At 45.7% G+C, this 125,397-nt stretch overlaps 7 protein-coding genes and 1 long non-coding RNA gene across 10 annotated transcripts in view; 3 read left to right on the forward strand and 5 right to left on the reverse strand.

Annotated features, from left to right (window-relative positions):
• The first annotated feature begins 985 nt into the window (after window positions 1-985).
• LOC131720916 (rap guanine nucleotide exchange factor 3-like) lies at window positions 986-22,876 on the forward strand. Of its 2 annotated transcripts, XM_059013385.1 has the most exons (28): window positions 986-1,205; window positions 1,548-1,632; window positions 6,834-6,878; window positions 9,725-9,831; window positions 9,924-10,045; window positions 10,543-10,720; window positions 11,153-11,237; window positions 11,545-11,605; window positions 11,695-11,771; window positions 12,408-12,554; window positions 12,953-13,065; window positions 13,284-13,372; window positions 13,812-13,890; window positions 14,820-14,970; window positions 15,207-15,289; window positions 15,530-15,566; window positions 15,701-15,779; window positions 15,896-16,033; window positions 16,579-16,676; window positions 18,178-18,303; window positions 18,446-18,627; window positions 18,934-19,024; window positions 19,688-19,738; window positions 20,081-20,168; window positions 20,611-20,675; window positions 20,776-20,830; window positions 21,319-21,390; window positions 21,744-22,876. In XM_059013385.1, exons 2-28 carry the CDS (start codon window positions 1,609-1,611, stop codon window positions 21,860-21,862), a joined length of 2,562 nt encoding a protein of 853 aa, XP_058869368.1. In that variant the 5' UTR covers window positions 986-1,205; window positions 1,548-1,608; the 3' UTR covers window positions 21,863-22,876. The 2 variants fall into 2 exon arrangements, with proteins under 2 accessions (XP_058869368.1, XP_058869367.1); XM_059013384.1 differs by lacking the exons at window positions 986-1,205; window positions 1,548-1,632 and adding an exon at window positions 3,642-4,832.
• A 221-nt stretch (window positions 22,877-23,097) lies between these two features.
• Window positions 23,098-27,743, reverse strand: LOC131720917 (uncharacterized). Its single transcript, XM_059013399.1, has 3 exons — window positions 27,401-27,743; window positions 24,916-25,027; window positions 23,098-24,668 (listed from the first exon to the last, which is right to left on the reverse strand). The coding sequence occupies exons 2-3, from the start codon at window positions 25,011-25,013 to the stop codon at window positions 23,585-23,587; spliced, it is 1,182 nt and encodes a 393-aa protein (XP_058869382.1). The 5' UTR covers window positions 25,014-25,027; window positions 27,401-27,743; the 3' UTR covers window positions 23,098-23,584.
• Window positions 27,744-29,478: 1,735 nt separating this feature from the next.
• Window positions 29,479-75,792, reverse strand: LOC117966984 (integrin alpha-5-like). The gene is made up of 30 exons (XM_059013371.1): window positions 75,388-75,792; window positions 60,947-61,077; window positions 57,443-57,543; window positions 57,101-57,224; window positions 56,764-56,825; window positions 56,234-56,279; window positions 55,508-55,633; window positions 55,214-55,258; window positions 54,840-54,883; window positions 54,319-54,375; window positions 54,018-54,070; window positions 53,236-53,444; window positions 52,898-53,089; window positions 52,504-52,549; window positions 52,243-52,368; window positions 51,223-51,278; window positions 49,968-50,122; window positions 49,292-49,429; window positions 43,032-43,099; window positions 41,433-41,583; window positions 40,887-40,979; window positions 39,497-39,576; window positions 38,833-38,913; window positions 37,989-38,094; window positions 37,675-37,833; window positions 35,896-36,003; window positions 33,224-33,337; window positions 32,681-32,782; window positions 32,203-32,325; window positions 29,479-31,821 (listed from the first exon to the last, which is right to left on the reverse strand). Exons 1-30 carry the CDS (start codon window positions 75,663-75,665, stop codon window positions 31,738-31,740), a joined length of 3,258 nt encoding a protein of 1,085 aa, XP_058869354.1. The 5' UTR covers window positions 75,666-75,792; the 3' UTR covers window positions 29,479-31,737.
• Window positions 75,793-100,506: 24,714 nt separating this feature from the next.
• Window positions 100,507-107,326, reverse strand: LOC117967000 (uncharacterized). Of its 2 annotated transcripts, XM_059013435.1 has the most exons (8): window positions 106,673-107,326; window positions 105,448-106,555; window positions 104,329-104,655; window positions 103,745-104,017; window positions 103,027-103,395; window positions 102,317-102,565; window positions 101,599-101,769; window positions 100,507-100,680 (listed from the first exon to the last, which is right to left on the reverse strand). In XM_059013435.1, exons 2-8 carry the CDS (start codon window positions 105,512-105,514, stop codon window positions 100,637-100,639), a joined length of 1,500 nt encoding a protein of 499 aa, XP_058869418.1. In that variant the 5' UTR covers window positions 105,515-106,555; window positions 106,673-107,326; the 3' UTR covers window positions 100,507-100,636. The 2 variants fall into 2 exon arrangements, with proteins under 2 accessions (XP_058869418.1, XP_058869417.1); XM_059013434.1 differs by having other exon boundaries at window positions 105,448-107,326.
• Window positions 107,327-107,632: 306 nt separating this feature from the next.
• On the forward strand, window positions 107,633-107,882 carry LOC131720930 (uncharacterized). The gene is made up of 2 exons (XR_009319771.1): window positions 107,633-107,714; window positions 107,829-107,882. It is a non-coding gene; the product is annotated as an uncharacterized LOC131720930 (long non-coding RNA).
• On the reverse strand, window positions 107,828-111,017 carry LOC131720929 (N6-adenosine-methyltransferase TMT1A-like). The gene is made up of 2 exons (XM_059013436.1): window positions 110,381-111,017; window positions 107,828-108,387 (listed from the first exon to the last, which is right to left on the reverse strand). The coding sequence occupies exons 1-2, from the start codon at window positions 110,873-110,875 to the stop codon at window positions 108,154-108,156; spliced, it is 729 nt and encodes a 242-aa protein (XP_058869419.1). The 5' UTR covers window positions 110,876-111,017; the 3' UTR covers window positions 107,828-108,153.
• Window positions 111,018-112,526: 1,509 nt separating this feature from the next.
• On the reverse strand, window positions 112,527-116,474 carry LOC117400941 (acrosin-like). Its single transcript, XM_034001302.3, has 5 exons — window positions 116,363-116,474; window positions 114,356-114,563; window positions 113,286-113,551; window positions 113,038-113,180; window positions 112,527-112,834 (listed from the first exon to the last, which is right to left on the reverse strand). Exons 1-5 carry the CDS (start codon window positions 116,472-116,474, stop codon window positions 112,577-112,579), a joined length of 987 nt encoding a protein of 328 aa, XP_033857193.3. The 3' UTR covers window positions 112,527-112,576.
• A 2,765-nt stretch (window positions 116,475-119,239) lies between these two features.
• LOC117401048 (sodium channel protein type 8 subunit alpha) overlaps window positions 119,240-125,397 on the forward strand; it is a gene marked incomplete in the record, with an annotated part of 60,279 nt that continues 54,121 nt past the window's right edge. The window contains 1 exon segment of the mRNA XM_059013437.1: window positions 119,240-119,338.

A 125,397-nucleotide genomic window follows, 5' to 3' on the forward strand; every position in this document is an offset into this window, starting at 1 on the left:
TTTTAAATTTAAAGCGTTTTCATTTCAGCTTTACTGTTAAAGTTTTCACTCGTGTCAGTACTGTCCTGCAATTACTTCATGATACTGTGATCACTCCCCTGTGTTATGTCAGTGAACCATAGCTAAGTTTTTAAAACTGAGAGTTAGCAAATGCCTGTCCTTAAAGTGTACTGCAGTTAGTAATCCTTTCCAAGTGCTGATGTCTTCAAATTGAAGGGCCATGTAAGAACGAGAAATACAGCAAATCATTTCTAGAAGGACTGTGTTGCTCTCCGAGTTGCTGCAGTTACATTGTAGATGGTATAACAAGTTACTGTAAATGAGATACAGTAAAAAATAAATAAATACAGAAATAAATAAATAAATAAAATATCTAAATTGTGTTCATATAGTTTTTTTAAAAAAAAGTAAATTCTAGGTGATGCAAGACCTTGTGATGCATCGCTGTAAAGCAGGGCTGGCCAGAGCTCTCTTTTCCACACCTGGTCTTTGTTCCAACACTAAATCAGCACCACGGAGCCTGAAGTCTTTCATGATCTCATTTACCCGCTAAACCCAGAGTGGAATAAATGGCCCCCCAGGACTGTGATTGATCGGACCCCCCCTGATCTAAAGGGCCCATGGCAATCTGACCCAGGTTCACCTTGCCTGAGACAGGCCTATTGAAATAAGAAGCAATCAGTCAGACAGCCAGGGCTACCACAGTGCTCTTCCCTTCAGTTTGTGGTCTCAGTATAGTGTTTGCATGCAGCTGCAGGAGGTGGTTTTGAGCTCAGCCTTGCAGCTAATCAGATTCTGAAGATGCGGTTTTCTAACTCAAGACAGTGAGGCGTGGGAGTGAATTGCACGCTAGCTTCTACAGCCTCGGGCCGTGTCCCTTAAGCTTAAACAACATTACAGTCACATTTTACACCCCCCTCCCCCCCCCCTCCCTTTTCCAGATGTCCCATTCAGATACTGCCTGTGCCATGACTGTTCGACTGCAGTGCCAGGACCCTGCCCATCCAGCCAGCCTCCAATCACAGAGAAAACAGGAAGCTGCTGCTTGGGGCTCGTGACAGAGGGGGCTGTGCTCCGTTTCCAGGACGATGCACCGCATCAGAGCAGGAGGCAGGCAGGCTGATCGCAGGACTTGCCAGGTGTGCATCAGAAGAGCGCTGGATTGCGCGAGGCAGGCGATCAAACCAGAACAGAGACAAGGAGAGGTGAGTCCACACAGCGCCTCTGTGTTTCCAGGCTGAATTAGAGTATTCTTCCAAGCTGGGTAGCACCAGAGATTCTGAAGCCAGTGATTTCTGAACTCTCTATATATCTCTGTAAGATTTTCTCATGTAAACACCAGCATGGTAATTCTATCATGCCTGGATCACATTTGACCCTTAGCAGACTTTCACATACTTTCTGCACACTTTCCTTTTCCATGCATCACCACACTTTGCCATGCGTCCACAACGTTGCCTCGATTTCGCTTTGACAAAATTGCAGTTGCGGGTGCATGTTGACGTGCGTTCGTTGATTAGTGTGTGCTGTTCTTGACCTCATTACAGCCAGCTCTGTTGCACCGGACCCTGCGCCTCTTGCTTGGGCTGGACCCCCCTTGAAGGCACCATGCTGCAGCGCGGGAGGAACGAGGTGAGCAGAAACTTCAAAGTCCATTCTGCTTCCGCTCCTGCCCTTGCAAAGTTTTCTACAGTAAAACCGCTGCACAGTTTAATAAAGCACAGAGAGGTGTGATAAAGCATATTAAAAAAAACAAAAACATGGTAAACCACGGTATGCACGGTATAACCATGGGAACAGCTGCAGATTTACTGTGGTAAACTTTTACATTCAGCATGCTTTTCTTTCGCACAGTCCTGTGGATGGGAGATACTGCATTGAAAATGTTTAGTATGAGAGAGTCAAGCGTCTCTCTGCCTGCCTGCCTGCCTGCCTGCCTGCCTGCCTGGGAATGTGAGCCGTCCTCTCTCGGGACATAAAGAGCGGTCTGGATCTGGCTTCATGCAGACCACACCCTGCCCGCTGGCCTTTCCCATGGTGCAATGCTCTCCACGGTCTCCGCGTCCTTCTGCCAATTAGTGTCGTTTTCCCTGATGTTTAATATGCATCGTTATTTAGTTCTAGAGTTTAAAAAGAACAGGGGGAGCCGGATAATGCTGCAATACATTTAAACAAAACAATACCCTTTGATTATCGGTGAGAATACATGAAACCCTGGAGAGAGAGAGAGAGAGCTGAACTCTCAGGGTCCAGTACAGTTTCAGGAAAATACCCCCCCCCCCCCCCCCCCCGCTGGGACAGCTCATCTCCGTCACCACAGGAAGCTCCACTGTGCAAGTCTGTACTTTCTCTGACTACCATTGAGCCTAATTCACTGCTGTGGTGGTGTCATATTCCAGAATTATATTCACGCCACCTGCTCAATACTGTGGCATGGCATGGTATGGTGTGCTGCGCTATGCTGACAAATGCATTCCTTACATTACTTTCTAGAATGATGATACTTGCAATCACTAACGATTCAGTTAGCATTCCACATCAGTACCGAATTTAGCTAAAAAGTTTTTAGTCCATCAAACTAATTTCACTTGTGACGTGAAGGTTTGGATTTGAAACCCAGTCGACAGAGGTGAGGGGGCAGCGCGTTAACTGAGACTCCCAGCCTGACCTGGCCACCCGCCGCTTCGAGCTGCTAACAGCGCGATGGATAATTGACAAGCCAGAGTCTGCTCAAGAAACTGTAAACAACCTCGTCAAAGATGCTGAGGATGCTGCAGTACACGTGATGAGCCACCAGAGGGCAGCATTTCACCAAAACGAAGCTGCAAGATTCCCTTTACAATAGGTGGGAGGGAGGAGGAAGAGGGAGGAGGGAGGAGGGATGGGAGCACAATGGCAGGTCACCCCTGCGCTTGATCGTCCCTCACGGAATCCGGAGTCTCCTGCGGTTTTAATTAAAGGCAGGAAAGGGAGGAAGCGCTGGGCCGCGACGTTTCATTTCTTGTTTACTGTGCTGGCTGAGGTCAGTCAAACAAAGTTTCACGTACACAGAGATCGCTGATTAGTCGGTACGCTGGACAGGGCATAGCTGTGATGCATAGTTCAACCTCTAGTCTCTGTAAATCGCTTTGGATCGATGACTAACAACCCGAGTTACTCGGGCTGAGAGGTTTTGTTTTCCAGAGCTTATCTCGGCGCGACACCCCCTCCCGGGTCCGGACTGCGGCTCCTGATAACGGCCGGGCTCGCTTTGCCTGGAGTCACCGTTTCATTGCAAATTACAGGACCCTTCCAGCCATATTCAGAAAAAAAAACAAAAAACTTGAGTGCTCCCTTGTTATTTTCACATCGAGAAAGCACACTCAAGTGAGCAGCAGCACTCGAGTGCTGTCTGTGAAAATGGTTCTTGTTCTCGGTGGGCTTTTGCTCCGGTCTGTAACCTATCCCTCACTCTCTGCGAGTCAAACACACGCCCCTGCGCTTTTAAAAGTGTACTATTAAAATGAAAGCACGGGTAAATGGTGTTTTAGGTGTGTGGTGGCACTATATACCAACTATTTTCATCATATGTGACTTGACAAAAAAAAAAAAGAACATACGAATGCAAAAGCAATTGTCCTGCACGAAGGTGCGCGTATCTATCCAGAGCAGCGCCCACTTGAACAGCATGTGTAAGCAGCGCGCACCGGCTACCCCAATGCAAGCAAACCAGCCAGCCAGCAATCTCACACAGCACGCCTGCCTCTCCCACTGCACGGGCTAGGCGCAACTCAGCAAGGGAGGGACTCCAGCGCTGAGGTCATCCGTCTGCCTGTAGTGCTGTGCGAGGTGCGAGCCGTCTCACTGCGCTATTACCGTCCGCACAGCTGGATCCCAGGAGGATCATTCTAATATTAGCAATAACCCCAAAACCAGGAGCGTGCCGACGTGTCTCCACTACACGCGTGTCTGTCGCAGCACCGGCACGGATTCCTGTTTGAAACGCCCGGAACCTGAACGGAACTTCACGGGGGCTTTGGAGGGAGCGTTTCGGTTCGGGTGAATGGACTGCTGGTCTATACGGCTCCCGCACTCTCAGCTGTCAGTTCAAGCTGGAGGGAAGTCAAGCATGCGTTTGTTTTATTCTCCGGTTTGAAGAGAAGTCAGCAGGGCGCTGTTGACCTGACTCACTGTCCCGGTGGTTTTTTATTGCTGTTGTTGTGAAGAGAAAAACCTGATTGAGGGTTGATAAAGGACGCTTATTAATCTTTCACTGGAATAACAAACCCGGGGGCATTTGCGCGTCACTGGGTATGAACTCGGAGCTGAGAGATATAAAGACAACATTTCAAAAGCGAAACTTTATTTCCACTGTGAGGGCTTGAAACAAAATTACACCCCAACTCTCCACCCCCGAGTCCAAAACGAATACTTGTTCCAGAAATTCGCTTCTTGCCTGTGTTGAAATTGCATGTGCGAGGCGGCAGCAGCCTGGAGCCGTTGTCCTGCGTGTTTCATGATGATTGCGATGAAGACAGACTCGCGTTTCTTTCTGTCCGGCATGTGCGTCATTTGGTTTCATATTTAAGAACCGGAATTTCTGGAGTAAGAACTTCGCCTCACAATGGAACTAGTGGAACTTCTGCTCTCGTGCCGCGGCGCAGTGTTCTAATCGAAGGCACTGCAGATATTCGGGACGCCCCCTCGCCCAGGGGGAATCCTCAATGCAGGCGGACTTGTTTGACGGGAGCAGGGATAATATTATTAATATGCAATTGTTTCGAAGCCATGTGTACCATATGCAACCAGACCGGGGTTCGGCGGAGACCGACACTATACGTGGAATCAGCTGGGTAATTATTATTATTATTATTATTATTATTATTATTATTATTATTGCATGACGAATATAACTGTATAGCGATTCTATTACTATGATTTTTGCATTCATACTGCAAGTATATATATATATATATATATATATATATATATATATATATATATATATATATATAATTATATTACCGACTGCAGGGATGGTAATAAGACTCCTATTGCATAGCAGTTTCACCCAGTCCAGGTTTTACTACGGTCTTGATTAGCCACAGTGCATAGGTAACAAGCTATCGTCCCGGCGGCGCAGCCGTATTGACAGTGTTATGGCAGGTGTTCCTATTTTTTTGTCCAACCCCTCCAAGTACAGTAAGCGGGTACATTTCAGTTAAAACGCGAGGTAAAGAACATGAGCTTGAAAAAGGTGCAACATTACCTTGGTGCTGTCATCCAACACTACCAATTAAACACCGTGAAAGCACGGTGCTGTATAATTATTAGGATTTCAAAATCGGAATAACAGTGCAGGTACATCACAGTTAAAGTCTTAAAGAGAGCTTTCAAATGACTTAAAGCAGCACTGTCCCTAAAATAATACTTCAAGAAAGTGTTTCTCGCAGAATTTACTTTTAATCCTTAGGAAGCCAGACCGTGCTGACTGTCCAGTTTGTTTAAGTGTTCTTAAAGGTACATTTTCAGCTGCAGGCGCCCAAGCGTCTCCTCCCTGCCCGCCCAGCGCTTCAGCAGGGGGAGGTTATGAATGTCGCCTGCAAGCAAAAACGTGCCCCAGGTTAGAGGCGTGTTAATAAGGACGCTGATAAAGCAGAGGGCAAATTTACTGTGGCAAATGTCTCGCCATTGAAGACAGCAAGGCTCCAGCACCTGCTCTTCCTGCCTGCAGTACTGCAGCTACAGAATCTGGACTTACTGCAGTGCAATAGAGACCTTGAAATGGTTACACCACAGAGCTCTTGCATAGTCATTGCAATGGCAGGTATTCCCACTGAAGACCTGTTTGTAAGGCTGCATGCTTTTTGGAACAATGAACCGGGAACGCACATTTTAAAGTAGGTCATGCTGAGTACAAACCCCCCCCGGAAACCATGGTAACCGTGGAATCCAGTTCAGCCTTGCTACTACACCTGAAGGTGTGTGTGTGTGTGTGTGTGTGTGTGCGTGGTGAGGTGGGTGATTGGAGACTGCAGTTAGCCGGCTGAGAGTAATGCAGGCGAGGGGAAACCACAACGCAGAAACCCCCAGGTCTTCAAACTCTGAAAACACTCTCCGAAGCGAGTCACGGGGCTCAGTTCAGTTACAGCTCAGCCTGCTGTTATTTCGAGATGTTTCGTTATTTTTGAATACGCGTGAATGAGAGGCTCAGTGTCTCTCAGTGTTCATTCATTCCTGTTTCGCTGCAGTGAAGCACGGGGTGGGGCTGTGCTGACTGGAGTGCAGATCAGCCGGGGGAATAAGAAGCTGGAGCAGACTGCAGGCAGCAGCAATGTGCTGCTGATAGCATGTGATTGTGTGATTACTAGCAGCACAAGCAGTGTTTACTGTGTCAACAAGAGGCTCAACAGCTGGTGGGAGGGAGCCGGTACAGCACAGAGAGAGCCTCCCTCAGCAGCCTGCAAGACTAATGGCGCTCTGCAAGGCCTTTAAAGACACAAACACTACACGACTGTCCTGTAAGTCCTGGGGCAGCGACACAGGGGTCTGATGATCTAGGGTCAGATCTCAACCCCCCCTCATAGATCGGCATTAATTCAGCAGGTGCTGCACCCCTGGGCTGGTTTAGAACATTTAAGAACGAGGTCCATTCATGCCCACCTAAGCTCGCCTGGTTCCCAGTAGCTGATTGGTCTCTTAAAATGGTCAACAGCATGACTAGGCAGCCCCTTCCATGCATTCCACCACAGACTGCGTGACCTAGTGGTTACAGCTGAGTATTGCACCCTGATCGCCCCCCCCCTCTCTCTCTCAGCCATGTGAATTAATATATAAATCTGTTTGTGTTTTAGACCCCGTTGCCTGAGAATCTGGACACTGCTGAAACCCTGAAGCAGGTAAGTGTCTCTTTTCACTATTTTGGATCTACCAGGCAACATATTTAATGATCTAAATAAAACGTACCCTATTAATTCTTCAAGCGAGCAGAACACACCTCCATGTGCTGTCTGCGGTCTCTCCATGCAAGCCTCTCGTGAGCAATGCCCTGGGCTCACTGTCATTCTAAACATTATACATATACTGTATATATATATTTAAGATTGGGAAAGAATGTTCCAACCCTTCTTTCTCATGCTGGTCTCTAAGCGGGACGTCCTTGCTGGGAACAAGTTCTGAAACGACCTTCACTCGACCTGTGGTTCCCCCCCTAATCTCTCTGCCCTCCTGCACAGATTCCTCCTTTGCGTCGCTCGTGTTTGCCCAGGGATTTAGTTGTTTGCCAGCTTTCCCATTAACCCTTTCCCAGTGGTAAAAGCTCCCCGGATCTCTTTAACAAACCCTCCCTGAAAAAAAAGGGCCTGGAGGGCTGTTCAGACACTGCCCTGCTGCTTTTAAACTGCAGGACCCTTACTTGGTTTTCAGGTTGCTTTGTTTTACGTCTCAACCAAAGGACGGAGCACAAGGAGGTTCAGTGACTTGCTCAGGGTGACGCACAGGGAGTCAGTGGCTGAGCTGGGAGGGATTGAACCTGGATCCTCCTGGAAACAAACCCCTTTCTTTAAGCACCAAGCCTCACTGGTTAACATGACTGGGTCCCTTAAAAACTGCGACTCAGATTTCTTGACTGAAGTTCAGCATCCGCAGTTTGATTAAGTTACTTACAATAACTTGAGACAGCTTGTACTTCAAATCGAGACATTTCAGCCCACTGCTGTCTGATATTTCAATGGTGCCGAATCACAGATGCACCTGGAATTCAATTTGTTCACCCTTGTGTCCAGAATTGACAACAGCTAATGCTTTGTTTGCTTACAGACAAGGAGACAATGCACGCCGGGAAATAAGCTACATTATTTAAACCTGGATGGTGACTGATCATTGTTTTTAAATTTCTTTTGTATATATTTATATTGTCTTTTTAGTCCTTTTGTCAAAACGTGATGCGCGGTTTAGCCTGCGAGGCTTCCCTGTGAATGAGATTTCTAGGCTGCAGAAACAATATCTTTGCAATAATAAGCGCACCACAGCGGACTGAAAACAGACCCTCCTCTTCATTCCAGAAATCTTATTTAAAAAAAATATAACTTAAGACTGATTACAAAAAGCACAGAACAACAATAATATAATAAATAATTATTAAAAAAAAAAACTCAGCGTGATGGAATTAATATTTTTGAAACGAGAACAGAACAGAAACGTTGTAAGAGACTTGCAATTCTTCTGGTAGTTCAGAGTCTGAAGAGCCCCTTGCTGCCAGCGTTGTGTGTTTCACCAGACGATACGCAGACTGCAGTGGGCAGACGTCTTTTTTTTTTTTTTTTTACTGTGAGAAAGCAGCTCTGTGGTCCCGAGGGCAGACTGTACCCAGGACCTCTGGCTGGTGAGGTCAGCTCTCCAGGGACTGTGCAATCCTGGCTAGAGGCGTGACGTTCTGGGAATGGGACACTTTGTGACGCTCGTGTATAATAATAATAATAATAATAAACACACACACTGAGACACACACACTGACAAACACACACACACACACACACACACAAACCCTGACAAACACACACACTGAGACACACACTGACAAACACACACACACAAACACACACACACACTGACAAACACACACACACACACACTGAGACACACACTCTGACAAACACACACACACACTGAGACACACACACTGACAAACACACACACACACTGAGACACACACACAAACACACACAAACTGACAAACACACACTGATACACACACTCTGAGACACACACACACTGAAACACACACTGACAAACACACACACACTGACTGAGCCACAAACACACACACACACACACAGACCGACGCACACTTAAACACACACACACAGAAATGTTATAACTAAGCAAATACAATTTGAAATAACAAGGAAACGAAATAATAAAGTACAACGTAACAGAAACTGAAAACAAAGCCGACATACAGATAGACTGCGGCACGCTGGCACCTCTGCTGTGCGTGTCAGAGCTCCCTCCCCTTGATCAGGTGTGCTGTTGGCATGACCAGGTACAGCAGGTGCCAGGAGTTTGAACAATCAGGGCCCTGGTAAACCTGCCCTGATCCCACTGCAGTCACGAAACCCGACTCGAGCAAAGGGCAGTTTGGTTTTGAAGCTCAGGGAAGCGTGGTAAACACAGTCTCAATTATACACACACTGTGCTCTCATCTCAAACAGTGAGTGCCGACCAACCAACACCTTTAACAAACAGCAAGGAAATAAAGAGAAGCTCTGAAAACAAGCATGGAAAATCACAAGATCAACCGCAGGCTGCGTTCGAGGGGACAGAAGGGCTTCTGTTTGTAGCTGTTATGAGAGCGCTGTGTGAGGCAGGGTATGAGAGTCTTTTATTGCAGGTGATGCGTCATTAGCACGAAAAGGAAAATATTTGAGGTAAATTTACATTGAAACACAGAACACCCCTCCCAATTACCTTTCCTCTGTTTGCTTGTCTACCTCTTTGCCGGTCTGCATAAAAACCAGCAGCGTCCTCTCCCTGTCTATCCCTGATAAACGCGTCTCTGAGTTTAAAGTTTGTTTAATTATTTATTTCTTAGCAGACGCCCTTATCCAGGGCGACTTACAATTGTTACAAGACATCACATTATTTTTGTGAATAAACCATGCACAGTTTAATGGGAGGAAAAAAGCACCGGAAAGCTATGTAATCACTTTGCAAATTTACTAAGGCTCTGTCTGTCTGCCCTCAGTTCTCGTCGGAGCGTGTGTGGAGAGCTGGCAGAGTTCTATATAGCGCCTTGCTGGAACACGCCCCCGCGCTGATCAGAGACAGGAAGCACCATCTCAAGACCTACAGGTACGGGACAGATTTAACACTGTTGGAATTTCATTTCCATGTGAATCTAAACCTGATCAATATCGGCATGTTTCTCACCCCCCCCCCGACAGGCAATGCTCATCCGGCAGGGAGCTTGTTGATTGGCTGATCAAGCTCAGCACCTCTGTCCAATCACGGAGCCAGGCGGTGGGAGTGCTGCAGGTGTTGCTTGACGAGGGCGTGCTTGTTCACGGTAGGATCTGATCATCCTGATTGACAACGTTGGGGGGGGGGGGGAGGGGGGAGGGGGAGTCTCTTGCTTCTTTAAAGTCTTGAGATGGTTTTGTTCCTCTTTGCTTGTTACACTTGCTGTTTTTGTAGCAGGAACACGATAAAGCTCATTCGTGCGTGGAGCGCTGGGTGAAGCGCTGGGCGAGAGGTCAGAACACCTCATGAAATGCATCAGTGCTGCTGTGCTTTTAGCTTGTGCAAAGACCTTTGCCCTCGGCAGACATAAGTTCAGCGAACGGAACGTGACTCCAAATTAACTTCCTTTTTTTTTTTTGCCAGAACAGTGTCAGTACTTTTATTTCAAGCAGCAGGGTTTGTGATTAAGTGTACTGCTGTATTCTGGCTCGCTGCTAGGAAACAGCGAGTGGAGCAACACTGCTTGTCTGATGTGCAGGAGAACGCAGCTGAAGACAAACTCAACTCTCTCCTCTCTCCTCTCGCTTCTTCCCTCGCTTTCAGTCAAGCAGGAGTTAAACTTCCAGGACAGGGACACGCAGTTCTATCGCTTCCCGGAGGAGGAGTTTGGAGTGGAGCCGGCAGCCAATGAGAAGGAGCGGGAGGAGGAGCTCCAGGAGGCCCTGCTGTTGCTGATTCAGATGGGGCCCGATGCTCTTCTCACTATGATCCTGAGGAAACCGTGAGTCCCACTGAGCCACCTCCCATCAGCGCTAAACTGGGCCCAGAAAGGCGCCTTTGAGGTTTCCACCCCTCTCTCTTAAACATAAGAGGAATTATCAGGTTCTTGCTGTGGCTAGATTATAGCAGTCCTTGGCTGGAACTGGTTACTGTACCTTTAAGAAACGTATATAGTTCTTTAGCACCACCTACTGGGCTGCAAGAATAACAAGCTTCCGTATAACATTTTTTTAAAAAGAAAAAACAGGTTTATATTGCATTCCTGAAGAATCCCCTGGGCTGGTAACAGGGCTGGTTTGTACGCCCAGTTCTGGACAGAAAGGTGGTAATTCCTTGCCTGCACTGCAGGGGGCAGCATGTGCCGCGACAGCGCTGTCTGCTGCACTGACCCGCTGGTTCTCCCCTCCCCCACCCCCCCTCTCTCCTTCTTTAGTCCGAACCAGAGGACCGCGGAGGAGCTGGAGGTGATCTTTGAGGAGCTTCTTCACATCAAAGCCGTGGCGCACCTGTCCAGTTCAGTAAGGCTCCTCCTTCTTTATATTTAAATACATAGTGACAGTCACCAAGCGGAAATAGTCTAAACTCCGCCCCCCGCTCTCCAGCGCTGTTGTTGCTCCGCACCTTAATAATAATGAGCACTAGTCTAAACACTCCACTCTCAGCGCTGTCCTTACCCTGCAACATTGAGCTCCATTCTTGAATGTATCGTCTCCTGTGTTTATAGTGCCACTAGTGGCTACACTGGTTAACACATGTGACTGAACATAGAAAGGGCCCCTTGAATTCACAGTCCCCAGCAGCCCATTCTTTGCTGTTGAATTTCAGGTTCGGAGGGAGCTCGCTGCTGTGCTGGTGTTCGAGTCTCATGCCAAGGCTGGCACAGTGTGTGAGTATCTCAGCACAGTGTTTAAAAGGACAGATGAAGCCTGTAAACTCCTATACAAATGTCACCAGGCCTGTCTGTCTGTCTTGCAGTGTTCAGCCAGGGAGACAAGGGGACCTCGTGGTACATCATCTGGAAGGGATCAGTGAACGTGGTCACGCATGGGAAGGTACTGGGATAGAAGGCAGGTGCGCGCGGTCGCCACGGGGCTCGAAGATCCCTGGCACCGCAGTGCATTCTGGTACTTGTAGTCCAGAGAGTTAAAAGCACCATGTGTGGATGCATTGGGATGAGAGTTTTTAAGAAATGTCCCATAGTCAACCTTAAGCTTGAAACTTGGTTCCAGGAGACCGGGAGACCTAGTCTGAGGCAAATTTGAGGCAAAACCCCAAGTCTCCCCTTGGTGGTGTGAAACCTAGTTCTGTGTGTGATTGTGTCTCTGTTTGTGTGTGTGTGTGTGTTTATGTGTGTGCGTGTGTGTTTATGTGTGTGATCGCGCTGTGTGTGTGTTTATGTGTGTGCGTGTGTGACCGTGCTCTGTGTGTGTGTGTGTGTTTGTGTGCTTGGTGACCGCGCTGTGTGTGTGTTTATGTGTGTGACCGTGCTGTGTGTGTGTTTATGTGTGTGCGTGTGTGTGTTTATGTGTGTGACCGCGCTGTGTGTGTTTATGTGTGTGCGTGTGACCGCGCTGTGTGTGTGTTTATGTGTGTGCGTGTGTGTTTGTGTGCTAGGTGACCGCGCTGTGTGTGTGTTTATGTGTGTGACCGTGCTGTGTGTGTGTTTATGTGTGTGTGTTTGTGCGCAGGGTTTGGTGACCACGCTGCACGAGGGTGATGATTTCGGTCAGCTGGCCCTGGTGAACGATGCCCCCCGAGCCGCCACCATCATCCTGCGCGAGGACTGCTGTCACTTCCTGCGTGTCGACAAGCAGGACTTCATCCACATCCTGAAGGTGAGAGCGAGCGAGCTAGCGGGACGGGAACGTGCAGCCAGACAAGCGACAAGGCGCCCCGTCTCAGTACTGCAGAGTCTCATTGAGTCTCATGATCAGATTGGACAGCTTCTGTGGGGTTTAGAGTCCAGGTACATCTCTATATGCCAGCTGGGACTTGAGAGCCGCTCACCCAGTTCCCATTAAACTCGCTACGGGCAGCCCTGAGCTACTGGTTACTGGTATGGGAGTTTTTGGTGGCTACAAGAAGTTATGTAATTGATGATAAAAGTTAATTTCATATTATCATGGACGCCGAGCCTTACATAGACCCTTGCATTGCCATTGGGTCGTGCGGCATGGGGGTGTGTCTGCATTCCCCTCTCAGCCAATGAGCTGTGCTGCTTCGCTTGTTCCAGGATGTGGAGGCCAACACGGTCCGGCTGGAGGAGCATGGGAAGGTGGTGCTGGTGCTGGAGAAGAGCCCTCGAGGAGGACCAGCCACTCAGGGAGCTTCTGGGAACAGCCACAAGTAAGCACCCGCCCCCTTTCTGTATGCACGGCCAATCAGGTAGTTTCAACTACAAGTGCGTGCACACTTTTTCTTGGCTGATTTAAGGTGCTGTAAAGTCCGGCTGGCCGTGTCTGTTACAGTACAAGTCTTTTTATACTGTACTGCTCTGCCTTCTCACAGTACAGGTGCCGTGCGCGCGTTAACTAAAATCTCTTCCATCCATCCTTCTGCCACAGATACACTGTGATGTCCGGAACCCCCGAGAAAATTCTAGAACACTTACTGGAATGCGTGCGCCTGGATTCCGGCTGCAGTGACCTCACAGGTGAGCTCAGAGAGCCCTCTTAAGCTCGCAGATACAGACTCGAGACAGGTAGCACTGGGACTGTACACCCGCAACATACAGTATAGATTATACACAGCAGATACAGATGAAATATCCTGCACTTGGATCACGGTTTGAATGGATCTCTTTGGCCCTGCTTTATACACAGCGTGAAATAGAAATGAGATATATTCCGGGATTAAAAAAAAACAAACACATTCTTTACAAATCAACCCCCTCCTCTGTGGAGCAGAATACATGAGCCCCTGTCAACTCCTGTCACAATCACAGTAAAGCACAGGCAAGCATTGTAAGCTTATATTAAAATAAAATAAAAAAGAACATAGCGAACTATGGTAAATGCATGCATAGTATAACCCTGTAACTTGTTTTAGCTGATCCTAACCCCAGGCTCCTCTCTCTCTCTCTCTCTCTCCAGACACCTGCATGACTGACTTCCTCCGGACCCACAAGGTCTTCATGCCCACCTCGCTGCTCTGCCCTCTCCTGCTGCACCAATATCCTGCCAGTCTCCTGTGCCCGGGCCCTGAGAACACACGCCACGCCTCCCGCGGCACACGCGGGCACCAGCAGCACTCCGCCAAACCTGCACCGCTCAGAAACGCTGATCGGACCACAGAAACACACACAGAGTCTGGGGAGCGACCAGTGCGCTGCCAAGCAAAACCAGGAGTCCCATATTGTTGCTGTTGTGATGAAACAGCGCAGCGCATTTAATAAGCATGACGTAAAACACAAAGCAAAGCAAAGCTGATTCAATCCGCTTGGTGGCTGGTGACTCAGAGTTTAGTTTAAATGCTAAGGGTATGGCTAAACGGTTATTTGTAGCTGTGAACTAAGCTAAAGCAAAGACAAGATAGAATTTGGAACTTTTTTTGAAGATGGAACAGTAAGTCACACCCCAGTGCACTCTGGGACTTGTAGTCCAACAGTTAAAAGTAGCCTTCAACGGTCACATGGTCACCTTAAGAATGCATATTCCACTGTATCTGTTATAAAAGCAATTGCATGATACATACACAGCTGTGGCCAAAAAGTGTTGCATTACCTAGAATTTTAGGATTGAGACATAAAAAAAATTAAAAAATAAGATAAAAATAAGATGTGTAATTCAATATGTTAACGCAGCGTTATTCAGCAGGTTGCATTTGACTTTATGAAGCAACATTCTATAGGGTGATGCTAAACTTTTGGCCATAGCTGTAGGTCTGCTAGCAGCATGCAGACATGGAACAGAGGAAGCTGTCTCACAGTCAAGCAGACAAACATCTGAACTGGTGCCTTCAGCGAGGATGGCAGTCGCTGAAACGCTTGTCTCCTTGACTTGGAGTTCGGATTGAGAGTACACGGACGTTTCTGCCCACTGCAGCCCGCTTGTGAGAATGCCAGGGCCTGCTGAAACCCCTTTCCTTAACCCTTTGCTCACCTACCACGCGGAGCCCAGCGAGGGCTCTGAGCTGGAGAAGGCTGCCTACTCTCTCAACAAGAAGCAGAAGATCCTTAGCCTGGTCGGGCAGTGGGTGTCACTGTACGGGGCGTTGCTGAAGGAGGACCCCATCGCCATGGACTTCCTGGAGGTGAGAGCAGGAAATCAGAATTACAATTTATAATACCAGCGAGAGCAGGGCTCTAAACTGACACAAGCCAGGCACGCAGCTCTGGGCATCAGAACTCCCCTGTAGAGGTATATTATTGAAATGTATGTCTTTAGATAATAATAATAATAATAATAATAATAATAATAATAATAATAATAATATACAGTCTCTGTGTGTGTGTGTTTTTATCTCATCTCTCTCTTTCTCTATGGCAGAGGCTGACCGAGGGGGTCCAGAGTGACTCTCGCTTGACCAGCATGCTGAGGGAGCAGCTCCAGGACCACAGGAAGACCCGAATGTGAGTGCTGGGTTCAAATGGGGGGGGGGGGGGTCCCTGCTGTGTATCACTACCAGCACCCCTCCTTATCCCTCCCCTCTCCTCCTCCTGTCCTAAAATGCACAGCAAAGAGCAGGAAAGTACAGTTAAAATATCTACGCAGAGAGACCTGCCGTCATTCTCGGAGACGAAGCGCACACCTGTATTGAAAGCACGTCTCTTGCTTCTGTGTCGACTCACTTTCGTTTCTCTGTCTTTTAGATCGGAGAGCAGCTACCAGACATCTTCCCCAGCCCAGGTAACCTGACAGCCCGGCTCCCAGCAGGCCTGAGCAGCGCAGTGAGAGATCTCGCGAGTCTGTGTGGAGCACGTCGTTTGGTTTGGTGTTCAGTCGCGTGAAAAGGCAATTCTCACTCACTCTGTTCCTTACAGGCCCTGAACTATTTAAACTGGTTTACCAATCTGGAGGAGCGCCTAGGCAGCTGCCAGCCAATCAGAGCGCAGGACAAAGGTGAGCATTCCGCAGCGGCCGGCATTCCGAAACAGAAGCTTAAGCAGCACCTGCCTCCCGAGCCGCTAGGATTTACTGAGCCTTTCACTGCCTCTGTAACCGTCTCCTTCCCTCAGTCCTGCAGAAGTACTTCAGACCGGACCACACCTTCGTCAGCCTCATGCTGCCTGTGAATGTCTCTGTGCAGGAAGCGATGTCATCGCTGGTGAACCCCGGGGGGAACCAGGTCCTGGTGAAGATGAACTCGTCCGGAGGTAGGAGGGGGGGAAGGGACCCTGGAATCTGGGGCTGGAAACTCAGACCCCCTGTTTGAGCCGTTCCTGGGGCACACCTAACGTAGGCAACACAACGCAATTGTAATTAAACTGACATGCCAAAGCAGGGCAGGTCCTGGTCTTTGTTCCAGCCCTGTTCTTAACGGTTTAACTGAATCAATTAAACCTCCAGCCAGACCCTGGCGTCGTTCGTTCTGTCACTTGTTAAACCCGGAGTGGAATGGCTGTCCAGGGTTGTGATCGGTTTTGCATCCCCGTGTAGAATGAACACGTTTTGCTGCACAAAGTCGAATGAAACTCCGCTTTGTAGTTTTCCATATACTTTAACTGACAAAAAAAACTGAAAAATGTGACATTTCAAAAATCCAGCATGAAATACGACTGTACGACTATTATGGATTCCGGTAGACTTTTTTTTTGCAATATCATTTTGTAGTTTATTTGATTACATGATGTTAAATAAAAAGATCTAAATGATCTTTTTTTTTGTAATGCCTCAATCCTCTGTCTCCTCTCTCCTCTAGACAAGCTGCAGTTGAAGCTGGATGCCACCGCGGTGCACACGGCCCTGGAGCTGAATGAGAGGCTCTTTATCTGCACTGCCGATCAGGTCGACAAGCTGGTAAAACAAGAAGCTGTCTCTGAATCCCAACCAAACCCAGCCCCGCGTCACCCAGAGCCTCCCAGACCCAGCCCCGCGTCACCCAGAGCCTCCCAGACCCAGCCCCGCGTTACCCAGAGCCTCCCAAACCCGGCCCCGCGTCACCCAGAGCTTCCCAAACCCGGCCCCGCGTTACCCAGAGCCTCCCAGACCCAGCCCCGCGTTACCCAGAGCCTCCCAGACCCGGCCCCGCGTCACCCAGAGCCTCCCAGACCCGGCCCCGCGTTACCCAGAGCTTCCCAAACCCGGCCCCGCGTCACCCAGAGCCTCCCAAACCCAGCCCCGCGTCACCCAGAGCCTCCCAAACCCGGCCCCGCGTCACCCAGAGCCTCCCAGACCCGGCCCCGCGTCACCCAGAGCTTCCCAAACCCGGCCCTGCGTTACCCAGAGCTTCCCAAACCCAGCCCTGCGTTACCCAGAGCTTCCCAAACCCGGCCCTGCGTTACCCAGAGCCTCCCAAACCCGGCCCCGCGTCACCCAGAGCCTCCCAAACCCAGCCCCGCGTCACCCAGAGCTTCCCAAACCCGGCCCTGCGTTACCCAGAGCTTCCCAAACCCAGCCCTGCGTTACCCAGAGCTTCCCAAACCCGGCCCTGCGTTACCCAGAGCTTCCCAAACCCGGCCCCGCGTTACCCAGAGCTTCCCAAACCCGGCCCCGCGTTACCCAGAGCTTCCCAAACCCGGCCCCGCGTTACCCAGAGCTTCCCAAACCCGGCCCCGCGTTACCCAGAGCTTCCCAAACCCGGCCCCGCGTTACCCAGAGCTTCCCAAACTCGGCCCCGCGTCACCCAGAGCCTCCCAAACCCAGCCCTGCGTTACCCAGAGCTTCCCAAACCCAGCCCCGCGTTACCCAGAGCTTCCCAAACCCGGCCCCGCGTCACCCAGAGCTTCCCAAACCCGGCCCCGCGTTACCCAGAGCCTCCCAGACCCGGCCCCGCGTTACCCAGAGCTTCCCAAACCCGGCCCCGCGTTACCCAGAGCCTCCCAAACCCGGCCCCGCGTCACCCAGAGCCCCCCAGACCCGGCCCCGCGTCACCCAGAGCTTCCCAAACCCGGCCCCACGTCACCCAGAGCCTCCCAAACCCGGCCCCACGTCACCCAGAGCCTCCCAAACCCGGCCCCGCGTCACCCAGAGCTTCCCAAACCCAGCCTCGCGTTACCCAGAGCTTCCCAAACCCGGCCCCGCGTTACCCAGAGCTTCCCAAACCCGGCAACGCACATTGAATAGGTTTCTGTTTCGCTTGTAACAGGGATTTTGGTTGTCCTTCATAACATCTGTAATATTAAATCATGCAGCCCCGCTCAGATCTGAGAACATTCTCAGTGAATCTGTCTTACATGCTGTGGGCCTCAGGCACTCTAGACTACCAGCTGATGAAAGTCAATCTAAAGACATGGAAATGGCGTTAACTGTGTATTAGCGCGGTTTATAATAAGTGAGTATGCCCCCCCCCCCCCGACAGACCCCCCTGAAGGAGCAGCTCGGCCCGGAGGTGGGCACCACCGACTCCCTCGAGCAGATGAGCTCCAAGGACCTTGCTGGCCAGCTCAGCGACTATGACTGGGAGCTCTTCAGCTGCGTGCACCAGGCGAGTGGCACAGCGCAGGGACCACACACACACACACGCACACACACACACACACAAACACACACACACACGCAGCGTTATTTATAGAGGATTACATTTCGTTATTTAGCCCCATGTCGTAATATTCCACACTCTCCACCAGGTGGAGCTGGTGTACTACATCTTCGGCCAGCACAAGTTCCGTGGCGCCACGACGGCGAACCTGCAGCGATTCATGCGGCGCTTCAACGAGGTGCAGTACTGGGTCGCCACGGAGATGTGTCTCTGCAGCGAACTGGGCAGGAGAGCCCAGCTGCTCCGGAAATTCATCAAGATCGCCAGCATGTGAGTGCTGCAGAGCGAGAGAGCGAGAGAGTGAGGGAGAGGGGTGAAAATGCCCCCCTTAGTTTTCCCTTCCGGTGTTCCTTGTGTTATTGGCAGTAAGCAGCTCAACATGTTTAAGTCAATAGCCTAGATAAGAGGAAACATAGCCTAAAGTGTTCTCTACTCCACTTTCACACCAGCATTACAAAACGCCAGCCTGACTGTCTAACCCTGACAGTGTAGCAGGTGAAGCAGGTGTTTCGACAGGTGTTCAGGTCTCTTTCCTGACTCCCCCTCCTCTCCTCTCCTCTCCTCTCCTCGTTCCAGTCTCAAGGAGCAGAAGAACCTGAACTCCTTCTTTGCTGTCATGTTTGGACTCGGGAACAGTGCTGTGCGACGGCTGGCTCTGACCTGGGAGGTGAGCGCAGGGGAGACAGGAGACAGAGGGGCGTGCTTTCAGAACGTCCCATCTCTGTGCTGGAGGGTGTTCAGGGGGCGTGCTTTCGGAACGTCCCATCTCTGTGCTGGGGGGGGGGGGGGGGGGGGTTGTTCAGGGGGCGTGCTTTCAGAACTTCCCATCTCTGTGCTGGGGGGGTGTTCAGGGGGCGTGCTTTCAGAACGTCCCATCTCTGTGCTGGGGGGGTGTTCAGGGGGCGTGCTTTCAGAACGTCCCATCTCTGTGCTGGGGGGGTGTTCAGGGGGCGTGCTTTCAGAACGTCCCATCTCTGTGCTGGGGGGGTGTTCAGGGGGGCGTGCTTTCAGAACGTCCCATCTCTGTGCTGGGGGGGTGTTCAGGGGGCGTGCTTTCAGAACGTCCCATCTCTGTGCTGGGGGGGTGTTCAGGGGGCGTGCTTTCGGAACATCCCATCTCTGTGCTGGGGGGTGTTCAGGGGGGGCGTGCTTTCAGAACGTCCCATCTCTGTGCTGGGGGGTGTTCAGGGGGGGCGTGCTTTCAGAACGTCCCATCTCTGTGCTGGGGGGTGTTCAGGGGGGTCAGCTTGCTGGGGTGGGAGAGGCAGACCCCTTCAATGCAGGATGTGTCACTGTGGACAGGGTTTGGTTTTTTTTTGTTTTTATACAGAGACTCCCAAACAAAACCAAAAGGATCCATTCAGCCTACGAGAGGTTAATGGTACGTATTATTATTATTATTATTATTATTATTAATTAATTTATTTATTTATTTTGGAAATGATACTCATTTCATGCACATAAGTAAATAAAACACAATTATAGTAAATTAAAAGCTGCACTGTGACTCATTCTGTTGACTAAACATCACTGCACTTTGATATATTCAACTTGGGCTTGTGGGCTAACAATGCCCCTTAAAGTCCAAACAACATTAAAATGGCAAACGTTTCGACCAGACAGAAGTGTTTAATGCTGATGGAAGCGTATGTAAGGTTGCGTCACGCATTTGTAAGAATCATGAAGCCTTTTTGAACCCTCTGGCTCTTGTTTCCGACTGCAGGACCCCTCCCTCAATCACAGGGCGTACCGCCTGGCGTTCTCCAAGCTCAGCCCCCCTTCCATCCCCTTCATACCTCTGCTGCTCAAAGGTAGGGGAGCTGCTCAACATGAGGCCTGCGTCACTGCACACCTGTACAGAGACCATTGCAATGCAGGCAGGACAACTCCAGCATCCAGCTTAACGCGCTGGGTGCTGTTATGAGAGATCTCGTGCCGTTCTGTGCGAGAGGACAGCAAAGCTGACAATTCAATTTTGAATAAAGAGACTCCCAACACGCCACATATTAACCTGATTATGAATCACAAAACAAATTGTATTCAAGCTGTGTAAGTTAACTTTAGAAGCAGCCCTATGATGCAAGTCTGGATTAGATTTCTACACAATATTGACAATGACGATTCCTATAAAGCTGATTTATAGGAAAGATATCTCGGATCAAAACAGCATACCAGCAAACAAGTCATGTGTAAACTAATCATACAAAACAGATATTTGGACAGACCCCCTTGTCTCTCTCACTCTCCACACAGACATGACCTTCATTCACGAGGGCAACGAGACCCACCTCCACAGCCTGGTCAACTTCGAGAAAATGGTGAGTGTCGTCCGTCCGTCCATCCCCCCGTAGCGAAAAATAAAACCTGACCCCTGACCTGTGACCTGTTTAACCCCCCCCCCCCCTCTATCCTGAACAGCGCATGGTTGCAAAGACTGTGAAGATTGTGGAGAACTGCCGGAGTCAGCCCTACAGTAAGAAGAGCCTCTTTCCTGCTCGTGCTTCAGCTCTTAATGCAGCTGGCTTGATCTCAGCGTAACACACTGGGCAGGACCGCCGCCTGAAACCTTGTATTACACAGGATCACGCAATAGTCACGCAAGGAGAAGGACAGGCTGGTGTCATGCTGGTGCCATTATACATGAGATAAGTGCATGCAGGGGAAAACAAAAGACTAAATGCATTTGAACAGAAAACACTGTGTACCCAAATACAAACACATGCAGCAAGTTGCAGTTTTATTTCTAGATTCTATTGAGCATTCTAGATTCTAGTGTACATTCTAGTTTCCATTGAGCATTCTAGATTCTAGTGTACATTCTAGATTCCATTGAGCATTCTAGATTCCATTGAGCATTCTAGATTCTAGTGTACATTCTAGATTCCGGTAAAGAACAAAGCTGTTGTTTTATTGTTCTCTGGGTTTTGTTTACTCGATTTCCCATTTGTTTTTCATTTCCAGTTTCCACGTCCCCACAGAAGAGTCGGAGCGACAGACTGTCCGCGGAGAGCGCGGCTGTGAGGATCTCCACCTGTAAGTGCAGAGAAGAAACCACGAGACCGCAAGACAGGCAGACCAACATCTCGACCCCGTGCCGCCTTCAGCGCTGAAAAAAAAAACTATCACTGCTGGTGCTGAAGCGTGTGTGTGCGCTCCGCTCGCTGCACGGAGGAGCACACAGGCTCAACACTTTGTCTAATGCCTCTTTCTTGAAGTTTTAAATTTTAAAAATCTTTAAACTAAATGCTAGTATTTCTGCTGCAGAATTCTGACTCTTTGATTTGCTCACAGAAGGCTTGTCTACTTGACTTCGTTTCTTAATTAGAATTGTGTTTTTTTGGGCACGCCCTAGTCCTGACCCTGCTGCTGTTTCCCCCCCCTGCCAGGTTCGGAGCAGTCTCTGTCCCTCCGGAGCCCGCTCGGGATCCAACTCTACGTTCAGAACCTCAGAGTGATCGATAACCAGCGGACCCTGACCCAGCTCTCCCGAACCCTGGAGCCCTGAGGACGCACAGACAGACAGACAGACAGGGAGGGAGGTCTATGGCACTGCAATGGGAATCCTGTCATTACAATCCAGACTGCCTGCTTGCTGCACTGCAGTGGGATTTCTTGCGGCTGCCGCTGGACTCCTCCACTGGTTCTGTGCAGTGTGATGTGCCAGCCTGCTCCACTGCTTCTTCAGTGGGTGTCTGCCTCCCACGCTGTGCATGCAGTGAGATTGCATTGCCTGCCTGCCCAGCTGCCATTACAGACAGACCTCACGCGGGTGGAGTTTTTTTCAAACCCTTAACCCATCTTCAGATGAATGCAGTGCTCAACTTCGGACAAAACGCTGTCTTGATTAAAAAGCGCCGAGACTTTGAAAGACAGAATAAAAAACCCTTGCTGCCTGCAATGCCTTAAAAACCAAACCTTCCGGTTTTAAAAAGCCAAGAGCCGTTATCGTAAACCCCCTGCAGGAGCCCTGGAGCGGCTGCGATTCTGCAGCTGTATTTATACAGAGTCAGGGAGAACCGGAACAAACACACTGACACTTCCACCAACGAAAGAAGCCAAAAACTCTGTGGATTTGGAATACACTTTTGTACAGCAGATTTATATTTTTTACAAAGTCAGCCACAATGTGCTTTATGTTTGTGTATACACATTTTATATATGAAGTCAATAACTTTAATCTTTTAACTCCCAGTGAAAGAGGTGCAGTTACCAATTTGTTTTCTACAAACAGAACTCGTCCTGCCAGAACGCACTTGACCCTTTTGAACTTGGAATCGTCCGTTTCGGATTCCCCCGCTATGCAAGAACCTTTCATTTAAACAGAGCAGGGGCGGGTGGGTTTGGATTGGTACATATGCATCTCTCTCAGTTCCTGAAGCCACTTAATAAAAAAAATAAAAACTAATTTCATTGTCAGTGATGCAGTTTTGGTTCTGGGCACCTACAGTATTGTGCATAGACTCCATTGTGCATTCCAGACTCCATTGCACATTCCAGACTCCATTGCACATTCTAGACTCCATTGTGCATTCCAGATTCCAGTATAGAACAGAACTGCTGTTTACAGGATGTAATTTTTTTCTTATTGGAACTGAGGTATTTTTATAGGTGTATGAACCATGAATAAAAATCACCTGCAAAGTGACCCCAGTCCAGTCATTTTTACACACACCTACAGACCGTATTGAACCTTTGAGATGATTACTGTATTTCTAAAAAGAGAAATCACTGGAAGAACAGTTGTTTGGAAAAGAAGTTTATTAAAAATAGGAAAGCCTGTAAAAAAATGTTTTAAAAAGTTTAAATATAACCTTAATGGACATACAGTACATGTAAAAAAACAAGTGTATTGCAGACTGGACATTTAAATATTAAGTGCATTATTTTGAACACAAGAACAATTTCTAAACAGAAAGGTTTCTCCCTTTCAGAACACTTCTTACATACAGCGTGACGATACAGAGAGAGATTTGCCCCGACGGAATTCAAGTCAAGTTTGACAGGCCGTTTGTTGCATTGCTCCTCGTAAACGCGCTGTCCAGAGATACAGGGAACACCTTTAGAATTTACAATCCATCTCCTTCATGGGGAATACGCTGGTGTGACTGTGCAAGAGAAATCAGGAACACTTTAAAAAAACAAACAATCTTAACCCCTGGATTGCAGACAAACACATCAATAAGGAATCCAAGATCTCTGGAGCGTTCAGCCCCAGCCTCTCCGATCCTCAGTTGATCGCGATGAGGGGTCGATCCTCCCACTTCTGCCACGGGCTCCTCTTGTTCCCAAACTGTGGCATCCCAAACGTCACCACGGCCTCCCTGGGGGAGATCACGACCTCCTCCTGCTCCTGCTCCTGCTCCTGGCCAGACCCCGAGAGAGGAGCTCTGCGATTCCCCTCGCCAGTGGAGACCCCGCCCGGACAGGTCCTCCTGGGGGGTCCGGCGACCCCGGCCTGCCTCCCTCCCCTCCTGTGCCGGTTCTCCAGGACATCGACCCCCGAATCCAGGCTGCCTGCGTTCGCCTGCTGCACGGACTCTGCCTGCAGGGTCCTCCCCCAGGAGATGAACCAGGCCCTGGGCTGGAACAGCTGGCAGCCAGCCTTGGCTCTCTCCAGCAAGGACCGCTCTGATGGGACCTGGCTTCCCTCCTCCTCCTCCAACCGCCCAGAGCAGGAGCGGGGCCGGGGTCTGGAGAGGGTGCCCTCCAGGAGCTCCAGGAGGCTGGACCGGTCCCCCCTCGCTGTCCCCTGCTCCACATCCTCTGCGCTAGGCTTGCTGTTCAGCGGGCTACCGCGGGAGAAGGTCTTCCAGCTCAGCTGCCTGGGGAGGCTGGAAGCCCGGAGCGAGTGGCTGGACCCAAGCACTGGAGACTCAGCCGGCGCGGGGAGGGTTTCGGGGCTGGAGTTGCTCTTCATGGAGGAGCTGAGCCTGTCGGTCCGGGGCTGGGCTGGAACAGCGAGGTGGCGAGTCAGCGTCAGATCCCCTCCCACGATCGGAGACTCTGTGATCCTGCGCACCCCGCTCACGAGGCTCGGCTGCTGCTCGGGGGTCCAGCTGTGGAGAGAGCGCCTCTCGGTGGTTCTGGTGCCGGGGTCCCCAGGGTACACGCTCTGGTTTCTGCTGGTCAGCGTGACCGAAGTCCACTCCTCCTCCTGCCGGGTGCCCGTGCGGTTGCTGGGCTGGGCCGCGGGGCTCCCTGTGCTCAGCAGGGACAGGACGGCCTGCAGGCTGGGGGTGGAGGTGGCCTGGTCTTTGAAGGACTCCATCCTCGGTGTTGCAGATCTCCCCATCTTCTTGAGGCATTTCCCTCTGTCACACAAGAAGCAGATACAGCCAGCGTTACAACCCCTCTGCTGCATAAACAGCCTCTACAGGACTTGCACAGTTTGTAACTTCCTCACAGCGACTGACTCCCACTGCAGAGCAGTTTGATCCACTCCTGGTTTAACAAGACGCACCTGAGCTTGCTACCTACACAAGCTGGTAGTAAAACCTGGACCGGGTGAAACCGCTCTGCAGCAGGAGTCTTGACAGCCGCAGTCTCTCTCTGGCTCACCTGCAGTAGTTCAGGAGCAGCACAGCCACTCCCAGCAGAAGCAGCAGCATGGTGACCAGAATGACCACGAGGAGAGCGGAGTGGTGAGAGGGGTCCATCGCTGCGGAGAGCCCTGCGACAAGAACAGGGGTACAGCGTCACACACACACACGTGCGGTACAGAGCGTGTTCAAAGTCTAGAATGTTAAAAGCGCACAATTCAATTCTACACGGTATAGGGGAGTGGATGCGCTGCTACTGACGGCATGATTTCTATAATACCAGCCCTGGGCAGCACTGTACCTGTTATCTACAGAGTGGCCACTAGGTGGCATCAGTGCGTTGCATGACCTTTTCGAAAAAAAAATAAGGGTGGAAAACGTCCTAAAACTAAAAATGGGGGGGGGGGGGGGGGACGACGACACATAAAACAAAGTGTTACATTATTTAAAAAATCAAAAACGCATATTACATATAGCATACGTATTATATAAACAATGTATCTGTGGAATAAAATCACTGCTGTGGGACAAATGCAGCCAGGAAGCACAAAGAACGCGAATTAAATTCAGACGAGGCACTTTGGAACCATTCTATTCTGACGTCATCATGACGTCATCCTGAATGGATCTTGCCTGCGTTAGCTTCTCACGTTGATCCTTCTGATGGACAGCAGTTTAACTTTCAATACACACAGTATGTATATAAAAACATCTTTTAAAAATACAATTCAAAGCAATTATTTATTTTATTTTAAATCAAAGCAACTTCCTCGACAGGTTTTATAAGCATTTCTTACGCGTTTTGCTTTTCTGTTTCTGCAGCCAACTGGGAAATTACATTTAAAAAAGTCCAGTTAAATAAAATTTCAAAATTCAAATACAGTAAAACTCTGGAAGACAAATGCGTGAATCAGCCTCGTTTACAGGTGCGACTCTGGACTTCCACAGAGAAGGTCTCCGGCTCCGGACGCATGAAGTCAATCGCATTGCTATAAAACAGACAGGAGTTACATTGCCAGTTTTAGATTCACACATTACTATAAAGAAAATAAAAAGGTTTTCATAAACTAGTGCCGACAGGGCTCTGAATCGATTCTCAGGCCTTTGAGTCAAGCACTTCAATTCGGTATAATGTTTCAAAGCAGTGAAGCGTCTGCATTCTCAGGCAATCAAACCGATATCTTGTTTGCCGATATCAGCGACTTATTTCAAATCACGGAAACAAAGCAAATACAGTGTGTCGAGTTTACACAGCAGATAACTCGTTTACAGTTGCACCTGATACACACACAGCACTAGCAACAGCCAGGGAAAGGAAAGACAGACAGACAGACAGACAGACACACGTGGCGCTCCATATACTGTACGTAAATATTTTCACTTGTAATAATTGCCATGAAAATAAATTATCGTGAAAATAAATGTTTATAATTATTTATAGGCCTAGTGAAGCTGTATTTTGTATTGTTTTCGCTACAGAACAGCCTGAGGCTGAAGTCAAGGTGCGGAGATATTTACCGCAGCTCAGTTCTGGCTGAATTTAAGCCCGAAATATTATATCTAAACACGCACCACAGTAACACTGTTTCCATGTTCCAACAGGGAAGGCAATACGACTCCTGTTGCACAGCAGTTTCACCGATTCCAGGTTTTACTACGAGCTTGATTAGTCCCAGTGTGTTCAGGTAACAAGCCCAGGTGTGTCCGATTAAACCAGGATTGGAACCAAATTGTATTGTGTCTTATTTCTATGTCTGATACAGTGTTTGAAATAAAGAAAAAACAGACATTTCTGAAAGTAGTATAATTTTTTTTTCTTCTTCTAATTTTCAAACTAGTTTATTTCTGTTTCGGTTATTTTAAAAAGCGACGGACGAAATTCGGGTTTATTTATTATACATTGTTAAAAGATAAATCACAAAACTTACCTTGTAGAGATTCAGACCACACTTTATAAATAAAATAAAAAAAACGAATTCAATAACCGAGCGATGGATAAACCTGTGGAGCTACACAGCCTAAATATACGTGTTTATTTTAAATTATAAAACGCCGTTATCTGGCTGTGACCGAGGCGTGGTGCAGGTTACACCTCACTGCGCAGCCGCAGCCGCACCTGCGCGTCCTCATTTAATCAAACCTGACGGAGGGTTTGCCGGATCACATTCTCACCTGAAACAATTAGCTGAACACGTCACTTACTGACGTGTCTATCCGCTGAGGTCTGCAAGTTACGTTTTTATTTAATTTAATTTTATGTTATCCTTTCTAAATGCTTTATTAACAAATTCCTGTTTTATTTGTGTCCATACTAATGTGTCATGCTAGTCCGTGGCTTTGTGTGTACAGTAAACATATTGTAGACACATTGTGTGTATAAAATTTAGTGTATGACTAAAATAACTTGAATTAATGGTATTAAAGTTGAATTTTAGAAACGTTCTTGATACCTGCAATACGTCTGCTTCCTGATGCAGTGGGATCATTAGCGTGTGGCCGCTTACCTTTTGCAGACGGTCCCTCCCGAACACGCCTGTCTCGGAGTCGGAGCAGACCGAACACGCAGAGCGGCTGTGAGGGCTGCGGTGTGCAGGCTGGGAGAGAGAGAGAGCGGCTGCTGGATCGGGGTTCCACAGTGAAGAGAAATCTGGAGCAGCGGCCGCCGCTGTGCCGAGCTTCCCTCCCGACTGCCTGTCTAGAGTGAGTGTCTGTCCCAGCACCGCCACAGCCCAGCGGAATGACCCGGCCACGGGGAGCAGATGGGCAACCGCTTAATGCCCCTGGCCGCACTCTGTCACAATCTGCACCCCAGATCAGATTACCTGGGGTCGAGCAAAGGGTCTTATATCTTTAAAAAAAAAAAAACCACCACCACATAAACTAACCCTTCTTTAGGTTATCACCATCCTACAATCCTTTATCACGGTAAGCTTGGTTGATGTCCCCAGTACAAGTCCTGCTTAGGAGGCAATGATCCGAGTTGTTTACAACAGCATGGATTATGCAGCAGTTTGTAAAGCACTGTGAAGTACATTGCAAGTCACATCCCCACTGGAGCCTGCCGATCTACAAGCAGCAGCTTCGCTTAGAATTAGTGTAGATCTCACACTCAGAATGTCAATGACAGAGCATTCAAAACGTTTTAAAGCAGGACAGGTTCTGTTCAAGCAGATTCTGTGCGTTAATATCAGGGTCGTATGTTTTTTGTTTTTTTTATTTAGATTCAGTGATTTACGTGTTTCTAAGTGTGGCTACCTCTAACTTTATCTCACACTCAGAGACACAGCAAAGAGTGCGTGAGAGTGAGACTCACTCTGAACTTGAGGAGAGCACTTACAAACACACAAGGGTCAGTATCGAATCCTGTGGAGGTCCACATAGCAAAAAAAATATATAAAATGGACGCAGGAGTAGAAAAAGGATGATTTCTACAGCTATACCCTACAGTACTTCAGTTAAAGGTGACCCTCGTCCTTTGTCCTGCATGGCATGGATGCAGTGTGTGACCTGGGGGAGTGTCTTACGCAACTCAAAACAGGTTTCCGAGGGCAAAAACTATCCTGCCCTGAACTCTTGCAATATAAAAAAGGTCATCATATGTACAAAGCATTTGCCACAGCGTTAAGTTAACACTATGTTCCTTCTATAAATGAATAAGCAAAACAAAACTGATGTTAAAATAACTTTAATTTCGTTAAATAAAAAAAAAGCAACCCTAGCCCAGGGGTGACTGCAGCCTAAACCCAAAATGCGAGACAGAGCTCCCCTCTGTGTGCCCGACCTGCTCCAAAACAGATGGGCTTTTAAATCCACATATGGACACCACCAACTCCACAGGGATTGGGATCCTGCTCATAATCCTGTTCCCTCGACCAGCGCAGGAGATCCTGAGATTCAGGTTGAGGAAGGAGCAGGAGAGGGACTGGTCACTTCCCTGCAGCCTGCACGCAACTCTCCCTCTCTCTGGTGACTGTGAAACTCAAGATGCTGCTGCTGCTGTGATGGGATTATTCTGCGCCAGTTCAATGTGAACGCTCTTCCTCCAGTCTTTAAATACTTTTAAGCACAGGACTGAATTTGGTTTAAACCTCCCCCCAAAATATAAATGAACACTTTTGTTTGTTTGTTTAAACTTTATTGTTTTGAAAAAGCACTTGGTGGCATTAAAAAAGCAATTTTTTAAATCAACACAATTTAAATATACAGACCACACCTTTTATACATTTGGAAATTCTGGGGATTAACAAATACAATTTGCAAAAAAAAATAGTCCTAAACCAAGACGCACCATCCACACTGACATCTGCTGGACCCTGGGAGAAACCTTCTTGCAATGGGGCTGTATGATGAGGAATCTTACTTAAAAGTAACAGCCCAACGTGAAATATTTACTACTGAAGTTAACTTTAAAACGGAACTACCATAGCGGACAAATTTACAGACATGAACGTCTCTATTTTTGCCACATTAAGAGTTTGAAAGAAATCTCTTGGTGGCAAAAAAATAAATAATGGTTCTGCAACAACTTAACTTTTGAAAACCGTTCCTGCAGAGATTCTTCTGAAAACACCATGGGTCATACTTGCTTTTGTACAAAATCAATTTTATTTGCTTGTTAAAAAAACAGTAAAATACAACAAAAAAGGAAAAACAAAATAAAATATATATATATGTGTCACCCAATATGGGGAGAGGAAATTCATTTTTTCATTGAATTTTCAAAAGGCACACTTCAAATATTCTTCTCTACCAATACATATTTACAACTTTTGAAATTGCTTGGGGAAGAAAAACCAAGGAAGCCTAAATAAAACGTGAGAGGACTGACCCAGTTCAGTTCATTGCAGAGACTCAGAATTAGACTCTTCTGAACATCCAGCTTGAGCAGCACCGGGCTCTGCAGGATACAGAAGGCTTTGAGGGTACGCAATGGGCCACCGAGCGCAACGTCAAAAGTTTAAACCTAATGGCTACTGGTAACCGCACGAGCACCGATGGGCCGGACAGCCTCCTCTCGTTCATGAACGTTCTTGTGTTCTGCAGTGTTATCATGGCACTTTAGTGTTGATATGATCAGGAGTTACTTCTCCTTGATTGTCAATCCTTCCACCAGACTGTGACGTGTGTTTTCTGATGAGATTATGATGGGCAACGTTGCTGGACTGGCATCTTTACAAATGTACATTGTAAGACGGGAATGAAAGCCACCTCTGGGTCAGTCCTCCACACTCCAAGCTAGAATGACGTCTCGGACGTAAAATATATTGCACTTACAACACCGTTCAGGGATTCCCCAGTACCCCGGCTTCTCTACCGTCCGGCTACAGAACTAGAAGGCTGCAATCTAATCTAGTAACCCCAAAAAGCTACCTACTTCTCTCAAGACCAGTTTTAAAAGCAGCAGCGTCTTCCGAGTCGACCGCGAGTACATCTAGGTACTGGAAACTTCCCAGATTAAATTAAATATCAAACCTAACAAAATCATTAAAAGAAAAAAAAAACACAAAAAGAAAAAGCTGCAGCTACTAGCAGTGGCGTTCGGACAGGACTGAAAACGCACCCCTCACCTCTCCAGGGTGACCTTTGTTAAATCAAAGTTTATGGCGCTGCGATATCTATTCTTACCCCAAGTTTATATATATATATATATATATATATATATATATATATATAATGGCACTGTAGATGACGTTTGCCATACTATGCAGTGCTGCTAGCATTAAACAAATGCAGTAATCACTGCTCTGTTCTCATCCGATACTGGTTTGGTAAATCAATTCTAAATCCGAGGATGATTTTGGCAGCGCTGTAATTTTGATTGAATCCAGGCTCCTGTTTTTGCACTTTGAGCACCAGTCTGCAGAACCAACAGAGTGGTTCATTCCAGGAGTCCTGTAACAAAGAGCAGAGATCCCCACTTCGCTCTCCGTCAGGCACACACGTCCTCGTCCTCTCTCTCTCTCTCTCTCTCTCTCTCTCTCTCCTCAGTCCAATCCACACGGCTTTAGAACAAGACAAATCAGCCAGTGCAGGAACAGCACAGGGGTACCCTATTGGAACAGTCTGGGCTTTACAAGCGTCTCCGAATTGCAGCAAGGCAGGAAAATCTGCACCAGTCCCAACACTCAGCGACTTCTGAGCAGGGCCAGGACTGCTGGAGGCCAGGCAGGAAGACTGCGTTGTCAGGGAGGGAGGGAGTTCGCTGGGGAAATGCTAATGGAAAGCAGGGCTGGAGGAGGAGTGGGAAGGGATCCCTACGTTTTGCTTGGCAATGCAAGTTTCTGTACTGCTGCTCACTACACAGTTATACAGAGACAAGTTTCCCAGGCTTACCTGAATTGAGTGACTGAGGGAGGCAGCCCAATTCTAGCACCAAATAAATCACATATACACACACACAAAATATATATGGATGAAATCAAATGAAAGAAAATGTACACAAATTAAAAAAAAAAAAAAAAAAAGCACACACAAATTGCAGTCGGTACGGTCAGCCAGAAACAGTTCATAAAAAGCCAACTAAACAATGGTCACCCATGACCATCCACATGACTGGAGGAGTGCAACGCAACGCTGTACAGATCAGGTTGCATTTTCATTTCAGTCTCGGATCTCCAATCCAGTCGCGTGCATTCGTTTGCTTGTATTCCCCATCCTGCCCACCCTCGTAAAATGAAATGAAAAACATTCCTTTTGGGTTTTTTTTTTTTTGCTGTGTTTAGTGCAGTCTTTGAGTTCCAGTGGTCTCCCTCCTCGCTGCAGTGTTTCACTCCAATGTTTTTTTCATTTTAATTTTTTGTTGGTTTTTTTTTTTTTTTTGGTCTTAGTGGCCTACTGCCGTTTAGGCCTCGGACGCAGCCTGGGGCTTGAGTTCGGCCTTTTCCATGGCGGTGCCGTAGGGTAAGGAGCGTTTGAAGAAACCAAGCTGAGGAAGAGGGGGGAAGAAAGAAGTTAAAAAAAAAAAAAATTAAAAAAAAGGACAAGTGACATAAAATTACTGTACTTTATTGGCCCAAGAATGTTGTTTTTCAACATTTCACGATTTGTCATTTAGCGAAAAAAATAAATTTTTTAGATAGATCTATATCTATATGCAAACAACATGCATCCACCAATTCATCCACCTCCTCCGTGTGGCGGAGGAGTCTTCACTGACAGCAGCATCACACTCGTACTTGCCTCTCGACTGCACAGCTTGCTCTTCAGTTGAACAGCAAGGCGTCTTTGAACAGTGCGGCTTGCGGTTTGCCTTTGCATTCAATTCAATGGGCGGTGATGCCCCCCACCCCACCCCCCCGTCACTTACCTTGTATAATATATAGATGAGCAGTGCCAGCAGCAGGAGTCCTGCGAGGACTGCCAGGATAATGATCCACAGAGGCACGGCGTACGGGTTGTCTGGTTTGGTCCAAACCACCGACGTGCTCACCTGGGGTGGCGGGTGGCGGGTGGCGGGTGGGGGGGGGGGGGGGGGGGAGGATAATGAAATGCAGGTTAGCTAGGCAGTGAAGACACTCGCACAGGGTGGTCCTGCCTTATATAGTCTGGAGTGTCACTGCTCATGACTGCTTGACTGGTTACTAGGGTGCGTTTCTGCGCAGGCTTCCAAACAGGCTCAAGTTTTAAAAGGAGATTTGTAATGCTGGTAGTCACTGATAACCCACAACGAGAAGCAGTCCAATGGAGTTTGTAATAAAAACGACTGCAGTTTTAAAATGTGCAACAGACTGTGAGAGGGCAAAGGCATCACGGCATGTATGCAATTAACCTCAGAGTGTACTTGCCTGTATTGCTCCACTAGGGGACGTCCTGGGCAGGATTTCGTAGGGCATTTTGAGGACGTTGTAAGCAGCCTGGCACTCCAGCACGTAGGGGCGATACTTCCTCTGCAAGAGACATGTCGACAATATTAATTAAAACTTTTAGCAATACAGTTTAAGCTACTTATGCTTTCAGTGCTAGTGCAGTGCATTGTGCCATTAAAAAAACACTCTACAGAAAGGGCATTCTGAACTCTAGTTTAGTAATAACTCCAGGCAGCCACCAGAGGGCAGTGCAGACCAGCAGCTGGGGAGCAGTGGAGGTCTACACAGAACACTGAACACATTCCTATGCTGTGACCACAAAAAAAAAAACCCACCAACTAATGTATTTTCAATGCCGACATTACACACACTGCACTGGAGAAACACGGCTACACGCAAGCTGCTGAAACCAGCGGGCCCTGGCTGTGCACCACAAAAACTACATTACCCAGAATCCCGCTCGTCACCCCCCCTCCCCTCCCCTATATGCTCAGTGCTGTCTCTCTGCAGGTGCTGCCATACCTGAGTGAAGGTCTCTGCCCAGATCCGGGATCGCACCTCCAGGACCGCGCTGGTGCCCCTCTCCAGCAGCCCGACCTCACAGCGCAGCTTCAGACAGTCCACCTGGGAGCAGCTCTGCAGACAGACAGACAGACAGACAGGGGGCATGAGCAAGGACAGCACGCAGCAACGTGATGGTTTGGTCTTTAAAACATCAGAACTGTGCCCGAGCGTTAAACCGTTCTGAAAGACATGCGTGCAGATTACAGGGGTTTTAAACTCTCTGTGTTTGCATAGCAGAGAGCGTCCAGGGCAGCCCAGTTTATTTCACACTCCATATGTCTTCACTGTTTCCCCGTATACAGTTAAATGCAGCTGGAATTTTTCTCAAATTAAGTGACGGAAGGATTCCAATATGTTTAGGGTTAGAATGGCTTAAGTTCACAGGCCCTCGATTTCTTCTTGCCCTAATTCACCAATTCAGGAATCGAGCAGAATGGAATCTGAGAATTCCTCATGTGATCATTCTCTTTGTAACTGTATTCCTGGCATGAATATAAAAAAAAAAAAAAAATCACCTTCACACACACAATTAACCCAGTCTCTTATGAGCAGTAACACTCCAGACTATATAAGGCAAGACCAGGGCATCGACATCAAAAGCTAACGAAGGGCCAGCTTCGCTCAGAGCATCCTGCCCGATCCTGGGAGACCGGGGCCTGGTGTGATCCAGCCAGAGACTGGGGGGGGGGGGGGGGGGGCTAATTGAGACTGGCCCATTAATTAAAACCTGGCCCCAGGGGGCTGTTTGTTTGGAGAAATGCGACGATACTCAAGGCCAGGGGAAAGCACCGTACCCGACTGCAAGGCAGCCAGCCGTACTGGACATTCCAAAAATTCTCTGGTTCTCAAAGCCTCCAACGCAATCTTCTGGATTAATAAGAATGTAATGGTGCGTGGCCGGGGCAAAATAAATTGGAACCATCTGCGGCTGAGCTAAAGGCAAACCCACACTTCAAAACATGACCCCTAGCAACTCCTTTCCAAGAGTACTGACCATTAAAAAAAAAGGCTGTGAAGTATAGTGGAGTCTGATATTGATGCAATCCAGCCATCCGAAATACCAGACAGCATGTATCAGATGGAAATGACATCACTAAAGATTAGCAATAGTGTTTAATCATCCTTGTTTAACCCCTGAAGGTACACAAGGACCATTTGGATGACCGGATACTATATATATAACATTAAATATATCAACAACTTTAAACTCCTTAAGCTTTGAGTATAAAAGGAAGGGGTTTGTGTTCCCAGGTGGGGTCTCGTTCACGGTGCAGGTAACAGAGCGAGACATCAGGTGAGAGCGACTCACAGCAGCATCAATGGAGCTACTGTCTGCCCGACAACAGGGAGCTCATTTATTGCGAATGGACCAGAGATTGCTGGGCCCTCTCCCCCACACGTGTAAAACAGACCTAAAGTGTCCCCATTAGCTCTGACATCAAAAGCTCCCGTGTCATAAAGACATCAAGCTCTGTGTAATTACTGCTGATTGAAGGTACAGCACTGGGACCAGCTCACCTGTGCAAACACACCTGACTCAATTACAGGGCTGTCGAAACTGCGCTGTTACAGGGGAGGGGGCAGTAAGTGCGCAGCACTCTCTAACTACGTCCAGAACAAAATGTCAATGAAGTGATTCAAAGGCTTATAAAAGGGCTTCTCTGTGTGTATGCATGTGTGTAGCGTCTGAATGTACTCCCTGTGGTGTTCTAGTTTGGAAACAATAGTTTGTTGTTCTTGCTCAGTTCTTTCGCACTGGAGTAAAAGCCTGGCTGAATGAATCTAGTCCCTTGTGGAGCAGTAGTTTTAGTGAAGGGCTTTCTGTTATCATAGGAGTGACTTTAGGTTTGCTTTCAGTATAAAAATAAAATGTTGTAACAATAAAAAAAGGGCTTAGGAGACGGATTCACTTTGCTTATACATCTGTGTGTGTGTGTGTGTCCGGGTTTCTCAAACTTTGCTTGCAGCAATGGGATAAGCCTGGTTCTGGTGTACCTTGGAGTGTTTCAGCAAGGAGATCGAGGTTATGTTTTAAAAAGGAAACAGCTCATTAAACACCCCCCCCCTCCACCCCCCGTCAAGCACCTCAGAGTCAACATCCGGCTGCTTTTATTTGTCGAGCGATAAAGAAAAAGAAAAGAGAAGGTGCAATAAAACAAATGACCTTGAGGGCACGAGCATGGGGGGGGGGCTCATAAACCCAAAATAAATGTGTTACTGACCGCCCCCACCCCCCAACCAAAACCATGTGATTCCATAGAGCAAGACCCACCCCCCTATCCTGTTCCACACGACACGCGAGGGGTCAGGAGAAGGCCCTTTATTAAAACACTTAATAAGCTGTTTGTTTAACTTCAGATGAAACAAATCTCATAGTCTGTTCAGAGCATATAATATTAAAACTATGGTTAATATCATTATTATTTCTCTTATGGCCATTACTAATACTTATTTAAACAGGTTTCATGCAAGCCCAGCCCTGAATAATAATAATAATAATAATAATAATAATAAATAGGTTTAACAGCAGCCCTATTCTTTAACTTCCAGTCCCAGATTCCTGCCGTTTCAGGGGCTGTCGCTCCAAGCTGTTTGAATGGGTTACCCAGTGTCCAGCCGCCCACACTCACCAGCGTGTCCATTTCAGAGAGAGCGTCCCGCGGGGCGTCCCGTTTCTGGATGTAGTGCTCGGGGCCGGGGGTGAGGGTGGGGGTCTGCTCCGTGGGAGAGTGGTTCAGCTGGAACACAAAGGGTTAAAGAAACAGCAGTGAGTCGAGTCCGTCCATCTCCAGCTGCAATCGCGTCCAATCATTCCTCATAACTCACAGGGAAGGAAGTAAGACTCCAGGTTTTACTACAAGCTTGTGTAGAGGGAAGTGTGTCGAGGGGAACAGCCCTGGCCCTTGAGATCCATTCTGGGCTTCTGTTCCATCAGATCCTAAAATTAGTGACTCTTAGCAGGTCCAATACACTGATTTAGGATCAAGTACACAGGCTTCCTCCTTCCTTAAAACAGACTGCCTGTACAATATTTGCTTTTCAGCGAGAGAGAGAGAGAGAGAGAGAGAGGAGAGGAAATGTCACACAAACATCTGGAAGGTTGCTTTCCAAACTTCCTTTGTTTGAGCGAGGCAACTCCTTGAGGAGAGGGAAGGGAAGAGAAGCGAGGGGAGCAGGGCGAATCCCAGAGAAAACCCAACACCATCTCCTCCTGACAAACCCCCACGCTCTTCCCACGCTACAGCGACACACACTCGTCCAAAGTGCATTCTGAAACAACTCGTCACAACTTATAAAAACACAAAAAGATACGCGGCTGGTTTGTACAGAACCTGACCAGCACTAATCCAGGCGCCCCGACAGTAAGGCAGCCCAATAGCAGCGCTAACGGGGGTCTGCGAAGCCAACACGTCTCTTGCAGCGATTCCTACAAATGTTGTAACGTAGCATCCCTCTGAAAAGGACATTCTCTTCTTAACCTCCTTTGGTCAGACAAGCAGAGCCTGTCCCGGTTTTCAAATCTCGTTTAAAAGGCATTTCTTGGTTAGTTTTCAAAAATTACATGTTTTATTAAAAGCTATTTGTTTAATAATATTTGCGGCGGTAAAATTTAAATGCGTTCTGCAAGTGCAATATTGTAGCTGTTGTAAAGACTTTGATCACTGTACAGTTTTTTTTTTTTTGCACATGTTGGCACATACGGTTTCTTTCTTATGCTGCCAGTTTAATAAAACTCCAGGACCTGGGTTCAGGGAGTCTGGTGTGCCAGCAAGCCAGGCAGGGACTCTGCAAAATAGCTCCTAAAGAAAAAGTCTTTGCAAGCACAGGCAGGGTCTCCTTCACCCATCTGGACCTGCTTAGAGCACACCGTCCGCCCCCCTCAAAATCAAGAGGGTTATAACTCCTCGGGAAGGAGCAAAAGTTTCACGGTTGAATAAAAAAAAAAGCCTCAGGAGATTTATTAAAAGGTAGGTGTCGGGAAGCGGACCAGGATAGCTTGTTAACAGTTTAGACAATCCCTCCTGTACAAGACAGCGCTCCTTTGTGAAGGTCAGAGAGGAGACTGATCATCTCCTGGGATGGCAAACCGCGTTCGCCTGCCACCGTTCCTGTCGCTCGCACACGGCTTTCCTGTGCACGTGGAGAACGGTGTATCTGACAGTTCTTTGGAATTCTACACTCAAACACGATTCCTTTCAACCTACTACACGAGTCGCATAGAGTCTGTAAAACCAGCCCTTAATGTAACAGGGATGGCAATAAGACTCCTATTGCACAGCCATTCCAGGTTTTGATACAAGCTGCATTAGCCACAGTGTGTATAGGAGACAGGCAGTTTGAGATCCTGATCATTGGAGGGCTTGACCCTTACGTTTGACAGCAGAGTGCAGGGCGGAGGAGTGACCTACCTTGACCTGGAAGGGGTTGATGGTGTTGTTGGTGGTGCAGTTGAGGGGTCCGTGGGTAAAGACCTCCACAGGGTACATCAGCTGGTGACTCTGAATCTTCATTGGACAGTTCAGCTCCAGGACGGCATGGCTTATCAAGCTGGGGCCGTTATTCACCATCTGTGAAGAGAGAGCGACAGCGACGTCAAGGTGGTCGAACGGCAAGAACATAACCTCAAACAAAATGTCTGTCACTAATCCAGCAGTCAAACTGCAGACCGCCCTTTCACTCTGGGCTGCCCAGAGCAGGGCTCCCTCCCTCCCTCCCTCCTCACCTCATACACATGCCTGACCAGCGGCCCGATGTCCTGCTCCATCACAGGACGCTTGCTGGCCTTCCAGTTAACCAGCGGGAAGACCACGTTCTCCGGCTTGGACACCCTGACGAGAAAGAGAGAAAGAAAAAAAGAAAAAGAAAGAGAGGAGGTCAGCCAGCACAAGACAGCTCATGACAGTCATCCTTTACCCTCTTAACCACTGAACCCATCAAACATACAACTGCCTCCCAAGACAGCTCTGCATCATCTCTCAATATAATATCCGTTCAGGGGTCAGTAGCGTGAAAGCCCCGGTCTTGTGACCTACAGTACATTCTTAGTCTTTCATTGCAATGCATATTCCTTTGTATGATGCCTCCACTATATAGAGCAGGGGTCCTGGAGGGACACTCCACTCCAGGGTTTAACAGGTAAAATGAGACCATGAACGACTTCAGGGTCTGGATGGAGGTTTAATTGGTTCCATTAAACATTTTAGAACAGGGTTTGGAACAAAGACCTGGACTGGAAGAGCCAGCTTTGACCACACATTTAAAACAGAGCCAGACTGGAATCAGAAACCCACCTTACTGTAGTAGAGTGGTCCCTCCCATTACTCCCCTGTGTTTAAGAACTGCTTTTAGTTCAGTCCTTGATTGAGCTTTACATGCAGTATTACCAAGTGAAAGATTCTAACTAAATAGTAATTATTTTGAGAAACGTTTTGACTAGAAGGCTTTCCCCAATGTCTTTAAAAACGCTCCCGTATATGTTCCATTGAACTGCGGCTTCAGTATCACAGCAAGTCTCTGCAGCAGCTTGTGTTCAATTAAAGAATTGTATTATTGATAGTGGAACTCACCCCTGGAAGATGACCTCTGCCAACACTGCGACTTCCAGCTTGTACGCAGCGACTTCACTGCGGGAATTCATCTCGTTTTTACTGCAGAAAAAAAAAAAAAAAAAAAAAAAAACTTCAAATTTTACAACTGCAATAGCATAGCCTCTTCCCAGCTCTGGTCGGGGCAGTGCTCCTCTCTCCTGGGCTCCTTCTCTGGGGCACAGCGCTTGGCACAGGCAGTCAGGCAGAGGAAGCTCCAGCCATGACCCACAAAGCTGTCTGGAACAATGAGTCATGGGTTGGAACAAAGAAACACACACACACACACACACAGAGGAGGAAATGAAGCAGGAGCAGACATGGAAATCAAAGGCAGTAGAATATTTGTCAGAAAAACAATGGAGGGAATGTAAATAATGTGGTACGATTATATTTGCACTGCAGCGCACAGAAAGTGTTTCTTCAAAATCGTCTGAAGCTCTGTTCTACATTTTCCATATATCGGTCTATGGATTAGTTCCCTTGATCAGTCTAACTTGACCAGATCAGCTAAACTAAAATTAACCGGATCTTCCCATTGGTACGCTGCAATTGAGACTCGTTTAGTTCAGTTCCTGGGGAATTTTCTAGCACTGAAGTGGAGTCCGGTTGAAGTGGACTAAACCATTTGCGTCGTCCCGCTTACCTTCTGATCTGGAAGTCGAACTGCACGGTCCTCTTGGAGTCCTTCAGGTGCGGCACAGTGAAACGCAGACCCCCCCAGAGCTGTGGAGAGAGGAGGGGAGGGTGAAGAAGTGTTGGAACAGCATCCCAGCGAGAGCAGCGCTGAAACAGACCAGCTGGCTCAGCAACACCGCCACGGTCCCACACGCTTTTTTATTTTATTTAAACTTTGTCCCGTCTCCTGCTGCAGCTGTTTCACACCTGACTGTGAGGGAAATGCAAGTTTCTCTCCCTTCAGCTTCCCCTCGGCTACACTGTTAGACTAGGGAGGGCTGCCTGTCTAGACAATGTTTTTTTATATTTTGCCACAGTTTAGATACAGTAAAATCAAGATGCACTGCCATTCCTAATAGTGTTGCATCACACACACACACATTGTAGCTTTCTCTTAAACTCCTGGGTCGTGGTTCTTGACTGAATTCTTGCTAGATCCAGACTGGCTTCCTCGAACCGTTTCGCACAACTGGAAACGCAAATTCCCTTGAAACACATACTGCAGCTTTCATTTCAAGGGGCCTATTCCTCCCCCTCACCCCCCCACCTCATGCATTCATGAACTTAAAACAAAATTACATAAAATAATAATTCTTCCGGCATCCACTTCGAATTCCAGTTTGAAGAGATAATAAAATAAAATGAAAGCGACCCTGGTAAAAGTGTGGTGGAGAAGTGGGCCATACCAGTGAATGCAGCCCCCACTCCCACTCCTGGAAATACAAAGTGGGATCCCAGACTGATCCAGCACACAAACGGAAACAGGACCAGAGAGGAGCAGAGGCAATGCTGCTCAATCCAAAGCGCTCTCTCGGTCTCTCTCACACACACAGGATGCGCTCTCATGTCTTTCCCTAAGGAAGCCAGCGTTCGCTCAGCAGCCCCGGTGGAGTCTATATTTAAAACAGGCAGCAGCTTCCTCCCAGCATGGCTGCTTGCTGCCTTCTTCCTGAGAATCAGACACCTTCCTTAGATTAGAGAACTTTATTTATTTTTTTTTTTTTTTTCTAAGTTCCTGATTTCAGTTAAATTTGCTAGAACTTGTTCTTGTTGCTAAAAACACGTTCTTGATCACACAGTTGAGGGATGGAAATAAGCCTCCTGTTGCACAGCAGTTTGATCCATTAAAAACACACCAGAGATCAAAATCAAGCACATATTAAAACCTGGAAAGGGTGAAACTGCTATGCAATACCAGTCTTGATATCAAACTCAATCTTCAAAACTGCAGAGATGGAAATCTTCAGTCCGCATTAATAAGACAGATGGTGTTGATCTTGTTTATTCTGACCCTTTTGAAACCTATAGACTCCTTCATCACAAAGTCCAGCGGCCCAGTAAGAGGCTGGCACACTTACGCTGGTGCCGGACCGCATGGGGTTCCCCAGGTCACAGATCACCACTCGGGTCTGGTTCTCAGTCTCGTAGCTGCAGGCGAGCTGGGACAAGCTCTGCAACACAAAACACCGACATTAAAATCACACGTGTGAAAAAACAACACAGTAAAAAGGACAAATCAAAATTCTTATGTTGTGTATAGATCATACGACATAGATCAAAAAGATTAAAATAACTGTTCTGTTTAAAAGTAGTTCAGTTTTGTGATTTATAACAAGTTAATATGTGGTGTGTAATGTCTCATGATAAAACATGGCTAGGAATAAGACTCCCATTGCATAGCAGTTTGACCCATTCCAGGTTTTACCAGGAGCTTGATTAGTTGCAGTGTGTATAGGCAACAAGCTGAGGTGCATCTTCTTAAACTCTTTGTAAAACCAGGAATGGACCAAATTGCAATGCAAAGGGAGTCTTTCCTCCCATCCCTGTAAAACCCCACAGAACCAGCCAAACCGCACCAGGCGACATCTCCGTTATATAAAAGAATAACCCAGCTGTGCTCCCACCTCGTTGTTTCGCACGATCCCGCTGTAGTCGGCTTCTGGGGGCGGAACCACGTAGAGCTCCGCCTCATAGGCCCCGCCCTCTCCCTCGTTGCAGGCGTTGAAGGTGAGCGTCAGAGAGTTGTCATCCCCGAGGTGCACTTCCTTCCTGTCCCTGCAGACAGAGGAGAGAGGACGCGGTCAAGACAGCACACAGCAGCACACAAAGAAACAAGCCATCAGCACGCAGTTTTACAGTGTAGCATGTGTCTGAGCAACAGAACATGAAGAGATTCCATATGAGGCACAAGCAGCTGATTCCAATTACACAGGCCCTCATAAAGAAGGCCAGAGGAAGCAACGGAATGGAGACTTTTCATAGGGCTGGCTGGCTGGGGAGCCCTGCCTTTAGACTGTTTCAGGAGGGGTAAAAACGGTTACACACTGAGCAAGAGAAACTTGTTCATTTAAAAAAAGGTGTCTTGTTACTAGTTTCAGAACGTCAACAGCACTCTGGGGGAAAGTTCCAACCTCTTAAAAATGTTGCCGCAATGCTAAAAAAAAAAATACAATGTGGAATTTCAACATCGCTGAAGTGGAATGAAATCACCCAGCCGCTTCTCAGCTGACATTTCATTTCAAAAGCTGCTTCTCTGTTTTGACTGTTCTTGCCAAGCACCCACATGCTGCCGGGCTGTACAGAAGTCCAAGCTGCTGCCAAGTCTCGTCACAGATATAAATGCATGGAATAGCCTGCAAATAGGCTAAAACAGGGAACATTAAACAAAACATCCTGTGCTTCTAAATGAGCCCCCACCCCAGGTAAAGAGCCTTAAATGGGCCAAATGGCCTTACTTGGATGTACCGGACAAACAGCAAACCCAGAATTACACTGGGAAGGGCTTTGGGGTGAAATGGTACAACAAAGATGTTTTGGTATTGGGTAATACTAACCCTAGCAGTGGTGACAAGCTGTGAAAAAAAAAAAGAAAATCAGATCCCCCCCAAAAAAAAGCGGGTTTGAGTGCAGGGTAAGCACCTCCAAAGGGCTGCTGCTGCTGCTCGATTTCTTTCCGTTTCTTAATCTTATAAGACCTGCTAATCTTGAGAACGCACCCAGATGTCTTCAATCAAAACTGGCTGACAGTCCTTCCAGGGCTTCAAAAAGCAACCAGATTTCTTAAGTATTTTTTTTCCATCACTTTGATCTTAAGATTTCCTCCCTGCTCCCTATGCATTTTTTTTTCTAATTTGGCAGACTGCACCAGCTGGTAATTGTGCTTTCCACCTGCTCTCTGCACCACGTCTGCATGCTTGTATATTACAGCGCATGTCATTAGGAGACACACTTTCCGGCTGAGGCCTTCACTCGACTGCTACACTCTGAACCTCATAGCCTCCCTCCCGCTGAACTTCCACTGCACAATGATCAGGAAAGAAAGAGAACGACACCTGATGAATTACTATTAAATAAATGGAGCCAATTCCAATGTTTGGGTGTCACGAGTCAAGTTGGACAATGACATCATTAAAATGTACGGTACACAGTGATCGTGGCGACAGCGGGGCTGCAGAGGCTTGTAAAAGTCTGATGGGATTGTGATCGGAGAGCAAGCTTCTTACCCGTGGACTGTGAGCTTGAGATCTGGGACACAGATGTTGTCATCCCCACAGTCGAGCTGGATCTGAGCCTGTGTGCAAATCAGAACAAAAGAAACAGACGTGTTAATAGAGAGACAAACACACATTTCATAACTCCTCTTGGTCAGTTACAGTACTGTCTGCAGCGTAACCAGGGAGAGAGGCAGATAGATAAGTTCCTGCTTTTTGTAATTGCAACTAATACATTTGGTGACTTTGCAAGGTGGTGTTTGAATTGGCTGAGTTGTGTGTGATTAGTACCAGCTTATTTTAGCGCCAGCAAGAAGCGCCAGCAAACCGAAGAGCCTCAACAAAAGAGCCGGGAGTCTAGCTGTGGGAGTCTAGCGAGGGGAGGCCTGCGCTGAGACACTGGTCGAATAGATCCACACCTAACAGCGCTCTGGAAGAAGCCATCTACTAGTCAGGTCTGTATCCTCCACCCCACTGCTCCTACTGTGCCTTTTGTCTTGCTTGTCCTGCTATGTCTGTCTCTCACATCCCTGTTCTGTCCTCCCGTCCTCGTCCTCTGCCCTCCCTCCGCTGTTGCTCCTCCAACCCCTCTAACCTCATTCCTCTGCCTCTCCCCCCCTCCCGCACACTCTCTGGTGCACTCTGGAACTGTCACTCTTCTGCTAACAAAGCTGATTTCATCTCTGCCTTTGCCTCCCACCTCTCGCTCGATTTCCTTGCTCTCACTGAAACCTGGCTGTCCCCTGATAACACTGTTACTCCTGCTGCCCTGTCCTCTCTCTACGTCCTGTCCCATACCCCGCGTCTCACCGGACGGGGAGGTGGGACGGGTCTTCTCCTCTCTCCCTCCTTACTCTTTTCTGTCCCCTCCGATCTCACCTCCCTCTCTGTCACTACCTTTGAATTTCATGCAGTCCAACTAACCTCTCCCTGTCAACTCCTGCTCATTGTTCTGTACCGCCCCCCTGGGCCTCTCACTCACTTTCTGGATGAACTCGACTATCTACTCTCCTCCCTCCCCTCTCTGTCTACCCCGACTGTCCTGTTGGGTGACTTCAACATCCATCTCTCCAACCCCAGCCACTCTGCTGGATTCCTCCCTCTCCTTCACTCCTTCGACTTCTGTCTCTCTCCGTCCCCTCCTACCCACAAAGCTGGCCGTCAACTGGACCTCACCTTCTCCAGGGCCTGCTGCCCCTCCAGCCTCTCTGTCACCCCCCTGGACCTCTCTGATCACTATTTCATCTCTTTTTCTCTGTCTCTCCCCCCTCTCCCTGCTCCTCCTACCCCCACTGTCACCTCTCGCCGTAACCTCCGCTCTCTCTCCCCCTCTGTCCTTGCCTCCACTGCTCTCTCTCACCTCCCTCCTATCGACTCCTTTTCACAACTCTCCGTAGACTCTGCTACCTCCACCCTCTTCTCCTCGCTCACCTCCTCCCTCGACTCCCTCTGTCCCCTCACCTCCCGACCTGCTCGCCCCTCCCCTCCCCATCCCTGGCTCTCCTCTGTGCTCCGCTCGGCAAGAATCACACTGCGATCTGCTGAAAAGAAATGGAAGAGAACCAAACTCCCTGCTGCCCTAGACCTTTACCGCACTCTCCTCTCCTCCTTCTCCTCTACTCTCTCCTCTGCTAAATGTGCTTATTTCCAATCTGTAATCCAAGCCTCCACTAACAACCCACGTAAACTATTCTCTACCTTCTCCTCCCTCCTAAACCCTCCCCCCCTCCTCCTCCCTCCTCTATCTCCCCTGACGACTTTGCCTCCTTCTTCTCTTCTAAAATCTCAGATATCCGCAAACTCTTTAACACCTCTCCCTCCCCCGCACCCCCTCCTGCTCCAACCCCTACACCCACTACATCCCCTACTAACTCGCCCTCCCTCTCCACCTTCTTGCCCCTCTCAGACTCTGACCTCTCCTCCCTGCTCCAGGGTCACAAACCCACCACGTGTGCCTTGGACCCCCTCCCCACTCACCTCTTTCAAGCTGCTGCTCCTGCTCTACTCCCCTTCATCTCCTCCCTCCTCAACACCTCTCTACTTTCTGGCATCTTCCCCTCTGCCTTCAAAAAAGCCTCGATCACTCCCCTCCTCAAAAAACCTACCCTCGACCCCACCTCCCTCCAGAGCTACCGTCCTGTCTCCCTCCTACCCTTCCTCTCCAAAACCCTCGAGCGGACTGTACACCGCCAGCTCTCTGCTTTCCTGTCCAACCACTCTCTGCTTGACCCTCTCCAATCTGGCTTCCGCTCTGCCCACTCCACTGAAACCGCCCTCCTGTCTGTCACCAACTCCCTTAAGTGTGCCCGAGCTGCCTCTCTCTCCTCTGTCCTAATTCTCCTCGACCTCTCTGCTGCCTTTGACACTGTTGATCACTCTATTCTACTATCATCTCTTGCTGACCTGGGGATCTCTGGCACTGCTCTGGCCTGGTTCTCCTCCTACCTCTCCAACCGCACTTACCAGGTAACCTGGCGTGGAGCAACCTCCACACCTCACCCTCTCTTAACTGGAGTCCCCCAAGGGTCAGTCTTGGGTCCTCTCCTGTTCTCTCTCTACACCCGCTCCCTGGGCCCCCTCATCGCATCCCACGGTTTCTCATACCATTTCTATGCTGATGATGCTCAGATTTTCCTCTCCTTCCCCACCTCTGACTCCACCATCTCCTCCCGTATCTCTACCTGTCTGTCTGCTATTTCCTCCTGGATGCACTCGCATCATCTCAAACTCAACCTCTCTAAATCTGACCTCCTTTTCTTTCCCTCCTCCTCCCCCTCCTCTGATCTCTCTATCTCTGTTCCTCTGGAATCTACCACACTCTCTCCCTCTTCCTCAGCTAAGAACCTTGGAGTCACCCTGGACCCCTGCCTCTCTTATTCCCAGCACATCTCCACTCTGGCACGCACTTGCAGATTCTTCCTGAGCAACATCCGAAGAATCCGACCCTTCCTCACCAACTATGCTACCCAGCTCCTGGTCCAGGCCCTGGTACTCTCCCGCCTAGACTACTGCAACTCCCTCCTGGCTGGCCTCCCTGCGTCCGCCACCCGTCCGCTCCAGCTCATCCAGAACTCTGCCGCTCGCCTGGTGTTCTCTCTACCTCGCTTCGCCCACGCTACTCCACTACTCCGCTCGCTCCACTGGCTCCCGATCACCGCTCGCATCCAGTTCAAGACTCTTGTACTAGCCTACAGATGCCTTGATCAGACTGCACCCAGCTACCTCCAGACCCTCATCTCTCCTTACACCCCCACTTGACCTCTCCGCTCCGCCTGCACTAGAAGACTGGCTCCACCTCCGCTACGCTCCCCTGCCTCCCGAGCCCGCTCCTTCTCCACCCTTGCTCCGCAGTGGTGGAACGACCTTCCTACAGATGTCAGGACTGCCCAGTCCCTGACCACATTCCGGCGCCTCCTTAAGACTCACCTCTTCAAACAGCACCTGTAGAACTCCTCTGTTGTATCCTGGGACACTATCACCCTTCATTTAAATATGCTCTACTTTGCTCTTATCTGCCGCCTATTTTACTGCATTTAATCCTGTACTTCAGAATATTGTAATCTGCCAAGTGTTTAAACTGTAGTATTTTGTACTTAATCATATCCTGATGTAACTATCACTATTTAATCATATCCTGATGTAACTTTCACTATTATCTGCTGTATTATTGAATTGTGGTTTGTCACACTTGAGAATTATTGTATTTCTTGTTTTTATTGTATGACTTATATTGTAACACTTGAATGTATTTGTATTTGCTTGCGATTGTAAGTCGCCCTGGATAAGGGCGTCTGCTAAGAAATAAATAATAATAATAATAATAATACTAAAATGACAAGGCAGGCGCCAGGAATTTCAACAATCAGGCCTCTGGATGAACAGATTGCCCTTCTGACCAGCAGGCTTCCCCAGCAACCCACAGTGACCCCTGAAAACAGACCGCATCCTTACAGGAGGAGAAATCCCACAGCTTAGCACATGGGCCGAGAGAGAGAGAGAGAGAGAGAGAGAGAGAGAGAGAGAGAGAGAGAGAGAGAGAGAGAGAGAGAGAGAGAGAGAGAGAGAGAGTGAGTGAGTGAGTGAGTGAGTGAGTGAGTGAGTGAGTGAGAGAGAGGAGAGGAGAGGAGAGAGAGAGAGGCTCCCTTTCAAAATGCACAGCACTACAGAACACTGTCTCAATCACATTAATCGTTTCCCCATGCGCTCTTGACTCGCATATGAAAATTAAATAAATAAATAAATCCACGAGCTGCCAAATCAAAACTCTTTGTGTGGTTGTTTCTAATTAAGAGAGCAGGGGGGTAGATTATTAAAAAGCACCAGAATGCCAGCCGTACGGCTTCAGCTCCAAACATCAGCCGAAATGAGATGCTGGACGCAGTTCAGAACAAAAACAAGGATTCAATTCCACTGATTACACTGGCTTTGAAGCTGTGGGCACATGCGTCTCGATGCACACGCTCTGCCAGCAAATTAACAACCACTTACACTGCGCTTTCCACTCACAAGTCTGACCTGGCTCTGAAGACTCCTATGCGTTATATTGACCATGCTCCAAGCTGGCTCTGGTCCTGTTTTGACTACGGGGCACGGCCCCCATTGCAACCTCACTGCACAGAGAGCGTGAAGTTAATGCGACGTGCATTGAGCTTCTCCGAGCTCACAAAACGATTTTAACATCCCTTGTGCATTTTCAGGTTAACGAGTGTCCTTATTTGACCTCCAGTATGTAGATCACTATTGATCCGGAGAGCTGAAGGGGAGATGGCTGTATTGCTGGTACAGTTGAACAGGAGACTGCACAACCTCTGTTTTCTAAAAGGGCCTCTCTGTAGCAGAGACAGAGTGAACTGGTTGGCAGATTCTGTGCCCTGGGGCTTAAGTAGAAACCACTGGGACTCAGTATGCTTGTGACCAGGGGGAGACTAAACGTCATGAGAAATACAGAATGAATTAATCTTCTGAGCTTTGGAAAAGCTTGCAGAATCAGGAGATATAGATATATATAGTACTATTACCTTCATCATTATGATTTTTATGGAAAGGAGCCAGTCTGACATTTAGATTGATTGGGGACTCGTTATTAATATTCCTGACATCCCTCCAGCATTGAAATACATGTGTTGCAGCCATTGTTCATTCATTTGCCATGCATCTGGTTCAGATTATGCAGTATGTAAGTGCGTGTTCGTGTATAGCATCGTTCATGCTGTACAACACTGTACACACCAACACCATTTTTAGTTTATTATAGTCCATAATACATCTATTGTTCAGTACGATAAAGAATCAAAACTGAAAATTATCAATAAAATCTTGAGCAATTATTGTTCCAACCCTTGACATACAAGACGTTGGCAGCCAGTACTTCAGCTGATGGGTTCAATACAGTACAGCGTAGGGGAGGGGAGGCTGGGTGCGAACCAGCAACCCTCCACACCGCAAGCCAGCGTCTTAACCGCTGCGCAAGACTGCCGGGCTCCTGTGCAGGTGTGGCTGCACAGCTTTTAACCTCATCTCCTCTCACTGTCAGGGGACAGAATCCGTGAAGACTGTGTGTCGCACAACGCTGCCGGTCGCATATGCAGATACAGTCTGCTCTATAAAAGGCTTGCAGATATTTCTTTGCATCACATCACATGCCTGTGCATGTGTTCCTCATCTCTCTTGCCTGTTATTTGCCTGGCTGGCTGGCACGCTCGCACGCCAAATTAGAGGTCTCTTTATAAAATCAAGACCCAGAACAGTCCAGGGAAGAAAGAAAAAAGAAAAAAGTAAAAGTGAACACACTTTTAAAAAACCTCCCTCCCTCTTCTTGTCGTACTTCAGAACAGAACATGCTGTGGCTACCAGCCACAGATGTGCATAAATATAAAACAAACCCACCCAAAAAAAAAAAAAAAGGAGCGCTCTCCCGTTACAGCTCTGGGCATAGTAACTCTACAGCGGATTATCTAAAGCAGATTGCAGATCTGTGTGGGGCAGCAGCAGCAGCAGCAGTGTATTCAAGACCAGGAACTCTAGGAGCACAGCTAACTGAATTAAGCTCTCAGGTAGTGGATCGCACTTCAATACAGCGTAAAGTTTCACCTCTGAATCTCTAGGTTTACTAGTAGCAGTTGCTCATGCAGCTATATATTAGGAACGATTTATTTAACAAGGAGACTCCTGGGCTCCTGATCATTTTAATAGACTTCATTGAGGGGAGTGCTGAACCCCAGGACTGGGCTGGCGTGAGTGAGTAAGCCCCGTTTCCAGCTCGGTTCTGGTACCTTCTGCTCGATGAGGTCCTGGGTCTGGTAGTTGAGGATGGGCTGCAGGCCGTGCCGGTCCGCGGGGGCGAGGGGGTCCAGACTGAAGTTCAGGGAGAGATAAATGGAGGAGAGCTTGTCCCTGAACTCTGACTCATCCTGAAAACACAGAGAGAACATGGTCTTAATGCTAATCCAGGACAGACAGCTATCTATACCCAGAACAGGGTTTTTTCTTATTGGGTATGCAACATTTACTGACACTGCACTACCTGTCTTGTGTTTGTAATGTAAATGTTATTTTAATAACCCCCAATACTAACCAGTGCCCCTATTCATACCCGTGGGACAACCACCTCAAATGGAACCTATTCTATTGCAAAGCAGTTTAAACTATTTCCGGTTTTACTACAAGCTGGCCACATTGAGATGTAAAACCAAGGTGCTATTGGAAGTGACTCTGCAGCAGCAGTTGTTGATGCATAGTTCACACCCTAGTCTCCAAGTCGCTCTGGATAGAATGGTCTGCTAAAATTACAAAATTCATAACAAGCTCAGGTGTGCCATTAATCTCACATCAAAACCAGGCAATGGATCACAGTGCTATGCAATTGGAGTCTTATTTCCATCCCTGCTATGAATATGGTACGGAGGAGGAGGAGGAGGAGGAGGAGGAGGGTTGGGCAGGGGGTCGTACCCTCAGGTAGATCTTCATCTCCCTGCAGATCTCTCCCAACCCGTTCTGCACACTGATGGTTTGCTGCAGGCTGGGCTGCCTGGACTGCAGGAAGAGAGCCCGCTTCACCGCTCCCTTCTGCTTCAGCCGGTCCAGCTGCAGCTCCACGTTGAAATCTGAAGGAGAGTGAAACCCAGGTGAGGAGACTTCAGCAAAATCGGGAACGGCCAGCTGGCACCGCCCGACTTGGAAGATGACCGTTCCACAGTCATCTGTGACCAAGGCTTACAGCTTTACCTTTTGGAACACAGGACTACGGTGCTTAAACTTTTTGGCTAACTGTTTAACCCCGCTGGCTCTTGCTAGACCTCGAAAAGAAAGTGCTACATGACTTTCTGAAATGAGGAAGTGTGGCAATGTGCCCGCCCCTGTGTGCATATGTGTGTTATGTGTTGTATGTTGCGTGCGTGTGTTAATGTTGGTGTATAGTCATTGTTACACGGGATATAAACGGGTCTGTGTTTCACGTGTATTTAAAAAGTGTAGATTTGTATTTAGGCACGAGGAGGGCACAAATCACTTCACGTGCTGGTTAAATGTAATATGTGAGCACAGGGTTGCACAGAATTAATTCACATGCTGGGATTCAAGTGAATAATTAATTAGTAATTGAATCCCAGCACAACAGTATATATAGATGCACGTTTCTTCACTCGGGGTTGGGTGTTCGAGAGTGGAGAATGGGTGAGAAGGAGAAGGAGAAACGTTAAAGTAAAGTGAAATAATCTATAAGTGTTGGTACTCACCGTGTTTGTTTGTCTCTCCGTGCACCGTTTGTTAAGTGTTTCGTACGTTTTGTTTGTCTATTTATTTTGGCGCAAGTGCCGTGTCCTGTTTTGTGTTTAAAACCTTTTATTTTCTGTGCTTTTTATTAAATGCTGAGCGAAAGCATTCGCTCAGCTCCACCAAACCACAAGTCTCTGTCTGTTTATTTCCTGCTTCTGGTCTGACGCCACCCACTCCGGCCATCTTTGTGACAGGAAGTCACACACGATAGGTGGGCAAGCTAGCACCTTGGAGGGGGAGGGGGTGCTTAATTCAATACTGGAGCAGTAGAAACAGAATTTGCACACATGCAATAAAAATGGCAATTGCACCTCCTACAGAATATAGGATTTAAGCAGCTGTGCAGTATCGGTCAAACAGTTGTGAGAGTCGGCTGATGACAGGAGGGGGCTGAGGATTTGCAAGCAGAGACACAAATCGCAGCTCTTACCTATGCGGTCTGAAAGGTGCTTCCCATTCGCGTGGAGACAGAAACCAAGGGTGACACTGCGGGAAAAGAAATGAGAGAGATGAATAAACTGCTGAGTCCCATTGCAATCATACCTGCAAAATGCCACATACAGGGCTGAGCAGTGCGTGTGCATGTGCATGTCTCTGCATGGGTGTGTGGGTGTCCCTCCTCCACAGCAGCTGTGAACAGTTCTGTGGGTGCTATGAGAGTGTGATTTCCGATCGGGGAACTCAAGCGGAAGTCCCTGGCTGGGGTAGTAACAAGGGCATGAGGTTTGGTGTTCGGTGTCTGCTCTGCACTTTGCCATTGTGGTTTCTCCATAAAAGGAGTCTGCAATCTTTTATTCTTGCTTTATAAATGCTTCTGTTAAAAAAAAAAAAAAAAAAAAAAAAAAAAAGTGCAGGGCATGTATATAAAAAGTGAAAAAAGATGCACCCCTGTTAGTTCATTCTCTATCTCACTATCTGGAAAGCAGAACCACTGAAGGCTGCCCTGGGGCTTCTGGCTTTAATAGTGATCCCATGATGTCTGCTGGCGATTACAGCACAGCAATGACATCGCTACCACTGGCCCCGCCTCCTATCCCCTTAATCCACAATCCCACGCTCCAGTGGAGGGGTGGGGCAGTGATGTATCCCAGCTGTTTTGCCCACTGAACAATATATCTCATTCACTGGAGGAATGACCCCTCCCCCCCCCACATCGCCAAGCAACTATTTCTCTTAAAAAAGTTTCATGCCACACATTTTCCTCTCACCATCCGTCACAGAAAACCAACATTCTCTCAATTAAAATATTCCTTTAACAAGCTAAACCAAACCCTAAAATAAAAGAAAAAAAAGGTAGACCATATAACAAAAACATTAAATATTAAAACCAGGGATGGAAAGAAGACTCCCATTGCACAGCAGTTTAATCCATTCCTGGTTTTCCTATGTGTCTAATAAGACACGCCTGAGCTCGTTACCGACACACACACTGTGGCTAATCAGCCCTTACCAGGAGACGGGGACGCTGGTGTTGACCCCGTTCTTGGTGGTGTTGATGGAGCAGGCCTTCTCCTCCGGATTGATCATGGCGGGGTACACGAAGAGCGTGGCGCTGGCGTTCACGATCGGGCGGGCCCTGGAGAGTCACGGAAACATCAGGGATGGAAGTGAGACTAAGCAACATCACGGATCACACTGAGCTGCTTGTCATGAGAGCATGCGAAAAAAGACAGGAGCTACTGGGCTGCCAGACACCATAATAAAAAGTTACCTGTATAGAACTGCCTTGTCTACTCCAAACGCCCCGACTAGGAGATCTGAAAAAGAAGTTGCAGATCTCTTAAAATCCCATTCTACCTGTCCATAACTGCATACAGCGTTCACGTCACTCCCCTCCTGCACCAATTGATTATTTTAACATTATTCAGTCCACACACACCACCATTCCAGGAATGGAAATAAGACTCCCATTACACAGCAGTCTGATCCATTCCTGGTTTTACTACAAGTTTAAAGATCACACACCTGCACTTCCTTCCTATATACTGTGGCCAATCAAGCTTGTAGTAAAACCTGGAGTGGATAAGGCTGCTATGCTATAGGGGTCTTATTTCCATCCCTTGCCACTCTCTCAGAAGCAGCCACAGGGTGGTTTCCGTAGTTACCTGGGTAGCCATTCCCGTCGAGGTCCTTGCCCCCACGCATGGCATAGCCGAAGCTGGCTGGCAGGCTGCTGGACGCCCACTGCCCCACCAGCACCTGGGATGGGGTGTCCCGGAGCCCCCTGGCCCCGCCGTTATAGATGTAGACCCGACCCTGCTGCTCCTCGCCGCCGAACGGACAGCTGACTGCAACGTCTGAGTGAGGAGGAGATCAACACACAATGAGAGGATACAAGAGCACACATCCTGTATAGAGGATTTACCAGAAAGAGGGTTAGAGATCACACACTACAGGGATGGAAATACTCTTGTTGCATAGCAGCTTGATCCGTTCCTCTCACCGTTGAAGCCGTCCTGGTCCAGGTCTCCGAGGGGGGCGATGGAGCTCCCGAATCTGCCGAACACCTCAGAACCTGTCAGTGTCTGGGGGGAGGGGTCCTGCTCCAGGGGGACAGTCTGCAGGTACAGGTATGTGCGCCCCACCTCCTCAAGCCTCCCGTCTGAACCCCTCACCATGAACATGGGGGCGCCCACGAGGAGGTCATCCAGACTAGAGAGAGAGAGAGAGAGAGAGAGAGAGAGAGAGAGAGAGAGAGAGAGAGAGAGAGAGAGAGAGAGAGGAGAGAGAGAGAGAGAGAGAGGAGAGAGAGAGAGAGAGAGAGAGAGAGAGAGAGAGAGAGAGAGAGAGAGAGAGAGAGAGAGAGAGAGAGAGAGAGAGTCGGTCACTGTTCCTTTAGTCTGTTCAATGGTTTATTAAGTAATGTGATCAAAAAACTACAGGAAGTCAGAAACCTGCCTCAAAAGGTTTTTTATAACGGTCTGTACTTTTAGTTTTGAAACAAATTATATTTTCGGTTCTTTGATGTAAATTCAACTTAATGCCATGAGCTCTTTCAAACACTCGGAACACCTGGAAATTTATTTGTAATAAACGGTTTCGGCTTTCATCAGCGTACTCATCTGCAGAACCCTAAAGACACCCTTGCTTCCGCTGTTCAGTAGCATGCTAGTGCTGAATGCAATGACCCTTGGGGTTGAACCCAGGCCCCCCCTCTCCTCAGCTTGTGTCTGTAAAGAGAAAGCCCCACTCGCAGACTCCAAGCTCATCCCAGCCCTGACTCACCCATCGTTATTGACATCAGTCACAGCCACAGCGTAGCCAAAATAGGAGCCCATCTGGAAAATATTACAGAAAAGAAAAAAAAATAAAAACACATCAGTGTCTAATTACACAGATAGGAATTTATGATGGTGCAGGATTCTCCTCTTCCCTGGAATCTCATTTCCTTATATTCCACGCCCCCGTAACTAACTGGCTATCCAAGACTGCTTTATTCCCTCCTCCTCCTCCTCCTCCTCCTCTCTCACTACTCTTACCGCTTCTAAAATGCTTTACTCTGTCATTAAAATAAAGTCAAACTCACCTGCTCTCCCGAATAGTTGAATATGGATTTCAGGTCAGTTCCATTCAGTACAGCCACCTGGATGAAGATCACATAATTATTATTAAACAGACAAATCACCCCAGGTCTGCCTCGGTGCATCCTTATCTTTGAACAGGACACCTGTGTTCAATACTTAAAATGAACCTGATCTGGGGTTAATTAGAATAACAAAATCACAGCTGAATTGTTTGCTGAAATTGCAATTATAAATGGTATTTGTTAAATTACAATTAGGTATAATCATACTGCAGGAGTTACAATTACACTAAAAAATAAAGTATGAATTACACACCAACATATTTACTCTAAATAACCAGCAATAAATCACAGGTACTGGCACTGCATGGTCCGGTAGAGAAGATGACGGATGGAGACACAAGCAGATCAGACAGACAGATACACATTCTATATGTGACAATCCATACAAGAGTTTACCACAGTCATTATACAGGTTCCGTGGCTAGCTTCTTATAAGGAAATTCAGTGGTATGATTACTTACATAACCATTTATCAGAGCTCCCTTTGGCACCCCGGCTACAAAATCTAGAAAGAAAAATAAAGACAGGGATTGAAATACGACTCCCTTTGCATAGCAGTTTGATCCATTCCTGGTTTTACTACCAGTTTAACAAAATGCACCTGAGCTTGTTACCTATACCCTGGGTCTATTCCAGCTAGAATTAAAACCTGGACTGGCTGAAACTGCTATGCTATAGGAGTCTTATTTCCATCCCTGCACAGTATATCTCACTTGCATGGTACAATAGTAGATTTTTTTTTTCCCCCCATACATGCCATCAATTTGTTCTTCCTGCAAATGACAATCCTGTCAATTATTTTATTAGCTCAATGATGCATTGCTCTCTGACTCACCTTCATCTGCATCTCCAGTGAACTCTCCCACAGCCACAGAGTAACCTGAAACCCAAACAGACCGGTCACACTGCAGCCTCCGAGCCCCCTGCTAATAAAACCAGCCTGTACTGCACCTGCAACCTGGCTCCAGATGTGCTGGAGCCAATATTCAAAGACAACGCTGCAGGACAGGCAAAAATAACCACGCTGGTATTGAAACAGAGCTTCAGAAAATGACTGTAAAAAAGATATCATGCAAAACACACCAATGTGTAATCAATCAAACACCCCTGCGTCGCCCCTGAGACTCACCCAGGTAGCTGTCGTCGTACGACGCATGAGCCTGCCGTGTCTGGATCTCCCCTCCCACCTGCGTGATGAAGTACTCTGAGAAATACGACTTGACAATCTCCTCCTGAGTGGCAGAGATCAGCTGACCTGCGGACACGACAGCCCAGAGTTAGAAACGTGGCATCAGTCACAAGCTGTGGGGTTTCAGGACGGTCCGGTGCAGTGGGGGGGGCAGGGGGGCAGGGGGGGGGGATATTATATATTTAAGAGGTTTTTTGCTTGGTAAAGTCATGCAGAAAAGCATCCCTGGATTATCACAACAGTTCAATTATCTGAACACTCCCTGGTCCCTGGTTAGTTCCGATAACAGAGGTTTTACTGTATAGGGATGGATATAACACTCCCATTGCACAGCAGATTGATCCATTCCTGTTTTAAATGAGACACACCCCTGAGCTTGTTACCTATACACTGTGGCTAAATCAAGCTTGTAGTAAAACCTGGAATGGGCAAAGCTGCTATGCAATAGGAGTCTTATTACCATCCCTGTTATGGTGCAATGGGGTATTTTTTTGGTTTTGCACTCTGGGTGACAGAACCACAAAAGCACTCTCACACACACCCCCACACACAACAACAGACAGTGTTAGCAGCACATAGGAACAGATTGTAAAGCTACTGGATATGAAGATTCAGTACGAGACAGACAGTCTGGTTTCCACAGATCTCCTCCACAGGATGCCTTACCTTGCCAGAAGAAACTTCCTGGTCCGCCAAGGACGACCCTCCCCCTCTGCAACACAGGACACGCACACATTAGAGACAGTCTATCATGGTTTTCTGCACTGGATTGCATTTATAAGCTGCTTGGATCCAGGCCACAGCGACTGAACACTCTGGTCCTGTCAAGCAGTGCTGCAGGAACAGATTCTTTGGATCGAGCGCTCCGCAAAAAATCAGGGGCTGACAATCAGGGGAGAGTCGCTGCTGTCGATCGGGCTGATTTACCCTTCAGAGTGAAACGAGTGAAGAAACAGCTGCTTGGGTCTGTGATGATCGTTGCTTTCAGACTGTGGAGAACAGCGATCCACACAAACCCAAGCAGCGGTTTCACTCGCAATGGTAAAATCAGCCCGATCGACTCCAACGACCCTCATCTGTGGAGAGCTCCATCTAGACAATTGAATAATCGGTTTGTGCAGCTGTTCTGTCCAGGTCAGATTCAATGGCTATAATGAATTCATGAAGTACGCTAGGACGTGGTTAGAGACTCTTACCTTGGTGAAATCAGCACTGAAACCGCCCTGGCAGTATCCCTGACCCCCTGAACCATTCCGATCTAACAAAACGCACACAGAAAGGTTAGTTAGTCTTCTATACAGAACACCAAGGGTACCACAGAGATGGAAATAAGACTCCCACTGCATAGCAGTTTGATCCATTCCAGGTTTCACTAGGGGTTTAATAAGACCCACCTGAGCTTGTTCCCTGAACACACTGTGTCTAATCAAGCTGGTAGTAAAACCTGGAACGGGTGAAGCTGCAATGCAATAGGACTCATTTCCAGGCCTGTAGCAGGAATGTATTTCACTGTACCAGTCCCAGGATCCTCACCCGAGCGGCAGGGCGCGTACTCCACAAACTCTGTGAAGTTACCGACTGACAGGAAGCAGGTCCCTGTGGCGTCGGAGCCAGCCTCGTCCTTCTGGGTCCTCCAGTGATAGTGCGGGGCGCAGGCCTGCAGGGGCAGAGGGACAGGGTAATTCAACAGACCCCTCAAAAACAAAACTTCACAGTTCTTTAGCTCTAACCACTAGACCACTATGCCGCCCACCCAGTCCCTTGGCTTGAACAATAAAACCACACCGCCTCACACCCTCCCAGTCCCTCTTCAGCTCTGCCCACTAGCCCCCACTGCCTGCCTGCCTCCCTCCCAGTCCCTCCGCTCCATCTTACCAGTACAGTGCCGTTATGGGAGCGCACAGTTGCTCCGAACCACTGATTGGATTTGAACTCTGCCTGTTCTGTGGCGTTGATGATGACTGTGGTTCTGTCCCCTGTGGGAGAGAGGAGACCAGGCATGAACTCTACTGCCAAGGAAATATGAGAAACTGTAAAAAGGACAGAAAACAAAAAAGCAGCCGAGTAGACAAAGGCACGACATCTTAAAAGTTATGGGAGGGGCAAGAAAAAAGCTTTGTCAACTAGGATGAAGTTTTAGGTTCCGTGTTCACACCCTGACCCCCGGTGACCCCTAGCCTAAAGGAATCAGCGGCCATCTGTTGTGTAACACAACCAGTAAAACATGAAACCAGATAGCAATCAGAACTGGGCTGGAGAAGACCGACTGCGCTCAGGAAGAGAGAAGCAATCCCGAGCTCCCAGCCTGTCCACAAGCATCACTCTCATTGTGGGGGAATGGTGACCTGTGCAAAGGGGCCTGCAGGGCAGATAGCTGCTCCAGCCTCCATTCACCTTCAGCCACCAGGACGGACAGATCAGGTGATCATATTAAATTCACTCAATACTCCAGGGAGCGGAAACAGGGTGGGTCTTTTTGTTTGTGTTGATTGATGATAGCGGAGCTCCTTGCGTTTGCATTCATAGTAAAAGGTTTGAAACTCGCACTAGCCCTGCGTTTCAGAACTTGCGCGTTAGGAATGTTATTCAAAACGACAAGGTGCCAGGAGTGTGAATAACCGCAGGTCCCTGGTTAGTCTCTACTGAACCGATCGCACTTCTCATCACAGCGTGAGAAAGTCACATCTGAGAAATCACACGTCAAATAAAAAATTACAGGTGCAGGAAGGAGCCATTAGCATGAAACTGCATTCACCAGGGATGGAAAGAAGACTCCTGTTGCATAGCAGTTTCCCCCATTCCAGGTTTTGCTATGAGCTTGATTAACCACAGAGTACAGGTAACAAGCTCAGATGTGTTATTAAAATCATGCTAAAACCTGGAATGGATCCAACTGCTATGAAATAAGAGTCTTATTTCCATCCCCGATTCATGCTCAGTTGCAACTAACACTAATAGTAAAAATCTCTCTGCATCTCACTAAATTCAGTAGCACCTTTCACAGGCATAATATACAATATATATATTTTTTTACCTTCAACATAAATCAAAGAAAGACAGCAGCCTGGTAGAGTTTCCTCTACCCATCAGTCATTTGAACACACTCACAATGCAGCAGCAGCTTTGACACAGACAGGTCGAATAGGGATGGCGTCCCTTTAAATCACACTCAAATACCTCCTGTGCTCACACCCCCCTTCTCTCTTTCTCCCCCACAAAGCTCTGATCACAGTTGAAGACCTCCCTAATTTATCCCTCCCCGGAGCCCGTTTAACAGTTCAGAAGGTCTTATTAAACTTTAATGGAGTTGCTCCCGAGCGCACTGGAAATTCCCCCGAAATCGTGAGCCATGTGAAAGCCTATGTGAGCTTCAGGGACCGGACTGGACACAGACAGCAGCACAGCACTACCCTGGCAGGGCAGTCTGGTGGCGAGGGCAGAGGGACAGAGTGGGTGCATCTGTATAAACAGACTCTGGTGTGTTCATTCATTCCTTCCTTCTATTGTTTTGCTCAAAGCTTTCGTCAGCGTTATTACATCACTACTTCCCTGTCCGCTTGGATTCTGTTTGGCCTTTTTTACGACCGTGACATCAGCAGCGTTCTGTGTCCCTGTCAGCTGGGCTGGGTTACACTAAACAAGACCAATTAAAAACTCCCAATGAAGTAACTGCTCAGACAAACAGTCCAGAGCCTTGACTCCTGCCTGCCTCCCACTCTCCTCTTAAACCCCAGAGTTATTGAGGCGAAAACTCAAAACGCCCCCCTCCCTCCGAGGAACACAAAGAACCCTTTTTCCAAATTCTAACCCCCCACCCCACTGCAGGGCAGAGTGATACTGCCTGCGTTGAGCCATTTGTCACCCCCCCGCCCCGCCCCTCACACCCACAGGCGGGGTTCAAAGAGAATCTGCTCTTCAGACACACTCCAGGGGTACCGGCAAGGCAGGGGGGCGATCAGTGAATAATGTCTTTAAATTTGGGGGGGTAGGGGGTTAGTTGAAAACACTAGAGAAAGGTGTCGCTTCAACACAGCTAGAGATCTGCTCTGATGGGTAGAGACAGACAGACAGACGCACAGAGAGGCACAGACAGACGAGCAGACACACACAAGCAAGCACAGGGACACACTTGCAAACAAACACATTTTGTACAGTGTAATTATAGCGTCGCTATTCCTACAATATGTAACAATTAAACGGTGATGCAAGCAATTTAAGCAGTTGGCTAAAAATAAATTATCCATAACTTTAAAAAACTCTAGGGTACAACTACTGTATAAATAACCAAGTGAAGCACAGTGAATGAGTCACGGGCCGAAACATCAGTCTACTTCACTTCTAGTTTTATCTTGCAAAAAAGTCTTTGAAATTCTCTTTAAATCACTGTTGCCCTTGAAGGATATCTACAGTCTCTGCAGTTTTCCCAGGCGTTTGTATTAATAGTAAAAGCTTTTAGCATAATTTTAATCAATCTGCTCGCCACACGGAGGTATACGATGCCTCACCTCCATGGAGAGACTGCACAAAGCTTGCTTCAGGTTCAGCAGACCACAGCGACTCAAGCAGTGCAGGGCAGGTTTAGTAAACTTAGGAGGAGCAACAGAGTTTAGAAGACATGGAAAAAAGACTTCTAGCCAAAAACGCTTGCCACTGAATTGAAGTTGTTTAGTGTTTCTACACTCAGTGCTATTGAGTGTTTAATAGGTTATGGATTTGGAGTGCAACTGAAAAATGCATGCAGAAATAAAATACCACCACCACCCCCCTCCCCTTCCTCTGCCAGTCCAGAGAAACACAAAGCCACGAGGCTCTTCCTTAGAAAAACAAACTCTTTTCTATCAGCGTGCCGCACGGCAAGGCCGTTTCTCTCTCCGTGACCCCCGACCCCGGGCCCACGCTCATTCCAATTTGTCCCCTCTGCGTATCCCGTGTTCTACCCGTCTGGCTGCAAGCTGAACGGATTCCTGTGTAAACACACAAAGCGCTCTGTGATCCCGGCTGGGGAGTTGCGCTATTCCTCCACATGTTGCAATGATTTATTTTTCTCAAGGAATCCAACCCTGAAGGAATGCAAGACATAACACCGAGGTCCTGTTGTAAATGACTCTGCCGCAGCACTTGTGACGCACAGCTCACACACCCTCGTCTCTAAGGTCGCTTTGAATAAAAGCATCTGCTAAGCGACTAATTAATAATAAGAATTATTATTTTTATTATCAACGTGTTGCTGAGGCCAGACTGCTTCCAGGATCTGGGATCCCAACAAAGCAGGATTCCAGGAAGCAGGATCACAAGCCTTCATGAGCTGGGAGTTCGCCATTACTCTTACTGATAATTCTGTTTAATTCCCCCCCCCCATTTAAAACTTTAACACGTTACCTTTGGTGTCGAACTCTATGATCCTGCAATCTGATTGGTTGCGGGCCCAGGGGCAGTAGTACACAGCTCCGCCCTCGGTGATATTCGGTTGGCTGGTGTTGGCTTTGGGAGCACCAATCAGAACGCTTACACTGCAACAGAAGAAATGACACGGCAAAGTTTAGTCCATGCACAGCGAACAGGCCCTTTCATCTACACAGCAGGCTCAATGGGGCTCAGGAGGAAATCTGTGCTTCTGAATCCGTGTGCACTTGAATCCCATTAAAACCACAACCTGATTCCAGTGCCGAACCGGTCAACGTGCAGGACATGGATCTGGGAATTGATTCCTCGAAACAAGGGGCTTGAATACCATTCGTAGCTCCAGGGGGGTCAAACAGGAAGACAAAAATAACAGCGCTGCCCTCATATTTCCCTTTTCGATAATTTACTATTTTGCCAAATCCCCTGTTGACACAGTATGTTGTAAATTACAGAAGATCATCTGCATTTTCCTTCATAAGGGCCCCACACTAAAATGCACGTTTCAGTTTTTTGATGTGGAACTCGGATAGCGAGGAGTGCTGCATGAATCGATAGAGATCGGGCTCTCCACAGAAAATCAGGTGAGGGTCGCTGGTGTCGATTTACCATTCAGAGTGGAACGAGTGTGGAAAAACAGCTGCTTGGGTTTCTGACGATTGCTGCTTTCCTGAGACTGTGGAGAACAGCGATCCACACAAACCCAAAGCAGCTCAGAGCTCAATCCGAATCACTGAATAAAAAACGGTCAATGCAACTCTAATAGCGCCAAAGAGAAAACATGCAACACACAGCTTGGGCAGGTTTAGATTACAGAGGGGAAAAAAAAAAACACACAACACTTGGCAACAAGCTTCTCTCCAGCAGAGTATCCAGTCCAACCCCTGCATCCCTAAGGGAGCCCTGCTGTAGTTCTGCTGCCACCTGATAAGTGGAACCGTGCCAGGATCGCAGCGACGGAGCCAAGCGAGTGCGCTCATCTCTCCAACCCGGGAGGGATTACTCTCCGCTGTGCACAGCTGCTCCCCGTCCCACAGCGAAAGGCAGCGCTCACTAGCCAGTCAGCCCGGGATGTCAAAATCGAGGGAAACAGCCGAAATCAATCCCGCGTGGGAGAGCGGGCCGTGCGAAGCCGGTGGCTGGGGTTTAGAACACACCCCCCAGAAAAAAGCAGCTGCTTGATCAGTCACAGATCCACCAGCGATCTGCCATGTGCTTTTTATATTGTACTGTAAAGGGGAGGAGGTGTGGAGGGGGAGGGGTGTTCTACATGTTGCATACTTCCTTCAGCCAGAGACAGAGAAACAGAAAGCTTCAAATACAAGCAGTGAAGTGCTCGTTGTTATACACGGAGTGGAGAATTCATACATTTTGTTAATTCATGGTTAGGTGGGCATGTCGACTATAAATTGTACAAGTCCTGTATTTTCCTGCACAGGGGCCTTTCTCTGATTCCAGTATTGTTTGCACCCCTGCGACAGTTAAAGAGAGAGCTGTATTGTGCTATACTGCAGATCAGTGATTAATCTTCCCCGTGATTTTACAGAGACACACGCACACAGTCCGATCGGGAGTCATACAGCAAGGCACCAACCACCACCATTCACCCCACCCACCCCAACTCCTGCCTTGTAACAGCTGAGCGTGCGAGGCAGGAAACCATGTGAGTTTCCTGTCTTACCACCACACCCCTCCCCCCCTCAGACGGGTAATAGTATAATTATTTTAAAGTGAGGTAATGGCTACAAGAGTGGACTTCAATCAGCGCTCTCTTTAAACATTTTAAATTGCAGCCTCACAGGGGCAAATCGCAGGAAAGTTTACAACCAGCGGCACTTTGAAACAGAAGAGACAGGGGCTGCTCCAATCCCACTGCAACCCAGGCTGGAGTGGAGGGGGGGGGGGGGGGGGACACGAAAAAAATCTGAGAGACAGATATAGAAATGTACTTAACTGCTGCACAGCCAACTTCCTCCCCACCCCCACCCCACCCCACCCCACCCCCCACCAAAATCATTACCTACCATTTGCAAAGTTTAAACGTTTCGTCTTTTAGGACGCAGATGTACAAACCTAAATTGATAGATTGTGGCCCAGCTGTTAAAGGCAGGGGAACAGGATGGGAGGACATGGGATCTAGTGGACTGTAGCAAGCTGGTCATACAGCCAAAGCACTGGGATACCTATTATTATTTGTTTATTTAGCAGACACCTTTATCCAAGGCGACTTACAGAGACTAGGGTGTGTGAACTATGCATCAGCTGCAGAGTCACTTACAATTACGTCTCACCCCGAAAGACGGAGCACAAGGAGGTTAAGTGACTTGCTCAGGGTCACACAATGAGTCACTGGCTGAGGTGGAATTTGAACCAGGGACCTCTTGGTTACAAGCCCTTTTCTTTAAGCACAGGACCACACAGCCTCCTACCGAGATAAGGGACTGGGAGGAAGGGAAGCGGTGTGGTTAGAGTGAAGAGAGGGGAGTGTGGGTGCAGCATTCACAGTCACAGTGTAGAACTTGAAGGGAGTGTGGGTTTGAAGTTTTGCCAGTGACAGTACATGACCCTGCAGCTAAAACAGAAGCATTGGCGCGGTGACCACTGTGGTCAGAGCTGCGGTCAGGATATCTTTGTTCCTTAAACTTGATGCAATTTATCTTTACACAGCAATGGTTTAACATTTATAAAGTGTTACTATTACATGTAAAATGTTGAAGTTTTGGACATGCTGTTTATATGGTAGAATAGAGGCATGTTCCCAGAAGTTAAACTTGCAAAAAAAAAAAAAAAAAAACTAATTATAAATGACCCCGGACAGTAATGGAACTGCCACTAATGGACATGCATGCAGCTTCCAGTATAAATTATTCCCGTCCAAGGTCAAGCATTGCCACCGGGTGATTATCAGCTGGTAATTGCATGCACCAGATATCCAACATGCTTCTCACATTTCAGTCCAGTTGATCTAAAATCAGCAGTCTGACGCGAGGTGTTATTTTGAGATGGGGGGTGACAAGCCTTCGAAGCGATCCTGCAAACACCATTCATTCATTCAGATGAACTATACGAGCAAACTGTACTCTGACTCCTGATCTTATTGTGCTTTCACCGAGGTACTCTGAGGTTCGCTTTCTTTGCACATTTGCGAGTGTCATTTATAATAATATCCCGTTCTACAAAGAAACACGAACATGCAACGTTTTTCCAACACATTTCAAGCAGTGCGTGTGTTCAAGCATTGGCTGGGTCTCCATCGCCTGCTCATTTATAAAACGTCGTGGTCAAGCGAAGCAAGATATTTTTAGAATCAAGGAGTTCCTGTTTTTCTAACACTAAAATCACATTACAATAGATTCTTGCTAATTACAAACCTGTGTGCCTAAAGGTCTTATACCTGACTTGCTGCACATAAAAGTGATCTTATAAAATGTCATGGCAGTTTAAGCAAATAGTCTATAGAGATCAGAGGTCGTGGCCATGTCAACATCTTCATCTACACAATGTGGGGAAGCTATAAAAAAGGCCAACAAGATGCTCGGATATATTGTGAAAAGTATTGAATTCAAAATTAAGGGAAATAATGTTAAAAGGACCAAGGGTCGCAGATGGAGATTAGATAAAAGGGGCATTCAGAACAGAAAATAGGAGCACTTTTTTTACACAGAGAGTCTGGATCCAACTCCCCAGTAATGATGTTGAAGCTGACCCCCTGGGATCCTTCAAGAAGCTGCTTGATGAGATTCTGGGATCAATAAGCTACTAACAACCAAAACAACCAAGATGGGCCGAATGGCCTCCCTCTCGTTTGTAAACTTTCTTATGTTCTTATGTCACAGAGCATCTGCCATCTTAATAAAGGAAGGATTTGCACATTCTAAATAAATCTTAGAGAAAAAAAAGTTTCACATAGAAAAAGAACCTCTAAAATTAAATACCTTAAAACAATTTCAGATGGCCCTGAGCAGGCAACACTGCTGCCCAACTAGGCCAATGCAATTACAGCTGGGGTGAGGTCATTTCCTGTCCCCGCAGCCAACTCCCCTCCCCAGTCTGAGACTCCGCCATGGAAAGCAATAGGAGTCTTATTCCCTGTTCATATAACAGAATTTTACAGCATCAGAAAATGCACCGACGAGGGGAGGCAACATGGCAAATCAGGGTAGACTATGGCAAATGCATCGTAGCAGCAGCATGGTAAAACAGTGAAAATACAGAGGTGCACTTTTCTAAGGGTGTGCAGCTCTTTACTTGGAACATTTTTCCCCCCAAAGCTTTAAAAAATGAATACAAATGCTTTGAAGTTAAATCTCAGGAGCACGTAGGATCCAGTCACAGAGAATCTCCAGCCAGCCACACTCCAGACAAGTGCATCCTGCCTTTGGCATTATCCATCTTTAAATCAGCAAGCAGCTTTTTTCCCCTAATTATTATTATTATTATTATTATTTATTTCTTAGCAGACGCCCTTATCCAGGGCGACTTACAATCGCAAGCAAATACAAATACATTCAAGTGTTACAATATAAGTCATACAATAAGAACAAGAAATACAATAATTCTCAAGTGTGACAAACCACAATTCAATAATACAGCAGATAATAGTGAAAGTTACATCAGGATATGATTAAGTAGTGATAGTTACATCAGGATATGATTAAGTACAAAATACTACAGATTAAACACTTGGGAGATTACAATATTCTGAGGTACAGGATTAAATGCAGTAAAATAGGGGGCAGATAAGAGCAAAATAAAGCATATTTAAATGAAGGGTGATAGTGTCCCAGGATACAACAGAGGAGTTCTACAGGTGCTGTTTGAAGAGGTGAGTCTTAAGGAGGCGCCGGAATGTGGTCAGGGACTGGGCAGTCCTGACATCTGTAGGAAGGTCGTTCCACCACTGCGGAGCAAGGGTGGAGAAGGAGCGGGCTCGGGAGGCAGGGGAGCGTAGCGGAGGTAGAGCCAGTCTTCTAGTGCAGGCGGAGCGGAGAGGTCGAGTGGGGGTGTAGGGAGAGATGAGGGTCTGGAGGTAGCTGGGTGCAGTCTGATCAAGGCATCTGTAGGCTAGTACAAGAGTCTTGAACTGGATGCGAGCGGTGATCGGGAGCCAGTGGAGCGAGCGGAGTAGTGGAGTAGCGTGGGCGAAGCGAGGTAGAGAGAACACCAGGCGAGCAGCAGAGTTCTGGATGAGCTGGAGCGGACGGGTGGCGGACGCAGGGAGGCCAGCCAGGAGGGAGTTGCAGTAGTCTAGGCGGGAGAGTACCAGGGCCTGGACCAGGAGCTGGGTAGCATAGTTGGTGAGGAAGGGTCGGATTCTTCGGATGTTGCTCAGGAAGAATCTGCAAGTGCGTGCCAGAGTGGAGATGTGCTGGGAATAAGAGAGGCAGGGGTCCAGGGTGACTCCAAGGTTTTTAGCTGAGGAAGAGGGAGAGAGTGTGGTAGATTCCAGAGGAACAGAGATAGAGAGATCAGAGGAGGGGGAGGAGGAGGGAAAGAAAAGGAGGTCAGATTTAGAGAGGTTGAGTTTGAGGTGATGCGAGTGCATCCAGGAGGAAATAGCAGACAGACAGGTAGAGATACGGGAGGAGATGGTGGAGTCAGAGGTGGGGAAGGAGAGGAAAATCTGAGCATCATCAGCAAATGTGATTAAACACTCAGGACGGATCACAGGATAAGAGATCTCTGAAGAGTAAATGAAGGGACAATTAACATTTAAATGGGAGTTTGTTTATTTTGGGATTGAAGCTCACATCTCTCCCCAAATCCCCAGAGTCTGTGCACAACAAACAGACTTCCTAATGAAGTATCGAAGACTGGGATGCAGCCTCCCTCTACAAAGTCACCGGGTCTGTAACACGGGGCTGACGAGAGACGGCCAAAAACACTTACTGTGGAAGTCGCTTCACTTTCAAATGGAACTACCATAGACTACCGGCACGTTCTTATGTTCCCCCACGTGTATCGAATTCTATGAACCGCAAGCCCATTTGTTACTGCAGACCGAAAGAGGACGTCCACAATTAAACTGAAACTCAAAGCAGAAATAAAAGCATTGCGAGTGTTTCTTTTGTTGCAGTTACAAGTAACAATAATAAAGATTATTTTCAGTAAAACAATACAGATTTCCAATCCCCATGCCCAATTTTTTTTTGTTTTGTTTTATAGCCAGCGTTGTGTTTTCTGGTTGTAATTAGCAGAAACTAAAGCTATGTAGTTATGGCCCCAACAACAACAAAATATGTCATTCCATCCCTCAGTTGCCAAGCACTGTGGAAAGTGTTACTGCCCTGGATGAGTGAGGTCATGGAGAGAAGTCTCCGTGTCCCCCAGGATTCGAAGCTCTTAATGATCATTAGGTGTTCATACATAACCACCGAGAGAATTTAAACCCATAAACTCCTGCATCCCAGCTCTAAATCACTGGAACGCTTATTACTGAGAAAATCGTAAAGACCCCAGACTTTGTTTATTGCAATATTAAAAAAAATGCCAAATTGAAAAAACCCAACACTATAAACTAAATGATTGCAAATTATGGATTTTAATATAAAAGAGAATTGCTTTCCAGTTTCCCCTTGCTTAGCGGTTTTGGGATGTGCTTGATGGTTAAATTATATCAAAAGGCCACAGACTGAACGGCTTACTGGGTACCTTGAATACATTTATTCAGACATGGAGGTTAAGCTGCAGTTTAAACCAAGTATAGAAAGAAAGAAGTAGTGATGCTGGGAGGAACGTGTGTTTATCATAATCGGATAACAAAAAAAAAAAAAAATCCAGTACCCCATCAAATTACCAAAAGAAAAAGGAGAGTTCTACACTCTTGTGCAGGGTATATTATTCAGGTCAGACCTTCCCAACACACGGGTGTCCTCTGGGTGCTTTTGACACTGTCGTTTATCAAGTCTGTTACATGAAGGAATATGGACATGGTCATTTCTGCACTGAAAACATTCAGATACTGGTATATTTAATCTTTGAAATCCTAATCCAATAGCAGTGGAGCTGCATCCAGGGAGATAACTTATAGCATTGCTGCCTGACCCCACACGAACACCCCCCCAACCCCCCCCCCAGCCAAAAACACCCCAAGTTCAGAAAAACCAGTAGAGTTGGGTATCTTTTTGTTGGAATGCACATCCTGTCCCTTGAATGAAAATCTAGACAGATACAGAATGAAGCAGTAATTAGCAGAGAGCAGAGCGCAGTGGCTCATTAAGGAAAAAAGCATTTCCTGAACAGAGAGCTGGGACAAAGTCAAACTGGGCTACTTTGCTGGCGAGTCAGCAAAGCCGTTTGATATGTGGGTGTGCGTAGTTTGGGAAACAGGGCCAGGGTAATGAGTCCAGCCGTCCCCGCTGAGTGACCGTGCCAACAGACAAGCCGCTGTAACTGCAGCCTAGCGTGAGCGCGTACTGGAGAAGAGAGTCCTGAAAGAGCCTGGAGCTGTAATCTCAGCCCGCAGGGCAGTGATCTTATCAGCAGGGTTAACGGATTGGGGTTGGGCTCGCCGACCAAGCCAGCCAGGAACAAACAGGCACCGCTCAAAGCACAATTAAAACCACGTCTGGAAAGGAAGAGCTTTGGGGTAGGAGTGTGCGAGATGCATTCAGTCAAAAGCTGCTGAATTCACTTTTTTTTTTTTTGTTTTGTTTCGTAAAAGCCTAAAATTGTTGAATGCTTTTTATTCGTTGCGTGCCTGGAGTCTCTTATTGTAATAGGAGATGCTATCTCCTGCAGTTTGACTGCTCCAACTGTGCAAAACTATTCTGTTATAACAAGAGACGCCCTCGATACATTAACTTATTACAAAATCACATGGCTTGTACTCTGCACCGCTCCCAGTCCCAGCACCGTCCCGGAGCTCAGGGAGCTGCCAGCCCTCTCTCCTCTGCAGTGCCGAGCCCCTGCACCACTCCCAGTCCCAGCACCGTCCCAGAGCTCAGGGAGCTGCCAGCCCTCTCTCCTCTGCAGTGCCGAGCCCCTGCACCGCTCCCAGTCCCAGCACCGTCCCGGAGCTCAGGGAGCTGCCAGCCCTCTCTCCTCTGCAGTGCCGAGCCCCTGCACCACTCCCAGTCCCAGCACCGTCCCAGAGCTCAGGGAGCTGCCAGCCCTCTCTCCTCTGCAGTGCCGAGCCCCTGCACCGCTCCCAGTCCCAGCACCGTCCCGGAGCTCAGGGAGCTGCCAGCGCTCTCTCCTCTGCAGTCACTCTCCCAGCCAGGAAAATACACAGCATCACCCGGGCAGCCGTGCTCGCCAGGTCCCACCAAACACATGACACGGGCTTTCAACAGGCAGACTGAACTTTACTCAACATGACTGAACAGCAACATCACTGCATATTTTCACTGCTGTTCCTTGGATATAAAGGAAATGAAAGAGCCTATCTTTCTCTGACACACCACAACAGAGCAGAGAGAGGCTGTGAAGAGAAAAGAGCCTCTCTTTCACCCATTCCAGGTTTTAATAAGAGATTAGCTCCCATGAAACGGTAACTCGATTAAACTCAGAGTGAAGCCAGGAATGGATCAAAACGGCTGTGCAAACGTGAGTCCTATTTCCAGCCCTGGTTTACAATCACACATGCGGTAGCAGCACCCTTCCTTGAGCCAGGGAGAGTTAATGAAAGCGGATGTGCGAGTCAGCCGGCCTTTGGTATACTTCTGCACACGAGAGAGGCAAACGTGTGTTGCACAAGCCTGCTTAGGGAATCCTCCCTGAGCCAAACACACAGCTCTCCAGCCACTTTCCAATCTGGAATTAGGAAACACTTAAAACTAAAGCGAACCGAATGAAAACAGGAAAAAAAAAACTGGCAAAAATCGACACAGCTTCAAATGAGCAAGCTCAGTGCAGCTTGTAATGGTATCTGAGCGAACAAGAGAGTCCACTGGCTGTACAAAGGAATAATTTACCTGACAGAGTCTAGCATTCCCTCTGTATTTTGCTTGGCACGCACAGAGCATATTCCGAACACGGGCAGCTGGAACAGTGAAGCACACTCTCTCTACAAACTCCAGACTTTGTGAACAGCTTGGCAGTCCACAAGGAAGAGGTGGATTAGCAAGCAGCTCTGTGCAGGAGGAGTTTATGAGAAGAGTTTTTTTGAGGATTGATGTAAAAATCAAAAGGCAGAAGGAGGCACTGGATCAGCACAGAAAAAATGCCAAGGAAAGGGGTCACTATATATAATGCACAGATAATGCACAGAGCCAGAGTGACTGCTGAGCAATCTGAAACTGTACACAAAAAAATACAACTGAGTACGGGAAAGTAATGCAGATTTAAAATGCATATTTAGGAAGTGGATTACAAATGAGATCATTCTCATCCAAACCTATTAAAAAAAAAAAAACGCTCAGTTGTGCTAAATTTAGGAATGCCAATTCAATGATGAACGTACCTTTTCATGATGCCCTACAACATAAATGTAGATGAGGCTACATGTGCACAAGATGTGTGTATTGTAAAGGACTCTACATAAGCATGGAAGAGACAACCTTGCACAGCACACACTACTGTATAAACCAGGGGTGTCCAATCCACTCTGGTTTAACAGGCAAAATGAGACCATGAACGACTTCAGGGTCTGGAGGGGGGTTTAATCGGTTCAATTAATCAATTTAGAACAGGACTGGGAACAGAACAGGAGACAGTGGAAGGGACAGCTTTGGACACCTCTGGTATAAGTGCTACACTTTGCAACGGTTTAGGGAAACATCCTAAAGACTAACAGCGTGAGTTGCGAGCTCTCCCTAGCGTGGTGGGGAATCTGCAGCTCTCTGGAGTGTCTCGGAGCTGTGATGACCCTTCCCGGGGTCACACTGATAAACCAGCAGGCTGGAGCGGAGATCACAGTCCAGGGTGCAGAGTGAGCGGCTGGGCCCGGCAGGGAGCGGAGCAGCCCCTTGGATCAGACGCGACTCGGGCATCACACGGAAACTTTTACAGCCTCACACAATGACTCCCATTGTCCAGACATGCCTGTGGAAACTGCTAAAAATCACCCGGCCAGCACATTCAGGGTTTAAAAATACACACCGTTTTATTGATTTTCCTGTTAAATTCCATAGCTTGAGGTTTAATCACTTCCATTATATATATATATATATAATACACACACACACACATACAGACTGCGTGCAGCATGTGTATTTCTACAGTTCAACTACTTATTCAAGTGGCCCCGTCCTGCTAAAAAAAAAATAACATTTGTGCCGCATTCCTTCAGGGTTACGTCTGTCGTACGCTCCTAACTTCATCCGAAAAGAAAAACAAGGATTTTATTGGCTTGGTTAACGTCAGCTGCTCAGCCTTGCCACTGTGTCGCTTCGTGAGACAAACCGACACGCACTCACCGCTGCTACCTATAAACCTGCACCACATTCACAGACAAAACCTATTTAAAACCTAATTGTGTGAATAAGCTGACAACTTCAATACTTCACAGCCGCTCAGCTAAATCTATATACTACTGCAAAGTAATGCGTGTGTGTGTGTGTGTGTGTCAATAAAGCTTGTGCAGGCTCAGTGGTCTTGAACGTGTGTGCATGTGTTCTGCTGTATAACCAGGTCAGGGCTGATTGCACAGTGTTCAGACCTGTAAACAAGCTCGTTATCTCCTTGCTAGCCTCCCCCTGCTCCACTCTGATAAGCCACAGAGAGGAGAGGGGTGTGTTTGTGTGTCCTGCTTAAGTATTTGAAAATGCGGTGTTCCACAATCACGATTAATAATGCTAGCTTTCTGGTGTCCGCTTTACTACATCTTCCACCGTTTCACAGGGATACCGGTTCATGGTTTTACCTACAAGAAGACTCCCGCAGCACAGCATTTTGATCCTTTCCACGTTTACACTTCTCTTGCTATTTGATGGTGCTCGCAATCATTCTGAGTGGTGCTGGGCTCTTCCAATATTTAGCTATTAAAACCACATTTGATGCGACTCACTCTTACATTAGCCAGCGTGCCTTGGTTACAAGCTCGGGTTTGTCTGAAGCTCAGGCTGGACTGCTTCTCATTTCCATCCCTACCAGCGCGGTTCGGAGCCAGCCCACCGAATCCCTGCCACGGTCGAGTCACAGAGAAGGATCAAGGGAAGCTGACAAGCTGCCAGGCTTGGCACAGGCCAGGCGCATCCGTGCAGACTGATCAATAACAGCAACGCTCTGGATCGAAAGCACGTCTACCCAGATAACACCTGTCTGGAAGTCATGTGAAAAAAATAACAAATAAAATCAAAAAGCGGGAGAGTCCGGGTAGCCATAAACAAAGAGGATAAATTCCCCCCCCCCGTGTGCTTTCTGGATTGACGAAGGTTAAAAAAATAAATAAATAAAAAGGTTTGGATGATGTAATCTGTACAGGAGGCGTTTTTGTTTTCATGAAGATTTAAATTACCATCAACAATATGGATAAGTTATCCATTCCACAGCCTCACCACCAGGGTAGGTCTCAATCCTGTTTTCCCAATTCCTTCTTAATCCATCCCCCCAGTTCCAATTCCATCGCAGGAATCAGAATTGATATTGGAGACTTCATTGTCACGATAGTTCAGTTGCTGTCGTTTGAAGCCAATTTAACTGACTAACAAACAGCGACTTCAGCTGAAGTAATTTGTTGCCACTGTGAGCAGCTCACTTTAACAGAACACTGCCAGTGGTGTTGGAATTGATTAAAAGGGAATGGGAATTGGAAATCGAGAAACAGGAATTGCCTCACCTCACCGCACCCCACTCTATTGCACTCGTGCCATTAGAAATCACCACACTGGAACAGTGCAACAAGGACAGAAAGCCAGTCGGCTCCCTGCAGAGTGCACTGCAATAGCAGGGACCCTACAGCGGACGCCCAGGCACAGCCTCTCACCGACTCCCTCCCTCCCTCCCTCTCGTGTTGCTCACAAGTCAGCTGGGATCTGGATGAGTTTAGCAGCTCAGCTCTTATTGCGCGAGTGTCTGGACTGTGCAGGAAGACAGCGTCTAAACGCAGAGGCTAGAACTACAACTTCAGTTTACCTTTAAACAGCTGGCGGAAAAGGAAGCCTTTTGGTTGGGGGGGGGGGGGGGGGGTTACATCACCACAGGGATGGAAATAAGACTCCTATTGCATAGTATCTTCACCCATTCCAGGTTTTACTACGACAAGATTGATTAGCCACAGTGTGTACAGGTAAGAAGCTCAGGTGTATTATTATTGAACTCATAGCGAAACCAGGGAATGGAGCTATGCAATGGGAGTTGCATTTCCAACCCCTGCAATAATTTGGACAAAAGCTTAAATTTAAAACCACCGAGTGTAGGCAGCATGCGCTGGCGCGGCTTGGTATGACGAGGGCTCTGGAGTTGTGCTCAGCAGTGGGGGTCTCATTGCCAGCTGGAGCACAGTACTGGTGCTGCTCAGCTGTGATGCAGGGCTGTGCAGAATGAAGAAAGGTGTGGAGGTATTGTGCAAGGGGTTCTGCCCTGTCTCTCCCCGTCTTTCCAGTGACTTCACACACACACAGGGAGAAAACCACCAGAGACCAATTGCAACACACTCGCTTGCAAATCTTCAAAAGAAAACAAAAAAAAAAAAACATATGTCTGAACAAGGAAGCTGTATTAAAGTGACGTTCACGCCATTGTGTGCTCAGACAATAGTGAGTGGGGTCTATTCACAGCAGCTATGAAAGAGCAGTGGTTTGAGTGGCTCCATATGCAGAAGTATGTTTAGTAGCATCAAGCAGAATGGAACTTAAGCACTGCTGTAAATCTTCCTTGAGTGGTAGAACCCAGACCAGAGCACAGGGACCAATTCCCCCAGCAGTAGTCCTGAATCGGGGCAGCAGTGTGGAGTAGTGGTGAGGGCTCTGGACTCTGGACCGGAGGGTTGTGGGTTCAATCCCCAGTGGGGGACACTGCTGTTGTACCCTTGAGCAAGGTACTTTACCTAGATTGCTCCAGTAAAAACCCAACTGTATAAATGGGTAATTGTATGTAAAATAATGTGATATCTGTATAATGTGAAATAATGTATAATGTGATATCTTTTAACAATTGTAAGTCGCCCTGGATAAGGGCGTCTGCTAAGAAATAAATAATAATAATAATAATAAAGTATAAATAATACACTAACAATACCAGGAACAGCTCATGCAGAGACTAACTACTGGAGTTGTACAGAGCAGGGCTTGGACCAGGACTTCCTAACCCTGGAGCCCCCTGTGTCTGCTGGTTTTCATTCCAACTTTAACAACTATAACATTATCTGTTCAATGAAGGGTTTAGTTGAGTAATTGAGAGCTCAGGTTGGAATGAAAAGCAGCAGACACATCCCCAGAACCGGGGATGGGACGTCCTGGCTGCCCTTACAATCATAGCCATCAGTTACACAGCAGCTTCATGATAAAGAAAATACAAACATACCAAATCAACAGGACTACATAAAGATGAACCGTCACTTCAGACAGACCAGACCTATTGAATGGGTGCGCAGTGTAACCTGCACAGAATTACTAGGGATAAATGGATTAAGTTTTAGACAATACAAGCTCCCCACATTTCCTAAATGCATGAATAAACTAGACGGTGGTCGAAACTTAATGTGTGAAAAGCGACAGCAAGAGATCCTGCTATCTGTTTCTGTTGTGCAATACACGGCTATTCTTTACCCAAACCAAATACCTATTTATTATTAGAATGGTCAGTTTTGATATTATGTATGTAACGCAGGCACGACAGGTAAATGTGAAGTCGGCCGACTATATTTTGAAGGGACGCGACCCCTTTAAGACTTGCGTTCAATTTGCTTGGCTGCGTTTAGGACAATACATCGTTTGTTCAAATACGGGCAATTCAACTTTTGATGTAACATGAATGACAAAGTGGAGAATATAATGAAAAAGTGATAAGAATGGGTGGGGGGAGTCAAATTAGTAAACGTGATAAAAAAAAAGGAACATTGGTTTTGAATAAAAGATAAATAAAAGTTTAACAACTTTTGAGAACTGAACTTAAATACTAAATTGTTTCAAAATGAACAGGTTTGTCTTTAAGCAACTAATATATAAATTACAAAAAATCCACGAAAACTACAAAAAGACTAATAAAACAGATTTTTTTTTAAAAAACTTTGCTTAAAAATAAATTCTTAAGTTATTGGGGATCCGTGCTATTAAAATAATGCCTTTGTATCGATGGAGCCGAAAATTCTCAAACAGAAAAAAAAGTATATTTTGGATGCGTCTTGTCGCAAATCGCACGCTAAATAAATTCTCGACAACTGAGTGAGGAAGGGGGGGGGGGGGGGGGGGGGAATCAATTACTCACCCAGAACTCTGCTATTTCATTCTTTCCGTCGCCCCCCGTCCCTCCCAAATAAAGAAAGTCAACTTTAAAATTGCACGCATATGTAAACTGAAACTCAAAAACGGGGCACTGACCTTGAGGAACCCGGGAGATAAAACTCCACTGAAAACCCGAAGTAGCTCCCGTTAGGTCCGCTGAAGAGCGTCGGTGTCTCCACGTCCAAATTAAGCCCAGAGCACAGCGGTGCTAAGACCAGCAACAGGGCAGCCAGGGAGCACGGTAATAAAAACATGCTGGGAAGAGAAGAGTTTATGAAGAAAATCAACTTTTTACAAAGTTGCGGGCTGTCTGCGCGTTCCCCCGTCGCTCTGTTTAATAATCCAGAACTAGCCATTGATAAGATGTTGAACATATATTTATACACCACAGAAAGAGGCGCACAATAAGTTTTGCGAAGTTCCTCTCTCACTAAAATTGTTTCATGTCTTCCCCAGTCAAGCACTGACTGACTAACTCGCAAACTCTCGTCCCACACTCTCTCTCGCACTCTAGTACTGGAGCAGACAGAGAGGGGTGGGCCCCCCAAAAAATAGGCGGGGCTTAAACTTTCTAATTCACAAAAAATTAGCTTTATTATTATTAAATCATTCCGTGTTTTTTTTTTTTTTAATATAATTTAATTATTATTACTTAGTAATAGATTACTTAACATGAAACGAATGTCTTTTTAATTAAGTGCTTTACAGTGACTGCTGTTTTAGATATTTTTCGGATATATCGCATTATGAATGGACGGATTGTTATTTTTTAATTATTGGATTAAATTCACTTTATTAGGCACGCTTCCCTTGTATAAGTTTTGCTTTTTCCTTTTGCATTCCCCGTAGTTTACCCTGCTTGCCATGTTTATTACTATGCTTTACCGCCCTGGATAAGGGCGTCTGCTAAGAAATAAATAATAATACCATACCTCGCTATTCTTTACAATGTTTCCCTATGCTTTAACATACCTCGCTATTCTTTGCAATGTTTCCCTATGCTTTAACATACCTCGCTATTCTTTACAATGTTTCCCTATGCTTTACCATACCTCGCTATTCTTTACAATGTTTCCCTATGCTTTTCCATGCCTCGCTATTCTTTGCAATGCTTCCCTATGCTTTTCCATACCTCGCTATTCTTTGCAATGCTTCCCTATGCTTTAACATACCTCGCTATTCTTTGCAATGTTTCCCTATGCTTTTCCATGCCTCGCTATTCTTTGCAATGCTTCCCTATGCTTTTCCATACCTCGCTATTCTTTGCAATGCTTCCCTATGCTTTACCATACCTCGCTATTCTTTGCAGTGTTTCCCTATGCTTTACCATACCTCGCTATTCTTTACAATGTTTCCCTATGCTTTAACATACCTCGCTATTCTTTGCAATGTTTCCCTATGCTTTAACATACCTCGCTATTCTTTGCAATGTTTCCCTATGCTTTACCATACCTCGCTATTCTTTACAGTGTTTCCCTATGCTTTAACATACCTCGCTATTTACCTCGCTTTTATTTTGCAGTCTATGCACGGTATGCCGTTTGGCCTGCCGTATCTCATTCGATAGCAGCATCAAGACTACGTCATGTTGTTTAGACAGGTCAGTAAACAGTCGTTTATGAGCGAGCTACTTCTGGAGATTCTGCAGAGATAGCACAGACCCCCGCCCCGCCCCCGAAGCCATTCTGTCCGTTAATTAAAACCGAGTCGCCCCGTTTCCATTAGTGAATGTAGTGAATGTTCATAATCTAATTAGTTTTCTCTGTATCTAAATACACAAACGTTATAAAACACACACACGCTAATTGCAGCGCACTGCAGGGACGGTCAATATGAATTGCTAAATACAAAGGACAGCTTGCTTGTAACCCAAAGAACAAATAGCTTCAAATTAAATGCTTTCAGTTTTTTTTTTGTTTCTGTTTCCTTGTGTTATTGGACGTTTGAAATTGTTCAGAATGGTTCTTATTTAAAAAATAAAAAATCTATCTATCTATCTACAGTATCTACCTATCTATCTATTATTATTATTATTATTATTTACTTTTACCTGTGTTAAGGTGTTTCTGCCTGAGTTAATCAATTTTATATGCCTAGATCATCTGAAGTGTCTTTATATTATAAGTGTCAGCCTTATCTAGCCCACAGCTAGTGTGTTGACAAAGTGGCAGATCACTTTGGCGGATCTAGCCTGTGTTACATGTATCAAGTGAAACTGAAGAAAAGCTCTTGAGCTAAAGAGAAAGCACTTTGGCATCATAGAGACACACAAAAACACACTGTATTGGAATAATTGCAACAAGGGCCACGCCAAATGATTACCAGCATTATAAAAGTAAGACTTACAGTAACACTGAAAGTTGAAGCATGGACCTAATACAAGCTTCCTATAGTAAAAGCAGCTCAAAGTGTTATAAAGCATAGCGAGAGCATTGTAAAGCTCAGAGAGGTATGGTAAAGTATATTCAAAACAATGGCAAACCAATTGTAGCCATGGGAAAAAAATGCTGAATTACTGTGCAAATGTACTGAACACAGCCAAGCTTGAACCCAGGTAGAGGGGCCTGGTGGGTGGTCTGCAACTCAAGCATCCCCTATAGATATATAACTCATTCAGATCAATCTGACAAATATTAACCACCGCCAGACACTTGAGCAAACAGAGAGAGGAACACAAAAGCAAGGTCGGTTACCCCAGGGGGTGATGTCATCGTGTGTGCCGATTGCACGCAGCGGGCACGGGAGCAGGGGATCCTGCAAAGTGAAATAACGGTTTAGCATTTCACTCGGCTCATTAATTACTGCGCTGCGGCCACTGGGACGGAGAAACACAGCCTTTTTAGGAGCACAAAGTGGAACTGCTGTCTAAGGCTTCTTGCTTGGTCGGTACTGTTGCTCCTGAGAATAAGCAGCGAGATTCCAGGCACAACCCTGAAAGCAAGCTGTCTCAGTTAATAAGTCAGCTGAATGATTTGTATTATAAATACTTATATGATATTTTGCTCAGCATCAAAAAAGTTAGTAATAGTTTTTTGGAGCACTCTGCTTCCCTGGCAGCACAGAGAGCATTTGGGACAGCAGTTAGTATTCATTTACCAGGCTGAGAGTTCAGCAGTACCATTATAATAGTTTCCCACAGTCAAAGCAAGGCCAAGTGTAATCAAGCACAGTGGAAGCATGGTAAAGCACAGAGAGGAGAGGTATGACGAAGCACATTAAAAAAACAAACAATGATAAACTAACCCTTATCACATTTTCCCACATTAAAAGCACAGCCAAGTGTAATAAAGCACAATTAAATAATTGTAAAGCACATGTAAGCCTTGCAAAGAACAGGTATGGGGATGTATATTAAGAAAAACATGGAAAATTTTATGACTGTGAAAAATATACCAGGGTAAACTTGCCCGAGGGTATTGTGTGTTCAGGAATGACCAGCTCCCTGCAGTGCAGTGACATCACCTCAAAGAATTCCCTGGATGACAGACTGTGAACCAGACTGCGGACGGAGTCTCTTATCAGGGATGATAAATCAAGCAGCGGGGCGAGAGTTAGACTGAATTACAGACTTGAGAAGCCCACCTCGTAGACACATCACAGAGCACTGCTCCCTGCCCAGACCCCTCCTCACAGCACAGCCACCCCCCCCCCTTGTGGGGTGCACACTTTGTGGGGGGTAACGTCTTGCTGCCTTGCACCCAGACTCTGGATCTCCGTTCCTCCTCACATCACAGACTCACACCTGACCTCAGTCCTCCGTTCTCTGGTCTTGCGTGTTCCGAGCCTCTTGTCGTTAATCTCTTTAATATTTTAATTACAACGTCAATCAGTGTTCAATTCGTTTAAGTGACGATGAGATTTATATCAGGTTCACCTCCCTCCTCTCTTGTTTTTGGATTTACTGTTTTACGAACAGCACTATAGAAATATAAGCTTGTTTTTGACACCAACATTTTTCAACGAAAATGAATTTTCTTCCATTTCTGTATGCGTTCTGTTTCTAGATTTACTGACTGCCATTTAGAGCAGGTAATATTCAAAACAAACAAGAATATAAGAGAAAGGGCAGATCCTGCACAACAATGTCAGTATAAATAAACAAATAAATAAAACACACTTCTGCAAATTAGCTGTAAACCATGTTTAGTAAAAGTGCTGCAAATTAGCTCTTGTGGTGGAATGCTTTGAAGCTTCCCCCTATAGGAAACAGCAGTGTGTTGGTGTTGTTTTCTTTTTCAAATGGGAAAAGAAGTTTCTCACGGAAACTAATCTGATTGCATTCTGAATTCTGAGTTCCGTGTTTGGAATGCTGAGGGTGTTCTGGAACACTCCGCTCTAGTTACTCAGACCTGAACATTCTGCAGTTGCTCACTACTCTTACTCACTGCTGAGGTAGGCTGATCGGTCCTCAGCCTGTCCTAATTTGGCTGTGTGTGTCCCCACTTGCAATATTGTGTTTATATATTTAGAAGCAGACTCTCTAGCGCTGGGGTATCCCAAGTAGAGTTAGCTGACTCATCCACTCATTGTGGTGGTGGTGGGGGGGGGGGGTTTCACAGCTGGAGCTCGTCTGCGGCTTCTGGAGGGCAAGTTAGACACTTCTTCACACAGAGAGTGGGGAGGGGATGGAACGGGTTTCCAAGCCACATTGTCGATGCTGAATCACTGGGGCCCTGTAAGACCCGACTTCACAAAGTTCTGAGATCAATCAGCTGCTCGGACCCGGACGATAGCCGATGGGCTGAACGGCCTCCTCTCGCTCGAGCATTTTCTCATGTTTCTGTTTTACATTCTTAAATGCAAGAGGGAGACAGAACCCTGTTAACCTGTAATATTCACACTGAAAAAAAAACCCTCTTTGATGAAGGTCTGATTGTTGATGCTGATAGCGCCCAGCCCTCAGCACCTGGATCAACGCTCAGCAGCCTAACAATAGTCCTGTAATCCCAACGAGACACCGAGCTGAGAGAGCCTTGGCAGCTAAATCCATTGTCATTGTTGCCCCTCAAAATCCCTTCAAAAGAACGCTGAATAAACACTCCGCACCGTTCCTTCAATCTGACCTGCGGGACGGGCAGTTCAAAGAGAAGCCACTTATTGTTTTGGGATTGTTCATTACTCCCTGTGCAATGACCCCACCCCCCCTGGGGAGGGGGGGTAATGAGAGACCAAGATCTCTGTGATGAAGGCCGTTGAGACTGACCGAGCCAGGAAAGTGACGCTAATGAGGCAATGACCAATTAAGAGAACGTGCCTTGTGCTTTCATCCACAGAGGGCCGGCCTCCTCTCGTTTTATCTTTATTTTCTTTAATCGTTCGGGGAACGGAATTTGGCCCCGGTACGTGTGGGGCTTGCGAGCCAGTCCTGTTTTTATAAGAGAGGTTGAAACACAGCAGTATTTTCATTATGAATACATATACAATATTTTGAGGGGTATTTACAATGAGCCCCTCTTTGTAACAGCTTCCAACTGTCCCACTAAGTAAGGCTTCAGACAGGGCCTCTCCTGAGCTGCACAGACTGATCCCCTCACACTCTCTTCAGTGCTAGCAAGAGGCAGACCTTTTTACTCCTACTGACAGAGGAGACAGTGATGCCCTGTCTGTCTGAAGTCAGGTTGGAACACATAATCCATTATTGTTATAATTTGGGAAACATTTTTAGCCTTGATTTCCTGCACTTATAAATGATTATCACACCCACCACTGAAATAAATAAATAAATTAAAACACAGAATCGTCTTTTGTGCGAGATGTAATACGGTATTTCCAGACTGGTGTATCCGATTGCCTGTTGGAAGGCAAATAGCTTCCCAATTGCATCCTCAGATGAATAGGTCTGTCTGAATAATACTCTTGAGTCTCTTTCACAAAAGACAAAGCTCTTAATCAGACTCCCCGCTAATCAGACAGCCCTCCCCACCCAGGGGGTCCCAGACTGGGAATGAATGAGAGCCCCCCTCCCCTGCTTGCAGTGTGGGATGGGACGTCACAGTAATGAGGGTTAAGGAGGAGACGCTAAGCCGGGCAGATCCTCTCTCTAGACACGAAAAGCCTGTCTGTGTGTCCGTGGCTGCTGCAGGCCCCCTACTCTCCTCCTGCCTGCCTCTCAGCCTCTCTCAGTGGGTGTGTTAAGTGAGTGAGCCGCTCAGAGCAGCTCAATGAAAGAACCCACTTCCCGGCACGTTCAGTCCCGCTCCCCCTGAGCAGCTCAGAGCTGCAGAGCGGATTTCATCCGTGATCCGAGTGAGAGGAAAAACTCTCGCTCTGAGACGCTCCGTTACTGAATGCACCCACTATGAATAGTGGTAGCCACCCAACACTTAGAAACATGCAAACGGTTCTGTGAAGCAAAGGGAGTCCCGATGTTGCCTTTATTATGACATCCCCCCCGCTGCCATGACGACCCGTTGTGTTTTCATAAACACTGCTCTGCGAGGTCACCACAGCACTGACTCATGCAGCTGGGAGGGGGGAAGCTGTAATTAAACACCTAGAGAAAGGCCCCCTCCTCTAAATACTCAGAGTCTAAGCTAAACTGCCCCTCCATGCCTGGTAAAGCCTGTGTTCATTTCTAGTTTAGTAACTATAACTGGCACTTTTTGCCGTTTTAATAATTTAGAAAACCCATCAGGTACTGCTTGTGTAATTGCACCATGTTAAGTTTCCTGTCTATGTTGTACTGAATAATGCACACATGTTTTTGCAAAGTTCTCTAACCACATAGAGTTTGAATAGCTTTTTAAAAACCGAATTCAACGTTTTTTCCAAAAAAGAATGCGAGATCTAAATTAATTATAGAAACAACGTAGAATGAAATCCTGAAACCACATCCAAAACCCATGGAAATGAAAAAAATCAGATCAATTTTTTTTTTTTTTTTTTTGTATCCGAGCATAGCAAAGTGTGATAAAGCACAGTGAATAAAGCAGAGGTAAGCATTGTAAAGCACAGAGAGGTCTGGTAAAGCATAGGGAAGCATTGTAAAGCACAGAGAGGTCTGGTAAAGCACAGGGAAGCATTGTAAAGCACAGAGAGGTATGGCAAAAGCATATTTAAAAAAAAAATAACTATGGTAAACCCTTATAAAAGTTTTCCATAGTAAAATAACAACAAAGTGCAGTAAAGCACAGTGAAAGCATGGTAAACCACGGGTAAGCACATTGTGAAGCACAGAGAAGGATGGTAAAGCATATTTAAAAAACATGGCAACCCATGGCAAACTTTGGTAAATGCATAGCATTACCATGGGAAAAGAGCAAAATGAGCTTGCAAATTTACCATGGTAAACTTCTCCACATGTGTAGAGTCCCCCAGCTCTCACAGTTTTGCAGGGGGATGCTGGACTGCTTGTCCCACGGTTCAGTAAAGAAGCCTGGCGTGTACACCCCCTGCGTGGAAAAACAGCATGACATGACATTTCCTACATAGAAGAGGAACAGCTAATTGAATCAGCAAAGAACAGCATCCATAGATTAAAGCCAGCTCGGCTCAAACGAGAGCCCGGAGCAGCTGCAATTGAACACACATGATGGAGCCAGGGCCAGACTCGGCGCAGACGCTGAGGGTCTTCTCTGGGTTAATCTATCATTACCTCTGTGCTGCGTGTCTGCATTAAGGCTTACTCGCTGCGCCGCACCGCAGGCAAACACATCAAAACCTTAGGTTTCAGTGCAGGCTTTTCAGTCAGTTCTACTGAAATAGCCCATGGCAATCGTGATCCGATATTTTTGCCTAGTAATGTGGTCCTAGATATTAGTCTTCAATGACCATTGACATTGATGACACCGTCTGGACTGTGAAACACACTAACCCTGCTCACTGTGACTGCGGGACTATACAGCTAATCCTGCTCACTGTGACTGCTGGACTATACAGCTAACCCTGCTCACTGTGACTGCTGGACTATACAGCTAACCCTGCTCACTTTGACTGGACTATACAGCTAACCCTGCTCACTGTGACTGCTGGACTATACAGCTAACCCTGCTCGCTGTGACTGGACTGTACAGCTAACCCTGCTCACTGTGACTGGACTATACAGCTAACCCTGCTCACTGTGACTGGACTATACAGCTAACCCTGCTCACTCACTGCGTTTAAAGCGTGTTTTTGTATTACATTTTTATGACAACATGGGGTCCTTTATTTTTTTATATTATTATAGGGCTTTTAGTTTCCCTGCCCACTCCCAGCTGGGTTTTCCACCAAAATAATGTACCCCCCGCCCCGTCCTTCTCTCCCCACCCTCCCTGCCAGGGTAGAGACTGGGCCGGGGGGGGTCACTCTCTGCAAGCTGAGCCTGGAATAGCCCAGTGCTCCCAGCACTTAAGCTCTTAATTAGAAGGCAGGTGACCGTGTTGGCGACACAGCCTTTAAGCAATCTGAGAGCCTTTGTGTTTGCAAAGACTGACTGGGACTGGTACTGGGTGGAAGGGAGGAGCGCTAGAGGGGAGGGAGGGGTTTGTATTGATCCATAACTGGGGTTTCTGATTGAAAGAAAGAAAGAACGAAACTTACTGTGTTGCAATAGAGCCCCATCTGTGAATGAGTTGATTTGCGCAGAGTTACTGTTAGGCAATACCACAAAGAACAGATCAGTTCATTTTTTAAACAGTGTAAAAAAAATAACATCGCTTCTGCCCATGTGCAAAAAAAAATAAAAATAAATAAATAAATCTGTAAATAAACCTGTTAACAGGCAACAGATAAACACAAGTAAACAGAAACTGTGTTTATAATCTCTGAACATTCAAAGGCAAAGAGCATCATTATCTTGCTGTTTGTGTCTAGCATACCAATCACTGCTGAGCAACGGGAGGAAATTATAGCAGCTTTCTTGCTGAGTAACGTCAGCAAACTGACAAGTTCAGCAATCACAGACTGACATCCGCCAACAACAAGAAAACATTAACACATATTGCCAGGATACTGTAAATACTAGTTATAATTATACAAGAAAAAGTTAAATGTGCTTAATTCATAACTACAAAAAAAAATAAAACAATAGATTATAAATCACGCAGGTTAGACTGACTACACCAAACCTTTGTCTTCTTGGTTTATTTCTAGTAAGTTCCTATCCATGGAATCACATCAGCTCACTGTCTGTCGTCTCTCTCAGTCTCTATAAGGCAGAGAAGTTAAAAAACAGATCCTCATGACGTGACTGACTGCAGACAGACGCAGTCACCTGTACAAGTCTCGGGACAGTGACTCTCCCACAAACCCGGTGAGCCCCACACTGCAAGGATGGCAATAAGACTCCTGTTGCACAGCAGTTTCCACCCACTCCTGGTTTTACTACAAGCTTGATTAGCCACAGTGTAAAGGTAACAAGCTCAGGTTTGTGTCTTATTAAACTTACAGCAAAACCAGGAATGGATCACACTGCTGCGCAATGGGAGTCTTATTGCCATCCCTGTACTGCAACATTATTAGTCATTTCCTGCTTCGGCATACCCACAAGGGCAAGGCCTTGGTCTACAGTTGAACATTTACTCCCATGCCCCCCCCCCCCCCACACTCCACACACACACACACACACACCCTGGAATCATACAGACTCTCTCTCTCTCTCTCTTCATGTGCTGTGATATAGGCCCGCACTTACCACAGCCACTTCCTTTTATGATTAACACGGTCTCCCAGTCCTGGGGAGGAAGGGTGGGGACACTGAGTGTTATTTTTCTTTTGCTTCATTGTTGTCGGGTCAGGAGCTCCCTGCTGCACAGAGCCACATGCCACACTGTAACCCTTTAACCGCAATGCGTTAGCCGTGGTCAGGGTGTGATATAACGGGGTCTTGCTTTCAGAGAATGGCAGGGGAAGCACTTCACTGTAACCAGAAATAAAACCCACCCTGCTGGTTTCATAACTGCCCGCTAATGGCATTAATAATAGGTACCTGGAAAACGCGCTGCTCAATCCCTGGCCCCTCGGAAACAACATCAAACCCCTCCATCTGCATGCAGTAAAAAAACAGCTTTACAGTCTCGTTAAAACACCGCTGTGTTGTTAAAGGGCTCTGTGTCCTGTCCCCCCTCGTTCACACATTTGTCCCGCTGGAAACCACTGGAACCAGCAGCCACTGGGAACCCAGGGGGGCTCTTTAACAGGGAGCCTGAGGAGAGAGAGAGGGGGGCCGGGGTCACTGGAGCAAGGAGCTGGGTCTCAGTGCGGAACAATCGATTGGCTTTTATTACTGTGTAACTTGTGTAGGAAACACTGGGCTGCAAGACACATTGAACCAATGACACAGACAGAAACTTTTTTTTTTTTCACAGACCCTGATTATCTCTAAAGTGGAGGCAGTGTGGTCCAATGGTTAAAGTCCAGGGCTTGTAACCCAAAGGTCACCGGTTCAAATCCCACCTCTGCCACTGACTGACTCAATGTGCCCTCCGTCCTGCAGATGAGATGTTAAATCAATGTCCTATTGTAAGGGACTTTGCATATAATGCACAGTCCACAGCCTACCTCTGTAAAGCACTTTGTGATGGTGGTCCACTATGAAAGGCGCTATATATAAAATAAAGATATTATTATTATTATATATTATTCTAATGTAACATTAGGTAGTCCAAGACCAGTGCTAAGAGCGGTCGTTGATTTAATAAAGTTTCTTTTCTATCTAAAAAAAATACAATCCCAAAAATAAAAAAGAATGATGATGTAATGCATCTCCTCCTAGCGATTGATGAGTTAATAATACTGAGTTCAGCATAAGACACATACTGACCTCTCGACTGCAGAGCTGCCTCTTTTATTGAATGGTGAGACGTTTGTCTTTGAGCAGTGAGGTTAGAGGTTCACGTCCAGCCCTTGTCTTTCCGTTCGATTCAATGGGCTGAGATGCCAATTCGTTACAATGAACAAGCCTTCTGGCATACAATGAGCTGCTTAAGAGACTGAAACAATGTTCCGAAACCTACTCTTTCATTTACCCTTCAATCGCTTGTCGTTACTTTCTTGTATTCTCATTCAGTTTCTTTCACTCTTTCTCTCTCTCATTTATTCACTTATTATTTTTTTTCTTTTATCAATATCTTGCCTATGAAGTGAGCGCTCCAGCAGAAAGAAAGCTGAAGAGCCCAGATGTTGAGGAAACATGTTTGGAGACAGTCAGGGTGCCTCTTACAAGCGCATGTGTTTGCGTTTTCCCTGAAACAACTTTCCCAGTAACCGAACGTGGTCCTTGGAGAGGAGAGGAGGCCCCTTCAAAGCGGGGGAGTGATGTTCGCTCTTTAGAAACCTCTGGCCTGGGCCCAGGGGCTCCAAACAGACCCTCTGGAACGCTCTCCCAGGCATCCAGTCACGTCATCTCACTAACCTGGAACTGGGGCTTGCTCTCCAGTCAAAACCGGCAAGATTGTATTTTTTTTTTTTTTAAGGGACAGGAAGCATCGAAATACTGAAGCTGTAAAACAAATTTCGGAGAGATCCTGTTTCTCACACGGCGTTTTAACCAAGCGAGACAGAGCAGGGGAGCACAGGCGCCCCTTGTGAGGCGAGGACTGGGGATTTCTGTTGCTTTATAATGGCAACTTATCCTTGATTATGACATTACCATTGTGGTTGATCTTGTCTGTACTGTAATGCCCTCTGATCTACTTCTTAAATGTACAGCCCCTTATAAAACCTTTATAAGGGATGCACCCTCTTCATTTTGGTATCTGACTTACACACCCTAACAGTGCGCTGGCCAGATTAAGGGATGGTGCAATACTGAGAGAGAGAGATGGGTTTGCGAAAGCTCTCTGTAACCCATTCCTGCGTTCTGACTGAAACCAGAGCGCCAGCAATCCCTGAACTCTTCAATTGCTGTCAGATGTTTCAGTAACAACGGCAGCAACAATAAGCCAGTATCTACAACAAGCTCTCCCCCGCGCTGCCCTGCACTGCGCTCGGTCTCTCCAGGGAGGGAGGGCAGTGATCCAGCTCAACCAGTGATCAGAGAGGCTGGGGGAACGAGCGGAGGCTCACACCAGAGATTATAATCAAACCCATCTTGAAAAGGGGGGGCATGATTATATTAATATTATGACCTTGGGGGATTATTCTAACCCACAAGAAGAGGATCGGTACAAGATTATATCATTATAACCCATAAAATAATATATCGTGCGGTGCAATAATATACTACATGACTTCGGAAAAAACAGGAAATATTGAAAACAGAGAATCAGTTAAGGACCTTTATACAGTAAGTTACAGTACGATGTACTGCCTAACCATGAATCAGCAGAACTAACTAACAGCAATATATAAAAGCATATAAAAGCAATCCATTTTCGTTTAACAGAACCTGAAGATCTTGTTTGTAATCCGTGAGGGCAGCAGTGTGGAGTAGTGGTTAGGGCTCTGGACTCTTGACTGGAGGGTCATGGGTTCAATCACAGGTGGGGGACACTGCTGCTGTACCCTTGAGCAAGGTACTTTATCTAGATTGCTCCAGTAAAAAAAACCTAAATATATAAATGGGTAATTGTATGTAAAAATGATGTGTTATCTTCTAATTGTAAGTTGCCCAGGATAAGGGTGTCTGCTAAGAAATTAATAATAGTAATAACCCCCTTCTGCTGCAAGTAGGAGGCCTGCTATTCAGGATCACTAGGAGCCCTGGCTTCTTCCTCTAATCGGCCTTGCTTTTTAAAATCTTTCTGAACAATCATAAACAAGAGCCAAGAGAGCTCGCTCCACCAGGGTCCTGTGTTCTTATCAGGACCGGCCAGGGAGAGACATTCTCTTGTGATAAGCACAAAGAATGGAAGCCGTCCACTTTACTTTATTTTTTCCTCTTTTTTTTTGATTGTCAAAGGCTTTTTTTTTTTTTTTTTGTATTAATCAAAGTTTCCTAAGCAGCATTTTAAAGGGTGTGGCCCGCCCCTCACTAAGAAGGGAATGCGCCTAGCAAAATTTTTTTTACTGGGAATGGATCCTAATTTGCCATTAGGAATCCAAAAAACAAATACACCGGAGTTTAGATGCCAAACTTAATGGGATTTGGAGGAATTGCTGCTTCTGAATCTGTGCGCTTGAATCCCATTAAAACCCCTCGACTTTATTCCAGCCGATTCAATTACAGCAGGTCCTAATACAACACATATTTAATTAATTATGTACAACTGCCCTTGTTTAGACAATAAATCATTCAGGAGTAGTGACTGTGTGTGATTCAACTCTCTTCACTATGATTCCGTTTTGATCAGCCAGCCCCCCTGCAGTCCTCATTAACTCAACCCTGCTGCTGAATAGCCTGAGCAACGCGGGGGAGGTGATCAGTCTGAGCCTGATTTAAAGCAGGCGCTGCTGTGGGTCAATCAGAGGCACTCGCTGAATCAGGGATGCTGCTCAGACGAGGCACAGTCTGGCAGTTATCGAGCTAGCCAGCCCCTCGCCTCTCCTCTCCTGGCACGCTGAAGGTGCATTCTTAGCAACATCCTGTTTGGACATCCATCAGCGGCATTGTGTATACAGAATATAAGGACAAGGTACATACTTGGGAAAGCTTGAGCGTAAGCAAACGTGTGCTAATCCCCGTCATCCCTGAATCACAGCACTTCCTTCCCGGGGTCACTGCCTGCTCCGAGAATTCCTCATCAGTCAGCCAGCCCTCCTCTCCAGCATCGCCTGATCAAAGAAACTTCCCTGTAAGGCTGGGATCACAGACTCTGATTAGCAGTGATCTCAGACTGCCTGTTTGTAAGCGCCCTTAAAAAAAAGTCCACCATGGATTGCAGTTTTTCCCCCCCATGCTTTTCCCGTGGCTATACTCTGCATTTACTATAGTTTACTCTGGTTTGCCATGTTAATTAATATGCTTTCCTATGCTTTTCCATACCTCGCTATTTATTACAATGCTTCCCTAAGCTTTACTGTGATTTCACTATGCTTTATTACACTTTGTTGTGCTTTTACTATGGTGCACTTTCGTATAACCATGGTAGAAAATACTGCAAAAATACAGTGCCAGAAATAGCATGGTAAACTTTTATAAGGGGACTGCCTGCGCACTCGGCAGTCTAAAAATCCTCATTCCACACAGTATCTATCTCTGTATTTGCAGCAGTAAGAAGTGCGTTCTCAGTATTGTAACAGTGAGCAACACAGTTACCTCTTGTACTGTACTGTCAGAGGCAGACCCAAGCAAAGTTAATTTCTTATGTCAATTTTTAAAAATTTTTTATTGGCATAAGAAATAATTATTCAGCCGGTATTTTAATCCACGGATGCGAAGTAGTGCAGGAATCACTTTTATTGGACTCCTGTCTTCTCACGGAGTAGAGCAGGAAAGCAGGAATGCATTTTCTTGGACTGGTTGAGATTATAGAGAATTTAGTCTAAACCGAGAATGAGGAGCTGGGAGAGCCTGCTCCTCCTCGTAGTGCATTGAGGAGCATTTATTATACCTCACATTAACAACGACGAATCAGACACGGCGAAACCACATGCTTGCACTGATCGATGTACAATATACTTTATGGATGCTGCTTGATGTAAAAAAAAATTACATCATATTTGTACTTCTCTTCCTTTACACAATAGTTTGTAGCATCATTGAAAACTACCAGTGTTGAGAATAATTCTCCAATATTCCGCGTTCGGCTTCACACTAACCTCCTAACCCTCCGTTCACTACATTCCAGTTTAGTTTGTTCTTCAATCAGGAACCAGACCTTGCTGGCTGCCCAGTTTGTTTCCATTCTTTATAGGCGGTTCCAAAAGACCTTGAAACCGTTGCATTAGTTATCAGTATAGAGTTACTCTAAATGCGAGTCTAGCTCACAAGCGAGGGTGCTGCTGGCAGAGACAGCAGAGTCTTCCTGTATAGCACACCTGGCACACAGCCAATACAATTACACAATTATATGTAGGCATATATATATATGTGTGTGTGTGAGTGTCCATTTCTAAGGGTGTATCCTGTATCAGCCCCTATTGAAAACATCAACAGAGGGGATTCATGGAAAAAAGATACTAGAATAACAAAAAACACTGTTGAAAAAAAAAAAAAAAAAAAAATCTAATTTTTATGATTCCTGAAATAACACACAGCTCAAGGTTATTGTCTTAACACTTCTTATTAACATTATGGAATGCAACAAATTGGGTTTAGAAATTCTAGGGCGGCGTTATTAAGACCCGGCACTCTTTAGATCATTAAAATAGACCCCCTGATTTTAAAACAGCGTGATAAAATAAGACCCCGTTTTACCCGATTTCCCCATAGTCTGTGTGCATGTCCGGGAACAAAACCTGATTTCAATCTATTTTTTTATTTCAAAATATAGACTTTCGTAAGCTGAGAACAGCAAAAAATAAAAGGTGAAAGTCAGTACCAGAGATCAGGAGAATGAAATCTGACTTCTAAGTTATCTCTTACTGGTTCTGCCCTCCCACCACTACAGTGTAAAACACAGAATACGTAGGAAGACTTCTACTTCTTCTTTATTAAGAAAAACAATATGACGAGAAAGAAAACGTTGAAACGTTGTTTTTCCTTTCAGTAGTTTCCTTCATTGTTACTACATTACTAATTATGTATCATCAGTGATGTGTTTTCTAGTCACTTCAACAGGTCAGCCTGTACAAAGTTTTGATAGGAACTGGGGCCATGGTGTGCCTTAACAAAGGGCTTCTTGAGAAAGCTGTGAGATTGTGTCTGTGTGTGTTTGAGAGTACAAGACTAAGAGCCAGCTTTGACAAACCAATTCAAAGAGAGAAAGAAATAAACCGATCCAGCTGAAGTAAATCAAAAGCAGGTGGTTGGTGCTCTCTCTCTCATCACACACGTACACACACGAGCCCTATCCGCGCTGCGCGTGTATCCACTCCAAAAAGGATCTGAGGTTTCTCTGCAGTGCCAGGACCCTGACTCTGGCCAGTTCACCCCCCCGGAGGAGATAGTGGGAGGCGGAGGTGGGGAACAGGTGTGGGGTCCTGGCTTCTGACGGTCCACGGGACATATACAGGTCGCAGTCTGTAAACAGAGGCATGTTTGAAATCCGACCCATAAACAAACAGACAGACCCAGGTGAAGGGATTTCAGAGTCCCCTCGTTCCTGAGGATCGAGAAAGAATTAGGAACAGATTTCTTTAAAGGCTTAAAGACGTGATGCATTTCTTGGCATGGGCTGCCTGCCTCCAGCAAGGCACATGCTTGCTGCTCTGTGGACTGTGTGTGATTCAGCTGCAATGGGGCTGGGAGTGGGAGAGGAGTGGAGCCACCACTATGTCACTGCTAAGTCACTGTTGGTTAGGGTTGGGAAGCAGCTGGATGAATCGAATTGAACCAGAGCATGGAATCTCTGACTGTGCTCTCTCTCTCTCTCTCTCTCTCTCTCTCTCTCTCTCTCTCTCTCTCTCTCTCTCTCTCCATCTGCATACATCTCATCTCTTCTCTTTCCCCCTCCCTTGTTTCACTCTTTTTCCTCCCTTCTTTAGAGATACTAAAAGAAAATTAATTTCAATGAAACATGTTTGGACCAGAAGTCTTTCTCAATGTGTTTGAGTTTTGCAGTGGTTTGAGATCCCCTCTCCACTCTATGCCAGAGTCCAGGTCAGAGTGACAAAGGGGGGGGTGGGTGGGCTGCATCTCCCCTGGGCAGAATGGAGCACAGAGAGAGAGAGAGAGAGAGAGGACAGACAGAGAGAGGCAGTGACTCAAAGAAAACATTCCACAACATGATTCCTGAAGAATCCTCCAAGCACATGCAGGTCGGCTGCAATCCTGAACAGTCCCAACCCCCAAAGGCCAGCGATCCTGCCTCTTCCTTTATCACCTCAGTGATAATGATGCAATTCCCACATCCCACATCCTTTAAGTGCACAGGAATTTGCCGAAGTTTCCCACGCTTTCCCTGAGCGACACACACACACACACACACAGACACACACACACACCTCGATCAATGATTACACAGATCGTGAATATTAAAACAAACCTTTCTGGAGCACTCCCCGGAGGAATAATCCTGGATCGGGTTTGGAATTCTGTTTCTAATTTGCTGGGAATAACATCTGTCCTGCCTGTTTGCAACATGCCTGTGATTTTTATCTGTCCTCTAAACCTGTCAATGTCAGGTCCCCCCCACTAATAAAACAAGAATAGACCGACCCCCCCCCCCCCCCATCCGCACGCCCCAAGCATGTTCCTGGGAATGTTCGAGCATTCCTATTGGAAACACGGAATGGCGGGCTCCCAGGGAGAGCGTCATGTCATAAATGTGTCATGTTTTGGCAGGAAAGCGAGTCCATTCGGAAACCTCTGGAGAGAGCATGTGTATATATATCATCACTGTTCAGCTTTATTACAGGAGGATAATTAAACCCATGCAGCGCTGCCCCCCCCCCCCCAAGCCTGAGACCTGTGTTAACATTGCAGGGATACAAATAAGACTCCCACTGCATAGGAGTTTCATTCAACCCATTCCAGTACAGCTAACAAACTCAGGTGTGTCTTATTATTAAACTCGACGTAAAAACCAGGAATGGATCAAACAGCTGCTATGCCATGGGACAATGAAGATCAGATATGGGACCCTTTTAAAGTCATGGAAAATACTTTCTTTCTGCCAGGGGAAAGCATTGCTCCGAGATTGCCTCAGAGGTGGGTGTGAGCCGGAGAGCTGCAAAAGGTCAGGGAACCAGAACAGCAATCAAGACAACTCGGGGGAGGATTCAAACTGATGAACCACGGCAGGGAATATGACTGTTCCGCGAGGGTGGGGAGAGGGAATAGGGACTATGAAGGGCTTTAAGATTACATCCAGAACTATTTAAACACACAGCAGTGCTAAATTTAGAAATACTAATACATTAAATGGCAAACGTTTCCAAATAGAATATTGAAATTAGTTTTTTATTCACGTGCTTCGATCACTGGGTGACGTGGACTCCGACCCCCCCATTGATAAAGTGTGAATGGTCTCTTACTGGTCCCATTAAGAGATGTGCGTGTGTGCTGGTTTTGCATGTAGGAGACGTAGTCGACCAAACAGAGGACTGAATGGTACTAGTTACAGCACGTTACTTTTCTTTTCCACAGTAAAAGCACAGCAAAGTAAATAATGAAGAAAAAGGAGAGGAAAGGGAAAGGTTTTAGATTTGGGGAGAAGTGGGAAATATTTTCTGGTACAGCGGTACTGATCAGAGTGAGGCTATATAGGAAGATCCCTGGACCCCCTACCTTGCCAAAGACTGACCAATGAGGAGGCCAGAGCTGTGAGCTCACAGAGCAGAGCCCTGCCCCCTTCTCCCCACGCCCCGCACCGCTCTCCTGGTTCTGATTACATCGCTACCGAGGCTCAGATGGAACCGCGAGAGCCCGGGGAAGTCATGGAAACAATTAAACTGCAAAGACATATTTGGAAGCTGAGCAAAAGCAGAGAGGGAGTTCCTTTTAAAGAAACGCCAGCTCGCTTCTCCTGTATTTAACAGGGTAGGATCTAACGACAGGAGGGGTGCTTTCAAAGAGCGCTGTGTGAATAAGGTGGGGTGCTGCGTCAGCGAGCGACGTGCCCAGGGAACAGAGCCAGATTTGTTCACTCCTCTGAGAATCTGGGAAAGGGAAATAGGTGGGTCAGGAATACTGACACATGTTAAACGTGAATCTGTGGACAAGCAAACTGGACCGCTTCAGGATTCAGGACAGACGTTTACTGATCGTGACAACGAAAACACCATCTAGCATCACCGATGAAATATTCCAATTAAACACAAAGAGAAAGAAAGCAAGCTCTTGTGTTTTTTTTTTTTTAACGACTCAAACTTCCATCATTATAATACCCGGGTGAATTTGATAGGATTACACAGGGATTGGGGGGGCGGGGGGGGGGGGGTAAGACTCCCATTGCAATATCCAGTCATCGCGGTCTGACCGTTACTCAACCAAACGTGTGAATTATTGAGCAGCACAGCATTGCACAACCAGCGAGGGTGGGATGGTTAGCATAACGGCCTTCACTTTCAGTTCTGGTTGTGGTTATCTACGCCTTTAGGGATAGCAACAGTAAATCTGCCCGGAACGAGAGTGTAAATACCTCTTGAGTGCAGTAATGCAGGGCTCTGCAAGTGGAATAATACGCCACAGTCTGCCCCCACTGTGTGGAAATATCTAATGTACCAGCATGATGCTACCCAGGGCTTATACCAAAAAGTATTAAAATCCCAGTGACCCAATATGGAAAAAATGTCTTCCCAATAACAGTAAATCTTTTATGAGGCGTGGGAGCAGGGCTGATGCAGTCTGCACCAGATCAGAGGGGTAAGCTGCGAGGAGGCTGCATGGATGCCATCATGCCTCTAAAGAAATACTGTAAAGTATAAAACAGACATTGAAACAGCACCTCTTTGCAGACAACGAAACGCAAGACTAACTAATAACCGAACACTGAGCTGCTGAAGGCTGTTCACACTGGCACTCAACTGGAACTTCTGTAACGCCTTTCACAGTGTATAAGATGTGTATATATAAATAAATAAACAGTAATGTAGCGCAGCTGAAAATGACTCAGGTGGTCCTCAACACGGGAAGTGTTTTCACAGGTTTTTTTTTATTTTTTATTTCTGCAGGATAAACTTTTTTGTTTCACTTGATTTTGAGTCAGGGAGATTTGACCTTTTCCATAACACTACTGCAACACCTGTCTCTCTCTCTCTCTCTCTATATATATATATATATATACAGTATATATATAGAGGCTTCAAAGCCTTCCACGAAGGCTTCCTCGAGCTTGCTAAACAAGCGGTTGGGTTCCTAGCACTGCAAGGAGATGAATGCCGTTTTATTTTATTTTTGGCTCTGGTTTTGCTATACTGCATTCAGTTCTCCTTTCCACTCCCCAACAGATTTGATTTTAGTTTCCTAATAGATGGCCTTTGTGTCACCATCATGCAGTGATGGACTGAAACCAACATCATGAAGTGCGCCCCTGGCTTTAAAGATGGGATTTGGGGAATGGCTTCCACCCTCCTGCCATTGCCTCTCCTTCAGTCCACACTAACAAACAGATCCATGACTCAGTCATTCTGTTCTGTGATCTCTGTGTGCTGCTGATTGAGTTTGAACCGCACATGTTTTTATTGTCTTTTTTGTTCTTGTTTTCCAGGACCCCCTTGTAAATGAGGACTCAATGGGTAATTCTCCTGGTTAAAGAAAGAGAGACAGGAGTCCTCTTCAGGTCCAGCCCTTATGAAGCTCTACAGCTTGCAGCCGTGCAGTGCTGTGTAATCTCAGAGCAGGGGCTGGCTGAGTGGATTATACATCCATGGGAGCTCTGGTTACGAAGCACAGTGGAGCCTCAAGGATAGTGATTCACTAGTTGATTAGACACAGTGAGCTGAAGCTGGCCTCTATGAGTAAATGCACAGCATTACAGTCTTGGAAAATGAAAGGCAGGCTGCGGTCTGATCACTGCTGTTTGGCATCTAATTGAAAGCTTCGAGGACAGTTCAAAAGAAGGATGTTTCATTCCTGCTTCTAAACAGTTTATCCAGCGGAACCAAAAACAAAACAAACAAACTAAAACTGAAAGCTCTCGCTGTCACACACCGGTTCCAAAGCCTTCTCCTATTGATTTACAGCGTCGTTTTCAGCTCTCGAGACATTCCTGTTTTTAAATAGAGAGTTACAAATCAAACTGTTCTCACTTTGCTTTCAAACGTTAAAGGAAAGCGCAGCGTTACCTGATCCTGCCGCATGCACGAGGCTTTATCTTTACAAGAGGAATTAGTGTTCATTTGAGAGCCTCTTCTGATACTTAACCTGACCCCAGGAATGGAATCCATAGCTAATAAATCATTTTTTTTGCACAGCATCTATTATATATATATATATATATATATATATATATATATATATATATATATATATATATATATATATATATATATATTCCCTGCCAAATACATTTCTCATAGAATGCATACAAAAAATTAATTTATATATATATATATATATATATACACACACACACACACACACACACACATCATAAAAGCCTTATCACAGGTGAGATATTATACCAAATATTCATAACCTCCTACTGCTGCAGAGGGAGGACCACTGTTGCCTATCGGGACATCACCTGGTGGCTTCACCTGCCTTGCTTCCTTGCTAAAGTCAAAATATGTAATTCATAGCTAAGTTTCTTCTTCTTCTTCTTCTTCTTCTTCTTGCTGCTGCTGAAGGAAGTACCAAGGCAGGAACACCACCTCGCGCAGGCAGGGTGACGAATCACACAGCGCTACACCTCTGCTGACTGCGTGTAATTAAACTCTGTCTAACCGGCTGGGAGAATGTAGCACCTCTCTGGGGTTTACTGGGGTGAGTCTTTAAAAACACAGCCGTGAATAATCAGGCTTAAATACGAGCGGTGACAGCTTAATCCCCTTTAATGAAAACGAGAGCAGAGCCCCAGGACTGCACGCAGCGACGGCGGTGTCGCGATACGATCTGTATCACGATATGCGTCGCGATACATGTGCTGCTCCCGGGGGGCTGCTTGTATGACGCATAATAAGATGAAATAGTCATTTAACGATGCAGCACTTTGTTAAAAGACAACAATTAAATGAGACAGGGTGAGCGTGTATCTATGCCAGGAGAGCGAGCAGTCTGTCATTCAGCCTGTCAGTCTGTCTGCCTGTCTGGCGTTGGGATTCAGGAGTTTGTTTTCCACGTTGAAGACAGGAAGTGAAAGCCGCTGCCGGTTGCTTCCTGTTCTTGTCACAGGAAGCCGGTTGATCCTGGCGGCTCTTCCGCTCTCCTCCTTCTCGACCCGCCAGGAACCCTGACTCATCCCTCCTGGGCCAGCCGAGTGGAGATTCCCTTTCAGCTTTCCGGTCTCATCTCCTGGCATGGGTCTGCACTTTCCAGCTTCCCTTCCTGGGCATTAAAACCAGTCCTGACACAGGGGGCTTGACCACAGATTAGAGTCTAGTTACATCTCAGCACTGCTGAGTGGGCATCATTGTTTTTATATGTCAGCAAGCTGTCCTCAGTACTGGATCAAGCTGCAAAGCACGATGCAAGCACAGGGTGCACATGTTACCCATTTGTCAATGCATCTCATATTTTAAAAGGATGATTAGTTGTCAAGAGATATTGCAGGCAGCACGCGCTGCAATGAATTGGCATCTCAGCCCATTGAATTGAATGGAAAGGGCTGGATGCGAACGTCTTGCCATTCAACATTCAACTGAAGATCTCCTCTTAGCGGCTAATGAGTTAATCAGACTGACATCAGCATAAGGCCCGTGCTTGCCTCTTGTCTGCACAGCTTGCTCTCGGGTTCAGCGGTTCCAGACCTTGCCTCTCCATTCAATCCAATAGGCTGGGATGTCGTCAATACAGAAGTGAGGGGGGGGGGGGGGCATTGGAGCTGGGAAGGGAAGCAGGGATGCAGTTGATAAAGGAAAAAGGAACGGTTTGCTTTTGGAAAAGCGAGAAGACAAAGCACTCAAGCCCCCCAGCTCTGAGCTCAGCTTCCTGTCTCGGCAGTCACTTCTTCCAAAGGAAGCCGCTGGGAGCCGCTCTTGTTGTTTCAGATATTCCCTCCTTTATTGTTTCTTGTTTGCGTTCTGCGATTTTTGGCAGCAGGATCTTGTTTCCCCTTGCACGGTCCTGGACTGTGTTTTGTTTTGATGGGTTTTTTTTAAGTTAGGATGGGGGAATGTGATGCGCACTGGGACTGAATAGGCAAAACCACCAGCTTGAAAAAAATAAATGAAACAGAAATCAAAGAAAGGTTTAACAGGTAAAGTGAGACAATAAACGACTTCAGGGTCTAGGCGGAGCCTTAATTGGTTCAATTCAACAATTTGGAAGAAGGTTTGAAACAAAGACCAGGAGTGGAAGGCCAGCTTTTGCCAGCCCTGATCTAAAGTAACTCTCCTCGTCTCCAAAACACTGTCAGGTTACGTCATATGTTTCTCCTCAGCTGCACAGCGTTTCAAAGGAAAAACCAGAAGAGACGCATCTTTCTTGAGAAACAGGGCAGCTGTGCTAACAACACTTCCTCCTTTGAAAGAAATTCCCAGCCGCACTTCTCACTGGCTCCAAATGTGAAATTCATGAAAAGCGAGCAGAGGGAGCGATTTGCTCTCAATGCATCAAAGACACCAGCGCTCGTGTCAGGATCTCCTCAGGATTTTTGGGGTCCTCCATTCAAAATGTGGAACCTTATTCCTCAAGCACACCAGTCCTGTCTCTCTGAATTGGCACAAATAGGGACAATGCTTTCTTTATATAAATGAGCAGTTGTTGAAGTTTATAGTCTCTTAACAACAAGCTTACTAGCACGCCAATAATTGTGTTTCGTTGCCTCTAACATACAGCGGCTTGTGCTAAGCATTTCCAGGTCAAATTCCCCAGCCTTGGTCTCTCCGTAATACTGATGGAATATAAAAGTTGAATTAGAGCCTTAGAGGCCAGTGGCTTCTCTAAGCTGCGACTTTGAAGCTGCAGTTGCAATGTGTGTCGCTGTGGGAAGGGCTGACTGGGTCACAGGGTCAGTGCAGCCCCTCTCCTCTCAACACCCCTCCTCTGGTGCTCCTGATTCTCCTCAGCCAGGCGATTGTTTCAGGGCGCTATGATGCAGCGGTTTCCGTCTCTCTTCCCCGGCTGTCGGAGTTAGCAGGCAGGCGAACGGCTTCCTGGTATTGCTTCTCAACACAATGCACAAAAACAGGAAGGGGAGAGCGCTGCAGCCACTGCTCTGCTCCTGTCTCTCTGAACACAACGGCGCTTCACAAACACAGCCTGGGCTTAACGACCAACACTGCTCCCAGCATTCTATCAGCATGATCCAAAAGCAGGAACACCTTAAAGGGGAGAGAGCAATATTTGCAAAAAAAAAAAAAAAAGTATTTATTGTTTTATGTGTAACATCACCTGGTGAAAGCCTAATAAAAAAAAAATCAGACCTTTTAAATGTCTAACAAAAATAAAGACGAAGGAGTGATGATGCAATACTTTACCAATATGAATAAAACGCATTGTAAAAAGATGCACGCATGCGCATGCGCACACACACACACACACACAGCTGCAAAGGAGATGACATTTTGAATGTTGTTTTTCTGAGTGTCAGAAGCATGCCAGAGAAAACACCTGGAGCTTGTTGACACCGGCAGAGAGAGTTTCCATTCGTGGGTCCCTCCAGGACACACAGAGGCTTCAGAGGACACTGACCAGCCGGCTCTCGGGGAAGCAGAGCTGCGTGCAACTCTGTCCAGCCTGTGCCCCTGACACTTCCAGCTATTCAACCCCTGCACAAATACTATGTTGCCAGGATGTCTAAAATAAATAATAATAATAATAAAACTACAAGATGTACTGTTACTAGAATCTGGACAGATTTCAGGAGCGAAGCAGATCAGCTTCTCACACCACAGAAACTGTGCAGCGCCCCTCCTAGCGTTTCCCATGGCTATCTCATGCATTCACCATAGTTTGCAGTTCTGCTTTATCTCTCTGGGTTTTCCCTTATAAAAGTTTACCATGGTATTTTTGCAGTTTTTCTCCATTCTTTTCTATAGTTTATGCTGGGTTTGCCATGTTTGTTAATACACTTTACCAGACCTCTCTGTGCTTTACAATGCTTCCCTATGCTTTACCAGACCTCTCTGTGCTTCACAATGCTTCCCTATGCTTTACCAGACCTCTCTGTGCTTTACAATACTTCCCTATGCTTTACCATGCTTTCACTTTGCATTATTACACTTCACTATGTTTCTAATAAGGGTTACAGTGCTTACCTAGATGCTGTGCCATGCTTGGAAAAAAAATAATAATAAAATTTCAGAGCCGCTGCCAAACCATGAGAGGAGCTTCCAAGCTAAACAGCAGCAGAGGGGAGTGTAACGCAGTGCCTATAAAAAAGAATAAAAAGACCTTTCTCCCTGGCCTCGGCTCAGCTGCTCCCTGGAAGCCAGCTTTGCAACCGTGCTTTATTACAGCAATCTTTTATAAGTGCACCTTCATGTTCAAAAATGAATGTCAGTCTCTGTTTAGCAAGTATTTGGTGCCCTCTGGTGTTCAAGAGAAGCATTGAAATTGTCTGTCACAAATGGTTTGCGTGAGGTATCTTCATTAAAACCAAAAAAAGTATAATTTTTTTCATCTCGTTTTTTTTTTGGAGGGGGGGGTCAGCTCTTAAATAATACCAATAAATGAGAACAAAAAGATCAAACAACAACTGAAACAATGAATTCATTTAAAATAGCTTTTTATTTTTTTTATTAACCACAAAAGCACAAACTACAAAATTCCAGATTATTTTATACTAATCTTCATTCATAAACTGCATATAGAAACCGAGCAATTATGGAGCCGAGTTCTTCACTCCCCAGAAACTTGCATTGAAAACATGGTTGAATTGTTATCTATACAGGAAAAAAAGAAATATTTTAGAGAAACTGAAAATGAAATTTGAAACAGATTTTAGGCACAGGGTCTAGAACGAGCACCTGTATCTTGTGTTATTAGCTGGATAGATGCGATTGATAAAGCATACAAACACCCCTCCATCCTGTCACATGCAGTAGAATAAAAAAAGAAAAATCGATAAGTGAGCTTGTAGAGAAATCCTTTACAAATCTGGAGTCCGCCTTGTAATTTATAACAAATGAAACGCAGCACAGACCGAAGCAAAACAAAGCAGGGGACAGTGCGCACACACAGAGGCTCCTCAGCATTTACTTATTTAGCAGATGCCTTTAAACAAGACAACTGCAGAGTCACTTACAACAACATCTCACCCGAAAGACGGAGCACAAGGAGGTTAAGTGACTTGCTCAGGGTCACAGTGAGTCAGTGAGTGAGCCGGGATTATAACCGGGGACCTCCTGGTTACAAGCCCTTTTCTTTAACCACCTGACCACACAGCCTCCTCATAATGATGTTTTGCAAATGTTTCTACTGTAAAATTCATATACTATCAGGTGGCACCCAAACCAAAAAGTCTATAGGAGGCTGGGAGTCCATTATCAAAGTTCGGAGACGATAAAAGGCAGTTATCGTGTTCACCGTGCAATGTGCGTCCGACAGACAGACAGACACACAGACAGGACTGGCGTGCTTGAGGAATAAGGTTACACATTTTGAATGGAGGACCCCAAAAATGACTGAGAGGATCCTACGATCCTGACACGAAAGGCTGGTGTGTTTGACACGTTACCTCACTTTGCTCTGTGGTTAATAAGAGACGAGCATTCGTTCAACACCTGAACTCCAGTCAGACTGGGTTCTGGGTTCTGGGTTCTGGGTGCTGGGAGAATCACTTAGTAAAGAGAGACACTCACCCCTTGCCGTGGCAGCGCTGAGCCTATTGGGTCTCATTTCCTTCTCCACCTCGATATCGAGACGTTTCTTGAAGCAGAACCAAAGCGCCACACAGGCTGCAGTTTTGACAGTCAGATATCCCACCAGCACACAGAACAGCACAGAGTCAGTGAAACAGCCGTCCAACAGCTCTGTGCAGGAATCCCAAACAAGGAGCGGATGAGACGAGAGCCAACACACACACACACATACACAGACACACACACACACACACATACATAGACAGGCTGACACAGACACACACACACAGACACCCACACAAATACAAACACACTCTTTCAGACACAAGCAGATACACACAGACAGACGTGCACACACAGAAGCAGACAGACAGACACTCTCACGTACACACACACAGGCAGACACAGACGCACAACAACCTACATTTCGGATGCCAACAATGAGTAGCACCTGCACAAAATTTAAAGATAACATGTCAGAAAACATCTGCAAAGATTTCACAGGACTGTATAACAATCAAGGAGGAGCAAGAGGACAAGAATTGCAAAATAAGGGACTCCACATAACATCCATATTACAACTCTGAGACTGCAAGAAGCGAAATGTTTCAGCTAGGGCGTTCTTCAGTGTGCCGATCAGGAATTGTGCATGTTGGCACACACTTACGTATACAAACCCGATGAAGGCACTGGCCGACTTACTTCATTCCAGATTTACCTGTGACTGTGCTGGTGTGCAGCTGGTAAGGGTAGACTGCTTTTGGAAATCCTCCCTCTAGCAGGGCGCAGGTCCACTCTCCTCGCTGTACATCTGTAGGTACCTCCAGGGTCAGGGTCCTGTTGCCTCCCTCCTGCCCCGACACAGCCTCCCTGCCCTCCCAGTCAATCCAGAGCAGCCTGGTCGAGGCAGGGAGGCTGGAGGCAGTGCAGTGTAGAGACACGCTGCTGCCTTCAACAGCCACTGAGACTAGAGGAGAGAGAGAAAAGAAGAAAGGAAGGGGAAGAGGAAGAAGGAGCAGTTAAGTTAATGCTGCCAGTCTTATCCTGTTATTGTGCTCCTCACTGTTTTCCTGTGTGGAGCACTTTGGCCCTCTGCATCAAAATCAATTCCCAATTCCAATTCCCTTTTAATCAATTCCAATCATTACTGATCCAATTGCAATTTCAAGCGTTCTGTTAAGATGAGCTTCTCACAGTGGCAACAAATTACTTCAACTGAAGTCACCGGTCAGTCAATGAAATCAGCTTCCAATGAAAGCAGCTGAACAATCACAACAATATGTCTCTAAAATTTCAATTCCAATTCCTTCGAAGGAATTGGGAATTGATTTTAAAATGGATTTGGAATATTAGCAGGCTTAGTTGGCTTTAGTTGCAGTTGGAACAAAAAAGAGACAGATACACTGTACAACCAAACCCAGTCCTTACCTTGAATTGTTATTAAGCGGTAATCCATCTCAAACGTTCTGTAATTATCTTCACGGTCTCCTCCGGTTGTGTATTCTCCCGCATCTTCAAACAGTACCGGTGAAATCTGTATACAGGATATTCCATAGTGACTGGATTCCACATAGAAGGATGTGCGGTTTTCAAAGTGCTCTGATGTTGTATTTAATTCATATCCCTCTACGTGCGCTATTGTTGATGGTTCATAATGTGATGATTGTGGCACCCAGTATACTGTATATCGGCGTGAAAGGAAATGAAAGTAACTGTAGCTTAATCTTGGTATCACAAATTGACTTTCCGGCAAACTTGTTCTGTAGAACTTTGATCGTAATCGATTTCTGTAGCCTCCTGTCAAAAGAAACACACTGTTTACAAGCTATTACTTTGTTACTTTCCTCCCATGAAAATAAAGGGCACATCAATGCAATGAACTCCAATTAAAAGCTGTACTACTCCGCACACATACAACGGAAGGGAGTTTTATTTCCTTAGTTCCTGATTTTTTACATCAATGTTTTTTGTTTTTTTTTTTAAACCAACCCTTGGATAAAAATGGGATGACAGCATAGTGGTTTAGATCAAATTACCAGTTATATTATGAACCATTCTTACTGTTTTAAATTGTATTAAGTGTTTATAAATATATATATATATATATATAAAGATCTAAAACAAAAAACAGTAACGATGCACATACTCATATGGAAATCAGAATAAAGGTGCACTGATTCACTCTGCAGCACAGTCCCGTTGTATTGCAGTTCACAGCGGCAAAGCGCTGAGAGACGTTTGCAGTCCTGCCTCATGATGAAGTACAGTGCGTTATCAAACCGCAGTACTGAGTTCTTCTCTTCATAGACTCCGTCTGTTTTCCACGCGAGGCTGAAACTGTTCGGTAACAGTTTAGAGGCTGAGCACCTCAGTGTAACATCTTCAAAATCCCTTCTATAATATTCCGATGATGTAGAAACTGAAAGAGACAGAATGGAGTGAACCGCCAAGACAGCGAATGAAGAAGGATCATGTTTTCAAAGCGTGTACTTAGGTCTTTAACTGCTATTTTTTGAAAGAGGTAAACACCTTTTTTTTTTTTTTTTTTTTTTTTTTTTACAAAACTAGAACTAAAAAGGAAGCGATATCTCTCTTTTCAACATTAACATGAATTTTCTACTTCCAAAAAAAACAGACGCCTTCAAAGCCCTGAATGCTTTACAATTAATCTCTGAACCATATCTGAGTTAGCGTTAATTAATGAAATGAAAATGGGTCAAAGCCACCAACCTTGCAAGCCAACCAGTTCATACCGAGCCAGAATCTTAGGACCTGGCGCGATTTGTCTCAGGGTGAAAGACCCGGCGCTGTCGAACCTGGGTCTCTTTATCTTCAGGGCGCAACAGTCTCCGAACTCCAGGGCTGCGTTGAAACCCGAGCTATTGAAATAACTAACAGAGCCTCCGGAAAACTCAGCCGCAAGCAGCGTGACGCTCCGGACCCTTCCGTCATGGGACCCCCAATCCCAGGACACCGCCGCGGCAGCCGGGTGACCCGTTGCGTTTAAAACCACCTCACTGGTGTATCCGTTAAAATACAGCACCTCCGGCTCCACCTCTGTAGGAAACGGTTAAATAAAGATTGGGTATGCTGGGGATAGAGAGGCATACAGTAATGCACTATTGCACTACTAATATGTCATTGTATATATAAAGTTGTTGCATCATATCTCAGATTGTATTTAGTAGTAGCCTATTGTTTGCACTTACTGTAAACTACACTGTATTTAAATATTAATCTTGCATTGTAACCCTGCACTGCCCTGTCGCACCAAGTCGCCTTGGATAAATAAACAGGAACAGCAGTCTCCGGTTTGATTGACAAGCTGTAGAAATCAAACCACTGGATGCAGACTGACTGCTTTGAATACACTTTATGAGGACACTGAACAAGTTAGAGAACAAACAGCACTATCAGCACCAACGCATGTAGTCTACTAGAACATTTCAATTACTAAAACGTTATATATATATATATATATATATATATATATATATATATATATATATGAAGTAAAGTTTTCTTGCAAAACCCTGATGCTCACGTGATGATCACGTGTGTTCCTGTACACTACAGCAGAATTCAGGCAAAAAAAAAAAAAGTCTGCAACAGTTTTTTTTTTAAAAATGTATGGAGCGCCTTTTTGTTTGAAATGTAATGCCTGTAAACTGTAAATATACAGTTAGGAAAATAAATACAATTCGACACCGCTAATTACAACTTCTCTAAACGATACTAAAATGCGCAAATACGGAACCTGCTAGAACACAAGCTGTTAATGGTCCTAATCTGCGCGATGTCTCAGACAGTGTTGTACAATATAACCCTGCGTTTATAAAGCAGGCTCACCTTCAGTAGCTGGTGCCCGGATGAACAGGCTCTGCAGAGTCCACAGCTGGAACAGCCAGCGCAGCATAGCGGTGTTCAAAGAGTGCTTTGTTTCTTCAGAAGTGACTTGACCCTGCGGGGTAACTTCTGCGATTGTCTCAGAGGATAGACTTCCTCTTTATAATAAAAGCACAGTCAAAAATAAAAAAAACGGTTTCATGTCAAACATGTTGGTTTCATCGGTTTGCAGTGTCAAAACGGGTTTGCACATTTCTGATGATATCTTTACAAACCAGCAAAGAGTGTTTTTTGAAAGGAAGTATATATACACGACGTTTCAGACAACTGTGTAAAATGTGTTCAGAAGTGACTTCTAAAATATGAATATTGTTCAGAAGTGACTGTTCTAAAATATGAATATTGTTCAGAAGTGACTGTTCTAAAATATGAATATTGTTCAGAAGTGACTGTTGTAAAATATGAATATTGTTCAGAAGTGACTGTTGTAAAATATGAATATTGTTCAGAAGTGACTGTTGTAAAATATGAATATTGTTCAGAAGTGACTGTTCTAAAATATGAATATTGTTCAGAAGTGACTGTTGTAAAATATGAATATTGTTCAGAAGTGACTGTTGTAAAATATGAATATTGTTCAGAAGTGACTGTTGTAAAATATGAATATTGTTCAGAAGTGACTGTTCTAAAATATGAATATTGTTCAGAAGTGACTGTTGTAAAATATGAATATTGTTCAGAAGTGACTGTTGTAAAATATGAATATTGTTCAGAAGTGACTGTTCTAAAACATTGATATTGTTCACTAGAAAAATTGTACAGGCAACTTTTTATTTTATTTTTTTTTTCTTCTGGCAATTAAGCAATGTTCACCGTGTGAATGGGTCAACTTAAAACTAGCCACAAATTCTAAACCGTCTAGATTCGCCATACTTTGTGAACATTGTTTGAAAAAATGTAACCCTTCTATTTATGTATTTATTTATTTACCGGTATTTGTTATTGTAAAAACATTACGCTGAAGGAACACATAAAGCCACTTTTTCAGGTACAGTCTCCACTGGTGTGTCCTGTAGCGGCCTGAAACCTATAGTCTCCTGAAACCAGGTTCCTAAACCACAAATACAAACACAAATATGTATAAATACGGTGTATAAATACGAAGCGTTGGGAAGTTGGCTCTTTTGAGCAAAAACTATATATATTTTGTGTCCCACATGTTTCTTACCTGCCCCTGGTTCAACGGTAACTTCAAACCATTCCAGACCCGAGACCTCGATAGCGGGCCCTCGGCTTTCCACAAAGTGAATCATTACTATTATTTACAGTAAAAAAAAAAATAAAAAAAAACTGACCCGAAATTGTATATTCCATAATAACGATACAAATTAAATGAGGTACTGACAGTAAACGATATAAAACACAAGCTCTGTGGTTGGGTTTGAAACACGAAAACAGTACAGGACTCCCGTTACCTCGCGCACCTCAACGACAGATTCAAATTCAAACCGTCGCCCGCCGAGGAACGTCACCTTCTTTCGTTGCCATGGCAATTAATTCGGCGTTAGCCACGTGGCTCACTCTGGTCACTTATTAAACCTGGCGCAGCATTACAAATGCCAGACACTGTGTTTGTAATGCTTTGGTCATAATGTAGAACTGTATCTAAAGTATATATTATTTTTTTTTTTTTTTTAACAAAATCCGATGCGCAGGTATCCTGTCTGAAACCGCCCACAGCTTTGCATCGTCATGCACCAGTCACTTGCTGGTATGCATGTCGTGCATTTGGTCGTGGATCACGTTTATTGTCATATACCATGTTAAGAACCACTCTTCAGGAAACACAGTGATTATTTCAACCCTGAAGCTGCAGGAACACGAAGCTGCTTTGTGGCTCCGAACTTGGAGACCCGGTTTCAGCCCGCTGCACGGCGCACCGGGGGAGACTTGGGGTTTGATAGAGCAGCGAGCCTCAAACTAGGTCTCCTGGAACCAGGTTTCAAGCTCCTGAAAAAGTGGCTTCGTGTTCCCTCAGCTTAACACCCGCCACAAACAGAAGCCTTGAATTAATCAACAAGCTCTGATGGGCTGCGAATTTTTATTTTTATTAAGCTTAATATCTTTCTTCATTTCTTTTAATTAAGAAAAGCAATGCCACTTTCTAAAACACACTTGAGTCAAAATATTATCACAAACATACAGGCATAAAAATATATGCCATCTTACTTCTGGGCGTGCAATTAAAAAATTCAATTTGTCTATTAAAGGTAAAGTCATTTTCATAAAATCAATTTGGCTATTAAAGGTAAAGTCATTTTCATAAATTCAATTTGGCTATAAAAGGTAAAGTCATTTTCATAAATTCAATTTGGCTATAAAAGGTAAAGTCATTTTCATAAAATCAATTTGGTTATTGAAGGTAAAGTCATTTTCATCATCAGTGCAAAGTTCCCATTTTCTAATGAAATAAACTATTCAAGGGCTTTGAGTGTCAAATGATTAGTTTCCATCATGTTTGTATAATCTCATATAAAACGCATCTTCAGTTAGTGTGTGTGTTGCAATGTTAATCAGATCAGTACTTAACGGTACAGCTTTTAGCCCTACATATCAGTATATTCGACAAGTCCACTGATGTCTTGAGTGTACTTATCTTTCCTGTACTACTAATCAGGGAGGCTGACACGGACCGTGTCGATCCCTCGTTTATTTCACTGCATAGCCTATCACATGGGGTTTGATCAGCGGCATGAGCGGAGCCTGGATGTGTCGGAGTTTCAGCTCGGAGAACTCCGCTTCCTCCAGCTCCTTCCAAGTGGCCCTGGTCAGCTCGCAGCCGTCTCCGAAATAATACCACAGCGGCTGCAAGACGTGCTGGAAAGCGTGGACCCAGGTGGACGGGTCTGCAATCACGTGCTCCATGAAGAAGAACGCGCCTCCCTGGAAAAAAAAAAACAACAGAACCCGCGCTTGCAGGGTGACGTTGTTAAGCTCTGACCAATGGCTTCACAGCCTTTTCCGTCCTGAGGATGACGTAAAACCTAGGTCCTATTGCAAGTGACTCTGCAGCAGCAGCAGCAGGTGTTGATGCATAGTTCACGCCCTCTAGTGTATGCAACTCGCTTTGGATAAAAGCGTCTGTTAAATTAATACTCTCTACTGTCAGTGGTTTCCAGTTTGCACCTTTAGTAGCTACACAGGGACGGAAATAAGACTCCCGTTGCCCAGCCGGTTCACCCATTCCAGGTTTTAATACCAGCTTGATTAGCCACAGTGTGTGCAGGGAACAAGCTCGGGTGTGTCCGATTCAACTCACAGTGAAACCTGGAATGGATCAAATTGCTGCGCAACGGGAGTCTAATTTCCTTCCCAGTAGCAGGCGGACCACAGGTTGAAAACCACCGATCTAGACCAGAGTTTCTCAGCATTTTTTTTTTTTATACCACTTGTAAAGCAACCTGGTATCCCTGTATACAATTTACTTCCGAGAATATTAACTGTGGTGCCAGTTGTTTTAATAGGCTGTGCTAAACTGGCAGAGAATGACTAGGAGGGACAGTTCAGAGGGGCACACGTTCTTAACAGAGCGAATTTAAACAAACTAGACTGCCCTATAAAAGCACGAAACCAAGGTTTTTAAAGGGCAGTGGCAAGCATCAATCTTATTTGCACAACCTCCAGGTTCTCAAACCCACACCGGTGTGTCTGCGTTGTTGTGCAACGCTGCGTACTCTGCAAACAGAGATCAAAAGTCAAAACCGATAGGCTTCATTCCAACCAAGAAACCCATTTAAAAAAAAAAAGAGTTTTCTGATAGTGTGGTGTTAATTTAGAGGGGGGAGACTGTAGAGAGTTTTGTTCAACGTGCTTCGTTTTAATTTGATGCTACACGCCTCCCTAATCATATTTGAGCACGTTCACTTCAATGCGTTTGCTTGTTGTTTGAGTTTTGTTGTCGTCAGATGTTCCTGCCAGTATGGTTTTGAGTGAAGGCAGCGTTGTTCTCATTTCAAAACAGGCTAGTTGATTTTTCTTTAAACATTTTTAATTTTCTCTTAATGATAAAAAGTACTCCACGTTATTGAATTGTGAGTCTGAATACACTGTGTATGGAATTACATGCACACAACACGTGTTCTCATAGTTTTTAAAAGAAAATTATATTTGGTACTTAACTCGCCTACTTAAGACTCACCTCTTCAAACAGCACCTGTAGAACTCCTCTGTTTGTATCCTGGGACACTATCACCCTTCATTTAAATGTGCTTTATTTTGCTCTTATCTGCCCCCTATTTTACTGCATTTAATCCTGTACTTCAGAATACTGTAATCTGCCAAGTGTTTATTATTATTATTATTATTATTTATTTCTTAGCAGACGCCCTTATCCAGGGCGACTTACAATTGTTACAAGATATCACATTATTTCACATTATACAGATATCACATTATTTTTACATACAATTACCCATTTACACAGTTGGGTTTTTACTGGAGCAATCTAGGTAAAGTACCTTGCTCAAGGGTACAACAGCAGTGTCCCCCACTGGGGATTGAACCCACAACCCTCCGGTCAAGAGCCCGGAGTCCTAACCACTACTCCACACTACTGCCTGTAGTATGTTGTATTTAATCACATCCTGATGTAACTATCACTATTACCTGCTGTATTATTGAATTGTGGTTTGTCACACTTGTACTTTGCTTGAACAAAAGTTATAGTATTTCTTGCTCTTATTGTATTACTTGTATTGTAACACTTGAAATGTATTTGCTTACGATTGTAAGTCGCCCTGGATAAGGGCGTCTGCTAAGAAATAAATAATAATAATAATAATAATAACTAGCGCTGGTCACTCAATACAAACTAAAACACTTATTGTAGAACTACATTCTACTGTTGTTAATAAATGCCCGTGTCCGTATTACTTACCCGCTTCAAAACGCGGCGCACTTCTTTGAGTACCGCCTTAGTGTTTCTGACCGAGCAAAGGACCAGGGTGCAAACCACCACATCAACCGACCCGTCCGCTATCCCTTTTAAGCTCTCCCCAGGCGTCACCACGAAGCTGTCGAACTTCAGGTGGCTGTTTTTGGCGAAGGCGCTGTGGAGATACTTGTCGAAATTGGGATTCGGATCCGTGCAGATGATTCTGCAGGACGCCGGGTAGAATTCAAAATTCGCCCCGCTGCCGCATCCGATTTCCAGCAGGAGCAGGCTGCCGCCCGGGGAGGAGAACTGGGACAGGTTGCTGAAAAGGTCCTTTTTGTGGGCGTGCATTTTGCGGTTGTAAGTGTCGGCGATTTTGAAAAGCAGGTACGGGAAGAATTTTTTGTAGTAGCGGTATATCCCGACGAGCTCCAGAAACTGGAGAGGCAAACTTAGGATTTGGAAAAAAACCGTGAAAATAAAAATAAACAGCCCCATGATTCAAAGCCAGGGTCTCGATCTACACAACTGTGCGTTTCTGAGGCAGTAACTCGAGAGAAAAGCGCCTGTTGCTGTTCTTGCAGATTGTAACCCGGAAGGTAAGCGGGCTAGGGAGTCCAGCCAAGCTCGGTAATACCCACATGCCACCAATAGGCGGCGCTGGTGAAACAAAAGAATGACAGAAATTAATCTACAGCTCTGGCCAAAAGTTTTGCATCATCACCCTGTAGAATGAACTAATTTCGCTTCATAAAGTCGAATGAAACCTGCTGAATAATGTTACGTTAACATATTGAATTACACACCGCGTTGTAGTTTCCCATCTACTTATATAAAAAAAATAAAAATAAAAAAGTGACATTTCGGATTTTGAAATCTAACATGAAATACTGCTGTGCTACTATTGTGGCTTCTGGTAGACTTTTTTAAAATGTTTTTTTTGTAGTTTATTTGTACATGCTAATAAAAGATCTAAATTAAAAAAATAATAATATTAATAATAAATAAAAATAATAATAATAATAATGTTTCAATCCTAAAATTCTAGGTGATGCTAAACTTTTGGCCAGAGCTGTACAGTGCAATATTTAATCCTTTATTTAATCCTCAGTTTCTGATAACAGCAATAGTATTTGTTTATATATATATATATATATATATATATATATATATATATATATATATATATATATATATATATATATATATATAGTACACAGATAGCATGCTATCCCATGCATTTACTATAGTTTACCATGGTTTGCCATGTTTTTTTATTCTGTGCTTTCGCTCTACAGTCTTATTACACTTTGCAAAGAGTAAGAGACTCAAACTGTATCCGTACACAGTCTCAATAATGAAACACAAGCAGGGCCTGGTGCAGTTCCCCCACATGTCCACACGGGGGAGCCTGGTGCTGTATTGAGCGAGCCCAGCCCCTCCTCCCCTCTGCTGCATCAGCACTAACCTGCTTGCCGCTTGCTGCAGATCCTCTCTTTCCTGGAATGGATTCACGGTTATTCCTCATCATTTCCGCAAAGCTGCGCCACTTGCTTCCTTTCAATCTTTGCTTTTGTTTTATTTAGTTTTTTTTTTTTTTTTTAATCTAGGAAGCATTAATTTTTCCGACACCTGGGTTAGTAGCACAGGCGCTGGGGTTGGAAATTTAAGAAGGAATTGGCATTAACTCGGGGCGTTTGAATGGAATGGCTGAAGCCAGGGTGGGGCTACAGGATCTATATTCTGTGTTGCCTCCCCCTCACTATCTCCAGCACCCTTTTTAAACAGCATGTGCTTATTCTAAAGCCAGGAGCTGTACACTGTCAGCTATTGGCGACACTATGTCATAGTACAGAATGGGAGAATCCTCTCTCGTTGTTTTTATAGATGTGTTTAATACCACATGCCTCCCTGAGAGGTGTCTGTGCGTTCGGCAGCTGTCTCTGAGCAAATAAACGGCTGCAGTGTTTCTATAGAGACTGTCGCTGGGGGCTGACCGTTTTGCACACTATAGTGAGGTATGTTTTAAAACACATAGGCCTACCAAATTTCTATCAACATAATAAACCCAGACAAGGAGACTTGCAAACCCAGCGCACACACTTCACTAAAGGGGCCGGGCGGGCACCGATACAAGACAGCAGCGGTTTATTGAAGAAGGCACAGTTACAGGAGGAACATCAACAGCTTTGTATTTCCTTAGACGAGTCGGTTAATGAAGAACGCTCCGACCAGGATCAGCAGCAGCAAATCCAGCGGTGTCCAGCGCACAGAGCCGAGAGAGCTGCCACTCTGAATACTCACAAAACTGCGCAGCCAGCCCACGTAGCGAGCCGTGCGCACGTACACTCCGGGGAGCTTTGCTCTAGCGCAGCCGGATCCGAAACTCGTGATGCCCGATAAGTAGAAGCGATCGTCTTCCTCATTAAAGCACTGGAGGGGACCCCCGCTGTCCCCCTGCACAGAGAAAACAACCCTTAACACGGCTGGCATACTTCATAAATCAGTTATCCATACTCCTCACCATAAGCGTACCTCCACCAGCCCCAGCTCTCCTGTCTTACAGTAATCACACTGTGTGTGTGAGAGAGTGACTGGCAGAGAGCAAGCTGGACAACTTAAGGTTTTACCCCAGAAGACCCTTCGCCTGAGCACTGTACCTGGCAGGTGTCAACCCCTCCTTCTTCGAAGCCAGCGCACTTCATGTTGTCAGTCAGGAAGCCTCCGTACCAGCCTTTCTGGTTACAGGTGGAGAGGGGGATAGAGCCCACCTGAGCCTGCTGCAGCGTGTCTGACCCCGTCCCTGATAGAGCCCGGAGAAGGGGAGGAGTTTAACACGAGGGGAGGCACATTCTGTTCAAGCTCATTATAACGCTTAGCCCCTTTAGGATTAGACACGCGTTCATACCTTTGAAGGACGTGTGCCCCCACCCGCTGATGAAACACAGGGAGAGCTGCAGCTTCTCTACTGCCGGGGTCGGCCAGCAGACAGGCTGCACGTAGTCGCTGTAGACAAAAGGGCTTTTCAGTTTCATCAGCGCCAGGTCGTTATCGTTGGTGCTCTCGCTGTAGCGGGCGTGTATGAAGATCTGGCTCACCTGGCGGATTTGAACGTTCTGATCAGGGGCGGATAGCTTACGGAGCCCGGCCACTACCCTCCAGTAATCGGCATTCCTGTGGGGAGGAAGCAGGGCTATAGAGACTAGCAGGGGTATAGAGACTGAAAGGGTTTTAGAGACTGGCAGGGCTATAGAGACTGGCAGGGCTATAGACTAGCAGGGTTATAGAGACTAGCAGGGCTATAGAGACTAGCAGGGCTATAGAGACTAGCAGGGCTCTAGAGACTGGAAGGGTTATAGAGACTAGCAGGGCTATAGAGACTAGCAGGGCTATAGAGACTAGCAGGGCTCTAGAGACTGGAAGGGTTATAGAGACTAGCAGGGTTATAGAGACTAGCAGGGCTCTCGAGACTGGAAGGGTTATAGAGACTAGCAGGGCTATAGAGACTAGCAGGGCTATAGAGACTAGCAGGGCTCTAGAGACTGGAAGGGTTATAGAGACTAGCAGGGTTATAGGGACTAGCAGGGTTATAGAGACTGGAAGGGTTATAGAGACTAGCAGGGTTATAGGGACTAGCAGGGTTATAGAGACTAGCAGGGCTCTAGAGACTAGCAGGGCTCTAGAGACTGGAAGGGTTATAGAGACTAGCAGGGTTATAGAGACTAGCAGGGCTATAGAGACTGACACTAGTCCTGTCAAAGTTCCAGTTCATTTCATCTTGTGTATGGAAGACTTTTTACCTGAAAGCGTCTTTTAGAATGTGAAACATGTTTTATATTGAGATCCCCACTGTAGATGCCAGTTAAGACATTCTGTGCAGTGTTATTAGCATCAGGTACCTGCACACTGTCATATAGCACCTATCTATCGATCTCTCTGTACATACAGTATACGGGGGAAGCTCCCAGTCATACGTACTGTAGTGAACTTGGGAAGCAGTGAGCTGCCGTGGCCACCCAGCTGCTGTTTATGATCGAGCCCCCACAGACGTGGCTGTGCTGTTTGGAGCGATAGCGGTAGAACTGGAGGCTGACTTGCCACGGCCAGGCGCCAGGGGGCGCATTCGTGCCACCAACTATCCGAGAGCCGCCGGGCACGTCGATCAGCGGTCTCTCTCCACAGCTGACTAGGAAACAACGCGGCAAAGAAGTTATATCTGAACGGGCTTGAAAAACCTCGAAAAGGGTCAAACTGTAGGAAGCATGGACACAAACGTTTCGACCAGTGCAGCACACAGAGGGTTTACATTCACAAATTACACTGCCGAAAGTACTAGACTGCTGAAGCCACTCTCTCTAAACTGAGCGACGTGTAGTTTTAACCCTTTAACCCTTAAGGGCCTTAGCATTCTTAATTGAGCGTAACAAAAAACTGTAACAAAAAGAAAAAAAAAAACAAAGGCAGACATTTTAAATACATAAATGGATTTGCATTACAGCAAAACCCCTCTCCTCTTCCTCGACTCGTTCAGAAACATTCAAAGCACAAGATCACTTAACGTTTGCCTAAAGGTTGTTTTGATTTTGCACGAAATCAAACCACTGTAACTGAAAATCAGTGTTCTCAAGCTGGAAGATTTCCAACAGTGACGTTCACACTAAAACGAAACAAGCCGAACGATGATCACACGTTATGAACACACTCCCGCAAGGACAGCCTGCCGTGAGATCAATTTCTTAAGACAGGAAGTGGTTCTGGCCACTAGGTGGCGTGCCAGGAACACGCGAAAACTGCCCCCCAGCGCAGGAAAGTACCAGGAAACGAATGCTATTTAACTAACCCGTTTGTCTGCCCTTTGTAAATGTGTTTGTGTTTTCCCCCCCGCACTACCACTTAGTTTAGCTCAGGTTTTAATTCTATATTTTTCAAATCTAAATGTAACTCATTCACAACAACACCATTTAGTAAACAACTTTTCTAAAAACGTCTCGTGTATTATCTTACTATTTTAAATTAATTGCGTGTGACCTATAAAAGTCATCCGTTAAATTACATCACGTAACGTGGCTATTTTGACCATTTCCAGTTCCAGTGGTTTCATAATATGCACAAGAAATCAAAACCACAGCAGCAATGGGGGTGTTCACATCGCCCCCCGTAATAAAGCCGCGTGTTTCATTATTCTTACACGTCACGTTCTCTGTCGCTTCCACTCGAGTCCCGCCGCACGCCGCCACCACGAAATAAAACAGAAAGACACGCGACTCCATTCCTCTCAGAAACCGGGCCGCCGGTCACCTCAGCCTGGCCAACACAGACTAAGCACCGCTGAAACGGCTTTTAATAGGGCAGCGGTTTGGCCGCTGTGGTTTGTGACAGGTAAGTGCGTAGAGTTGTGTCTTCAAATGATATCGGACAGCCTCACCGCCGGGGAGCCGCTCAGCACATATTTTCTTACAGTCGGCACTAAAAGTCGTCTGGCTAATTTCTTTTCCCATCTATCTATCTATCTATCTATCTATCTATCTATCTATCTATCTATCTATCTATCTATACAGTATATACAGTATATACAGTATATACAGTATATTACCTCTAGTATTACGTTTTGCTGTGCTTTTACGATAAAACGTGTATAAGGCGCGCTCGCCCTCCCCCAGCCCATAAAAGAAAAACGACGCCACGTTTTAAGAAGGAGTCTAATTTAGGAGTGAAAAGTTGCCCAGTTGCAGCCAGTGCCAGCACGTGTAGCGGGTTCCTCACAGTGGGGGTGAAAAAGGGCCGGATAGTGCCACTTATTCTCTCTCTAAGTGAGGCGCTTTCCATGTATATTCTCCTGGGTTGTTTTTTTTTTAATGCGTCTGGCTTTGTTGATGGTCCTGACCCCCTCCTCCTCCTTCCTCCCATCCCCATCTCTCTTTAAGAGCTGTCATTAAACCTCCCATTAAGTCCGATGATAGCAATGGAAAGCAGGTCTGTGGTCACTGGGGTGGCGGTCAGCCTGGATGATGATGATGATGATGATGATGATGATCCACGTGAAGGCTCGCTGTCCATCCAGAGAAAACCAGCGACCCACCTTGTGAAGCTCGGCCATTATGCATGACAATTAAAAAAAAAAAAAAATGCTGACCACATATCAGCATAGACAGAATTTCCTGTTGCAAATTTCCTGTTGCACAGAATTTCCTGTTGCAAAGCAGTTTCACCCATTCCAGGTTTTACTACCAGCTTGATTAGCCCACAGTGTGTCTAGGCAACAAGCACAGGTGTGTCTTATTATTAAACTCCTTGTAAAACCAGGAATGGATCACACCGCTATGGAATGGGAGTCTCATGCAGGGATGCAAGTAAGACTCCTGTTGCACAGCAGTCTCACCCATCCCAGGCTTGATTAGCCCCAGCGTGCATAGGTAACAAGCTGAGGTGTGTCTGGTTAAACTCATTGTAAAACCTGGAACGGATCACACCGCTATGTATGGGAGTCTTGTTTCCATCCCCGCATTACTGATCACAGTATCACAGTTAAATACATGATGCACTGTGGAAACTTTAATACTCTACTTCTGAGATGTGTAAAGCCTTTATTGCTGTATGTTTTATTCAAAGGCTTATGGCTGATTTTTTTTCATATTAAATATTTAATATGACAAGCATGTAACAGAGGCTGGATGTTTATTGTATGGTACGGATTGCGATCAGCGTGATCGAACCACTAATCTGAGCAGGGAGTGGATTATCCGGGTTCTGCTGTCCGAGCGACAGGCCATTGGGCTGAAAGTGTGCAGAGTCCAGCAGGACTATTATTTAGACGCTGAGCAAGCTCCTGGTTTAAATGAAACACTGCTCCAGCCTGTCAAAGGAGCCTTTGAACAGAGGCACCCTTAGTGCTTTCCGAAGCATTAAAATACAAAGGTTAAAACAAAGAGCAGAGTATTAAATATTAAAAGTACAGCGGATCCGAATGAATACTGCACAGCACGGCCTTGTCCAGTTCAAACCCTGCTCCGCTGCGGTAGGGCGGCATGCAGTGCACACAGCAGGGCACAGATGTTTGAACCTTTTGTGTAAACGCTTGTCGCTCCTGGTTTTTGTTTTCTTCTGATTTCTCGATTTCTACATTCATTTTAACACATTGCTAGCCCTTATGTTTTTTTTTTTTCTTAATTTCTGCTATCACTGAGTGTAGCTATTAACAGACACATTTCTCATTGGAAGTCACGGACGATATTTCAGAGGTTTCTAGTATTGTTTCTTTCTTAATCAAAAATGTATTTTTCAAGGACAGGAGGACATTCCTAGTTTATTCACTTAGTTAATTATATGTCACTTTCAGGGGTATCTTAATAATAATAATAATAATAATAATAATAATAATAATAATAATAATAATATTTTATACATGCATACACTGTGTATGGGATGTGCAATGTGTTTAAGCTAAACATTTGTGGGTAAAAATCTGTTTATTTTTAGAGGTCAAATTCTGGGTATCTATATATTGATTGGAAAGCCAGGACTAGGTGCAGGGCTAGTGAGAGTGTCTAAGCCTGATATATATACATTTTTGTAGTCCTACCTTCTCTGAAACACACACACACACACACACATATATATATATATATATATATATATATATATATATATATATATATATAATGAAAACACATTTTTTTGGAATTAAAATAAAAGGTTTAAATGATTAAAATATCCTTTATTTCAGGACGTTATGGACTCCTTCTTCCGCTGGATAAAGCAGATTATATATATATATATATATATATATATATATATATATATATATATATATATATATATATATATAGGTGGTATTTTCTATAGAGTTATACAGTAAAACGTCAGGCTCTGCCATTAGATACTCTACAGTTCAGCACAGAGCTCTTACTCTATGGGGTACAGTGTAAGCGCCGCGGCTCCCCTGTTAGTGGAGAAGTGAAGTGAGTGTGTTAATGGGGCTTTGATTTGATTCCGCAAAAGCTGCATTGCTTGTAAATTTCATTTCATTCGCCTACGAATCCATTGCTATCTAAAAACACTCAGAGTGCCATTACTAACAATTCCACAATTGGAAAGTTGAAGAAGGAGGAGGAGGAGGAGGAGAAGATGAAGACAGAGCTCTGGTTCACTGTAAAATATCAATTTTCTCGAGCCTGTTTTGAATATGATCCTGTTATAGACGGATAAACTGAGAGTCCTATAGCTGTGATCCTGTTATAGACGGATAAACTGAGAGTCCTATAGCTGTGATCCTGTTATAGACGGATAAACTGAGAGTCCTATAGCTGTGATCCTGTTATAGACGGATAAACTGAGAGTCCTATAGCTGTGATCCTGTTATAGACGGATAAACTGAGAGTCCTATAGCTTCTGAACCATCAGACCCAATAAAGGCCTGACGAGAGATTCCAAATTCGATGTGTATTTATATACAGAACCCTAAACAGGGGGTTGTGGTTCCGTAGATGAAGAATCCACTTGTGGAACCCCTGATGGTTCTGTTAGAACCAGTGGAACCAGCTACATGAACACACAGAACCCGTATAGAACAAGAATTTCAGAAGAAAAAATTTAAAAGAAACATAATGGTCCAGGGACCTTTTTTCATTTATCTTGAGCAAGCACTTATTATTATTATTATTATTATTATTATTATTATTATTATTATTATTATTATTATTATTATTTTATTGTATTTATTTTCTCTCCCGAATCTGAGCGAAAAAAAAAATCCACAGTCCCTAGCCGCTTGTGAGTAAGGGGTCATTTGCAGACGCCCCCTAACTTTGTGCTGCGAGTCATCAATTATGCAGGCAAACAGCACGCACCGCGAAAGCAGGAACACAGCACCAATATGGCGACATCCGCAGTTTCTCCACTAGGTTTCCAACATCTGCAATCCAGCAACGCCTTTCGGGGTTTGTGTTAACGCTAAAAATAAAAGTAAGTGCACCTTTCATTTTCTTAAGCGACAGGGCATATTTTTTTTTTCGCAAGTGATGCCCGTTTTGGCAGCCCCTGTCTCAGGTATGTTCTGCCGCAGCGCAATTTTCCATCCGGCATCCCTGTCTGCATCTGTGAACCGGGTGAATGGCAATCTCTCCTCTGTGCTGGGAATGCAGACGAATCCCGGACACGTTGAAAAAAAAAACAAAAAAAAACGCGCTGGTCGCTCGTTGTTTGAAACGTCCACGAAAAATGGAAATGGGGGCTTTGAGTTAAAATAAATAAATAAATAAATAAATAATGTTTTTTATATCAAGGTGTTGGCCTGCGGTACGTGGGACGAAATACTGTGTTAAAAACGTACGACCAAAAAAAAAAAGGTATATATATATATATATATATATATATATATATATATATATATATATATATATATATATATATGAAATCTGTTTTTATTTCGAGGTTAAATGCACGTCGAACTCCCACGGAATTAAAAGGTGATTTGATGAGGCTGTAGTCTTTTAGGTTGACAGTCAAAAACCCCCCGAAATGCTTACCTGTGTGTTTGACTTTACATAATACCAACCCATGCAGTGGAATCTGAACCAGTGATTTGTATTGGGCTTGGTTTACCGTGTCTGCCTCTGATATATTGCAAGCAAATAAAAAGGATCATCCGTGAATCGTTGTTAATCAGATGGGATTGTTGGTTTTTTTTTCTCTCTCTCAAAGGAACACAACAACAAAAATGTATTTTAAAAAAAAACCCAAGCTTGGTATGTTAGTGTTAGCAGGACCGCGTTGTCAAGCCGCGCATACGGGTGTGGTGCATGGACTAACCGGGGTGTTTATAATGCACGGTTATTGGCTGCATGATTTCAAAACGCTATGCCAAATTAAAAAAAAAGACCATTATCATGTATCAATATGCCGTTTGTGTGTGTGTGTGTGTCTGTCCTCTGTCTCTCTACCCAGCCCCCCCCCCGGAGATGGGGGTTTGTTAGAAATAGACTCTCTGATCGGACCAAACACATCCCTCCACTGCAGTATTTTCTTAGCCGTGGCCCATACGATTGTTTGAAAATATCGATTCGAGAAAGTGGGAAAAAAAAGACTGAGCAATGTATTTCTCTCTATTGTTGTATATATATATATATATATATATATATATATATATATATATATATATATATGTATATGTATGTATGTGTGTGTGTGTGTGTGTGTGTGTGTGTGTGTGTATGTATTCATCATGGGCGTTTAAAACGCTGGGTTTTATCGTGTACCCGCGGAGATTGAGGGTTAGGGTTTTTGTTTTTTTTAAAGCACTCTCGGGTCTTTATTCCCAAGTACACTTTAGGGTAGGGTTGAAAAAAAAAGAATTTTCCAGGCTTGGACAGGCAGGCCCGGTATTGCTTGTGTTTTCATCATATACATGTTGAGCACTAATCCCACGAAGGCTCGGCTTTCTTCATTGTATCATCACTCACACACACACATTATATATATATATATATATAAGGGAAAGTGTGTTTGAATAGGCTATATTTATACGAGTGGGGGGGAATTATTTCCCTAGTGAAATAATTTACACGTCCCAGTACAATCTATTATTATTATTATTATTATTATTATTATTATTATTATTATTATTATTATTATTATTATTATTATTGTGAGACTATACCTGATTCTTATATTTAGTCTCACTGTGTAGGTGCTTTCTGACGCCAGTAGTGTTCTGTTATGTAATCCGATCACATTATTTGGCCTATAATGTAATTAAATAATCTGCAGGTGTATTGCTGGCACGTTGAAGCATTATCGCGTGTGTATGTGATGTGTCCTTAAACGATTCAGTCTGATCAGAAATCAGTGAGCGTCGGTATTCACCCAAGAGCGATCCCGCTGTACACGATCTGTGCACCCGCTTTGTTTTTTGATGGGTCAGCTTGTTGGTTTGTTTTCTTCGGTCAATCGGTTCTCGATTATCCACGATGCATCTACACATATATATCTGCCTGTAATCCGTGGGGTTTGCTGTCAGTGGGCCTGGTCATTATGCAGCCTACCGATCTGATCAGCGTGTTATCTCTGTGGCTTTGCATTGGATCCTGTCGCTGTTATAAATATTTCAACGCCTTCGTCCTGCTGCACTTGTGTTCAGTCGTTCGTTAGTCAGATGTGCCGCTCTCCAGGAGGCTCCTGCTGTGGGCTTCTCGCTCCTTCTAGCCACAGTAACACACACCGAGATTAAATACAACACGGGTATCTCCTGTGTTCCCGGATCGCTTCGTGTCTGTATCGCGTTCTGCTCGTCTCCACAGGCGTTGAAACCGGCATTTCCAGTGGTGCTGAAACGGACAGCGCCAAGAGAACGTCGGATTCCATTACAGCTGCTAGTACAGAAACACAAGTCTGCGGGGTCACAACGCTGTACACACACCCGCGTTTAAAAGCGTCGTTTAATCATATATAAAGCTGTTTAAAAAAAAAAAAAAAAAAAACACACTGTGAATAATGAAGTCCACGTGGAGTCAACGCCACTGGCAGCGGAAATAATCTGTGAAACCGGAATGGTAGACATGAATGTCGCTTGAAGGGGAAACGTAAGTAGTGTTGTTTTTTATGTGTTTGTTTTAAAGGTTTGAAATTTGACTGACGCTCTGCTTGAATGCTTGTTATTTCTCAGTGCACCCCGGCCTGTATCGCGTGTGGTTTTATTTCAATGTCATTTTTAATTCGGTGTGCGATAAAGATCCTATATTAATATCTGTAACCATGTGAGCAGGCAAGGGATGTGCCGTGTGATCTGTAAATAACAAATCAGGGAGGCGGCCTAGAGGCCTTGGTTTTTATTTGGATTTTTTTAAAACAAAATGAGCTAATCCCCTGGTAAGATATATTATTTTATAGCCCATAGAATTTGTTTTTCTGACGCGGTGTTCTTTTCAACGTAACCTGCAGGACTTAATCGGGTGTGGTGCCTTTATTTTGAAGAAGAAGGAAAAAAAAAAAAAACACAGACCAGTAATTAAGCAAAAATGCGTTGATATTTGTGTGTGGATTTTGATATGACAGCGGAGGAGGAATCGATGTGTGTCAATCTTGCAGGAGGACTCGGGACGCGGGACTGGGGGGTGCTTCCGAATCGACCCCACTTGACTCACTGATCGATTGTTTCTCCCTGCTGATGTGGCTGAAACGTCTTTGGAATCTGGAAATAAAACTGAATGGATAGTTAAAAGATCGAATAGATGGGGGGGGGGGCAAATGGAATGGCGAGGATTGAGCGTGGAGAACCGGCGGACGGCTGGTAGCATTCACTCCCTGTTGGTTCTCTCTGGCTTGCACATACACTGTAGAGCTTCCTAAAGAATTTACGACATATGTAAAAAAAGATGATAAAACGACAAAGCGGTAAATGAAGGGGGGGGGGGGGGGAATTGATTCAGTCCGTTCTGTATCAGATCACATCTGAACAAAATAGCCCCCCCAGGATTGGATTGGAAAGAGGGTGCAAGTTGCCTGCAAATGCGTGCACTGCATTGTATTAGCAAGGGCGATTGCTTGCAGGTGCAGCATAGCGCGCTGGTCCTAATATTACAGCCCTGCTTCTTGTTACACAGACAGTATAGGCCCCGTGGAGTTTTTTTTTAATTTTATTTTACGAATCGGCATAAGCGGGGCAGCACTTCGTATGCGGCTGCCCTTTTCCATTCACGTATCCGGGCGTGTGTAAGGGCAGCCTCTGTCCATTACCGTACGGTTTATTTTTTCTGTTTTACTTTCAGGGTTTTTAAATAATGTCTTTAGGCCGGGAAGCCGCAATCCTTTGCATAATGCATGTGGTTTCTGTAGCCCTAAATCCGATAGGATGAGGTGTACACCACGTTTCTGTATGGATTACTGGCCAAGGAAAGGAGCAATGTGAATTGATTAAATACATGCGTAAAGAAATAAAGAAATGCTTTATCTATCTATCTATCTATCTATCTATCTATCTATCTATCTATCTATCTCTATCGATCTATGGTGCTGTTAATGGTGAACTGAAGGAGTATCTATAACGTGATTAAGTGCGGCTATGTGACTGTAGCGTTGACACGGCGATCAGACGGGTGGATCTGAACTATAATATTCAGGATTATTTGATGGTATCTAATTTTTTGTTTCAATGTCGTTTTTGTGTATTCTATTTAATTGTTAATACAGTTTAAAATGCATCAGACCGATAGCTAGCTAGACAATTACATCATGTTTGTGTAACTGTGTTATTACAGGACAAGATTAGAATTAAACTTCTATCGGCATTGTTGGTATGATGGGTCTGGTTTAGCATACCCTCCCCCAGGAGCATACAGCTGATCGGAAACGCTTCTCTGCTGTTTGTTGTCAATGGTGTTTATTTGGAAAGTACAGCATGTGGTTTGTTTTGCTTTGCTTTTAATTGACATTTACAATTCCAGCGATTTGATAATTATTAAAAGCACAAACCAAAACTTAAAACGAAACCATACAATTATTTATAGAGAACCATTTAAAGCATCTGTTTACATGTTTTTTGAAGCTGTTACGTTGAATCTGGATGATGCGTGCTGTAGTTGCACTGATTGCATTGAGGGGCTGCTGAAGTTAATTGTGTTCAGTTTAGACATTCAATGAATGGCTGGATGTTTAGTAGCATTAGATTGCTTCACTGTGATTGGTTCATTGGTAGCATGAGATTGGTTCACTGTGATTGGTTCATTGGTAGCATTAGATTGCTTCACTGTGATTGGTTCATTGGTAGCATTAGATTGCTTCACTGTGCTAGACCCTCAGGTTGACAGCACTGGGTAGGTACTGTAAGCGTGCTCTGTGAAACTGGACACAGACTTAGACAAACACCTTGACAAAGTGCATCTACTATGGAAATAAGACTCCTATTGCATAGCAGTTTCACCCGTTCCAGGTTTTTATCCAAGCTCAGCCACTGTGTATTGGTAACAAGCTCAGGTGTGTCTTATTAAACTCACAGTAAAACCAGGACTGGATCAAACTGCTATGCAATGGGAGTTTAACCACCATCCCCGGTTATGATTTGAGTCTTTTTTTTTTTATGAACTTGCAAATTACTGCTTTAATGTCAAAGAGGTGTTTTGATTTTAAATTAATTAAATCACAGCAGGGATGGAAATACAACTCCCATTGCGTAGCAGTCTGATCCAGTCCTGGTTTTACTAGGAGTTTAATAATAAGACGCACCTGAGCTTGTGATCTAGACACTCGGGTTAATCAAGCGCGTAGTAAAACCAGGAATGGGTGAAACTGCTGTGCAGTGGGAGTCGAATTAGGAGCTGGGGCTTTGTGTGCTCTAGGCTGTAGTCTTGAGTGTATGGTGTGCATCTTCTTGTGGATAGCTCCTAATAAAGTAGTTTGTCTGAGTGGCCAGAGGGTTTCCTCTGCGTTTTCTAAATGTTTTTTTGAAATGCTATATGTATGGGGGGAGGGGGGGGGGGTGTAGGAAACCACCCTGGAATTGATTTTTTTGTGTAAAGAGCTGAAAGGATGCTGTGTGATAATCAGCCGATTTGTAGTTAAGGTTCCCCGTGCAGTTTGAACACAGATTCTAATCATTTGAAGATGAATCTCTTCTTGCTCAGTTTTACGGGATGTGTTTGCACTGTGACTCCTTTGCTGTGCAGCAGGTGCTGTTCGGATCCCACGTTCATCGACTGTAGCGTTGCTGGGATCCAGGGGGGTTTATCAAGGATGTGCTTTCAGAATTGAAACCGACATTCAAACATCCTTGAATGTTAAATTCTGCTGGAAAGCCAGCGTATAGCTTGTACCGCCTTACAGTAAAACAAAAACATGTTTTAGATGTGAGATAACCCTGGAGGCACGCCTTTAAATGACCTCTTAAAGAAAGGGGTGGAATGCGCTCCAGCAACGTCAGGGACTCTGGAAATCCCACCCTTAAAAATGAATGGTAACCAATAAAATGTTCCTTTAAGAAGCTGTTGGCTATATCACTTTTTAGAATATGTGTTACATCCACGTTTTTCAGC

The sequence above is a fragment of the Acipenser ruthenus genome, chromosome 45 (genome assembly GCF_902713425.1).
Source record: "Acipenser ruthenus chromosome 45, fAciRut3.2 maternal haplotype, whole genome shotgun sequence".
NCBI classification, from domain to species: domain Eukaryota; kingdom Metazoa; phylum Chordata; class Actinopteri; order Acipenseriformes; family Acipenseridae; genus Acipenser; species Acipenser ruthenus.

What these genes read in the sequence shown, in the direction of transcription:
- LOC131720916 (XM_059013384.1), top strand. Translation starts at nt 4,704, where the DNA reads ATGCAGGCGGACTTGTTTGACGGGAGCAGGGATAATATTATTAATATG. An exon ending in ACTTCATCCACATCCTGAAG is followed by an intron (nt 12,555 to 12,952) that starts GTGAGAGCGAGC and finishes CGCTTGTTCCAG; the next exon opens with GATGTGGAGGCCAACACGGT. An exon ending in GACCACAGGAAGACCCGAAT is followed by an intron (nt 15,290 to 15,529) that starts GTGAGTGCTGGG and finishes TCTGTCTTTTAG; the next exon opens with ATCGGAGAGCAGCTACCAGA.
- LOC131720917 (XM_059013399.1), bottom strand. Translation starts at nt 25,013, where the DNA reads ATGGACCCCTCTCACCACTCCGCTCTCCTCGTGGTCATTCTGGTCACC. An exon ending in CTGCTCCTGAACTACTGCAG is followed by an intron (nt 24,669 to 24,915) that starts GTGAGCCAGAGA and finishes CTTGTGTGACAG; the next exon opens with AGGGAAATGCCTCAAGAAGA.
- LOC117966984 (XM_059013371.1), bottom strand. Translation starts at nt 75,665, where the DNA reads ATGTTCAACATCTTATCAATGGCTAGTTCTGGATTATTAAACAGAGCG. An exon ending in GTACGACGACAGCTACCTGG is followed by an intron (nt 55,259 to 55,507) that starts GTGAGTCTCAGG and finishes TTTGGGTTTCAG; the next exon opens with GTTACTCTGTGGCTGTGGGA. An exon ending in CGACGGGAATGGCTACCCAG is followed by an intron (nt 52,550 to 52,897) that starts GTAACTACGGAA and finishes CTTCTTTTTCAG; the next exon opens with ATCTCCTAGTCGGGGCGTTT.
- LOC117967000 (XM_059013435.1), bottom strand. Translation starts at nt 105,514, where the DNA reads ATGCTGCGCTGGCTGTTCCAGCTGTGGACTCTGCAGAGCCTGTTCATC. An exon ending in TGAACTGGTTGGCTTGCAAG is followed by an intron (nt 104,018 to 104,328) that starts GTTGGTGGCTTT and finishes TGTCTCTTTCAG; the next exon opens with TTTCTACATCATCGGAATAT. An exon ending in CAGCGCTGCCACGGCAAGGG is followed by an intron (nt 100,681 to 101,598) that starts GTGAGTGTCTCT and finishes TTTCCTGTATAG; the next exon opens with ATAACAATTCAACCATGTTT.
- LOC131720929 (XM_059013436.1), bottom strand. Translation starts at nt 110,875, where the DNA reads ATGGGGCTGTTTATTTTTATTTTCACGGTTTTTTTCCAAATCCTAAGT. An exon ending in TGCGCCGCGTTTTGAAGCGG is followed by an intron (nt 108,388 to 110,380) that starts GTAAGTAATACG and finishes TTTTTTTTCCAG; the next exon opens with GGAGGCGCGTTCTTCTTCAT.
- LOC117400941 (XM_034001302.3), bottom strand. Translation starts at nt 116,474, where the DNA reads ATGGCCGAGCTTCACAAGGTGGGTCGCTGGTTTTCTCTGGATGGACAG. An exon ending in CCAGGCTGACCGCCACCCCA is followed by an intron (nt 114,564 to 116,362) that starts GTGACCACAGAC and finishes GTTGTTTCCTAG; the next exon opens with TCAGCTGTGGAGAGAGACCG. An exon ending in TGCTTCCCAAGTTCACTACA is followed by an intron (nt 113,552 to 114,355) that starts GTACGTATGACT and finishes TCCTCCCCACAG; the next exon opens with GAATGCCGATTACTGGAGGG.